Source organism: Rhipicephalus microplus, chromosome 5, assembly GCF_043290135.1.
Source record: "Rhipicephalus microplus isolate Deutch F79 chromosome 5, USDA_Rmic, whole genome shotgun sequence".
NCBI lineage: Eukaryota > Metazoa > Arthropoda > Arachnida > Ixodida > Ixodidae > Rhipicephalus > Rhipicephalus microplus.
This window is the reverse complement of record NC_134704.1, coordinates 130,198,667-130,342,845: the sequence shown is the minus strand read 5'-3', so window position 1 is coordinate 130,342,845 and position 144,179 is coordinate 130,198,667. Positions and strand designations below refer to the sequence as shown.

The following is a 144,179-nucleotide window of genomic DNA, read 5'->3' as shown; positions in this document are numbered from 1 at the left end:
GTCTATTCAGTACAACCTGGGAAAAGACTTGATTGTGGTCGATGCATTGATTCGTCTGCCCGCGCAAATTCCACATGATGACAAGACAGTGAAGTCAATGTTGAAAGACAAACGAGAGTATGTGCTCTTCGCAAGCCATCTAAACACTAGACTGGTGTCGTCACGTCAACCAGCTGAAAAGCGTTGCAGCCTTTGTTCCAGAAGAAAGATGAGCTGACGTGCAGCCATGATCCTGGTTATTGGGGCCATCAGGCTGTGATATTCGCAGCAGCTCAGATATCAATGTTACAGGGGCTGCACGACACGCATCAAGGCATGACAGCGATGAAAAATCTGGCTCGGCACTTTTCTGGTTCCCGGGACTTGACAAATATATCGGTAGCATTGTGCACGCATGTGCAGTGTGCCAGCAAAACAGTAGCATGCCACGCGCAGAAGAGCCGGTTCCGTGGCCGGACACCTTTGAACAATGGTCGAGAATCCACGATGACTTTGCTGTACCAGTGGAAGGGCGAATGTTATTGATTGTAGTTTATTTTCATACAAAGTAGATTGAGGTTGTCCCAGTGAAAATAACCATCGCAAGTAACAATATCGAAGCCTTGCAGAATATTTTCAGCAAGTTTCGGCTGCCACAAACAGTCGTTTCCGACAACGGGCCCCAATTCGCAAGCAGACAGTTCCACCAATTCATGAAAGACAATGGCATCGTAAACCTACGGTCTCCTCCATATCACACGCAATCCAACAGGCTAGCACAGAGGTGGTGCGAACGGTAAAAGAAGGCTTGCGAAAAACGTGCACGGGGCCCTAAAAAAGCGCCTCGTCATTTGGTCACTGCATTATCAACACACCCCAATCCGAAACCAAAACACGCCAGGCTTCATGTTTCTGGGTTTTGAACCACGTTCACTGTTGAAATGTTTTGTGGCACGATCTTTTTCTACCACAGGATCACTTCCCTGCAGACACTTGGCCGAAAACCCGTATTGTGTAAGAACTAAGAGGCAGGCGCTAGCTGGAGACCTGCGGTGATACAGACTACCAGTGGTGACCGCCTAAGCACGGTCAAAACGCTGGATGGGAAGCTCTGTGAGAGTCATGAAGATCTGCAATGATACCGCTTTGAGGGGCAGCCACCAACGCCGTTGGACGGGGAAGGGAAATGGTCGGCACCGACCAACGTAAACTCAGATCCGCGAGCAAGCTTCCCACTTACCAGACCTACTCCTCTGCAGCTTGAAGAGCATGAGACAGGGCCTGCAACCACTGGGAGCCTGACACGCGTACTGAAAATAATTAGCCCCGGACAGCCCCCTTCGCAGATCAACACAGCGTCGCAAGGCACCACACCGTTTTTAGATGTCCCCTTAAGGGAGAGGAATGGTTGTTACGTCAGCTACCGCCAAGAGTGCATGCGTGAATTTCACTGACAGGACGTCATACTGAAGTTGCCTATATAACTGGCTAACTAAATAAACCTGCGTTCATTCTTGTTTCACCCTCCGTTACTTCAGTAACTACCCGACCAAGCTTTCAGTCCTTCTACGCTCGAACTCACACAAAAAATCACTGTATTACAAGCTGCTTGAAGATAATTATGGTACGAAGCTTTCGGAGGTGATTATTGTGAATAAAGTTTAGATAGTACTGAGACTGATTATGGTTGTGATACCTATATATTTTTTTATTCAAAGAGATAGTGCTGAGACCGATTGTGATATAGCGGGGATTCTTCTTTATAGCTGATATGAGGTTCCGAGTTCCGGGTTACGTTTGGACTTCATAATCAAAACTTCATTACCTATCGTCTCTGGTGTAGAATTTTCTTGTCGGTATGGCCGCCTTGCATCCGCTTCAAGTTGTCTCAATTGCGCGTCAGCTTGGCATTTTTCCCGCTTAGCCTTTGCTTCCTTAGCCCTAGTCTGTGGCGTGGAACTTTGTTGTCGCCGTCGCCGCTTTGCATTCGCTTTCTTCTCTTTTGTCTCCGGGGTAGCTTCCCGTCGACGGCGACGCTGATACTCAGCACGTCGCGCTTTCCTGCGTTCGTCTTCGTCCATATGAGAGAAAAGAATGTGTAGTATGGAACGTTGATATATATATATATATATATATATATATATATATATATATATATATATATATATATATATATAGCGTTGACAGAAGCGCCATCACATCCGCAATTAACCACAGCGCCGTCTGTTGCTCATAAGTTGAAGGTTACATGGTGTTACGGACGGACGGGAGATGGCGGACATCATGAGGTCTTAAGAAGCTTCACCCATAATAAAGTAGCGCCCTGAGATTAGCTCATTTCATGCGTGCACTTTGGCTGCCTCGCACCGTCAGACACGCTGTTCATTCCTTTTTAATGAGGCGTGCGCTGAAAGCGACACCAGCATGTGTCTCTATTTTTTTCACGATTCCTTCAACTCAATACTACGCTACATTTATCTATGTCTCATGGCTTACTGATATCACTGATAACTTGGCTAGGGCAAGGTATAGTTACTCCGTCTTGGTTTTGCCAGTTTGCTATTACTTCGACGGATATTGCGGTAAAAAAAACATCGGCGTACTTCATACACTCTACGACGGTAACTAACTATAGATCTACCTATAGATCAAAACGACATGTTGCTTAGGTTGCGGCTTAGCAAGAAAAGAATGGCATTTAAATCCCTTCTTTTTAACTGTCTTCGTGCTTAGTTCTGACAACTTCCTAGAGAACCTATTCAGCTGGTCCACATTTCCAGAGCCCTCCACTACGGCGTCTCTTATAATCATATGGGGCTTTTTGGACATTAAACCTCAGATATCAATCAATCAATCAATCAATCAATCAATCAACAGGTGAACCTATTCGACAACTTTTTGTCTCTGATATTCTTTGCCGTGTTTCTATGCGGTATTTTCCCATTTCACGGTTCATGTATTACAAGAACTAAATAGCGTGTACTTAGTACGTTGCATACAATATCACGGTGACTTCTCATAAAAAATACCAAAAAACGCGGTGATGGCCCCTTTATTATTACGAGAGTGCATCTCGATTAAAAATTATTGCACTTAACAATAGAAATATAACTAACAAGAATTAGTCCGGATCCCTAAGGGTGCTCATGAACTATGCAATTTTTATTTTCTCGTAACAAGGTTTCCTTTTCTTAATTACTTCCCAAGTAGAATAAAAGCCGTTGAAATTGATACCTAATTATTTTAACGTACTCTAAACTATGCGTATTACAGTCCTACTAAAACACGCCCGTGTGTTAGCGCGTACTAGGCAAGCACATCGCGCAATGGAGAATATGCCAGCTGCGTGTCCTCGTAGCCGAGGGTTGAGGCATAGATAGCCAAGAATAGTTATAGGAGCGTGAGTGCGTGATTGTTCCCCGTGCTCAGTAAGTGCCCACATGCGCCAGCCGGCTAAGCTTAAATTTTCTACCTATAAGACACCGTGCACGGGCAACAGATGCCCTTCACGAAGCATCTCGTCCGTAACTATTCTTTGTCGTACGCTTGCCGCATTCGCTAATACGTGCTGTATTGGTATTAGCTGAAAGTTCTTTTTAGAAGTGACAATAAATAAAACATTGAGATGAGTACCAACCCCGGTTTCAGTAACAAAAATTAGAAAGCTATTATTCAGATTGCACAATGCTCAGAGGACGCATCTCTCGGCTATAGTGATTTTTGAATCAATCCAAACCAAGTGAAATCAAGAAAGTACGGTATTGATTTACATAAAACTATAAGATGGTGATATTTGAATAATATAGATGAAAATATGGGGACGAAAGAAAAGAATGCTGATAGCCCCGCCGCGGTGGTCTAGTGGCTAAGGTACTCGGCTGCTGACCCGCAGGTCGCGGGTTCAAATCCCGGCTGCGGCGGCTGCATTTCCGATGGAGGCGGAAATGTCGTAGGCCCGTGTGCTCAGATTTGGGTGCACGTTAAAGAACCCCAGGTGGTCTAAATTTCCGGAGCCCTCCACTACGGCGTCTCTCATAATCATATAGTGGTTTTGGGACGTTAAACCCCACAAATCAATCAATCAAAGAATGCTGATAGACTGGTGAGAGTGGTATTCCTTCTTCAGGATGACAAACGTGTTTTTGTAAGATATGATCGCTTGTGCACGATATGCACTGAAAAGCTGAAAAAAAATGCTTTGCCTAATCGCCACACGCAATAACGAACGAGAGAGAGAGAACGCAATTTAGTGAAAAGCACGGAGGTTAACCAGGAGAAAATTCCTGGTTCACTACCCTCCACTGATTGATTGATTGATATGTGGGGCTTAACGGCGCTACCCTCCACTGGAGAAGGGGAAAGGGGATAAAAAGTAAGAAGAGAAAAAAGGAGTGGTGAAAGAAAAAAAAAGATTCGCGCACACACTGCTGCGCAAGAGCCTCGTAGTAATTTTACGAGTCCAGTTGACCACAGAAATTTCAGCAGCGCCTTCGTCGCTTTTCGGCTGAAAGTTCGAACCTTTCAGCACAACAGACTGCTTCAAAGTAGCCAGTCATCAAGCCGTGGTAATCTTGTCGAAAGTATTTGTCTTGGGGAGCAGTAATGAGGACAATCACAAAGGACGTGTGCAAAGGCTTCTTCAGTGCCACATTGATCACATGCAGTGCTGTCTGCCATTCCAGTTCAGTGAGCAGAATTATTTGTTAATGACACTCCACGCAACTACCGGCACAGGACGGTTGTTTCGCATCGGGGTAGCCCGGATGGGACCTTGAAGTAACGAATCTACGCGGGGAAGGCGGGTATCTAGGCAACCAGTCGTATTCTAGATTGAATGCGTTAAATTACTTGCGAGCAAGCGAATCTGTGCTAACGCAATATGTTCTTAAGAATGCAATGTATTACTGCATGCCACCTGGCAGAATTAACGGCATCTTCGTTGCCGTCGAGATATGCCTGAAAGCCCTAAAAAATGATTTCTAGCCCTTTGCCTTTCAGATACTGACGAATTGCCTGCGAATTGCAGGGGAACATCGAGATTTCTTCTTACTGATAAACGGTCTGCCCACGAGTTACATCACGCTGTCTTAAGTGATTGCACACGTGATAAAAAAATGCGTTGCTGCTTGGCTTCACAGTTAGGTCACGGCTGCGTGGTCCCGTCTTTATTGAGTATAAGGGCCCAAGGCAACGCTTGGTGACACTGCGACTGTGCACAAGCAGTCTAGGTGGCGTAGGCCACCGCCCAAATTAAAGGGCGCAGCTGAATCCATCCATCCATCTATCCATCCATCCATTCATCCATCAATCCATCCATCAATCCATCCATCAATCCATCCATCAATCCATCCATCAATCCATCCATCCATCAATCCATCCATTCAACCATTCTTCCATCCATCCATCCATCCATCCATCCATCCATCCATCCATCCATCCATCCATCCGTCCGTGCGTCCATCTGTCCATCTATCCAGCAGCGCCATCTCGGGCAGAAAAATGGAAATTGGGGATGTACGTCACGCGTTTTCTCTTCTTTCTGCTGTGCTGCCTCTCGCTTTCGTGCACGTGCAGGTCTCTCGCGCTGCTTTTAGAGCCCTACGCACCGCTTTAAAAAAATCTCCCAGCCGGACAGGAATTTCGGCGAGGGGCCGTAATTAAATTAGAAAAGAAAAGAAATCGAAAAAGAGCACATCGGAGTGCGCGTTTAAGACATTCACTTTGTTCCAGAATGTTGTAATGTCATTCAAGGATTTTGTTCAGATTGGGGAAGTTTATGCTGTAAGTTAAGCAGAGGTTTGTTCGTTGCGGGTCTTCTTGCGATTGTCACTTCATAAGTAAGTCGTCACGCTTCAGTTTTCTCGCTTCTTGAACGGAATCATCAATTATATGTGGGGGGGGGGGGGTAATTCTTCTTTATCGAGCATAGGTTTTAGCCTCTGTGAGCTCGTGTCGAAATTGGCATCTCTTGAGCAGATTCGCTAAAACTAGTGAGCCTGGCTGTATGGAATACTATTTTACAGTGGCGCAGTGATATTTTTGGTAATGGAGGTATTATTGTCGATCTATTGGTTTGCAATATAGGGTTGTAGAAAGCTTGTGTTCTTCTATCGTAATGGTTACATCAAGAAAATTTAAAGTTGCTTGCGAGAAGGTTTGTGAAGTATATGTTCGGATGTACAGCGTTGTAAGTGTCGATAAAACAGAGAAGTTATCCTCGCTGTGGGTCCACTTAAAAAATATGTCTATGTATCTTCTGTGAAAGAGTGGTTTTAAGAAACGTTGTGCAAGAAATTCAGATTCTAGCTTTCCCATAAATATATCGGAATGATTGGATGCCCTTTTGATGTGCATAGTGGTCCCGCTGATTTCTCAAAAATAATCTTGGTTACATTCAAACGAATTTAATTTTAGGACAATCCTCGTCAAAGCTACGATGGCAGAGAAATCTGGGCTGTCAGGTTGTCTATGGTGTGTGTACATGTTTTGTAGTGCAGCTATGCCGTCATCGGGAGGAATATTTGTATACAATGAGGACACATAAAGAGCCACCAAGTACGAGTTTTTCGGCACACACAGACCTGCAATGTCTCGAAGAAAATGTGTGGTGTCTTGTATGTATGACGCTAAAGTGCATGGAATGTGACTTATTAGTTTGTCCACGTACCCTAATATGGATTCAGTTACTGTACCTATGCCTGATATGATTGGTTGACCTGGGTTATAGTGTTTATGAATTTTTGAAATGATGTAGAAGCGACCTGGACGGGGGTATGCTGCTCACATTAGTTTGTGGTCAGTGTAGGTTATCTTTTCTGCGTCCGACAGTTTCTTTAGTTCTGTTGATACGATACGTTTGCATTCGTCTGTCGGATCATCTGGGAGGCGTTCATAAAATTTTGAGTCTTCCAGTTGGCGGTATGCTTCTTGTAAGTAGTTGGTTGTATTAAGGACTACTATTGCTCTTCCTTTGTCAGCAGGGTTTGTGGTTTTATGGTTATGTCTGTCCTAGATGCCAGATTTCTCACACTCATTTTTTTCAGACTTTGTCAAGTTTTCTCACTTTCTTTTCTGTCTGAGGTATTCGTGTTATATATCTTTCTGTACTGTGGTGATTTTAAGGTCCCGACACTTGTCTAGATTACTGATCGGTGTTCAATTATTTGTTTTACGATGATGAATTATTTCGTGGTTTGAAGGCCTGTCCAAGAATTATTCACGCAACCTTGAGCTTCTAGCGAAGTCGTCGAGGCCTCGGAGAAAGTGGAATTCATCAAAACGTTTTGTGGTAGGGCAGAAGCATAGTCCTTTAGATAGCAGTTTTTTTTGTTAGGTGACAAACTCGTGTCTTATAGAATTGCAATCACTGTGTTACAAAGTGTGTTCATAGATGGGTGCTCATCTGCACCGTTGGTGGTTTCCTGGGTGGTAGTGCCACTATAGTGGTATGGAATTATCTTAGGAAACGCGGGGCTGGGGACATGGTCTTTTTTGAGTTTATGTATTTTCGTGGTCATGGTGGCTTGGTATTTATTCTGTTCGAATTGTGTTAACAGGATGATTTCCTCATTCGATAAAGTGTTGTGGCGGAGAATGGTGTTGGTCATAGCAACCAGTTTCTTTACATGCATATCACTGTGATTGAGATCGATTTCTGGTAATTTAAGAGATGCCTCAAGGAGGACATTTTTCTACGTTATTTAGTTTTGTTCATCTAAGTTTGTAGCGGCTGGTGTGAGGGCGAGTGTTATACCCTTAGGGGCTATTCTACCACCAAGGTACTCTTGCAATGTTTATTTATGCATTTCATGTCGAATTCGTTTGTCTGCGAATTTACGCACTTTAAGGAAGGTGGCACTGCAACTGGGAAGCGATGAGCTCGGCTTACATTCTTTACTTACAATCTTACTTACAATCTTCTTTTGGGTGCGGGGATGCTACTGATGAAGTCCGCAGATTGTCCGGCAGGCCTTCGTTGTTGTAGGGAGGATTTAGGCGTTGGGCTCACTGCGAGCGTTGAGTGCAGAATATCTGTGTTCGTAGCGAGTTTCAGTCCCGGGATCCGCAATAGAGGGACGCGGCTTCTTAGTTCAGCAGGCTTTCGTTTGAGAAGTGGTGTAGTGGTGCTGTCGTGTAGTGCGTTTGGTCTCACCGTCCACAATGGAAGGACGCATGTTGGCTGTCCAGTAGACTTCTCCCTTAGTAGTGGTGCGTTATTGATAATGGTGAGAGGGTGCTTGTGGCTCGCGGGAGTCACAGTTTTGCCGATTGTCGGAAACTCGTGTGTGATGTTGGACGGGTACAACAACGAACGCCATGGGCGCGAGCGATAACGTAGCCACGAGCGAAACGTGGCAAAAACCGGATGCGAAGCAAATGCATTCGACCCGCCACTCGGGCAGACAGGAAACAGAAATTTAGCAGTAAAACTGACGTGTGCTACATCTATTGTTAACGGCAGCAAGCATATCATGTTCAATGCTTGGTGGCGCTGACCTCAATTGAAGCGAGCCGAGGCCACGCAACGAAGCATTCAAGCTAAATCTGCTCACGGCTGTACATCTCCTGCTCCACAACATGCATCGTCAGTGTAACATCGGTCGTCAGCTCGCACGGATGATAAATTTGAATCGCACTCTAAGCGACATTGAGGAGAATAGGGTGTATACTACATGAACATGGCGTGCTTGACAAACGGACACACAGCGGTGGTCGTTAGCGGATCGTGAGTGCAGCCTCAATCTTTTCCCCATCTTCAGCCGCTGAATCGGGCGACATTCTGGCGGTTTTTTTGGCGATCCAACACACCTTAAGCCTCCCTGCAGAAACATACTCACCAATTCGAAAAAAATATGTCGGGCTTTCCTAACAGGTCGAGGCATTCCCGAAACCTCCCGTTCTATTCTTTTACGCACTTCTAGAGTTAATTCACAGAACCCCCAAGCATACACCTGCTCTGGACTTCTGGTCATGCCTGGTCATCGGATTATGAATGCGCTCATGAGGCCACCTGAGAACTGACCCTACGAAAAGCGTTGAGCTGTGAGGTGGACAACATGAAGTGAGGCTTCGAACTTTTCACGTATCACAAGGTCACACAATATTACATACGCCAACGACAGCAATACCAACTCCCACCAAACTCTTTCACAAGAGAGGAGGCTGTCGCAATTCGATGAGTGCAGACCCAAACTTTTCCAAACCTCTACTTCCTGCCTAAACTACACCCGACGCGTTATACTCTTGCCTGTCCAGGATGCGCTATTCCCACAACTTTTCACGACACCATAGAGTGCAGCGGCGTTTACTTCCTTCCCCTCCCCTGATCCTTCGGTCCACCCGTGCCCGAGAGCAGTGGGAAGGCACTCTTGGTGACGGTGCCCTCGAAGTCTCCCGGGCGCTCATTCTGCGAGCGTGGGCTGTCGCAGAGGTTGCCGTAGGTGTCTTGGAATAGAGACTCCTCCCGTTTTTTTAATGACGATAGTCTTTCTTGGGGACCTTCGACGCACAAAATTTTGTCTGTCTGTCTGTACCTTTGTCAGTTTGTCCCCTCTTACTGGCTTTGGGTACCTGAAACGGCCGACCCCAGTCACAGCGACCACCAATGTTGCTCAATGTTGAGCGTTCATGCTTGTGCAATTGTCAATAAAAAGCAATTATTGCGCATGTCTGGGGCACCATAACAACAAGCATATATTCTGCATATGCATCTCTTACTAGGAAACGCCTACATAAGTATTTTAAGGACCGTAGCGCTAATCAAGCTGCGCTGACCATGCAACGCTTGCACGGAACGGGGAGTGTTCTTAACGCTTTGCTAAGACGAGATGGTGGTGGCACCTACCCGTCGCCTCACGTTCTACAGCTTATCACCTCTGAGACGGCCGCGTACTGCCATGCGCTTTGTTTTCCAAAAGAAAATGCCAGACGGCGCTCATGTCTCACGTGTGACGTGAGTTGATGCGCTCGTTCGCCTCTGCTGCACGCTCGAGGCACTCTAACGCAGCGCCTCCAGAATACCATTCACCGATTTTCTTCCACAGAACATTAAATAAATGTTTTGTTCACTCTCTCCACACGCAAGACTATCGTCTTTCAACGACATTTGCAGGTTACATGCAGATACGGGGCGATTTTTTAAAATTTGCATACTAAATGATTTCATCATCGTCATCCAGCCCACCTCTTCTACTTGCGCCACCTCTGTATATTTGAGTGCTATACTATGAGTATATTGTAGTGGCACATTGCGCGATCCTTAGCTCCATACTATTCAACATCGTGTTCATTACCCTTGCAGCTGAACTACCTAACATAATCAAAATCAGTGCCTACGTGGACGATATAGGCATATGAGCATCTAGAGTGACGCGTCCATAACTTAGAACAAGACTACAACTCAATACAACAGCAACCTCAAAGTACACTTGCGCCGTCAAGCAGCTCACGCATACGCAGACGCTTGAGGATTGGGCTATTGAACCGAATCGTCTGCGATGGTGATCCGCGTTGGCCACTGTGAACTGGCAGGCAATTAGCCTGCCAGTTCACGGTGTGCTGAAGGTGAAGCTGCTGTGTATAGCTCCTTCATTGACTTGAAACTTGTATACTGCAGAAGTGACGTGAACTCTTGTTTGAGATCGCTCATGCGAGAATGTACAATGAACCATTGGTCGCAGCCAGACCGTCGATATTGGTGTCTGCGAGAAATAGACCCTGAGATGAATTTTCGCATACCGGCTAGCATGAAACGAGGCAACTGCCGTCTGCTACACCGAATTCGCCTGAGTGCTGCATTCAGTCACCGCCACGCACACGTCATCCACCCTTCTGACAGCCCAAACTCTGAGCGTTGTCAAATGTACGAAACTACGGCGCTAAAATGTCGTGAGGCTACTTGTCTTGTCGCAACGAAAAACTTTAACTTCGACGCTGGCAAGAATAGGTGTGGCAACGCCTAATGACATTCTATCAACACTGTGCGATCAGGCAAGATGCATAACTGCTATAAAAACTGCTTAATTTTGTCCCCATTGTCACATTTAATCACTTCATTTTTTCGCTGTCCCTCTATGTCTTTGCAGAGAGCAGGCTAGAGCGAAATAGCTCAAGCGAACACCTCTGCCTTCTAATGAAATATCTCTTTTTCTCTCTCACTCTCTCTCAGTACTAAAGAGCACGTTTGCGGCCGCACATTGATGCACTACGTCATGGCCGTCATGTTTTTATTGGGAAACGGGCTTGCTGAGAATGTAGTGTTGTTCAAGAAAGGGGGAAAAAGAAAAGGTCTTGCGAAATGGGCAATAACTGTACCTTTAACTGACTTCCCGCAGCAGCTAAGTTATCGTATTTAATTAAAGTGGCATTCATTTTAGATAGGTAACATCAGAAAACGATCAGCTAACTTCAGCGCTATTTCATGGATTATACAGCAAGCATGTGCTTCGGTTCTGTAGCTTCCACAGCTCTCTCAAGAAAAGTTGTCACCGAGTATAGTGTAGGTGCTCGCATCAGTGAGCTTGTTTGGTATTTCACGCAAATACACACAGATCAAGTTGTGGCCATGCGACAACAGCTGCCCTGACAATGTGCGCAGCATTCCTTGCGGCGTCATCTCATACGCAGAAAAAATAAATCAAAGCAACAACAAACGCAAGCTTCACTACATTCCCGCTGGCGGTTTCACACCTACGTGATCATTAGATAACGGCTCAGAAAGAGCAAAAAAAAAACCTAATGATTCATGAGTGCCCGACTCGCATCAACTCTCTGCTCCCGGCTCGTCAGCCTCTCGACAGGGTGTTTCCTGTACACTGTAGCTCACTTCATCACTGTCATAAGATCGCTCTTTTCACATTTCGCACCACGTAACTTCACTTACGAAGAACTTCTGAAGTAGGCAGACGAAAAACTAAGTAACAGATTCCGCTTGATGGTAGGCGTAGATGAAAAATGCTCGACGCAGACGCTTCCCGCACGCTTCACTGCACACACTTTGACAACCTTGAGGCTCCGAAAAAGAACTCGGCACGTTGCGTTAGCACCACCACTTGCCAGCCTCATCACAATTTTTTTCATGGACATTTTGATGCTTTTCTGGTTTTGGGCGGAATCACTTAGCTGTTTTCTTGACAGTCTTCTTTGGTTTTTTGAACTTGTAGGTACCTTGTTAGTTTTGGGACACGTTAAACCTTTAAAGTTCAAGGTATGGTTCCACAAAACGATGACTTTTTCTCGTATGTGTCTTATTTTTTGTGATTACAAGCAATTTTGTTGTCCCCATTTAGAGCCATGGACGCTTATTCTGCATTTTGTTCATAAGCTTTCAATAAAAACGCGAATTGATGCCGTTTAATAGAGTTTTATTTGATAGTTAATTGATGGAGGTTTAATCAAAGCATACACAGAAAAGGCAATTTTTGCTTTTTTTATTTTTCATATTTATTTGTGTAACTGCAACATCCAAGCCCTTTATAGCAGTGGGGTGCATAGAAAGTGAAATAAACGTAGTGGACAATATAAAAAAACGCAATCTAATATACAAGATGTTGCAATTATGCATGGGTAGTTTCGCCTTCATGAAAGCATACAAAAATTAGCACAATTTGTTTCACATTTTTAGTCTGACTATCATCATCATCATCAGCCTGACTACGTCCACTGCAGGACAAAGGCCTCTCCCATGTTCCGCCAGTTAACCCGGTCCTGTGCTTGCTGCTGCCAATTTATACCCGCAAACTTCTTAATCTCATCTGCCCACCTAATCTTCTGTCTCCCCCTAACCCGCTTCCCTTCTCTGGGAATCCAGTCAGTTACCCTTAATGACCAGCGGTTATCCTGTCTACGACGCAGCGAGCAATGGAAAGAAAAATGGTAGGTTTAACCTTAAGAGACAATAAGAGAGCAGAGTGGACTAGGGAACAAACGGGGGTTATGGATATCATAGCGGAAATCAAGAAGAAGAAATGGACATGGGCAGGGCATGTAGCGCGTAGACAGGATTCTGACTATACACGTGATCAAAGAAATTCATTCGCGTGTGTGCTTGGCTGGCTTCACCGGCTACATACACCTCGCATTAGAAGCTGGTCGTGCTAGTTGCATGTGCAGGCTCTTAAAATAAAAAAAATCCCTCACGTAACTAATAAAATCACGACTCAAAGCGAAAAATTCTATTTCATTGAAAATCTATCTCATGGGAAGCAATTAGAGAGTTGTAACAGATCCTGCTAAAGCCGTGAGTCTGTTCATATCATGTACGCACGTGACCGCCTCGTTCCACTTTTGCAAACTGCCCACTACTACGTCCTTGCAAACATCCCACTACGCCCTATCACCAATCTCCTTTTGACCAATCATAAAGCCATTATAACGAAGGGGCAACGAAAGCAATGTTTAGCTGCGAATAATAAAATGTATAAATATATACAGTGTTCGTCACATCTTTGGTGATGTACTGGGCAATGTTCGCGAATTGTTCACGCTTTACTGACGAAACCACCCGGTGCTTCACCCCACTCATCATCATTCACTTCGTGGATATGCTGCAATTTTGTCTAAGAGTAATAGATGAGTACAGACGTACCAGGTACGTCGAGTACAGTATCGCATAAAAGGCAACGTATGGTCTGACGTAACAGCACTTTACATCACATACGTCAGTATTGCCGAAACGAAGTACACTTTACGGAGGGGTGTTCACTCAGGCTTCTGAACAAATATCAAGTTTCCCGGCAAAGCTTGTACTTATTCTTTGACAATAGCAATCGCCGTGAAGACAGAGTAAGATTCTGCGTGTACATGTCCTGCGTATTTGACCTCGACCTCTTTTGGTTCTGTGCCAGCTTAAAAAACGGGAAGAAATGAAAAAATTTACGTTCTCGCGACCCAAGCGCAGAACACAGAAAAATTGTAGATACAGGCAACACAATGTAACTGTGTCGTCGAGTCGACCTTGCATTCCTGCATTCTTTTTTTGCTTATACCAAATGCAGGGGAAGGCAGCCCTTTTTTACGGTCGTTTGATAGTCGCTCAGCGCAGACAAAGCGCAGTCGCGAGATGTTGCGTCATTAACGCAGAACTAGACAAAACGCGCACCATTGCTGCACCAGAGCCAATGTATGCGAATTCTACTAATTCTAACAGTGTGGACGACACACATTAAAAAATAACAAAAAAGAGAAGGGGCCGTCACATATTTCATAGACTGAAATGAAGTTTAAAGAAAATCGTGCATAAGTATAATGAGCAACAACAGGACCAATATGCAGGCTCTAGGCAGACAATTTGTCAGATAACCTGCATTACTGAAACTGCAAGCAATATACAATGAGCAGCGTTACATGGGGATATAGATGGCATATTCGAGTAGCGATGGAAACCCGAGGAACAAACACCACCCACAGTAGTAATGAAATATAGTTCAATTAGGCACGAGACTCTGCATGAGCTGTGCTCCTAGTTCAACAAAGTCAACACATTAAAATGCTCAAAGTATAACGGTGGCTAACGCGATCCAAATCATTTTTTATCTGATAAGCATGCATTGTTTATTGTCGTTACTAGCCAAATATAGTGTCAGAAGAGCACAGTTGCTATCAAAACCGCGTAACCGCACTGTAGCGACAGTGCAAATAACAGCACTGCTGCAAGGTAAGAGGAATCACAACTTTTCTTGTCTGACCGCTTCTCAAAGTTTATACCGATTTGCCGATGTTAAATGATCAAAAAAAATTTGCTCGAGAACAATGCGCTCCTAATTCTTTGAAGCAAACTCAGAAAATATTACTGTTTTTTTTAATTGCGGACTTTGCAAATTGGTGGAGTACATAATCTCATTCCTATCTAAATATTTTTGTGTCTTAATGATCTATGTGAATATGAAGATCCTCTTTTCACGGGATATATAATGACTTTTTCTTATCAAAACGGCTTGCCAGATTGGATGGCGTGAGTGCTGGTTTGCGCTAAAGTACGCGCTTTCACTCTTTCCATGATTGAAAGCAACGTGCGATAGAGAAGCGAGAAGGAACAGCTTCAGAAAAAAACAGATTGGCCTATTTTCTGGAAGAATAACGGGAAATTCGGTACAGAAGCTCCGGCGACAGTGTTTTTTTCAAATTGCCAGTACTCAAGTAGCTCCTTATTCTGGTGTACTGAGAACAGGGGTCCTCCGTCGTTCAATCGAGAGAACGTTCCGGACAGCAGAGCCCAATTTCAAATTGGCGCACGCTTCAGCGATAGATCTGGCCCTTCGCAGCGATTTCGTGCGTGTCGGTGTACAGTCTGACGCGTATATACGGAAGTCATTTCCAAGCTCCTGTCACCGTAGCTTCCATCAGTTTTTTTTTCTAAATAACGTTGAGACGAAATACAAGTGTCAAGTATTGGCTTTAACGGAACTCTTTTAGAACGTCTCCTATATATAGCAAAAAAAAAAACAAGTAGGTGGGTGTAAAGCTGGTACCGCAAATACAACTCTATCTGTGCATCGCTTTTTTTTTTCAAGACTCGTTGATCGTCTGAAGAACATTTCCGATAGGGGATCATTCTAGTATTATGTTTTGTTTACTTTGATGAAGCGCCGTGACTAACTTTCTTATTTCGGTAGCATTGTGTGAACTTCCAGTCAATTTGTAGCGGCGATTTCGAGCTTGGCCGTCCATATATGACGCTTTTCAACCGTGTAAAATTAGAAAACTGAGTGTTCCTCTGCTTTCTGTAACGTAACCTATGGCAGCTGAATCCTCTACTATCGACCTATAATTATTATTACGTGAATTTTCGCGCTCCAAATCCACGATTTGATTATTAAGGACGCCGCAGATGAGGTCTGGGGAAATTTAGACGATCTGCTGTTTTTTAGCGTGTACCAATATCGTAGAGTCCATGAGCACCTACCATTTCGCCTCCATCAAAATGCGACAACAACGGCCGGGGTTGAACCTGCGACCTTCGACTCAGTAGTCGAACACACTAGCTGCTTTTTCACTAAGGCGAACTACTATAGACTTACGAACACAGAATCACGACTTCAATGTCGTTAAAATTTGCTTCTGATTTGGGCATAATCGCGCGTGACACTCGGTCTTCATAATTTTAGGTGAACGAATGCGAGAAACAACCAATATGCTTACAGTTTATTATGCGGTTCGTAACCTACTGACGCCACGATCTTTAATTTGTTTGAAATTTTATTCACTTCCACACTAAATCCCGAAATAATGAAAAACCAAGATTTTGTGCTAATGCTATAGAGAAAATGTCACGATGTTTTTGCAGCAAAAGTAACAGTTCCTCCGTGAGAGATATGCAATAAATGCGACAGCAACAAACTGCAACGTATTACGTGGTAAGGCCAGCATGCAAGTGCTTTTCACTTGGCGCAACTCAACAAAACGCCAGCGTGAGGAATCACGCTCACTTCTTCATGCTTTCTATCACTTATAGGCGAATTCAGCGGTGAAAAAACATCATGTAGAAAGGTATTAGTTGCCTGCCGATCTCTATCAATTGTTCAATATTTTCATGTTATGGGCTTGGTGAAAGAACCTCCAAGGAAGAAGGTCGCGAATGCGTGCGAAGCGGGGACGTTTGCAACTGACGGCCGAGTACTTCCAAGCTCACCCTACTGAAAGTCTTTTAGCCAATTGCTTTTACAACGAAGTTAGGTGTGATGGCGATGTCTGAAATGTTATCGATTACCATGCCTGGTTGATCACACCTGGTTGGCCACCTTCGGTTGATCAGCGCACGTAGTTACCATAAAAGCCATACTGTACCCCCTTGCGACATCTGCCATAAGCTTTTCGAGGGACGGAGCATGGCTGGCCTAGTTTATTTCCTCCTATGGCCGCCATTGTTGGGTTCCCTCATCCACTTTCACTGGCACATAGTTCATACTACGCGACGGGATGTTATCGCCTTTGGGTATTTACAGGAGATCACGGCGACGGCGAATAGGCGCCTTGAGGGCCAATGCGACTGCTATTGTAGTAAGAAACAAATAACCGGGTGCATACTATCAGGTAAAGGTGACGAAATAGCATTGAAAATGAACAGTTCCAAGATGGAAACACTGCGAGGACCACCTTAAATTGCGTGTTCTGCTTTCGTATTCAGAAATATAGATGAAATAAAACAAACTGAATTTACCGAACGCTGTCCAGTTTGCTGTTGTTTAATGAGCCGCACACAACTTTAGCATTTTATGCAGTCTATAGACATTCACAAATACCATTTCAGAGGTTGGTAGTGACGTGAGCAGCAGTGACGTTAGGCAGTTTCATGAGCTTCGTTTCACGTGCAGAATTATGGCAGATGCACTTATTCGTTTTTAGACGCACTCGAGAGAAAGTAAAGAACATGGACACCCACATAAAACTGCTCGAGAACTTCAGAGTACGCATTATTAACCAGTTACCTTTATTTTATCTATGGTTTTTTGCAATCTTCACTATTGTTGGAGCAATATGCTTTGGTTTAAGTGAACCGCAACGTCTGTGAGCTTCTGGTCATTCGCGCACATCCGGATTTGTTGTTCTCAACTGGTCTGGTTGGCCCCAAAGTCTGCTTAAGCATCTCTGATTTGCTTAAAATGTAGTCATTATGAAATTTAACCAGATAGAGAAATTTGACAGTGGCCAAGGTAGCACCGGAGGGCTTTTTTGGTGGCTAAAAAGCAAGTTATTCAGAGATTGCTGATATTGTCACAAGTGTGGAACTACCGTTCCAGCAGACCTATTTAAATGGCACCGAGTGGAAGAAGACGGTGAAGTTGTCGTTGTGGGCCTGTGTCCGGGTGGCGCTGCTGACTTCTATTCTGTGTGCCCTGTGCAGTGTGATCTCGCTCTTGTACCGACTGAAGATCCCTGAATAAACACTCCCCGTAACAAATATTCTCATTCATCAGCCCGCGATTTGGGATTCTTTAAGACAATAAAAATTGTAAATAAACTTCCTCTCAGCCCATACTTGCACTTGTCAGCTTATTTTTTATCTTCAAACCTTTCAGGCGTCTTTCCCGTATGTAAAGACAACTCAGTGGAAGTATACTGCAACGCATCTCTGACAGCGTTATGAATGACGAGGAGGTTATGACATGATAAAACAAGTTGGCGATCAGACACACATGCACGCATGCACACACACTGATGCACAAGAGGCGAGAACAATGCAAACGCTCATCTGAACTTTTCTGTCTCTCTATCTGCAAGCAAAATTCTTAGATCATGAATTCCTATCAAGGAGCTCAGCCTATAGTCGACGCAGTTATCATTCACAAAACCACGCTAATACGCTAAACTACCGCATGTGCTAACGCTCCTCAAAAATAAGCACGATGGCCAACCATATACACCAATAGTTATTTGCCATTAGAGAGTCTGTATTGAACGAAAGAAGAAACATGAATCGAGGGGCTTGCCTGCTACCATATTTAGATAACGGAATATACAGCCAGTTGAATTAGAGGGTTGCTATGTGAAATATTTGTAAATGCATAGTAAATAGCTTATGAAAGACAGCAAGAGTGAACGAGGACGACAGTCAGACGGTGGGGAATCGAACCCACCACCTTCATATTACGCGTAAGACTCTGTCAACTGCTCCATAGAGGCGTCGGCTATTATGATGTAGCACCTACGCACCTCAATGGATAACCTCTAGATCATAGGTGCAATCCTGTCAGCGATGGTCGCAATTGGATGGAGGCGAGATGCCAAGGGCCCGTGTCTTGCGTGATGTTAGGGCAGGTTAAAGAAAACCACAAGGGCAAAGTTTCGAAAGCCGTCCACTCCGGTGTCCCTCATGATCCTAACGTGGTTTTGGAACTTGAAACCCCCGATGCTATACTGTTGCTTCGTGGAGGCTGCTGCTGCCTCGCTATTGTCTTGAATATTTATCTGCCTAATATTAGGAGTGTTTGTGAGCGGCACGTCTCGGTATAGTGATGAATGTGGAAAAAATATTTTGTGAGATTACTTCATGCAGTGCGCAACGTTTACGAGAGGCTGCCAGTGAACACCCACATGCTATCGGAAATTATAAAAGTCTGCCACATCAGTAATAGGCATTTTAAAGAAAGTCAAGGAACTGTTTTAGTCAGACCTAACTATACCAAATAAACTGGTGTCACACTTGGAAGCCACTTCACGCAATGATGCTACAGATTGCCACTTATTCAAATGTATTTACTTCTATGTCAAAGCCTCTATTTCTTTACGAAACAGCAAATTTAGTCATGTGCAGTGAACAGCTCTTAGATCTTCTTTTTTATTAATTTGGCAGTGAACAGCTCTTAGATCTTCTTTTTTATTAATTTGGCATATTTTCTTCTCCTAAAACAAATACGCCAAGTTAAAAAAAATATGCTTCGGGAGTGCCTGAAAGAGCAACATTACCTTTGTCTTGAGTTTTGAACGATATATGAGTCGTAAATGTGTGCTACGAACTTTGCATATTTGGATATTTGCCTAGTCAGCAAAAACTACGAGAAAAGAGCCATTTGAATGCATCATGGCCGCGTTACATTCACCTTTACGTCGAAAAAAATTTTACTTCCACGCTTCGCAGAAACAAAGAAGAAGAGAAAATTCAGCCAGCTCGACCGTTTCCGGTGCTTCCAGTTCACTGAGCCACGATGGAGGGCTATAAATGTTGTTTACTGCATTGTGCAAATATCAGGCGAAAAAGAACCTAGGCATTTGCCTGCTGACTGCCTTTGAAACGTGAGGCGCATGCAGATATTGGCTGAAATAAACGGTGCTTCCAGGCGTGACGCACTTAGGGTACACGAAGAAAAGAAATTAAAGCTAGCTAGTAAAAACACCATCGCTCAGTCATGCTTTCATAGGTAACGTTTTGCAATACTGTGAGGTGGAATGCTTTTGCGAATTATAAAGGAAAAGCAACGGGAATATTCAAATGGGAATATATGCGCCGTTTCTTTTGCGTAAGTTAGTAGCAGGTCATAATGTGGCTCCCTTGGCCAAAAAGGTGGTATAGAATTTAGGCAGATATCTGCGTTTAAAGGATCGTGGGCGTAATGTTACGTAGAGCACGGGAGTAGCCAGAAAGTCTCCCCGTTCACATAAGGGTGGCCGCTGTTGGCCACTTTTGCGCCAAATTCGCTGCTCTACTAGCCAATCTGGTGACGACAATGTCAGGTTGGCTCCATTCGGCTTTCTGGCTTCTTTGTAGTATAATCTTTAAGGTGGTTAATACCAATTTTATTTATTTATTTTTCTTTTGCATATGAATACACTGTCAACCGATGTGCTCGCACTCCTCAACAGCAGGCTGGTGCACATCGAGGTAGCGCAAGCTACAGCGCTCCCACAAATACAAAGTGGTGAAGTTACGTTCACGTTGAAAGACACTTCGCGGTATAGCACACTGCTCACGAAGACCGCCATCGACGCTAACGCTACGTAAAAAGGTCTAGTTCTGACCAGCATCGCTTGTTCTCCTGTCAACTTCTCAAATACAAAGCTTCTCAAGGAAGTGCTGCTGAGCCGTTTCCCTTGGGCCACATTTCACTGTCTAAAGCAGCACTGCTATTATGTAACGAGACTTAAACTTGGGCAAATTGACCGTATTTCATAATGGAACAGCAGCGCCACGACACACGGACAGCAAACCCACACACGTTGTGTTTGGTGTGCCTCCTTTTCGTGTTCATGTGGTTGCACTGCCGTTTTTTCACAGTGTTACGTAAGCTATCCTAATCGAATCCGGTTGGCTACTTCTATAATCAACTAATTGGCTCATGTTTACTGTTCCTACTAGCTTGTTGGCTAGAGTGCTCCAACTTTGCCGAGTTTCAAGTTGGTTGTTCTTCCGCCAAAGAAGCCAGACCTTTTGATTAAAGCAACATGTGGTGTTCACTGCGTCCAAAGCAGGCCAAATTGATGATTTTCTAATATTCGTGGTTTCTAATGTGAAATTGACAAGCATAAACTGTCTACAAATATTTTCATTCGAAAATATACTTTCTGTGTAGTATTCAACACTCAGATGTAATAAGAAAAAATTCAATCGTCCAACATTTTGGAAAAATGCTTAGAAGTGTGAGTGACCAAACATTGAGGTAATATTCTTGAGCTTCGAACACATTAAGCAGACGCCTCTGCTCAGTATTGAGGCGAGATTTGTTATTGAGTCAAAAACGGAGCTCTAGGAATAAGTTTTCTCATAAATATTGCTCGGAAGACAATCTGTGTCATTCAAAGTGCTCCCTCGTTAACAAATTTCTTTTTTCGGAAACATTCTGGAATTCAGTGCAATATGCAATAAGACCGCACAATTTGTCTCAAGTGCATTTCAGGTGGTCGCCAAAGGTAAGAAACATGGAACAACCAAAAATAATCGTCTATTTCTCAGAAACGGCATACACGTACCCTCACTTTATTTTAACTAATTTATCATTAGTGTCGTATTTTCAGCTTTAAGAACAACCAAGAGGAAGCAAAGTGTGTTCTTATTTACAGTTTTTATTTCTCAGTTACTCCGCAGTAATATAGGTGATAAAACATGGGGGTTAAAAGATGGAGCAAAGTATAGCCTTGTTCATACTGCAGGTACCGTTGCTTTTCAGTAAGCCTGTTTCACTGGTTATTTGTTCAGGAAGAAATTAGGGTACACGCTTGTTTTGGCATCATAAGTATTCTAAAATTTCACATGCTGGTATGATGTGAGATGTGTCGGCGTTTTTTCATTTAACATTCCTTGTTATTTCCAGTTCTATTATACATACAAGTGAATGCAAAAACATCAATCTGAGTTTTTAACAACTAATAAAACATATTGAATCTGTTTTAATTATCATGCGAACAATGCAGATTTTTTGCTTGTTCAAAGTTTGTCATGCTTGCTCAAAATGGTTCATTATACAGTAATAATACCCCTACTCTTCATGCATCCTCTGTTCAATTTTGCTAAAAGTTTTACGATATAGTTAAATGTCATTACTAACTTGCCTTTAGTGGGGTAGGTATTTGGGTTAAATCCATAAGCATTCCCATTACAAAACAGTGCTAAAATACAGGACGAAGAAAAAATACACAGCGCCGTGGTTTGAGTCCTTTTTACTAAAAAAAAACACTTATGCTTTCCCCTAAAAAAAGGCAGATCTCACCTACAGTGGGAATCGATGATATGCGAAGCGTGAATTAGGAAGGTTGATATGTCAATTTACAAGCAGTAGAACGTTACCACACAGAGGTAAATTATGCCGTACATGACTTGCACGTCATGATTATTATGTTTGGACGTGTCATTTACCTTATTCATCGATTCACGTCACGCGATGCCAAATTTGGTATGTGCGGAGCTAGCGAAACGGCCGCGCACCTGCTATGAACGCTGCATGTAGTCAAGTTTTACGTGACACGCATGCCATGATTAACATAACAGGTAATAACACGTTTGGACGTGTTATTACCTTCGTCATCTATACACGTCACATCGTACCAACTTTGCTATATGATGAGGTATCAAAACGGCAAGCGTGCTATGAGCGTAGCATGTATTCATGTTTCACATGACAAGAATATCATGATTATTATGATTAAACCTATCATTTACATTCGTCGTTCATCCATGTTACGTAATACCAAATTTGGTATATGTGGAACTAGTGCAATGGCCGCGAGCACACTATCAGAGTAGCATCTACTCATGCTTTACATGACACGCATAACGTGATTATAATGCGTGCACATGTCATATACTTTCATCGTCTATTCACATCGCGTGACATCAAGTTTGGTATAAATGGAGCAAGCGAAACGGCTGCGAGCGCATCATGAGCGCGGTAGGTTGTCATATTCTGACATGACACGCGTGCCATGATTTCATGTTTGCACCAGTCATATGTTTCGTGATCAAGTTATGTCACGTAACACAAAATTGGATATATGTGGAGCTAAGGAAACGGCCTCATATGCATCATGAACGGCCCAATATACTCCGACGTAACGTTGGCGCGTGCGCACGCTGGGCACAACGACGCTACGCTAGCAAAACGCGGGCACTCTATAGTGCCGTAAGCGCATCATGAGTGTGGCAAGTACTCATGTTGTTACAAAACACGCATGTCATTATTTTCATATTAGGGTCTCTCGCCTGTGTTCGCCATTCATTCATGTCATACCAACCAGTTTTGCAACATGTCATGTGAACGAAATCACTGCAATAGCAGCAATAAATGACATGTCATGATTTTCATGTTATGACTAGTGACTTTTGCTCGTCATACAGACATTTTATGCCACACCTAGTTTCGTATTCATACCATTATCCAAATGGCCAGGAGAGCTAAATGTTGTAGGTGACTTGATAGATAGATAGATAGATAGATAGATAGATAGATAGATAGATAGATAGATAGATAGATAGATAGATAGATAGATAGATAGATAGATAGATAGATAGATAGATAGATAGATAGATAGATAGATAGATAGATAGATAGATAGATAGATAATCGCATTCTTTTTCTGCCCGTCCTGCTTGGACCATTAAATTGATCTGCAGTATTGTATAAATAAATAAATAAAATAAATAAATACTTTTAAATACTAAGTATGGGCTTTTTTCTTCACGTACATCGAGTGCCAACTCTGCTCAAACGGCTGAACTGCTCAACCAAAACTCAAGCTAAACGCATCATACATGGTTACTGAGCGATTAAATTGCTTGTGCAATAAGGATTATGCGCGGGAACGTGCCACCTATATGCGCACAGCATTGCACATAATTCCCACGGACGTGCATTTAGCGTTACGTTGAGAGAGAGAAAGAGAGAAATTCGATTCACGCACAACACGGACAGTGCAAATGGTCGGGCCCCGATTCCTGGGCTCCGCTGGCGTTTGCCATCATTTCTATTCGTTAGACTAGCCAAAGCTGATCGTCAAACACCGAGCTGGACAGCAGTGCCTCCCATTGTTTCTGCGTGTTGTTCAAGCTGTGTTGTTCTTCGTTGTGAAGTGTACACTTCCATGTAATGTGAAACGGTTGGTGAGGTCCCGCACCATGAATGCCGTGGGGTAGAATACATGTAGCATGTGTACGTTCGTGTATGTGTTTGTCTGGAGTCTGCGCAACGTCACAGATTCTATTGCTGTGATGTTCCTACGTGGAGCTGGATACAGTTTTCTGTTATCCCTATAGTACTGAAGATTTTTTTGAAAGTTAGGGTCTAGGGGCGTTGGGTCCTCTATTGCAGTGTGCAAGCAACACCACGCAACTAAAGCACTGCCAAGGCTAATAAAAACGATGCTCATAAAGATGAGCAAGGCTTCACACCAATGCCATGCATCCACGAATGATTTCTCTTATTTCCACACTGTAGCCCTATAACACTGCGTTTTTTTATTAAGTTCATTGGCTATGCAAAACCATTTTAGGTTACCTACTAGAGTTCTTGTCATTTAGGGGCGAAGCTACTAAAGGCGTGGGTCTGTCCAACCCTTGTATGTACGTAACTGCCTATAATTCCACCTTTGCAAACTGCCCGCTACTTCGTCTTTGCAAACATCCCACTACGCCGCACCACAGATCCACCACTTCACCAATCATAAAACTGTTATAACAAAGGGAGAACGGGAGCGATGTATAGCTACTACTTACGAATAATAATGTTTCGTGTGCAAATATATACAGTTTTTGTCACGTCTTTGATGATGTAGTGGGCGATATTCGCGCATGGTTTGTATTTTATAGACGAAACCCTCAAGCGCTTTGCCCCACTCATCATATTTCATTCCGTAGATACGCTGTGATTTTTTTTTTCAATTTCTTTTCAATTGACGTGACTGGTGTACCTTTTTTGTGGGTCTCGTTAGTATGCTAATTTTTAAATGATGGCCGCAAGTTCCGCTTGCACTGTCATCAAATCTTGTCATACTTTCAAACGAAGAACTATTTGAAGCTGCGAGGATCATGTGAAGCAAATTTGAATGCCCCGGTTAGAACCGTATTTTACGTTTGAGCGCCTATTTCTCCCGTGTGTGCGTGCATGCGCACGCGCCAGGGATTGCACCCCCAAACTTGTAAGGGTACAATTCTATGTAGTCAGTGCAACATTTGTTTTTTTTTTACAGAGAAAGTTCTGTATGATTAGGAGAAACAGAAACCATCCGGAAGTGGTGCCACGAGTAGTCTTCATTGAATGTGTTGCCAGTTAAGTCATTCGTGGCGTCCTACTCAAGCACGCGCACCATTGGCTGTGCTGTGAGTGACGTCGTACATCCCGCCGCATCCATGGCGCCGAGAACGTGCGCTTCAGTTTTTTCTGGAACCTTCCACATGGTTATGCCACGGACAACTCTCGAAGAGCGCCGACCACAAAAGTGTGAGAGAGCTCGCCTTCGCCGCGCCGATAGTGCAACTCGGGCACAAAAACAGGCCCGCGAGGCCGGCTTGGCTCGCTTGCAACAGCGTGACGTTGCGACGTCAATGTGATTATTGCGGATACACATTCCCCGGAGTGAACACCTGCTTTCGATGGGAGTTTCTCCAGCGGCGCATTGGCTTTGGCCGCGACCTCTGTGACCACCTGTGGTTTTTGAACAAACACTGTGATTAACGCATTGAGAAACACATTTAACAGCTCTTTACATTCTTCTGTGACTATGATCATGCGCTGCACAATGTGCGGCATGTGAAATAAATACTGTGGTAAACCCAAGCCAAGCGTTTGTCTAACCTCATTCAGAACACGAATATGAAAACAATAATTGCGAATGGTTTTATTGCCACGTCCACGTGGTGTTTTCGTAAAGCACCGAGAGCAAATTATGGGGAGCGTGCCGGTGTTGCCCTGCCTATAGCAATCAAGATAGGCGTGTTCGATTGAGGACGACTCTTTAACTACTCGCCTCCAATACCAGCTTGAGTAATCGAGAAACTTGAAGCGACAAATAAAATATATAGAAAACTGTGCAAGAAAATCCTGACGTCGGACTGAAACTGTTACTAAACTTTTCCGCAAGCGCGAAAGGTGTTTCGTGTACATAAACACATTATGTAGATGCATACATGTATTCTCTAAATACTTCATGGCATATTGTGTTTAGTGGGCGCTCTTCCATGATGCCGGGACTGAAAGACCTGTAGCTAAACTAAACTTTTCCGAAAGCGCGAACGGCGTTTCGTGCACATCAACATGTTCTGTAGAGGCATACATGTATATTCTCCATGTTCTTCATGGCATATTGCGACCGATTGGAGCTCTTTCTTGATATCGGGGCTTAAAGAACTTCTAGGCTACACAGCGGCGTAGATGTAAAATAAAATCTATTTTTCTCGATGCTAGTAACTCAAACTAGGTTTGACGTAACACTTAACAAACAATAAAAAATGGTAAAAGTACATCGGACAGTTCGGTACCTCGGCGTTTACATGCTTTATCTTTGATATTCAAACAAAATCATGGCAAGAGTATTCCTATCATATGTCATATACGTCGTTTAAACGACGTGGAATTCTAAACCACATAAGAAAGCAATGCAGCCGGCGTAAATGTCGACCATAACAGCGTCGAATAGCCTTCAACGTTTCCAAACCAGCGAATGCAGCTTGCGTGTCAGAGTAAGTCGAGCTTGTGCATACACACGCGAAGTGCTGCTCTTTCGAGAGGCCTCTCTTCAAACGCCCTGTCAAAAAGTGTAGACGAGCAAGGAGGTCTTAAACGAGGGCATTCGGCAAAAGTATGCGCTATGCGTTTTTGCGCAATTCTCGGCACTACGCAAGCATGTTGCAACATCCCTTACGAGAGCCGTCCGCGCATGCCGGTGTCAACAAACCTTTTAGGCAGTTTGTGTACACTGCGAAAGCAAATTACGCCCGAGAGAATGATGCTGCAGAAAGGAAAAATGATGCTTTTCCATGGACCGGAATAATTTCTGTCTTATAGCCCCTGCTGAAGTTTCGCACACTGCTTGATTACGTCACATACTCTCACCAATGCTCCCCGTACGGAAACGACCTTCACCAGTTTTTAAAGACAATAGTCTTTCTTGGGGACCTTCGATGAAAAAGTTTTGGCCTGTCTGTCTGTCTGTCTGCCTGCCTGTACATTTGTCCGTTTGTCCGCCCTAACGTTACCTCAACCAGCACCGAACGGCCAACCCCATTCGCAGCTCCTAGCAATATTGCTCAAGGTTTAGCGTTCATAGTTGTGCGATTGTCAATTAAAAAGCAATTATTGCGCATATCTGCGGCGCCATAACAACACTTCGAAGTTTTGCATGTCTGCCTTTATACTCGAAGAGGCACACAAAAGTAACTCTAAGGAATGTAGCAATTTTGCGCGCTGCGCTTACATTGCAACGCGATGCTCTAAAGGTTGTTTCCAACGCCTTGCTACGACGTGACGATGGTGGCACCTGCCCGTCGCTTTGCGTTCTACACCTTATCACCTCGGAGATTGCACGCATCTTTCTCCGCGGGCTGCACGCCTTCGTTTTCGAAGAAAACTGCCAGATAGCGCTTGTGTCTAACGTGCCTCGATGCGCTCGTTCGTCTCCGCTACACGCACGAGGCACTATAACGCCGCGCCTCCAGAATACCCTTCATCGATTCTCTTGCGCAGAACATCAAATAAACAATTCGTTCACTCTCTCCAGACGCGAGATTCTCGTCTTTCGACTATATACATTTGCGGTGTACAATGCAGATTTGGAACCAATTTTTTCTACACATTAGCGCATAATGCTGAAACCGCTCAACAAAGGAGCTATAGTTGGCAGTGGCTGCTTAGAGCTGTGCGCGCAGATGACAGGTTTATCATTAAGAAAAACAACTGTGTTGACCAAGCTGGTAAAAAGAGATAGGGTGCGGGGCTAGAGAAGGCTAGCGTGATTGAAGCCGTAGTTAAGCATCAAATGTGTATGTTTGCTAATTTAATCAATTGGTGGACACTATTTACGGCCACGTAGCACGCTTCTCCTCTCCAGAAAGCATCATTCATGAATGTTACCCTAACAGTAATGTTTTCTGTGTTGTGAACTATAAGCTTCATTGTATTTGTGCTAGAAAGACTTTAATATAGCGGTCCTTTGTGTATGACAGATAGAGCATAGGCGAAGCAGCATCAATTCACCAGCAAATCTTTTCAGGCCATACGGCAAAATACATGCGCCATTACTATGACATCCCTTCTCTCTTTTATCCCAAAAACGTTTGTGTAACTCAACAGCTCATCTCTCCCCTGACTTCATAACTGTCCTCGCTGGGAGCACAATAGTATATATACATACATATATATATATATATATATATATATATATATATATATATATATATATATATATATATATATATATATATATATATATATATATATATATATATATATATTTATAACCTTGCGGCAACCGAAGTTATTCTTCTGCATATATATATATATATATATATATATACATATATATATATATATATATATATATATATATATATATATATATAAATATATATATATATATATATATATATATGCTATTGTGCTCCCAGCGACGACAGTTATAAAGTCAGGGGAGAGATTTCCCGTTTGCCCCGATAGTGGAATTAAAAATATCATGCTGTAGGCTGCCGGCATAACTCGCCTTGAAAAATCTCTAGGCTATTATCCCGTCACAGACCTCCCTTCTACCTGGTGATGAGTCACACGTATGTTTGGTTGCAGTGTGCCGATATGGTGATACAGTGTAATGCTGTATGCGGGATAGTTCAAAGGCCACTGCCCTAGGCAGGGTTGCGTGACGCGGTACGCGACCTTCTAGGAGCATGTACGTGCTTCGCTTTGAAGAGCACATCAGACCCACATGATCTCAAAGGAAAGCTGAGACGTGGACTAGAACACTTGCTAGCACAAAGGCCACCTTCATAAACAAACAGGGAAACGAAACAGCCACGCATTTTCAGCTTGTTTTGGTATAAAAGCCTCACTGAAACCGACTCTTTTAGCGGCAAGTTGGCCTGGATCCTCTAAAGGACATGTATCCTCCGTAAGAGCAAGGAAAAGGAAACAATAAAACTGGTATGTGATGTACTATAGTTATATTCCCATGTCTCTCATAATCATATGGTGGTTTTGCTATTTAAAACCCCACATATCCATATTCCCGAATAAATGTGGTATTCAAAACCACCTAAAGTTACCGTCAAAGTAAACTGGTGTGCACGATTTTTGAAATATGTTCACCTTAAAACATAAACCAACTCGTCCAGATTTAAGTTTTACTATACTACCTTTAGTCGCCTTTACTTGTAGTATTGAGAAATGAAGCGTAAAAGCTTTGCTCTCGCGTTGCATTTCCGTTTTTATGTCGCATCAGATAAAGCACGAATTCACCGACAAGACATTCGTAAGATTAAAATATTGTCTTTGCCATAAGCGGCTATTTTCACCTTGCGTGCCATGTATGGGCGCTTTTTTTCACGTCAGGACGTCTTTATTTAACTGGAGCCGGCCACACAACTTTGATACGACTGTTATGACCTTGAAGAAGACAATACAAACTTGTCGAAATTTTCGCTCCTGCGATACCCCAAGTTCACGCATTTCTCATCTACTTCACTGAACGTATGTGGACAGTCCACGTAACAGGCCACCTGAAGTCATCAATGACATCTCATGCAAACACGATTTATCACACGTGACGTCATATGATGGCACCATTGGGGGGTGTCATATAGCAGGCCAAAAATGGGCCCATCCCTCTTAAAATTTGAAACCATGATATGTGGAGAAACCTGTCACGGTAGGTGGGTGAAAAAGAAGCTCTTCGTCGCGGCTTCACTGTAATGAAAGTGAATCTCTGTAGCACTTTTTTTTGACGTGCTGAAAATGTAAAGTGTAAAGGAAAAAGCTACTAGAAGAACCTCTGTAAAGTTGAACTTGACTGTGTCACTTTCCAGTTTTGTTTCGTTTAGTGAAACCATATTCGGTTTTAGCCACAGGAGCACTTTTAAAGCTAAATGTAACGTTTTAGGAGGATATAAAAGATTTGAAGCTTAGGTATAGTTTATTCCACTTCTCTTATTTATAGTTTTTGTTTTGCTGGCTTTAGTATTCCAAAGTTTTTTTTTTGGATCTTGCGAGCCTATATCAATATTCAGCAATGATGAAACAATTACTTTCAACCTGTAACATTCATAAGTTCATTACTTTTCTAAACAAGGCACTGTCCGACTCATGGCCTATTTCTCAGAGATGGTTGCGCCAGGATATTGAGGAACCTACCAACCAAGCAGCCGTCAGGTAGACTCAAGCAAATGAATAACGAACCATGGTACTTGTCTTCGATAATCATGTCGTAATTCGTCTGTGTAGGTTCATTACTACATAATAGGTTAAATTTCATCATTTAGATATCAAGCATTAGTTCATAATTACACTAGAAATTGAAAGTCAGCATTACATTTCCGAATTTCACACGAAAACAGAATACTTGAACATCAGTGTGACGTCACCGGAACCGCTATTTTTTGCAGCAAAACTGCAACTGACATACCTGCTCTATTCCACTGTGTCCGTCCACGTACGAAAATGAAGCTAAGTGTCTTGCTTTGAAGTTGCGATGACGCCCCATAATGACTACAACGCAATTTCTAGGTCTACCTTCTGTTTTCCCGTGCCAATGGCAGGCAGGGGGTAGAAGTGTCAACTATCTGCCGATTTGTAAAAGAGAAGCCGGGAAAAAGAAGTAAAAATAAAAAAAGAAGTACTGGCGTTCCTGTCGTCTTTCGACCTTTCGTGGAAGGCGGAAGCTTACGGAAGGTCTACCCTAACACTGTGGCATCAGCGGTTCTAAAGTCGGCTCAAGAAAAAGTTCTCAACCATCGCCTCAACAAGGATGTAAGCTTGGTGGTCACAGTGTCAACCGCACCCGCTGCAAACCGTTTGCTCACTGTGACTGAACTGGCTGGCATAGCTGTAGAAGCCTGAGTTCGGTACTCACACACGGCGAACAATAGAAAATACAAGATGTCCATCGGAGCTACTAAAAGGAAGAACTACGAGACTATCTGCGGGATCAAGGTGTTGTTTCAGTGAGGAGGCTCACCACCTTCACACCCGAAGAGGGAAGAAAAGTCAAAGAGGTACGTCGTCAATCTGTCATTTTGGAATTTAGAAAGGATTCACCGCTAACTAAAAGAGTTACGCTTGGCTTCTGTAGTAACCCGGTTGCCGAATACGTCAGAGCAGCTACACAGTGTTACAAGTGTCAAAGGCATGGTCATATATCGAGACACTGCACAGGACCGGTGCACTGAAAAGTATATGCTGAGCCTCACTCCCACAAGGAATGCACGAAAAGAGCACAACCTAAATGTGCAAACTGCGGTGGCCCACACCCTGCCTCATATAGAGGATGCATAAAAAAAAGGCTGCTACACTCGCACGCACGTTAAAGCAAGGACAAGGGGAACCACCAAGGCGGAACGAACCACTGCCTAACCCTGATGTGGTATTCACAAGTATGAAGGACGTCTCCCAGGAACAACCACCACAAAGCCAAAAGACAGCTGCTAACGCGCACGCAGATGTTACTAAACATAAACGTGGGAAATCCATGGGCTTGTCGTCTCCATCAAAATTATCGCAACGTACATCACAAGACCCACCAAGCCAGCAATACTGTCACCAGTCTCAATGGATACAACACGAAAAGGAGATCTGCGAGAGACAGCAACACAGGAAACATCGATCAATATGTTACATGCATGCTGATTCCTATGTTGTTTGCAGCCCTAGAAGCCCTTGTCGGCGCAAATCCTTCGTCAAGAAGTCTTCCAGAGGTAGAAGCAATCTTTGCATTGGAGGCCCTGGTGTCGACGTCCTACGCACCGCAGGGGCGCATTCCTTCACAGTAGCAATCATGGCTTCCCCAACGACATGTTCATCTGAACAGACAATATATAAAATATATGGCACATGCACCATATTCCAGTGGAACGCTCGCGGGCTTCGCTCAAAAATTTCGGATTTCCGACAAATGGTGCCAGCGTACCTATTCCCCTTCATCCTCATCTCTGAATCACGAGTCGGACCACATTTCAGAATTAATTGGTATTAATTTCATCGCTCAAAACGACTTGACCATATCAGCAGATTATTCATAAGCATTCGCAGAGATATTTCGGCCTCCGAGATTGACATCCCACCCCACAACGACAATAAATATGCGTGCGCCATCGCAGCAATCGGTAAAAAAGCATACACACTCATTGGAGTATACCTGGAACCAGGCAAGCTATTCGATGCCTCAAGACTTGAAAATTTGATTTCAAGAACGCCTTCACCACACATCACTTGTGGATACTTCAATGCCCACAATGATGTTTGGGGCAGCTCACACACTCGTGCGCGAGGAGCCAAACACTCAGAACTACTCTCAAAACACTTCATTGAACCTTTGAATGACGGCAGTATCACATATCTGCGAAGCTTTTTAACTGCCAGTAGCATCAACGTCACCTTCGCACCAAGCTCACTTGCCCGTAACTTTCACTGGTGCACCGACATGGAAACATGGGGGAGTTATCACTACCCAAACATGTTATCAGCTGTTGGTGCGAAGATGTCAACAAAGAACTTTATTACAAGATATACTGATTGAAATGCATTCAAAGACGCCGCTAGCGAAAAAATTACTGCTTACACAAAGGACGAAGAATTACTAACTACAATGTCTTATTACCTAAAAGAAGGCACACGTTTTTCAGCTAAGAATGACAGAATCCCATCAAACGGTGAGGAGTTTGAAAAACTGTGTGCTATTCGCAGGTCAGCTGAAATGAAAGTATTGCACACAAAGTGTCTTTAAGGCCTTCGAGCCTGCCGATGGACACAACGTCATATCCGACGTTACCTGGATAAACGTAGCTGGCAAAGATGGCGTGACTTTTGCTCCACACTGGACGTTATTTAACCGGTAGACAAAATATGGCGGATCTATAGAGGCATGCGAACGCCACTCTAACAGCTGCATCCTTTCACCGCACTTTTCCTTCACGAACGGAAATCCCTCAAAGAGCTGTCAGAAGGATACTTCACGCTGTTATAATCAACATCAATACCTTGGAGCTCTTCCGCAAGCAACAAGTCTGACTTCTCACGAGAGACAGTGCCAGCATTGGATTCGCCTTTAACGATTGAAGAATTGAACCCCGCATTCAGCGAATCAAACAGGCACACATTAGCCGGTCACGACGAAATAAGCTACGAAGCCATCGCTAAGTTAGCCCACACCTCCCGCCTACAACTACTAGAATATTATAATTCTTCATGGCTGTCTGGTGAGGCTCCCGCAGAAAAGAAACTCCTTAAATAGTGCCCATTTTGAAACCTTCGAAGCACCCAAACAAGCTACGCCTCTTTCAGACCCGTTGCCCTGCTGAGTTGCGTTGGAAAGCTTATGGAGCGGATGGTTCATAAACGAATGACTTGATTTTTAGAAACCCACGATGAATTTCCTCAAGAAATCGACGGAATCCGTCAAGGCAGATCAGCTATCGATAACGTCATCTTCCTCGTCTCTTTAATTGAAGAGGACTTCTTTGCTGGACGCATTCCAGTTGCTATCTTTCTCGACATAAAAGCAGCTTTTGATTCCATCTTTCACCAAGCCATTCTTGCAGCCATGGTCAGTCTTGGCCTTGAAGGAAGACTGTATAAACGAATTGAGAGCTATTCGAAAGAACAGGAGATATATATGAGCACTTCAAGCGGTCTCAGAGTTCTGCGCAGTAGAGAAGGGCGTACCCCAGGGCGCAGTGCTCAGTCCACTCCTTTTCAACGTCACCCTAATACATATAACAAGGATATTGCCGCGAGGACTGCCCATCACAATTTACGCCGACAATATCTGTATCTGGAGTGCTTGAAGTTCGTGTTTTGTTACGAAACAACGTCTTCAAAAAAGCTTTACGAAACCTCTCCACGTATTTGGCTCCTCGCGGTATGCACTTTTCTCTAAAAAAGAGCACAGCCATCGCATTCACGAGAAATAAGATGACCAAGTATCCGCTCCTCCTTGGTGGCCGGCCAGTGACCTATGTATGGTCTCAGCCATTTCTTGGGATAGTCATCGACATCGACAGAATTCTTTTCTGGTCTCCTTAGGTGAAAAAAAAAAACTTCGTGCGAGAATATCTGCAGCATCACAACTCTTCGAATTCATGGCGGGAACACGATTTGGATGCAAGTGCCGATCAATAGTCCTGCTTGAGAAAGCGTATATCGAAGGTACCTTGCAATATGGCCTACCGGTGCTTGACCGATTATCACCAACAAACAATAGAACACCAGAAGCCGCACGAAACAATTACCTACGAGTCTGTCTAGGCCTTCCGAAGAGCTCATCAGGCTCGGAAACTGTAGCGGAAGCAGGATGTCTTCCGCTAAATTATCACCCGATTTCATTTGATTTAGCATACTTACACCACTTGGCTATTTTCGCGGTTCACGCTATCACATTTCATTGGATACCGGCTCATTTCGGTATACTGACCAATGAAAAAGCAGATGAAGCAGCACGCAAAGGGCTTCAAAAGCAAAATTACAGGTGAACCTATTTCACTCAATCAGATGCTTTCTAGCTGGCTAAAACGCTTGCTCCTGAAAAAAAGAAGAGCCTATAGTACCTCTCGACGCATCATCATGCTTTCCTTCCCTCTATTGACCCACATCACATCTAAAGACTATACACCCATCCTGAATCCCTCGACACCTGGAAACTCTCTACCACCGTCTCCGGCTGAACAGAGCTTATTGAAATAATTTACGGTATCGCTTTGGTTAAGTAGATAGTCAATACTGCAACAACTGTGGCTCCATAGAAACTGTAAAGCATATCTTGTTTGAGTGCCGAGCGTATGCCAATGAGCGTGCGCTCTATGAACACTGCATGCATCTGGTAACCCAAAAAACTTTATCAGTTGATTGTGTCCTGAGCCCTTTCCAAAGCTTCACGCAACAGAGGCAAGCAATGAAAATTTTATTCACGTATTTAGACAATATCGGTCAGCTAGACAAACTGTAGGGGCGCCTTGAAAACTGAAGTCATGCTGTCAGCCCACGTCCCCACCCAAGAGACAAAAAAATGTCAGTATTTTTTACTTTTTTGTTGCTTTCCGTTCAGTTTCTTTATGTTTTTCTCTCTCATTTTTCGCCTTTCAGTCCCCAAGCCCCTTCCCCACGCAGAGTAGCAAGTCAGTGACACACAAACGCCGGCTAAATTCTCTGCTTTTCTATAAAGAGCTCGCTCTCTCTTTTTCTTATACAAAAAGAAACAAATCAACTCTGTGCGTTGATCCCCATTGATACTTTCACACAAAAATAGTGAATACTCTATGCACAGCCTCATCATTATCCCAACACTCATAACCTATGCAGTAAGGAAAACATTGCATACGTGTGCACAGGCAAACATGGAATGTTCTCCTCACTTCATGCTCGCGTGGCGTGCTTGACAGTCGTGAGTGCTGATATCTCATAAGGGCTGAGAACAGCCCTTATGAGATACAGTAGGATGGTTGTACTGCATACAGGATAATGTTACTAAGTTACTGTTCCCGGACTTTGGTACCTTGTTATGCGTATTTGGTTCAATCCATAATGCACCTGATGGCATCCGCTTTATATTGGACGTTCATTCTAAGCCCAAAAAAAGGAACGATGTCTTTTCCACGTTGAGAAATGACTGAAATGGTAATAAAGTGCCTGGCCATTTTCAGAGTGGGAATAGGTGAAGCTTTTCATTCCGAGAAATTGAAATGAATGGAACTGCGGGAAGTTACGAATCCCCGCAATTGAACTGGAATAGAAAGAAGACGCTAATTTTTTGCAACACTGCTTGGCACCACTATAGCGAAGCCAGCTCACTCTAATTTTGTGTGTGCGTGTCAGCTGGCCGATTTCTAAATTTTTTATTTCAAATAATCATTACCCTTATAACACACTGCAACTATATTTAAGATAAAAAATTGTGCGGCAGGTGTCTTCCTAATTTTCATAATCTCTCATGATGTCCTCACACGAAGTCACGGTCAAATTTTGCGGGAACATCGAACTGTCTCCCCCTAACAAGCATCCTCCTTAAACAGGAGTGGTACATTTTCGGCGCTGCAAAAAAATAAACAGTTCACTGGCACTAGACAAATTGCACGACTCTCTTTCACACAGTTAGTTTCCGCTTACGCGTTACAAGTCCATACAAACTAACAGCATCATACTGCAAAAACAGAAGGACTTGCACTTTATCCGACCAGAACGAGCAGTCTTAAAATGCCAGGCACTTAAGAGTGGATTTTAAGAGCCGTGAAACTTTATCTGCGACAAACTTCTACTTCGTTATTTGCTTTCCAACAAATTCACATTTGCTAGTGTTGAAAGCAAAAACTCAAAAACGATGAGCCCAATAAGCAACACTCATTCTACGAGTGCCACCCGAGCACACGATCAAAGCCAGCTCACGTACAGGCTCGCCATTAGCGGCCGAACGCCGCATAGCAACGCTGTTTCTCTTAGCTTAAGCCCTTCTGAAAATAAACATTCCTTTGAAATTTCCTTGAGTGCACACAAGAAAACAACTTTCTGATCAGTAACCACGTGCCTCCCAAGGGCTGAACACCTAGTGCCAATTTTGCCGAAGTAAAGAATCAGTCTTTTGGCAGCCGCGTTGCATACAACACCTTCGGGTAAGCACAAGTGTGGGTGTTTTATTTTTTTTTGTTTATCTCCTTTCATTCTTTTAATAATAAGGCTTTCGTTATTTCCATAAATCTGCTTTAACCAAAGTTAATTTGGCAGATGTCATGTTTTACTATAACATTTCATATAGTTCTTCTAGCACGGCCAAATGAGTTATTATTGTTCGCACATCATCGTAGAGAATTTATTCTCCTTTCAGTGCAAACTTTCTTCGGAGTTTCCTTTTCTTTATATTGCACTCAAAAAGGAAGGACCGAGAGCTCACTTTGTCAGGAATAAAGCAACCAAGTATGTAAGAGCTGTTTAATTGCTCTTTATACTTATTACAACCTATTCTGGCTTAGAAGGCATGGAAGCAGACTTTTCTAAATATTTGAAGTTTGGCTTATTTTTGCCACGCATTGTACAAAAACTTCAGATGTGGTTTGGAAGATGAAAAAAAAGCTACGTATATGTAGCCTGAGATTGGTACTACAAATACCGCGTTTTAAAAATATTTTATTTTGCGAAGAAGGAATGCAGCAATTTCCTTATATCCGTAGTGACCTTCAAGCATTACAATGTACCTGTGCATCTAAGAAACGCTGAACCTTGGTTTGTACCACGTTTTCGCACCGAATATAAGCTTCAGTACTTCAAACGCAATTAGCCGAAAATTCTGAACAGTTGTGTTCACGTTGCTAAATTATCTCGTAAGGAATTGATGTATTTCACTAAAATGTAAGCATGTATACGTCACATTCGTGTATAACAATATATATCAACTGATTGTATTTGTTTGAGCGCTTTGTCTTTTAATGCAAATATCTGTACCATATAATGTTCACCATTTCTCTCATCATGCAATTGATTGTTATTTCCTTTGTAATAAAATGTTTGTTCTCGCGCCGCCATGTTCAACGCCTCCCGAGCCCAGACAAGCTGCTGACAGCAGCATTTAGCCCCGGAAAACGTTTCCAGTTTCTACTAGAAGAAATAATAAAGTTGAAGTTGAAGTCGAAGTTGACTGGCCCCACCTCTGATTACTCAGCAGCGGACACTTTAGCCGAAGCAAATTGAAGCAGTATACAGAAACAGTCTTTGCGTTGCAAAACAAAGCTATTTAAAATATACACATATATTTAGTATCCGAAGGACGCTAGACTGTAACATCTGCAAATCATAGTTTGTTCGCGGGCGTGGTATATGCCAGAGTTCTGTGTGTCTCAAGGTGCATGAGAACTGTTTTGCTGCAAGTTCCAAAGAGTTATCAAATTATTTTTGTTGTGACGTATATCAAATCTTATGTAAAATATTAGATGAAGTTCATATAACTTAATTGCGTACATTTAAAATTTCAAGTTTTGTAAATACCGGAGGTGTTTGTGCGCCATATGGCTGATTAAAAAACACTTATCTGTATTATAATAGGTTTGTACAGAGATTTCTTGAAATAATTTCCCACACGAATTTTACAACCTTAAGGAGTATGTTTCCTGCAGTTTCAGCTCTTTGATACGAGATTTACCACGTCTGACTCTTTCGTGCACCCAACTCCCATTTTTGCAGAAAACGTACTTTCATTGAAAAAATAGTGAACACTTTTGCAGAAAGCGGTTTTCTCACAAGAAACAAACAATTGGTAATTTTAGCAAAAAATTTATGAGGTGTCACCTGAGGTGGCCACTGTGCAGGAACGGTCTCTTTCGGTGAAAGGCCACAAAGCACTCTGCTATGCACACAATGACCCGTTGCTCTTTTCCCCGAAGGGGCGAAGAGGCATTGTGTGAGGTGCACATTATTCTCATTCTTGCGAGCGCTTGTATATATGTTGCAAAACAAATCTATTAGAACAATAGAAAAATGATATATAATCGCCCTTCTAAGGGCCTTCGGGCATGCTGGTCATCGCAGGTGATCAACTTCAGCGTCGCGGTGCTATTGATGGATCGCAGCTTTTCCCTTCTCGATTTTATAGTATCAGCAACTCGAATGACATGATCACTGACTCTATCAAGATAATAGTGCGCAAAGATAAGTAGTACACTTGTCACGGGCGCTTCATTCGTGTCGGCGGACTAAAGGTGATCTGCTGGCCAACACTTAAGGTCAGTACTAGGAATCGCACAATTCTGGAAAATTCACACTTCCGCAATATGTATTGTGGGGTTCTGGCGGCAGCTGGCCAGGAACACCTTAAAGACAGTTCTAAGGCACAAAAAACACGTCTTTACTCGTTCAAGCTTCCGATACGATCATGAGGATGATGAAATTTTTTTTCTGGTGTGTCTCGTTGGTGTTTCAGCGGTCGCTCAGTGCTAACTGCTAGCTAGCCATCGTTCATCGTTGTCTTCTTCTATGGTCGGCGTGCCCGCAGCCGCCACACCCATATTATGTATCACCAGCCTACGAAGATCCTCCATTCACGGGGTTACCCCAGGTGACCACCAACTTCGTCGACAAGGCGGTCTTTAGTGACCAAGTACAGCTCTTTATTTCTGAATTTCTTTGCGTTAGCTACTCATACAACCTGCTTTATTAAGCTCTAAACATAATAAGGACCGCAGATATTTTTATATCTATAAAAATATATAGTGTCCACCACCTAGCACGCCTTGAGGACGATAGCAGGCGGAAGAATACCAGCGTAACATGTCACACTGAAGCCCAAACGAAGTAGCGCCAGCTTTATTAGATTGTCGAAAGCTTCGAAAAATGTGCCATTGAAAATCACATGCTCTGAGCTCAAGTGCTTGAAGAAAAAAAATAATGAATAAAAGGTGGTTACCTGTGGTGGCCACCGTGCTGGATAGAGTTAAAAGGCAATCACAAGGCAGACTGAACATAGCAAACATAAAAAAACCTTTTCATGCAATGTACATTGTAATCATTATTTAATTAATTATTCCTTTATTTTTATAATTTTTATTTTTTTTACCCACCTTACAGGCTCTCTTTAGAGCATAGGGTAAGGGGGGGGAAATATACATAAAAACAAACAAAAAAGAATAAGAACACAAAGACTAGAACTCTATAAATTAGATACAACTTAACAACGGCATTGATAACTAAGATATTAATTACAAAAAAATGTGATGAAGTGGTGAAGTGGTGATGAAGTGATGCTAGGTGTATTGAGAGTTTAGCTGCTCTGGGAACACCTTCCTGTTAGTCACTGAAACTATCGCATCAGGAAGATCATTCAGCAGCGAAATTGCCTGTGGTATAGCGGATAGATCAAATGCGTGTGTTCTGCCAAAAAGACGCGTAAAGCTGCGCTGATTTTGATACGTGCTTACCGGAAATCCGGTGTGTGCAGAGGGAAAGAAGATGCCTTCATACAATGAATATATATGTGTAACAACGCTAGGAGGGCAATCTTACAGCGAATTTTGAATGACTGTAACTCGATATCATGTTTTATTTGAGAAATACTGCTGCGACGTTCGTAGTTTTGAATGATGAAGCGGGCTGCTCTGTTTTGATTGACTTCGATCATGTGTGTTAAATAGAGTTCGTGAGGGGACCAATTTAGTGAGGCATATTCTAACTGTGGACGTACAACTGTTAAGTAAGCTAGTTTGCGGATGCTCAATGTAGAATTATGCAGATTTTGACGCAAATAACCTAATATTTTGGATGCCTTATAGCAAATGGAAGTTATGTGGGAGGACCATGAAAGCTTAGAGTCAATAATAACCCCTAAATATTTGTATGAAGTGGTTTGAGATACATCGCTATTGTTGATTTCGAATGAAAACGCTATAATAGAGTGTTTTTTTAGTAGCGTCAAATGTGCGAACAATATTGAAATGACATTGAAACGACACTAATGATCGTCGGCTAGTCGCAATGGTAACAGAAACCCTGCCGGAAACCATGTTTTGTCCCAATGTATTCGAAGCACACTCATGGTACAACGAGAACGAAACGTTAGTGTCAGATCTTCTGTCAAGGCCGTTGTTAGTTGTTCGTGCGCCTTTAGCAGTGAGCCGAAGACACGTTTGTTGGGGGAAACGCAGAGTTAAAGCCGACCATCTCTTGTTCTTGTTCTTGTTGCCCTTTACTTGTGGCTCATACCCGCTGTGGGGGATCAGCCAATTTTTTCTATCCTAAATTTTTTTATTCACATATAAAGACTTTCGGCAGTCACCCGCCACTTCAGTACGATTTATTTCTATTTAAAAAAATAATACATGCATTAAAACCTTTCGTGTGGCGGACAAAATAAAACAGGAAGAGTTTGGGCTTTGGACGACGACTGGGCTAAGTAAAAAAAAAAGGAGCAGGCAACATTGGCCATTTCCGGTTCTGCTTGGGTGTCATCATCAGCAACTGTTATAGATCTGTAAATAAAGTACGCAACTCATGGTATTATGGCTGACTTATTAACTGAAGCATTTTGGACTGTCTACAGAAATTTACAAAACTCCTTGCATAAATTTGCCCTCACAAAATAGCTGCTGCTGAAAAAAATAGAAAAAGAACGAACTAAACTACCAAATGTGACACTTTCCGATTGATTTTAAACTCCTGTGAAGAGCTTAACTAAATGGGTGAAACTATACAAAGTGCAACAGCTAACAGTACAAGTTTGTTTACAAAGGCAGGTTCGATAGCAGCGGCCGGTTAGGTACAAACATTGTCTCAATTGGAACCTCCGTGCAAATCTCACGTGAATGTGGAGATTTCTCAAAAGAAACTTTACATGAATGTGTAAATCTCGAGAAAACTTTCATGTGAAAGTGCGCATTCTCAGATACTTTAAAGTAAATTCCAAGAAAAAGTGGCTAATAAAAGTACGTAGAACACGTGTAGATGCTTATTAATATTAGTGGACATAATGAAAATTTTTTTCACTGCAACCCGTTACTGCAACGTTGAATAATCGATAATATAGCGTGTATAATTCAATAGACACCTGGTAGGCATTGTCAGAATCAACTAGATCACAGAGATGTAAAGCTTGTATGATAATTCAGAGGCGTTTCTGGATGTCTCATTACGAGTGTATCATGACTTACAAAGCTTTACCCAGTGCAAGATTCAGCCTTTATTGTGTAACCATGCATCTCAACTAAAGTCAGCACTTTACTTTAACGTAAGCAGTTGTAGAAATTTTTTGCAGACTTTACTGCCCCTCAAACTACAGGGCACAGCTTGTAAGAGAACTACGTCGCACGAGTAGCAGTTTGCATTAAAGACAACACATGATGACACGGAAGCTAAGGAACCTAATGTGGTCAGCACTGTGTGTGAAAAACAAAATAAACAAAAAAATCATAGTAAAAAAACAAGCAAAAACAAAAATGAAAGCTCATTTGCACATGTAGAATATTTACACAGTGTAACCTATGTACAGGGTCAAACAAAAGTATTCCTAACCAAATAAAATGGACGTAGAAATTCATTCACACAATTCTACGCTTTATCTATAGAGAGAAGGCAAGAAAAACTTTCTCGCAGTCTAGCACGCTTTGGCATGTGACAAGGCTGGCGGGCGCATTGCACGTGATAAATCGAAAGAACACAGAGACGTGCTCAATACGGATACGTCTTTGCATGTATGTATATATAAGTATATACCGGTTGCCGTGGAAAAAAAAGGCCTATGTCCCGACATATACGTAAAATTCTTCCTTGATCACTTGCCTCAGCAGCGATAGCTTCATCACAACACAAAAATATGTGCACACGCCCTCCACATCAAAGACTGAGGAAAACAGGAATTGAGAGGCCATGTTTGTTCCGTTGCTCGCGTGTGTTTTTCTGGTTTCTGTAAGTTGACATCCGCGAGACGGGGGGGACCTCGCGAAAGGACAAATGCGCGAAGAGAATGTAGTCCCCAACGAGTCGATGTTCACTTCCCAAGCACTCATGTCGGGTACGTTGCACAGAGCCTAGCTATGACCCATTCCGTCGTCCCCCTCAAATGACAACAATCCGCAAAGACGTCGGCATGCTTTAAGTAGATGGTCCTATCCGCAAGATGTTGTGCCAATTTGAAAACTTGGCATCAATCATTTTTCGAACAGTTAAGATTACCTGCAGCATTTCCGAAATTCTCCAAAAAGATGCTTGACAGGACATAAGTTTTATAAGTAGTTTTGATGTGCGACTTTCCCCGTCTTGTTCGCACGCGAGAAAAATATGAACTGTGAAGACATGGGTTTTAGCATCGTGATGCCATCGGCCATGAGAACATTTGCATTTGGTTTTTCTCCCAACAACCACCCCCTTACGTCCCCAATAATAATCACATTTTTTTCCTTAAAGACGAAATACACCAGAACCATGTCCCATAGCAAAAAACAAACAATAATTACCACGACACGCCCATTTTGCATAGCATTACGAAGCAAATACTAACCTGGTCTTGAGGAGTTGTTTACAGAAAGCTACCAAAATGACCCAGCATTTGGCACATAAAAAATTCAATCAGACAGCAGAAATAGAGTGCGCCTAGAACACAAATCCCATCTAAGTGACACAATATTCCACAGAAAGTCTCAAAAACCACAACGCTGCCAAACCATCGCAACACATCCTCTATGCGTGGCGTGCACAGTGCAGCCGTTGAAACGTAACAGTGCATTATCTTGCACAAAACCTCATCAAACGTTATCATCTAGTGAATACAGAACTTGGGCAACTAAACTTGACCAGCCAAGCAAAGTTCTATCTAACGTTATTGAACGGGTGAATTCGGTGCTCCAGCCACTGAACTCCAGCCACGGAAACTGTCTACATGCAGAGATTTGACAAAAATTGTGCACAAACCAGTTCAATCAAGGGAATTCGCGAAACAATGAGACGCATTTAAAAGGGAAGTTTTGCGTACCATGAGCTACGAATCACCAACTATCTTACCTGTTGCACAACTGACTTGCATTGTCCGAAAAGCAAAACAGAAAGAAAACTCGAAGGCGCTTGCTTGGCCTTGGTAGCCTTTCGCAACGCAACATTCTTGTAACATGATCAAATCTGAAAGGTGGACATAATGACGTGATTGCGAGACAATAAAATGATGTACACTTTGTGGCGATTGCTCTGAAAGACACGGCGCAATTCGATGGGATGTCCAGGATGGGCAAATTATATCTGACGCAACAGACGGGTACACCCGAGCATACGTGCATACGGAACACGTACAAATTGCGAATGGCGAATGAAAAACGTCTATGCAACATTAGCGGCACAAATACGATTTTGCAGCTTTTAAAAATTACCAGAAAAGAACAACAACATTAGGAATAGGCAAGTAAAACAAACAAAAGAACACAACGAGTGAAGCATCCTTTTTGATGGGCTTTTGCATGCGTTAAAAGCAAGATAAAAGACGTTTCTCCCACCTAGATTTAGGCAGCAAGGACCAAGTCCTACAGATCAAAAACACTCGCGATGGCGAGCGTTCACATCACGACAAGAGAGTAAAAGTTACAGAAGACATTAAGAAAACACCAATAAACAACGATACTGGCCGAACGCAACGGGGAAAACAATGCGCAGCTGTCAATTGCAGTGAGCGCGAGCAGCAACAGCACTCTTCCTTCTCTTCTTTCACTGGTGCTTCTGTCTGTGCCATATATCGATGCTAAAATATCACCCCCTCCCCTTTCCAGAAAAGGAGCCATTCTGGTGACCTATGGAATGGGTAGGACTGGTGGGTCGTAGTGCGGTTTCATCCGATCGACATGAACAGTCTCACGGCCGTGACGGCGTTGGTCTGTCGATGGTTGAACCAGCTTAACAATATAGTTAACCAGTAACATAGGACTCGCTAGGGGCTTCGTACTTCGGCAGTAGCTTGGTGGAAAGACCAGAAGCAGATGAGGAAACGCCAAGCCATACAGACGTGCTGGGCGAAAATGACTGGGGAGGCAAGTTTTCATCGTGACGGTCCTTCTGGTAAGCTTGATCTTGTGTGGTTAAGGAACGTGCGAATTGCCTGCAATTTTCCACATAGGTGGCGACTTGGGATAGAGTTGTCGATTCTGAAGCGTCCGGACAGTGCAAGAGAATGATGTCATGAATGAGGAAAATTCGCGCCCATAGAGGAGGAAGAACGCAGAGAATTCTGTCGTAGACAGAGTGGCGCTATTGTAAGCGTAAGTAACAAAGGGGAGTATGTGGTCCCTGTTGGGGTGGTCAGCGGACACGTACATAGACAACATGTCGCCCAGTGTGAGGTTAAACTGTCCGGTCATTCCATTTGTTTGCGGATGGTAGGCGCTGGTTGTCCGATGCACAACGTTGCATTCACAAAGAAGGGCTTGTACGGCTTCAGAAATAAACGTACGTCCGTGGTCACTAAGTTGCTCACAATACGCACCATGGCGACGAACAAGATTGTGAAGAATAGACAAGCCAACTTTATGTGATGTAGCCTCTGGCAGCGCAGCAGTTTCAGCATAGCGTGTCAAGTGATTGATAGCGACAACCACCCAGGGGTTCCCGTCAGGAGTGTAGGGAAGGGGACCGTACAAGTCAATTCCTATGCGGTCAAAAGGCCGGGATGGGCAAGGGAATGGCTGCAGTTGTTCATTGTCTATGTTCGGTGGGCTTTTTCGGCGTTGACATTTGGACCACGAACGTACGTACCGTCGGACAAATTGGTACATTCCGCGCTAATAGTACCGCAGCCGGAGGCGTCCATGCGTTTTTATCACACCGGCGTGGCCGCATTGAGGATCCGCGTGAAAGGAGTCGCAAATAACAGCACGTAGGTGCGAGAAATCACAAGCAGCCACGAATCTTTTTTCAGCCGTAATAAAATTTAAATTTATGAGGGGGCCATGTTCTCTGTTTTCTTTCTTTGCAGCTAGGAGGATATCAGCAGGTTAGTAGTTAGGCCCTGTAATTCTAGGTTGTCGTGCCTTCAATGTAGTGTCAATCATTTCCGTATTCGAAAGAGCTTGCGTGCATGTTCTTTTGTTATTCAAAGGGAAACACTGCATGAGGCGGCAACGCTCCGCACGCCAGCGCTTGGCAGAAAAATGATTGAAAAACGCTTGAGATTTGCCTTCAAGAGCAGATCGTGATAGTTATTTGACTTCCGGGCGCATCACCTGTTTCGGTACTCGGTGCATGCCTCAGTAGCGCTGTAAGGAGATGGCAGAGACGAACCGCTGTAAGCGTGATATTGGCCATTTCTAAGTATCGTAAAAAGCCCACTGTAAGCTCACTTGTTAAGTACCTACTACGTCATCATCATTTCTTTGGCGAATTAGCGAAGAGCCCTTCACGCGTTCATAGGGCAACAGGCAAACCTACGCACTCCTTGCTTAATTCACATGTTTTGACCACTGGCTTTCTTCGCTTCGGCCTCGCAAATTTTATTTTGTTCAGGGGGATCCTTGCCCTGCATGAGTTTCGTACAGTGTACTTTTTCTAAGCAGTTTCAAAAAATATCGTGGCTTACAGTTGGAACAGCCACCTGCCACGCTGATGGGTTTAGGTCGATCCTCGCTCTGACCCGAAAATTTCCAACATATATTTGATTAGCGCCTTTTTCGACTTTCTGTTTACGGACAACATAACAACATTTCGCTCACAACCAACGACGCCGACCCTGGAATTTCTTCTAAACCAGCTCTTTGATGCTATTGCATTGACAAAACATCATGGTGAAGGCTTGAATCCCCCTGTTAGCCAAGAAATATTGATATTTTGATATTTGATGTACTTCCAATGCTGGAAGAAAAACGATAATGAGCAGGTGCGATACAAGAGCTCACAATAACGATACCCAAAACATAAAAAAGAAATGAGCGATTTCGCTTTGTGAAGTTGCAAGGCCAGTGGCACTGTGTTTCATTGTATATAGGTTTAAATAGAAGCAAATGTATGTATTTCTATCATACATTTATAATAGCGGCAACACCTTAATGATTATTGTTGTGTGCACTGACCAGTTCGGTTACAGACATAGATGCCTGGTCAATGTTGAACTTATACGCAGCCACGACCAAACGAGCCGGAGGAGGAAGAGAAAATGATATGTGGGGTTTAACGTCCCAAAACCACTATATGATTATGAGAGACGCCGTAGTGGAGGGCTCCGGAAATTTAGACCACCTGGGGTTCTTTAACGTGCACCCAAATCTGAGCACACAGGCCTACAACATTTCCGCCTCCATCGGAAATGCAGCCGCCGCAACCGGGATTCGAACCCGCGCCCTGCGGGTCAGCAGCCGAGTACCTTAGCCACTAGACCACCGCGGCGGGGCAGGAAGAGAAAATAAATGTAGAGATGCACGTCCTGTTCGCTATTCTACACTGGGGGCCTAGAATGGCGGGATTCGAAGAAGGAAAGAAGGAGAAAGTAGGTGCCGCAATAGTACAATCACTTGTCCCTTGCACGCTGTGGTGATTCAGTTTTGGTTTGGCCTTGTTCGAATGCAGAAGAGATATGGAAAAGAAGAAGATGACAAAGTGTAGTGGGGTGGTCATCGCCGTTCGTTTCCCACTCGAGAACATTCTTTAATGAGCCTTGGTCTGAAGATAGGCCTCAAATTTTGCTTCTTAACGACCAGCTATAGAACACATTAACATACGCATCATTCTGTCAAATAACTCAGTGGCAAAAATGAAAATTGAATTATTAGTACTAAGTGGTTATTTTAGACACAGACCGAGCCTTGGAAAAAGGCAAAAGGCAGAACATTGTCTGCTTGACACAGGCATTGCCACCCATACACTGGTGAAACAGTGCGGCAGCGTGAAACAGAAGAATATACATAAAGCTTATGATCGTGTAAATCTCAGAAAAAACTAACAACGTGATCTAGAGGAACATATAATTTGTGAACGTTAACGTTATTCGTAGTATAAACTTGATGATATAATCCCTTCTAATGCCAAACTTCTACCGAACAGATATCTAAGAGGTTTATTAGAAGGATATCTACTTGAATTGGGAATTGATTGATATGTGGGGTTTAACGTCCCAAAACCACTATATGATTATGAGAGACGCCGTAGTGTAGGGCTCCGGAAATTTAGACCACCTGGGGTTCTTTAACGTGCACCCAAATCTGAGCACACGGGCCTACAACATCTCCGCCTCCATCGGAAATGTTGAATTGGGAATTACTATTTTAATTGCTACTGATTCATCCATGTGGCAAGAGAAAGTGGGGGGGGGGGGGTAGACATCTCCTCAAAAACATGGTCTTTGTCACTCTCTGTGCGCCTCCAAGATTGCGCATCTTTATTTCAAGTAGAACCTTTAGCAATTACTTCGGCCTTTTGAAAGCTTTCTATCGATGATTCGGCAGTTGTTGTTCTTACTGATTGGCTATCTGTATGTGGATCCATAACCTCAGCGTCCTCTTTCGAGTCTTTTTTTGGAATGCTTCCGCTTCTTTTCCCCCGAAACACTTATATACAGTACGGTTGGTGTGGGTACCAGGTCACTGAGGCATATTTATAAATTAAATGGCTGACACTCTCGCGCGGTGGTCCCTAGATGGTCCTGGAAGGTCCATTGTACCTGATACCAGTTTTCTCACTGAATCCCGATTTAGTAAATATTCTTTACTTTAGGTATCCGTGAAAATTCAATTACCAGTACAAGAGTACGGTCATCTTTCTTTTTGTTGGAATAATAATTGGTGCCCCTCTTGGGAATTGTCAGTGTGCATTACAAAATTTCGATGCTGGATTCCACGTCCTATTTTTTATTTAGGGCGAAGATCCTTTGGGCGTAGTTCTGCCGCTATTTTGTATGTATGGAGTAGCACGTAGCGACCAGTGGCCCATACCTGCTCTAGAGCGAGTATGTGCCGCAGGGGATGCGAGATGTGAGATAGTGGTACTTGGAGTGTTCACTAGATGGACGAGCAGATGGACGGATGGATGGATGGACGCACGGACGTACGGACGGTTGAACGCATGAACGGGAGGACAGACGGATGGACGGACTCACGGACGGACGTATGAACAGACGGAAGGATGCATGAATGGGCGCGCGGATGGTCGCGCGGACGGACAGAAGCAATAACTCGAAGAAAGCGATGGCTCTTTTTGTGTGAGACATATTGGCCATTGATAAAAACAGGGTATAGGGTGTCATGGCCCTGCTAGTAAACCCTACTAATCCGCATTTCTCGGTGGAGCAAGAAAGATCTTGTTTGCGAAGATACAAGCAGGTCAGGATGACAGCCGGTCGGACTCTCTCACGCACTTTCAAATGACTGTACCTTATTCTTGCTGCGTTTAGATTCATATATTGAAACCTTTAGCACATCTGAGATCAAATTTCACGTTAGAGAGTGCCATAGTTATAGGTCATCTTGTTACCTTATATTCAGTGAAGCAGTCTGGACTAAAGTATACCTACTTCACCCTCAACTTACTTAGCTTTATGCGCAGTTCCGGAAGCTCCGAGAAAAAGGGAAGCGGTAAATTTTTACAAAGTGGAACAAATAGGGCGCCTAACGCGACACTTTCAGCTGGTGTTATTGTACTCATCGAGATAGTTCTACGGACAACTTCAATTGTCATAATGGTGGCTCTCATAGCGGGCTTTCTTCCACTACTCGCCATCTATTATTCGTAAGTATGGCTCATGCTATGAGCCGTATCAGGTCCACATTTTCTCACTGAGTGCTTTCAAGAAAAACACCACTCAGAGATGCTAATTATCTACTGAAAAGCTGTTGAACAAGCGAAGCATCAACGTCACATCGCACTAGGGCACCTTATCTATGGGTGTTTGCTTTGAATTAGTATAGATGTCGTGCTTGACTACGTATACGTCGCCGCACTCAGCAAGTGACGACAAATTGTGTTTGCTGGAAGCAGATTCCTACAAGCGCTCTTTGAATTCGTGACGAAAGGCTGATTTCCAACTTTCCTCGGTGCACGGCTCTCTGCAACTCGAGGCGCTCACAAAAAGCGCAAGAACTTTGCTATCAGAGAAGTGACTTTGCGCTAGGAAAAGGAAAAAGGAAAGCTTGCATTTTTGCTGTGGTGGTGCAGGGGCCGGAAGTGTTCATTTGCGATGCAAGTCAGGTTTCCGGCATTTGTAAAGCCAATGGTGTAACCCGCGTGCGAGGCGGTAATTTATACGGCTTGAGAAGAGATTGAACCCCGATCAAAAGCGATACAGACGGATTTTTGCTCGATGTATTCGAGAAAACAAAGAAAAGTAAATAGTGCAACGTGTGCACTCTAAGTATACTTGCGGCCCTGATACACATGAGTCTTCCTGCCATATGTTCGTGCACAGTCCCATTCGCAATTAGTCTGGCACTAATATCTGATGGCTTTCACTTCTTTTTGCCATTAATAGAAGGGTTTAGGGGAATGCTATCATGGTATACTCGACAAATTTGAGATAGCATTGTTTGCAAACACGTCACTTTAAAGCGTGCCGCTCGCTAACAACCATGCTTTGCATATCCCACTCTCTCAGAGTCTCTCCAGGAAAGTAGCGTGCAAAGAGGTGAACATTTTTTTGCAAGTATGGATCAAGTACTTCTGTCATAGCTCTGAAAGAAGTACGACGAGAAAGTGTTATTGTGTGGTCCTATTTTGCCTAAATGAATTTATTCTTATATGCTCAAATCAGACGTCAACACATGATGTCTCTTCGTTGGTATGTCGCATGCACAGCTCGAAAAAAAGAAACGCACATATTACAAGGCAGTTTCTTAGTTTGTTTTCTTAGTTTTTAATTTGAAGTTTCGCGTCATTGTCAACCGGCATGTACTATCAGACCAACGCAGCATGATATTATGAATATACTGGTGCTAAGAATGGAATAACTCCACAAGAAAATCGTGTCGATAAGCCAACCTTTTTTTATTTACAGTGACGTATAAAATATTCCCACACTTTGTTATACGACCATTTTACTCGTTCAAAAACTACAGATGAGCTTATATTCTTTGGCTAATAGCACAGAAGTACAAACTTCTTTTCAACAAAACGTTTTTGAAAAAAAAATATTCTTGTTTGTCACCCACAGATGGGCATTAACGCCCGTGTACAGATATAACCCAATGCAGTGGTTCAGAGCCATTAATGTTTCAGCAATCCCTTGTAGACTTCAATCAAAGTTAACAGCGCGAGAAATACGCAGACACGGATAAAAAATAGACGGCACAAGCGCCGACTTTTAAGTGAAATTTATTCGCTAAGAAATATTTGATAAATATGCTCGCGAAAAAAACAATGAAACAGCAAAAAAAGGCCTAGAAAACTGATAAAACGATGGCAACTTACTACAAACGTCCACAATCACTTCGGCCTACTGCGCAGACGCTCGCATCCAAAAAATCAAAGCTCCTGTCTGGCAGTGCAGCTGACAGGCTTGCTTACGCACACGCTGCTTTTACGTGACTTCTGAGCAGCCCACATGTGATATGCGCGGACTCTTTTTTTTTTCATCTCATTCACAACTGTGGTTCTTTCAGACTGCGAAGTGCACCAACGCGTACACAAGTGTAATGCCAGAAAGACATATTTTCAATACGAACGTCATTAGCGTGTTCCCGTAAGAGTTGGTTTAGACATCTGCCAGTCTGTACCACGTAACACGCACCACGATAACAGGGATCTTCGGCACCACGTTCTTCGCATTGTCGACAAGCTGCGTCCTGTGCTCGATCATGAAATTTACCGTGCCACTTTGCGGGGCAGGACCTGTTTGTCAACTGGGACTACCATTCAGGAGCACAAAAAACTACGTTCACATTGACGTAATGCCCGACTTTCTTTTGACGATTGAACACAGAGTGCATATATGGAATGACCAACACCCTGTCCCGCTAATCCGAATTGGTGCGCTCCTTGTTGCCGTCACTGCCCTTACGCTTCCTTTTTTTGTGCATTGCCTCCACCACCAAAATGAGCAAAGGGCATGGGTACCCTTCTCTTTCAAGGCTTCGACTGGGCTAGGAGACAAGCTTCAGAGACGTGTTGGCAGTACCTCTCCAAAGCGCTCTGGAAACATGACTGTATGATGGCTGTCTTCACTAGTTTTCCTTGCGCTGACGAGAGCGGGAGAATACGCTTCTCCGAACGGAGCTCGAAACACCAGCACGTGTGATCCTCCTAAACTAAATCTTTAGATCTAGGAAACGGATTCTGAACTCTTCCTCTTCGTCTGACGGAACAATGCATAGCTTATTGTTCTCGAGGTAAGCAGCAACATTAACAACAGGCAAACCACTTTTATTGGGCTTATCGCGCAAAATAGCGTCCAGGCTTTCCTACACGCATCTGTCGCTGTCTTGTATCGTACCGCGGTTGGCGACCTGTCGCACAGGTTCCAGAAGCTTTGTGGGTAATGGCCTCTTTTTAACCTTGAACTTTGGGCCCAGGTCACTCTTCGAGATGACGTCTGGAATGTTACCGCCCATTTCAACAACATTATTCATAAGAACCTTGTTGTCAATAAAGTTTAATTTGGAAGTCGGCTCTTCTCCCACCTGTTTCCTGTCCCAAGTAATGCGTTTCTAAGCGCTGTTTACCTTACGCATGCGCACTCAACTAGCCCAGTCCGCTATTTAGCTAACCTTGTGGAGTGGAGGAACTTATATAGGACCTCTTTAAGCTACAGTGAGGAGGGGGGATAGTCACACAACACAAAATGCAGCGTGATATCGGTGCCTTTTATTTGTTAGTCCTGAAAAACAATAGTCAAACTAAAATCTCTTGTGAAGTCCATTTCGGAAGCTCTTCAAATGTTGTGTGGCCTGAAACTGCATTCAACCAGCAGTTTCCAGCTGTGTTTGCTATTCAAATCAGCGTTTTGAACCAAATGAGCAGGGTTACAAATGAAGATATTTACAGGGGAAGCTCCTTGCGGTTTAAAGCAAGGTTGGGATACCTTGCAAAGCAAAGTTGTAGGTTGAAAATAGGCAAAGAAAAATGTCAATGCGTAGGTAGAGTGTGAAAATGGAGCATGTTTAAATTGAGTGTGGTCATATAGTCTCGGGCGCACGCTATACCAAGCCTGGAAGAGCAAAGCTTGACTAGAGAATGTGAGCGGAAACGTAGGCAGAAGTAAAAGAAAGTAGGAAAAGTAGTGCATATACTGTTATTAGGTGCAAGATTTCGGGTTGTGAAGTTCTATAGTTTTTATTGCATAAGAAGCATAATACAGCTGGGCAACATCAGAAAATTCAGTTCTACTACTACTACTAATTATAATAATAATAATAATAGTAATACATGCTTTTTTTTCAGTGCCACACGAATGAAGAGATCTCGCAAGACACTTTTTATTTGTTGCTCAAGAGCCCCGACTGGCTACAACAATTGCAGGCAGTCTCGAAGATCCATGGCGAGACGGTGAGGCTTGGTCTTCCATCCAGAAACAGGACTTTCCCGCAGTTATCTATGACTTTTTGTGGGCCTAAACAAAGTTTATTATCTTTCTACCTACCTCTACCAACAAAATCTTCACTTGGCTCAAACACAAGTCTCCTACCCGTTATGAAAAGGGCGTATTTTCTGTCGATCCATCTATTGCCATCACAATTAATCATATAAACCCTTGAGCATTAGTCTGAGGTGAATGCAAGATGACAGCCATTTTCTTTTTCATCTACTTCTGAGTCGATTTTATTGATCCCCAGCTCTAGAAACGTTTTTGCACCTAGTGCAGTTTAGCACTGCCTTGAGTATTAGAATGACACTGCAAGTTTTCTGCACTCTGACATCCACCCATCTGCGTACGAGTGATGATTTTGTGCGAAGATATCAGCCTTTGGCACCACACTTTTATGTCCAATTATCTCTCTACGAAACCGTAATCGCGTCAGAAGTTTTCGCGATCTGAGACGTCAAGAAGATATCGTGAGCTGTCGTGGTTTTACGACGAAGACTTCTCGCGTCGCTCGCGCGGACGCTGTATACTCACTGTTCCTGTTTAATGACACACCGAAGGCTTCCACCTTTATAACCTAAACCGACTTCTACCGCAAATTTTAAACGCCCCTCTACGCACCAAATAAATGGGTGATGACGGAGAAGAAGAAAAAACATCTACGAAAAAAACTATATCTGTATTGCATAGTAGCGTGACGCATTAGATTTCGTATTAACCCTATGGTAATGACATGTTAATAAAGACATTTACGATTTCATTCGATGAATAATATATATTTTTTATCTCCTTCGAATTGCAACCCTCGGAATTGTTGCGCAAATCGTCTACGTTTTTATGTGATCAACTAGGGGCAGAGAGTAAAAATTACCCACCCCAAGTGATTCAAAAAATTTCATTACCGCACTACCATACGCAAACGAAGAATTTCTGAGAATACCCTACATGTAGTGTAACTATCCTATGGTTGGCAACACCGTGTGCAGGACTAAATATAATATTATGGTCACGTTCACATATCATAGAAAATGGCAACAAAAGCTTAACAGCCATCTCATGCATAAGAGCAAACATAAGTTCCCACCACAACACTTGAAGAATGCTTTGGGGCGAAGCGTACCAAAAGGAGAATGAGACCACTGTCGCTGAACAAGAGGGGCATTTAAAAAAAAAAAACTTTTTTTTCCTAGGATAGGTTTCGCACAGTCCCACAAATGGATTTTTGTGGATTTCCATTTGAAAATCACTCCCCTAACACTAGATTCTCTAGATTCCTGTATCCTTGGGACTTAAAGAGCTGATTAGAACTAGTACTTACGAAGACGAAACTGATTATGCCAGCATTTAGGTTTCAGGGTGGCATGTTATCTTCAGTCTGTAGTTTAAAGTTGATCATGTACACGCGCTCAGGATTTACATAAAGGCAGTACTTCTCAAACTAATCTAGACACAATGAAGTCGGACAACTCATTCTCTACACAATTGTGACTGTGGCCAGTGCAGCGACACACACCTTCATAACAGAGAAGGCTTTCTGAATTGGGAGCATTGCACATATGCTCTGCTGTTCACAAAAGCGGTTTACATTATTATTGTCTGTAAGTGAATATTTCTGCCGATGATCACGCTGAACGTTGCATTAGCGAAGCCGTTTCGCCAATGGTGCCCGACATATTGGCCTCAGGAAATGGCATAGGAAAGGATTTAGGTCGCCAAGGAACAGTTCAATTATGATTGAAAATTTTATGCTTTCTTAGGGTCACCTTTGAGGCTTGTGGGTTTGTGGGTGGTAGTGAACTTCTATCCACAGTGACTGCTAATGATTCCAGAAAGTCTGCATAGAAGCATGGCAAAACGTAGCCTCTACAGAAAAACACATCCAATGCAGTATCCGGCACCGTAGAAGGCGCTATACACTAGCTTCAGTTATTGGTGCTCTGAGGCTCAGCACCCCTTTGCAGATCAGTCGTGCTTATCTGGCACACCCTGCACTCTCGCTGCTGTTATGCCTAATGCAGTTTTTGCACACACCCAGGCCTTTTTAACTCTATGAAATGTTTCCCAACATAATATCATTAAGACAATTTCGAAGGAGAATATTGCCTGTACAGTGAGCAAATCACGTTCATTCACTGTTCCAGTCAAAGTTACCAGCTCCTTTTAAAAAACAGGCGTATTTTGGGCCTCTTTTTCACCGGATTACTTGCAGAATTCGGCATTCTCTTTTCAAATTTCTTTTTTTCTGGGGGGGGGGGGACTTATTGCATTTTTCTAGCGAAAATAATTATTTTTGTTGTCAAGTTAACCGATGGCTGTTTGCCCTTCACAACAAAGTGTTTGACAATGACATTAGTAGTTGAGTGTTTAGGCGTGTGCAGGGTTCTCGATCAAGGGGGCGAATGTTCTTCACGGCACCCATTACCCATCCTACTAAGACAGTTTGTGAAACAGATGACTCCCTCCCCACCCCTAGCTCCCTACCTCCTTAAGCACTTCTAAGGTCTAGTGTTGAATTCAAACACAGTTTGGGGGATACAACAAGCAATGCTGACAATGCGCTAGAAAGCATGCCTTCATTTGAATTGTGACCGCCCTTTAGAGAATAATAAAAAGTAACTATGTTCTTTAGTTTAGAGTTGTAGATATTTTTGCTGCGAGAAACGGTTCGGCAATTTTCGAAACTCTCATTTGTACTTCAGGTGCACTCTCTATTCATAATTAAAACATTAGAAGAAAGAGAAAGTTCATTATATTTTCGCTCTTCTTGTGACGAGTATTCGTTTGTTTGCTCGCTAGTACCTCGCAATAAAGACTAAGGCCAACAGTGGTTCCAGCTCCTGGCTTGTTCACGGAAAAAAATGTTCAGCGTATTTACTACATGTATATCATGTGGGAAAAAACAAATAGAAGCGACTTTTCAAATTACACTGTTCAAGACGCTATCCTGTCCTATATGACAAGTGTTAATTTATCTTCAAAGGTTATAGTACCCGTATTTTCATCGCCAGATCTCAAAATTTTCGCCTTAACTTTAGCCTCAGCGCCTACTTTTCCTGGTGAGCAACCGTAGCTTTCGAAACAATACGCAAGTACCACCGAAACGCTCTCATTATTTTAGGAAGAACGCCAAGTAAAAAAAAAACGGGATTAAAAGATCTGCCCTCACCAATGACAGCATTGGGCTCTCATGTGGCCAAGGAAAAAGTCTTACACGGGCCAAGAACACACACTGCCGCGGGATTGACGCAAGCCAGTGGATGAGGCCGTGACCTACAAGCCTCCCAGAGGATTGCAGCTGCCTCCGGCTGTCAGATGATTGTTCTTGTACGAAACGAGAAGTTTGATCTCTTTTTGCTGTCCACCCCTTTCGCAAGCGTTTTCTTCTTGATCTTTATGGCGAAGGGCAGCCGGCGTAAAGATAATGGTCTTTCTGCCACTGTTGTGCGTGTGGCGTCTCTTCCTGGCAGAGAAGAAATGAAGCAATCATTTGCTTTTTTTTAGCGTGGCGACGGAACTCTTCAAAACATTGCCACTTGCCCGAGCCGCTTGCAACACAGTCGCGAGAAATCGAAACTGCGGCGAAAAATATAATTGTGCTTGTGCTCCACACGTGTCCCTTTATATTATTAAAAACAAGGGTTAAAGATAATGAATGAATTCCATGACAAAAATTAAGCGCGCGAACATCTACGTTCGCGCGCTTCTTGCCGTGGATACTGTGCGAGCACTGTAATGTTCATCTTCCTCACTAAAGCGACGTGCACACCACACGAAAAGTAAATTGAGAAGTACTGATAGAACGGTCGTCAGAATACCTGCATCAACCCTTAGAGTGATAATCCGTAAAAACCGAGGCACAATGTGTGGATGACTTTGAACCACCGTTGCACGGTAACTGCCTGAAAATTCCTCCCACATGCATTGCTCCGCAGTCGAAAAGCAAAAAAATGTTGTACTGCAAAATTAGGCTACGTTAACCCAGCACGGCCCTATAGATGCTATTGTGCTCTGCACCTAGAGAGCCGTTAAAAGCGTGTACTTACGAACAAAAATAAAGGCACGGTTGTCCACTCAGAAAAAAAGAAATTGACTTTTTATGTGGTTGGTTGGACGTGCTATGAGAATGTTGCTATGTTCGTTTTATTTATCTGTGACTATCAGTTCTGTTTTCTTTTCCTTTTTCGTTCCACGGCATAGGTATATATGCGTAGTATGAAAGATAAATTTTTGTTGTAAGTCAGCGTTCTGTATGTCTCCTTCTGTGTCTGGTTTCTCGTTTTTCTTCGCTATTTCCTTCCAATATGTCGTACCAAGACGCCCGATAACTTTAGCTGTAGTCTTATATTACGAGAACCAACGAGCGATTAGAGGCATTTATACATCAAGCAGATATCAGTAAAAATTTCAGCTCATGCATTCGGAAATAAAGGGCTTCATCGATACCATTTCCTGTGCTTTTTGTGAACCACCCTGTCCGTCCTAAGTGCTCTCGCGAAGCCCCTGGCTAATAAAACACGATTTTCATGCCCTGCGTGACGTCAGAAACAGCGAGGTGGCGAAGACTCTTTATAACTTCTATGGGACGTTCTGTCGTATGCTGATACGCAGTGGTAGCGCCGCTTCTACTACTGTGTGCTGCAGGGCATACAACTAGAAATAAATCACAGACACGACATTTATTTCAAGACGCCACTGGTGAGATCATTCATTAGAGGGAAAGGACGAAAAACATAGAGGAGCAGTTTAACCACTGAAGCATTCCTTTCACGCTTCGCATGCAACGGGAATGTGTTCGTGCTTCTTTTCATGTGCGCTGTCCCCGTAAGTTATGCCACCATTTGTAGAACTCCGTTAACCATTTTAAATTTGTTCCTGTGTTCTTTACTGTCAAACCATAAATTGACTGGTTTCTCTTTGAGACAAAACTCGATCGAAACAATAAAATTGTTTTATTGCACGTTATTGATTAAAAAACAGATCCATGTACGTGGTGTGAAAGGGCATATCCATAAAAGCAGCCTTAATTTACCCCTAAACTGTGCACTTAGCGAGCAAAAATTTAACCCAGAATATTCAAAACAATGGCAAAATCATCAAACCACGAGCAGAGCCCTTTGTATTTGACTCAATAACGTTTGTTGTAACGGCAATAATATTGTTGTTCAATGTCGTTGTTCAATGCGCATATCGCTGAAATCAGTAAACGCCATCACGCTGCTCTCAAGGTCAGTCGCAACGGAATCAGAAGGGTCCACAAGATGGCGAGAAAGACAGTCTGCGTCCTTGTGCAAACGGCCAGACTTGTAGCTGCCACGAAACGAAAATTCCTGAAGCCTCAAAGCCCAGCGACTCAGACGTCTAGTCGGGTCCTTCAGAGAAGTCAGCCATCAGAGGGCGTGGTGGTCCGTAACGACAGAGAACATGCAACCATATAAATACGGTCGGAACTTGGCGATGGCCAAAACTAAAGCTAAACACTCTCTCTCGGTGATAGAATAATTCCTCTCGGGGGGAGAAAGCAGGTGACTGGCGTAAGCTATCACGCACTGTCTGCTCTGGTGCCGCTGAGCGAGGACTGCGCCAATACTGTGGCCAGTGGCGTCGGTGCGAACTTCTGTGGCAGCAGAAAGATTAAAGTGGGCAAGTATGGGGGGCGTCATTAGGCAGCTGATGAGAGCGGTGAACGCTTGAGCCTCCTCAGGACCCCATTATAATGTGGTGTACCCTTCTTCTGCAATTCTGTGAGTGTCCTGGCAACATCGGCGAAGTTTTTCACAAAACGACGAAAGTAGGAACATAAGCCGATGAAGCTCCGGACGTCGGATGTCGAACAGGGCACCGGAAAGCTACGGACGACGTGGATCTTTTCAGGATCTGGTTAGACGCCATCGGCGTTTACAAGATGGCCCAGAATGGTAATTTGACGGCGGCCAAATTTACATTTCTTGGAGTGTAGTTGTAGCCCAGCTGTTCTGAAGACAATGAAAATTGCAGCGAGACGGGTCAGGTGGCTATCGAAAGTAGATGAAAAGACTATCACATCGTCTAGGTAACATAGACAAGTAGACCACTTATAACCACGCAAGAGAAAGTCCATCATTCGGTCGAATGGGTCAGGGGCGTTACATAGTCCAAAAAGCATCACCTTAAACTGGTATAAACCATCCGGTGTAATGAAGGCCGTCTTCTCATGGTCCATCACATCGACAAAAATCTGCCAGTAGCCGTACCGAAGATCAATAGACGAGAAGTACGTAGCGCCGTGCAGGCAGTCCAACGCGTCATCGATACGTGGTAGCGGGTATACGTCCTTTCGCGTGACCTTGTTAAGGTGATGATAGTCAACGCAGAAGCACCAGGTACCGTTCTTTTTCTTCACAAGAACGACAGGGGTAGCCCAAGGACAACTTGATGGTACTATGACACCTCTGTTGAGCATTTTGTGAACTTCCGTTTGGATAACTCTGTGTTCGGTGCGGGAGACACAATAGGGGCGTCGGAAAATGGGACTGACGTCCCCAGTGTCAATACGGTGCTGAATGGTGAATGTTTGCCCTAGAGGTCTGTCGTCGAAATCAAAAAATGTCGGTATACGACGCAAGGAGGTGATGGATGTTGTTGGCTTGCGCAGGATTGCGTTCGGGTGCAATCGTCTTCGAGAAACGACTCGGCATAGAACAGATGCTGTTAACCACAGGAGACTGAAGCAAACCAATCTCGCTGGTGAGAGCCCCTATTTCGAATTTGTCAGCATTGGATACGCTGGCCAAGTACATGCCACGAGGAAGCACTTGAGGGCAAAAGCTGAAATTGAGAAGTGGGAGCGAGGTACAGTTATCAGGGACAGTCACAAGCGTATGGGGAATGGCGATGTTGGGTCCAAGAGGACGTCGGCGACAGGAAGGAGGACATATTGACCATCGGGAACCTGTGGCTGTGTGGTAAAAATGACGTAGGTGGCTGCCTGAGGTGACAGTCGTACATCCTGAAGAGAGCACAGGCGCGGCGGGGCAGTGTGGTGTTCAGCGACTATCTGAGACAGTTCTAGCTGAAGGACGCCGGTAGCACAATCGATAAGAGCAGAATGATCTGACAAGAAGTCCAGACCTAGGATAACGTCATAAGGGCAGTGGTCGATCAAGGCTAAAATGACAGAAGCAGTGTTGTCCTTTATACTTAAGTGGGCAGTGCCCAGACCGAGAACCATCGGGTTGCCGACATCGGCCACATGGAGCATTTGTAGAGCCGCTGGTGCCAGAACGTTTTTCAAATGTGTGCGCAAGTTTGAACTCATAACTGAAGTACTTGCGCCGGTGCGGACAAGTGCTTGTAGAGGTACGCCATCTACTTCAACGTCTATTACACTTCGTCTCGTGGGAACGAAGAGAGGATTTGCTGTGGAAGTCGTAAACGCAGCACGACCTCCGGGGGCTGCATTTCTCAGTTTTCCCAGGTGATGCGGCTGGAGGCCATGGGGGACGAGAAGCGCCATGGCTGCGGTGAGCGGGACGATGGGCAACATGTTTGCGGCGAACGAGACTGGTGCCCACGTGGTGAAGGCGAGTGGCTGTACCATGTGTTTCGAGAATGGTCAACGGCATTGGACCCTTGGCAGGTGAAAAGATGTGGGCAGTGTTGTCGAAACAGGTCATATTGTTCGTTGCACGAGGTGCCGGAGACCATCTGTTGCAGCAGTAACGAGCCATATGTCCAACGCGGTGACAGCTGAAACATATAACGTGGTCATCTGCAGTTCGTCACTCAGCCGGGTGGCGAGTACGTGGAGAAAACCGTCGGTCGGAGGAGGGCATCGCGAAAGGGCGTTCGCTGACTCTAGGCGCGGTGACATGGCATACGGAATACACTCCGATGTTGTCAAGCTCCTGGCGCACGATGGCTTGAACAAGAGGAACAGTAACAGGAGTGGTATTAGTAATGCGCGAGGGAACAGTGAGGGCACCATTGCTTCCATTTCGCGACGAACATTGCGTGTCAGGTCTTCCGGCGGTGACGGTCGTTGTGGTGCGGACTGGTCCTCGCAAGTCGATGTTGCAGCGGTGTTTGGAAGTCGGGCGAATGTTTGCAGAATGCGGCGACTTTTACTTGCTCAAACTGACTACACTCTTTGAAGATCGCGTCACGGTGGAACAGTTCTTGCACAGCAGGAGATTGAACGCGTCGTCGGCAATCCCTTTCAGGACATGCCCTATTTTGTCACCTTCTGTCATGTTGCTTTCAGCCTTTAGGTAAAAGGCCAGCACGTCTTGAATGTATGCGAGGTATGATTACGTCATGGATTGAGCACGGCAGGCCAATTCCTTTTTGGCGGCGATCTTAGGACTGGCGGTTTCGCCAAACACCTCTCGCATCTTTTCTTTGCATTGGTCCCAGCTTGTGAGTTCTTCTTCGTTGTTTTCGTACCACACTTTCGCCGTGCCTCTCTAGTAAAACAGCACATTAGCCAACTGAAGTGTGGGATTCCATCTGTTCGGCACACTCACTCGTTCGAACATGGCCAACCAATCATCAACGTCGCCGCCATCGGTCCCGCAGAGTGTAGCAGGATCCTTAAGTGGCGTGAAAATGTATGGTTGCGACACCGTGTTCGTCGAAGACGCTGACGTTGACGCGGAGGGCACAGCATTGGCCATGACTTGCAAACCGATGCGGCGTCCGCTGCGGAGCTCCGTTGCCTGGTGGTTACATCGCACCTCTAACCAATATGTTACGGGGTCAGTGACTTCTGTATAAACGCAATTACAGAGGAACAACCTCAGGCGAGAATCACAATGGCTGATTGGAACACTCGCGCGCCTGTCAGCTGATTCTGTCCTTCATCTTCCTTTACTTCGTAACAATATTTTTATTGCAGAACTTGAGTGCCAAACGAGGCAAACGTTCTGAGGATCGAATCGAAAGGCTTGAAGTGATGAGAAGCTTTTCAAGAAAGAACGTCGCTGGACACAATGTTTCATCAGGCTAACCTGCCCTGACTTGTCCTGACAGCGTTGCCCTGAAGAAGAAAAGTCTTCTTAATAAAGCGTTGGCTGCAGTGGCATTACCTGTGATGATTTTTAAAAGCATTCCGCGTGCATTTGCGTGACAGACAGTATTGGAAGTATAGACCCACAATGTTTCAAGCCATAGCTACACGAATTTCTCTCACAGGAATGGACCTCATTCACAACATCGCCAAGGTGAAAAATAAAAAAACTATGAAGGTGAGCAAACACGCATTGAAGCTTTTCATTCGACGTATTTGGCAGACAAAAATAGGCTGTTAGCTTCACCAATGAGTCTAGCGACGCTGCGCTGATTTCAGTCCAGCCAGGCTTGCAGAGAACTGGGTTTAATAGTGTGCTCATGCAAAATAATACCTGCTGAAGTAATGGGCCGATATACTTGTGCTCATGCGTTGCCACTATAAAAGCCGCAAAGCCTTCGCGGAACTGAGAATTCCTGTGTTAAAACACTGCAGAGACGCGGAAAGCATGCGATGCCCACTTTTGCCATCTTCGTCGAATGCATGGTTGACATGCTCGGCGCAGCTTACTGTGGCTTCTGTCCTCTGCACGCCGCAACTTTTTTTTTCTTTTCGGTGCTTGCCACGCTAACCGAGCGCGATAACTGAGCGCTATTTAACTTGTGATATCGCTGAGCGAGTGGCAAGAACAAGTGGTGGCAAGAACTACGAAGTCAAGTCACCCACTTTCCGTGCTTCGTCCGACTTGATGTTTGCAGAAAACAACACAATGAAAAAGAATGGCCCCATATTTGCATGTTTTGTTGCAAATGTCGTCGAATAGTCTTACGTCTGGAGATATTGAACAAAACATCTATTTGATGTTCTGCGCGAGAAAATTGGTGAATTGTATTCTTGAGGCACTGCGTTAGAGAGTCTCGATCCATGAAACGAAGGTGAAAGAGCGCATCGAGGCACGTTAGACAAGAGCGTTGTCTGGCAGTTATCTTCTAAAAACCAAATGTAGGCGTGTGCGCCTGTCTCGGAGGCGATAAGCTGTAGAACGCAAAGCGACGGACAGGCGCCACCACCGTGTAATCTTAGCAAAGCGTTGGAAACACTTGCCTTTTTGAGCATCATGTTGCATTGTCAGCGCAGCAGAATAAACGCTATGATGCTTATGGTTACTTCTGTATGCCTTCTCTAGTGTAAAGACACATGTACAAAATACTGACGTGTTGTTATTGTGCCTCAGATATGCGCAATAATGTATTTTTAATTGACAATGGCACAATTATAAATTCTGAAACATGAGCAATACTGGTGGGTGCTGGGGATCGGTTTGGCTGTATAGCGAATGGTTTGAGGCCGTCTGGGGCATCGTTATGGCAGACAGCCAGACGAATGTACAGACATAAAGACCAAAATTTTTGCGTTAAAGTACCTCAAGAAAGACTATCGTCTTTAAAAAAGAATAGTTCGTTTCGATGAGATTAAGTTTTCTCATTTGTAAAAACTCGTAAAAGCCAATGTTTGCAAACATACTCATAAACCTTGCTTCCTTCAACTAGTTCTTCGGATGCCCGGCAACTGTTAGTAGCGTGTGTGCTCATTGAAATCAAAAGTAAAGCGCTCACTTTCCGGGGTGTAATGCAGCAGCAGCTAAGTGCACCAAAGGAAAAGGCACTCGGCTTCAAGCAGTGACAAAAAATTCAATTCCATCATCTTTTGGCGTGAAGCAATCATTATCTGTATAGTCACTAACGTGCGATAAGTTTTTCTTCACTGAAAAAAAAATATATATGAGACCCCTATAGACGAGTCAGATCTATTGTATTGTCACGTGGTGCAGAAAGCCGCAGTAGAGCCGAAACTTTTCATTCGGTTACCTATATAGTGTTGATAAAACGGAGCAACTCAAAGTACAAGCACCACGCGGAACCCTAGCAGTGGCAATAAATGTCGTTCGCATTTGGTAATCGGATCATACGCGCAACGAGTCTGGTTTTACACAACGGTTGTCGCATCTTGAACCGTTACCCATGGTACTCTTGTAAGCTTTCGAATGAAAGAATACTCGCGTACTGCACGTAATATTGTAATGTTCGGTTTTTATGTCATAAAACTACAATACGATTATGAGGAATGCTCTAGTGGATGGCTCCGAAAGTTTTTACTATGCGGTGCTCTTTACTGTGCAGCGAAATCTCAGTACAAGCGTCTCTCGCACTTCGCATCCTTGAAAGTGCAGCCGCCGCGGCATTTGTGCGTGGTCGTAGTAAAATGATCTGGTACAATGTTTAAGGTTTGGAGACATCGTGGCACGGCCTGCATCTATAGTGGGGATAACCGTTTTTTGTGGTTTGAAGCTGGTAGCACCGAAATAGGATAGGAGCGCGTTGCAGTGAAGTTACACAAATCGGCACTTAAGAGTGCCGCTGCTCACACTAGTGCAGCCTTTACTCTGCAATAATAATAATAATAATAATAATATTAATAATAATAATAATAATAATAATAGTATATTTATTTATTGTTGACATCCATGAGAAAAAAAATAAACGGGCCTGTCTAAGTTTCCGAGGACTTGTGCGACTAGGCCCGGCAGAGCCGGTTACGGCGATGTGGTTGCAAGGTACACAAACTAACTTTGTTTCTTTTTCCAAACGAACAGATTTCATGTTAATACCATTGCTTTTTTTTAACAGGCAGTAAACATAAAGAAGAGAACAAAGGAGGGACCAAGAGCACGTACGACATAATAATAGACCATACCCATGTAATTTTTCCACTCATAGAGTAATATTTAATTGCTTTTTTGAAATGGCAGAAAAAAACTCTTCATGTACTTCATTTAAAATTTTGGGAATATATACACTTCTACAGGGTTCTCCATATCCGGTAGAAAATTGCGATACAGTAAAGCGTTTTTTTTTCTCTCAGAAGTTGACACGCAACATATGACACTTTAAAGTCATCACACCAGTTTTATCTTAGAATAACTGTTTTTGTAAATACAAATCCGGAAGCCACAAAAACTTAAATCATGAAAAACGGTATTGGCAATATATTACCCGTAAGCAGCACTTTTTAGAATATTTCCTAGCAAACTGTCAATGTGTGTTTCCCAGTGCTTCGAGCAAAATGCGAACACTTACATACCGTTTCTCACAGTACTATATGCGAGTGATTGAACTATATTTTTTTCAAGCAGAGGCACCAAAACATGTTAAAAAGCAGGCATGCCACACTCCTCGGTTGCGATGTGATGCTGCCAAGAGATACCACTGTGAAAAAGTACGCCTGAGTATCTGAATGTCTTAACATTTTCTACTGCATTACATTTGCATGAATTGCAATGGAATAATAATAGTAATACACTAATAATGATAATATAATTACTATTATCATCTTGGTTTTATCGTTCCAAAATCATGATATGATTATGAAAGACGACAAATCTGATGGCAATAAATGGGAATTGACATGCCTTCTTGAAGAGGATCATACATGTGCCAAGCCAATACTCTAAAAAAAGTCAATTTTTTGCATTTTTCGAGAATGCTGCAGACTCAACGCGTAGTGATACTAATGCATATGCGTTCTAATAAACGAGCAGAGCCATGAAAATGGTCATTATTTAAGTCAAATATGTTAGTTCATAGATTGGAACGGTATATTCCCCGAGTTCTTTTTTGTGAGCAGACAAAAAACGACCAATAAAAAAGCATGCACGTGTGCTGACGAAAACGGTGTTTTTTTTTTTTTCATTCAATAATTAATCCGTACGTCGTAGCTTCTGTTACGTTTCTGACACATCGTAGCATTATCCGTAGATGCGTCACAAAATTCATTATCTTTATGAATACCAGCATAGCAAGCATTACTGCACGCCTTCCCTCAGTCGACTGCCGTTGGCTATTAGCACATACTGCTGCGGGCCAACACAATTAAGCGCGCGTATTTTCGATTGTTAAAAACTGGTGCAACACGAAACAGCGAGGACAGTTTCGTGCGGCAATTCCTTTGTGCAGTTTCCAGGGACAGGAATGCTGATGTTTCCTGGCGCTATGCTTTGTTTAGCAGCCCGGCATTACGGAAGAGGCAAAAGCTAGACTGTTTACAGCGGACTCATTTGCGCACTAGCACTGCGTCCTGATGTTCTGCCACAGTGCGTGACTGCGGTTTCAGGAACGATGCACCACGAATGGAGTGCCGGAACCCTTTCAGAGTGTTTCACAAGCGGATAATTAATGACCAGCGCCATCTTGTGCCGGTGACCGGTGGCAAACGAAGAGCAAGAGTAAACTTTGGGCAAATGAATCTGGGCAGTCTCATCAAGCTGGTCTTCGAGTTTTCAGCGACTGTGGAGGTTTACCGAACGGGATGTTGTCTTTTTTATTTCCGAAGACTTGCCCAGCTTCGTAAATGACTCGGCGCTTCTTGTGAATGCTCGCCATGTAAAAGGACGGAGAAAATTGGTGCAGAGAACAAGAGCTTCTACCGAAGAACAATAGCGTGGAGCATAATCGTCCGTTAAAGTTGCTGGCGAAGGGACCGCCTGGTAAACAATTAGAAGCTTTCGCTACCATGATGAACGACCAAGTATAACTGTCTGGTGAATTGTTTGCACATGTTTACAGAAAGTAATGCATTCTTGAAGTTAAATGTTAGTTTTTGCTGTGCCTAAGCTATCTCGCGTTTTCAACAGAAACGGAAATTTTCGCTTCTTTCATTTATAAGTTGGCGTTGTTCTGGGTCGTGAGGACAATCTCAGAACTGTGTTCCCCATTGGCGCCGTAACAGCGCCCGTCGAAAAGCAGTGTGCGACAACACGCGACATACTGCCGCAAAATAGAGGGCACATGCCACCAAAAAAATTGAATTGTTCTAATTAGCGACGCTGCTTGCTGATGTTCAGCAGCGTATATATTGATAAAAGCAGCACAATAACCACCCTGTTCATGGCCACTCGGCCGATAAGGTTTCTTTTTTAGGAATAAAAACGCAAAAAAAACTAATATTGCACAACAATGAAAAGACTCATACCATATAGAAACTTTTGTGAGATCCAGATTCACCTAGAATTAACTTTTTAAGAAGGCGCATGCAGAATTACATTCTCCTTAACGATATCAATTCATTTGAAATTAGCGTTAACATTTTACCCGTTTGTGAGTGCTACAAACTCGGGTGACTTGTACAGATGGGGCCATCTGGCGGCGTTATGACCACCTAAACAAGTACATAACTTAAAATGGTGTGCTCTACTTAATCTAAGAGTAATTGAAATCCGGGACGGCCTTCAGGTGCGTTAGAATCATAGTTGTCGTTGTTTGACAGGTGAGATGAGTTTGTGCACATGACACAGAGGCTCACAGGCAAGAAACGGAGACCGCGTCGTGGTCACGTATTAGCTGAGCTTCTATAGTCTCTTTGCCCTTTTCGCGGCTTTCGGACTCCACGCTGGCAGGACTGGCATACCTTGCCTAATTTCTGGTTTTAACATGTTTATCCCTCACGCGAAGCCAGGACTGCTCGGCTGGGTTTCAGTTTCGGTGTTTCACTTCCTAACTTACAAAATTTTGTTTTTTCGCATCTTCCGAGTATTTCTGCAATTGGCACCACGACAGGAGAGTTCAAATTACATATAAGCATGCTTAGTTTAACATTATCGAATGAGCAGTTGAGGTGGCCTTTCATAGGCAAGAAATAGAGCGTTGCTTTATTTAAAATAATATTTTAACACTAAAGCTCATGAATTCATAGAAACATAATCCATACTGAGCATTGTCGCTATTGCAAGTTCACCCTGGAAATTTTGTGCATGCGTAGTTCTATATGTTCGCGAGAGGGAAGAAGCGCGTCTGATGGTTGAGGTTTGGTTCAGAAACAATCTAGTAGTCGCGCATCAATGAGGCAGCTTTCGATAAAAACTAGCACAACTGAATGAAACGTCTGAAGAGTTTTATCTCGCAGAGGCCCGCGCGTCAGCCTGACAAGCCAGGAGTGTGCTACCATTTCTGAACATGCCCAGATGAGTTTGTTTTGGTTCTGTCTTCTTTTCCAACTGCATACACCCCTTCACAAATTAGTCACCGTTTTCGTTGTCTGGCTGTGTTCCCTTCAGTTCGAGTAGGCACGCTTAAGCTCTCTTCGGTTTTACAGTTGCCAACACTGACTCCCTCAACGATTTTATTCTAGGTCACATTAGAGACGCTAAAGAAAGGAAAACGAGAGAGAAGAAAGGCAAAAGTTGTACCATCTCCTACTTAAGGGAAGCATGTGTAGATACGAAGCGGCGGGCGCTAAAGCTTACACTGGCAGCGACGTTGACGCTGACGGTCATCAAGTGAAAGCCAAGTAAAGACGCTCTTGATGGAATTCCGAACGTGCGATCCAGTGCCTACATATACGGACGAGGTGGTCAGTGAATGGTTGTGTAGTGCGAGAAGTGCGTTTTTCCCTAGCAAACGCTGCCTGCGTCGGCATTGCGAGATGATAGAGGGGGAGGGGAGCGACAGTTTCGGGTGTCTTCGTGGGCTGGCACGACACGCGAGACGCGAGTATAGGCAGTGGTGGTGTATGGGAAGGACAGCGTTACACATGTAGCCTAATCAAACAGCTCCTTCGCATCTAAAAGACGTTAACCAGTTTGGCATAACTCGCATGCTACCCTGTACAGGGGGGTGGGGGGTGGAGACGGGGTAGATCGAAAGCACAGTAAAGAAAGAGAGGGGAAGCACACGTGCACAAAGATAACGTCACAGCGCACAGCGGCTGTCGTGGGCGATATACGACATCACAGTCTAGAGCCACACATGCTGTTGTCCTTAGGAATTTTATCAATGTCATGTGGCTTGAAATCTTGAAATCTCGATGACTTTTCAGCATAACATTAGAGAATAGCTTCTAGTGCCATCGTTGTGTTTTCAAGATGAGAGAGAGCGCATGAGAGGGTTCCTCTCTGCACAGCGTAGCGAGGACAGTCGCAGAAGATGTGTCGCAATGTCGCTTCTAAAGCGCGAGCGTCGCAAAAAGCGTTGTCGGCCATCCCTCTCCAAAACGAATATCACTTCATGAAAGCCACTTTCTTGGCCATGAGAGTGACAAATATAACAATAGAAGATTGGCCTTCACAAAAGCGAGAAACTACACTTTCCAGAATTTTGAGTGTCTGAAAGAGCGTGTACTCTATAAGCTTAAACCAATCGCGTGAAAATGTTTGCTCTTAACACAGCCTCGTACGCCGCAATTTCACCCAGTGACTATAACCTATGCCATAACTTTAGAGTGACATCGTGCTTAAAGAAATAGCGTCTCATCGAAACAGCTCGTACTTATGATACAACTGGGTTTCTAGGTGTGTTCATTCTCAAGCGAGATAAGAAGCACCGTCACTGAATATATTTCGCACTACAACTGTCGACATTCCTTCTTCATATGACGTCGACAATTCTGTCGAAGTCTGCCTGGAACTCTCAAGCCTTATTTCCTCGGTAACGACTGCGCTCTCCTGAATAACTCACATTCAGTTTGTAGCACAATTTGCATTCCTCGCTCTTGGCCATAGGAATCAATTGAACCAAAACCTGGCACCGTGATCACTTGGGCAATACCTTGCAAAATGTCTCAGAGCACTCTATAAAGATATGTTAATGTATGAATGTCCAAGGCATGTCATTGGTTATATATATATATATATAAGCATGTCATACCTAGCGAAAAGAAGGACATCGTATGCTGTTTCGTGTCCCCTGTGCAAGGTTTCACTGGGAATATGCGAACAGTAAAAGAGAATTTTAAAGGACATTTGGCCAGTCTGCTGTTTTATAAGTGGAAATTCAGCGAAGCAAGCTGTGTTCACAAACGCAAGACGTTATAGTGATGTTAAATTGTTTACGCACATTGATAAGCTTGTTCTTCTGTCTGCCGCATATTCCTGAGAATGGTTAGGCAAAAGCTGAACACAAATAATACGTCTGCTTGGTAGACCTCGAAGCCCAGGATGTTCAAGGAACACCGCAATGCCTACGCCACGTGGCGGATCATGCGTACGAAAGAATATATTTATGGGTTTTTTTGCGCATGTATGGTGTCCACGCGCATAACTAACGACTTTGGTCACGCTTATGACATTTCCCACTAAGCGCATATTCGCATTCAGAAAACCATTTAGCAATTAAAGAACGCAATTTTTATAATCCGGAAGCGTTTATTATCTAGAACACTAAAGTTCTTTAAGTGATATCACTTACTCATGAAGAAGCGTATATAAAGAAGGAGTTTATTGTTTGTTGGACGAATTTACTCCTAGTGTTACAAGAATGAGGAAGTTTAATTAATGTCGGTGAGCGGTTTCTGCGTTTTACCACTGCATGGGAAGGTGTGACGTATCATACCAGGGACGCACCAAATGGGGTACAGGTCTTCATTTGGTATGCCCTTCTCACAAAAGTAAAAGCGGGTACCTTGGCGTAACAACGTGACGTGGGAAGTGAGTGCATGCGGAGAAATTTCCATATACGTGTGGAACACATCAGGATTATGCATTTTGACTTCAAAGATGTGCGGCCCGGTTTACGCTAGACGAGAAGACTGACTGCGTCTTGGGAATGACGAGGATCTCCGAGTTTCTATCAAGCGTGGCGTCTTTACGGGTAAATAGGTAAGAATGACGGGAACGTTTACTCCTAGGAGTAAGATCCAGCAATCATTTTGTAAAACTGTTTCATTGTGTTCGCCATCGTGCACACGGGTCTTCAGCGCACACTCTATTGCAACATTTTTCTTTGCATTTTACTCCTTTAGCCACTACATGAACATTCAAACCACTCTCTGCCTGCAGACCTCTAGATCTTTGTTTGCTCATCTCTGGTCAGATAACGCACTGGCAAGCGTGTATATCTCTACAAAAGTCAGTTGACAGTTTGTACATTGTTGCCTAAAGCGCTTTTATCCTAACTTCCGCTTCCAGAATAAGAGGCCCAAATACCTTCACTCAGTGTAGCGGCTGTATTCCCATACTCCAACATTATGTAGAGATAAAGCCCAATCGTATTCAAAGTATTTACCAGCTAGCCTCACTTCGCATAACTTTCAAATAAGTTGATTTCGCATTCATTACTTCACCCTTGCGATGACACAACGACATTCTTTTTTTTACCCGCAATATACTCTCATATACTTTGATACATACACATATAACAAAGCATTATCTGTAGTTCATTGCCTTCGTTCACGTGAGCAGGGTGTATTAAAAGATCAGTTAAAAGGCAATGGCCCAGGTCAGGGGTCTGTAATCTTCTCAGGGTGATTTGCATGAAGCCGTCATGGTCAGCTTCGTGCAAATCAGCCCTCCAACCCAGAAAAGAAATTGGGGTACGGGTTTTCGGAGACAGGGAGTATTTGGCAAATTGACAGTATAGATATTCAATCTCCAATAGAAATCATGCATTTTTCAGTTCATGCACCTTTCAGCTGTAGTTTACCAACATACTAATTAGAAGAAAAAAAAACTCAGTGCGATTTTTGTTGCTCAGCATTCTTGGTCATCTCGATAATACGTCTACATTAAGATTGCTCGTCGACAGAGGCAGGAAATTGCAGAAGTGTTCCACGCTTAGTCAGAATAATTGAAGACGGCGCGAGAAAGGGGGGGGGGGGAATAGTTGCTATGAAGTTGTGCTGGCGGCCGCGTGCTACTGTCGAGCTAGCCGCATGGCTCCGGAGTGCCGACCCAGGCAATGATAAACGCCGTCTTCATTAAGTGAACAAGACACCACCAACTCCAAACTATCAACGCAGTGTTGGGAATTCCACTACATAGTGCTATCTGTAGACCAACCCTAAGTGCAGTCGAGTTTTGAAGAAGTGAATTTGGTTACAGCTTAGAAATACCCGTTTAAAATCTCAAATGACGCAACGAATACTTCCCCAGAGGTTCTATCACAGCGTTAGATTTAGTCGGATGTCTCCCAAAGGCTAGGTGTCGATTCCATGGCAAGCAGTTTAGAGAAGCGCCTCAGGAATGAGAATTTTGTCAATATCAAACACCGTAAGAAGAATGAGAAAGTGCACAGGCTCTTGCTGAACACACTAGTGTATTTACAAAGTGTCCTTCAATTTTTAACGCGATGACGTTAAAGAGCTCGTTTTGCCGAAATTCCGGCGTCGGTATCGATGTCAGCGTCGTTCGTTGTGAGCGAAAATTCATCATTATTGCATGACTAAGAAATCTAAAATGGTGCAAAGAAATTAATTCATAAAACATTCGCGTTTGAGTTGAGCCCGGGCCGTTTGCGGGGCAAGCGGGTGTTTTATAGCACACAGTCTTGTCTCTGCTTGTGAATACGGGGGAAAGTAACTTCCTCTGCATGGAAATACAGGAAAAGTAGCTTGCAAGCCTTACAAACACACGTGTCCTGTGTACATGTTTCACAATACAACACGATATACTGCCGTAATATTGCACGGCACAAGCGTACATTTCCATGAGGTGTCAGAACACGAAATAATTTTGACTTTATAGTTTAAAGCAAGTCACCCACCACAAATGGCCCACGCACTACCACGTCCTTAAGGCCACGTAGAGGGTGCATATTAAGCTCGAAAATATTTCGTAAAATGAAGTACGCATTAAGAGCACAACGTTGCTATCGCGGTCAACTAATAAAGGCGAACCTTAATGGTCGCCCCCTTTTTTAGACAATAACTTAGTTAAGAGAGTACTTCAAAAGTAACTACGTGGCGGGGGGGGGAGGTACACGGGGAAGACCGCATCGCGATATTTCGATTAGACAAGCTGTCTATAGTTACTGTCAGATGTGTACTAAATTGGCAATATGTGGAGCCAACTGAATCCAGTTTAAGCTTGATTCGCATATAGCGTACTCCATCTGCAGACGGGTAAAAGCTGGTTGGCTCCACGTAAAGTGTCGTTAAGCATGAAAGTCTTCGTTATACGCGTAATTTTGCAACAAGCTTTTATTTTTTTATTTCCTTTAACTGATACATATCCATAGCAGAAACATGACTAAAACATGCGTTAGTCACATAGCGGTGGTTTTCGCTTATTGTATGGGCAAGTACAAGATGTGCAAGGAAGCTTTGTAGAACGTAAGCCTTGGGTAATTGGCTAACACGAAGCGTAGCCCTGCTTAACGGATTGATTGATTGATATTTGGGGGTTTAACGTCCCAAATCCACCATAAGATTACGAGAGATGCCACAGTGCAAGACTCAGGAAATTGACCACCTGGGTTTCATCAGCGTTCACTCAAATCGGAGAAACTGGGCATTTTCGCCTCCATCATAAATAAAGCTGCCGCAGCTGGGATTTTATCCCATGCCCTGCGGGTCAGCAATCGAGCAGCTTAGCCACCAGACCACCGCGTTGGGGCCCTGCTTAACAGAACAAGGGAACGAAAGAAGAAGGCATTAGCAAAGGCTGCCAGCGACACTAGGTGAGTGCCTCTCCTGTTTACGCCTTTGCTCAGTTCAGCAGGGCGGCTTAAAACCATGAGCAGTGACGCTTCGCTGTATGTCTTTAAAACCTGAAGCTTCAGCAGCTTGTTGCACCTTTGAAAATATGTCGGCTCCACTAACGTATTTAGTCAGACATATGACGTTGTAAAATATTGTTAAGAGTAACTTATTTATTGAAATATATGCGATGCACTGAGCTCGGCAAACAAGATGGCGCCAGTTCTTCAGCAACCAGCAACCGATGTCGTCTTTCTCTTTCATACAGCAAGGCTGCGGCGGCTGTTCTGTATTATAAACCCCTCCCCCTCCGATGGTAGAAGCACCACCTCAGGGCTTGAGCTACTCGTGCGGTTGAAGGACTATGATAAAGCTTGAGTCGAGCTATGTGCACGATGTTCCTCGAAGCTGACGATGATGACGTTGGATCGGCTGGAACGATCTCTTATGTAACATTAGTCGCCTGGTGAACGACGTGGTATGGTCCAGTGTAGCTTGTCAGCAGTTTTTCAGAAAGATCTACACGCCGAGTGGGGAACCAGAGAAAGACAAGGGAAACTGGCGAAAAGCGCACGTTTCGATGATGGGAATCGTGAAGTTGTCTTTGGTGCTCCTGTGAGGCCTGCAGCTGGCTGCGGGCGAGTTGGCGTGCGTGGTGGCCGAGGGCAGTAAGGTGACAAAGGGTAGGGCAGGTTCTCGGCTGTATAGAAGATATAATGGTGAATTGCCGGCAGTGTCATGACGCGGCAAATTATATGCGAACGTAAGAAATGGCAAATGGACATCCCAGTACTGGTCGACGGCTGCTACGTATTTAGAAAGCATGTCGTTTATGGCGCGGTTGAGGCGCTCCGTAAGACCATTCGGTTGCGGATGGTACGAAGTGGAAAACTTGTGCTTGGCAGAGCAAGAGCGCAAAATTTCGTCAACGAGAGCTGATAGGAAGGTCCGGCCCCGTTGATGGTGCGAAGTGGAAAACGTGTGCTTGGCAGAGCAAGAGCGCAGAATTTCGTAAACGAGAGCTGATAGGAAGGTCCGGCCCCGTTGAGTGAGAAGTTGGCGTGGAGCTCCGTGTACTAAAACAATATCGTATACCAGAAAGTCCACCGCATTGGTTGCGACACTCTTCGGAAGTGCTCGTGTGATAGCGTACCGTGTCGCATAGTCAGTGACGAAGCAATTCATTGGTTGCATGACGAGAGACGCCGATGTGGCCCGCCAAAGGAGCGTCATGAAGTTGGTTAAGGATAATCGCACGAAGATGTGCTGGTATGAAGGGGATTAAGCCATGGCCATATGAATCAACGTTATGGTGATGCATGATCCCATCTTTGACCAGGAACATTTGTAGAGATGCGTCGTGAGGCATTGACTCAGGCTTGTCGATGATGTTTGCAGGGAAGCATCCCGGCGTTGTTCTTGGCCAAGGTTGAGTAGCTGCGTCACAGATAGAAGGTCTGGAAAGGTGTCAGTATGGGCAACGTTTTCCACAGGGTAGCGTGATAAACAATCCGCATCTTGATGCAACCGCCCTGTTTCGTACGTTACGGCGAACATGTAATCTTGTAAACGTAGGAACCAACGAGCGAGGCGTCCTGTGGGATCCATTAGTGAGGCCAGCCAGCAGAGCGCGTAATGATCGGTGACTACTCGGAATAGACACCTGTATAAGTATGGGTGAAGCTTGGCGACTGCCCACACAAGAGCAAGACACTCACGCGCCGTGATTGAATAGTTGCGCTCGGCGGTAGATCGCAGTGAGCTTGCATATGCTACATCACGGTCATGTCCGCGTTGGTGTTGCAATAGCATTTCTCCTATGCCGTTCCCGCTTGCGTCAGTGCGAACCTCGGTAAAAGCTGATGGATCGAAATGAGCTCAAACCAGCGGTATTGTAAGGAAGTTCGTGAGCAGGGAAACAGATGAGGCTTGACCCGCGCCCCAGAAAAACAGGTGTCCTTCTTCAGGAGGTTTGTGAGTGGGCGTCCAATGACCGCGAAGTCCTTAACAAAACGTCGGAAATATGAGAACAAGCCCACAAAACTGCGAACGTCTTTTGTGGACTTCCGAACGGGAAAGTTCATGACGGCGCGAATTTTCTCGGGATCCATGCGGACTCCTGCGGCATCGACGAGGTGGCCAAGTACGATGATTTGACGACAAGCGAAATGGCATTTCAAAGAGCTCAATTGAAGTCCGGCTCGACGAAAAACTTCAAGAATCGCCAATAAACGATCGAGATGGGAATCGAATGTGGGCGAGAAAACGATAACGTCGTCTAAATAACAAAAGTAGGTTGACCATTTAAACCCTTTGAGCAATTGAGTCCACCATTCTTTCGAATGTGGCTGCCGCATTACAGATACTGAAGGGCATACCTTTGAAGTGATAAAGACCGTCAGGAGTGACTAATGTGGTCTTCTCATGGTTCTTCTCGTCTACAGCAATCTGCCAATAGCCAGATCGAAGGTCGGGTGTGGAAAAATACGTAGCACCGTAAAGGCAGTCGAAGGCATCGTTGATTCTAGGCAACGGGTAAACGTCTTTATTCGCAGTTTTGTTGAGATGCCTACAATCTACACAAAAGCGCCATGTTCCAACTTTCTTTCTGATCAGGACGACAGGAGAAGCCCAGGGGCAACACGAGGGCTCGAGTATGTCTTTTGCAAACATCTTTTTGACTTCCTGTTGTATGACTGTACGCTCTGACGCGGAAATATGGTATGGACGTCGTTGAATGGGACTAGCGTCACCAGTATTGATGCGATTTTTAACGACACCCGTTCGGCTTAAGGCCGTGCTGGCGAAGTCTAAAATGTCATTAATAGAATCCAGGACGTGATGGAGGCCTTCCGCTTGATCAGGAGCGAGGTCTGATGGTACTATGTTGTCTATGTCGACGTCCGATGAACGTGATAGAGTTGGGTCATGGTCTGAGGTGCAGAAATTGTCCACTCTGAAAAGCTCTACCGTATGGTCTTGTAGGGCAGTAATTTCGGCCAGGGAGATACCTTGGAGAAGAGTTTGGGCAGTGAGGGCAAAATTGACAATAGAAAGGCGTGTGCGGTTTCCAACAATTGTCTTAATTGTGTGCGGAACAGCGACGCCATGCGTAAGCATCACGGCATGGATTGGTGCCACCATGTGATCGCGGTCAGGTACAGGTGGCGTAGAGGAAAGGTCGATGTGTGTAACACAGTTAGGCGGAAGGCATACGAAATCAATGCAGCAAAGACGGCTTTGGGGTGGGTTGGTCGCATCGAAAAGTAGAGGCACTTCAAGGTCAAGACAGCCGGCTGAATAATCTATAAGAGCCGAATGAGCGGTTAGAAAATCTATACGCAAAATTAGATCATAAGGGCAATTTTCTATAACGGTGAAAAGAACAGCAGTGCTTCGATCGGCAATAGTCACACGGAAAGAGCACATACCAATAATGGCGGCAGTTCCCCCGTTGGCGACTCAAACGGCTCGGTTCAAGGCGGGTGTGATAACTTTCTTTAGGCGGCGATGAAGAGCAGCACTCATCATGGACACATGCGCGCCGGTATCGATTAACGCGCGCACAGGTACATTGTCTAAAGTAACGCTCAACAGATTCCGGGTGGTCGGTAATGTTACACGAGGATTTATTGCATTGGTCGTAGTCAATGCAGCTTCACCTCCAGAAGCTGCACTGCCTAGTTTTCCCGTCGGGGGCGCTGCGAATAGGTCCTAGATTCAGTTTGGGCTGTCACGGTGGATGGACGTGTTTATTTAGCGCTCCGGATTGTCTGCGCAGATAAGTGTTTTTTGCATGTTTTGAGCTTGCCATTATAATTATAAGGGAGCGGTTGAAATCTTCGTAGCACTTATCTTATGGTACGGCTTTTTCAGGGGCCAGTCACCAGGTATTTATTAGTTAGTGCGGGTGTGTGTGTTTGAATTTTTTTGTGTTTTTTTTCGTTTGCCACCCCGTGTGGGAGGTGCGCGTACATTGAACACGGAAATTTTTGAAGTAGAGCTTAGACTTCCTTTTTTTTCGTAGTGCAGGGCTCTAGTTTAGTACTTATCGAGTATAGAGACAATTGGTGTCAGAAAGACATGGTTGAAAAGACTGTAAAGTGTTCAGGATGTGGAGTGGGTTTGAAAGTGGACCCAAGCGTAGAAGCGGACGGAGAAGAGGCTGACGCGAAGTGTAGGCAATGTGAGGTCGAGGAAAAAATGGAGAAAATGATGGTTGCCCAGAGTGAACTGCTGATGAGAATCGCCGAGCTCGAGACTGCGTTGGCGACAGAGCAAGAGAAAACGAGGGCAATGGGAGAAAAACTGAAGTCCGCCAAGGAAGCACTAGGGAAGCTGAACAAAGATGCGGCCTACGGAGAGAACAGTAAGGAACCGGCAACCAGAACGGTGGAGAAGGAAGAGCAAGCAAGTTTGGAAAAAACAGGTTTAGCCGGTTCAACTGTCGCAAGGCCCAGCTTCAGCGAGGTATAGCCGCTGAAGCCGGGTAGTGGTAGGGCTGGGACGGGACAAAGCAGCCAGCGTCACAGGTGCAAATAGCCCCCAGGTGCAGGACGCTCCAGCTGAAAAGCCACAGCATGTGATAATTGCCGGGGACTCGAATTTAAATCGACGCACAGAAGCCATCAAAGAGAGGGTAAGAGGTGACAAGAGGGTTGGAGTAGGGGCGTTCCCAGGACGCAAGCTTGAAGCATTCATGAGGCAAGTGCACAACTCCAAACTACAGCTGATAGACGAAACCTCGTGATAATTTCAGGCGGTTTAAATGATGTCTCAAATGAAGATACAGCAGGACTAGCAACCACACTGGCGAAAGGCGTCGATGACATGCGCGCCACTTCTCCTAAGGTACAGGTAGTGATATGCACGATACTGGAGGTACCGGTGCGTGATAGCAACCTGCAAAGAGCGGTTGTCAACGCAAACCAAGAGATATGGCGGATGAGTCGAGAGAAAGGCTTTGAGGTGGTGCAAATAAACAGAGAGGTGCATAGGTGGGCTGGTTTTCAACGAGACAAAATTCACTTCGATGGGCGGCTAGGTCATGAGGTGGGTTGGCGACTTGCAGGACGCGCAGTAGCTTTTTGGGGGGGGGGGGGGGGCAAGCGAGCCCTTCGGGGTGCAGGATAGCTAGTAACGAGGAAACAACCAGGGAGACTCTTCAACTGGTGTTATGGACAGATACAATTCCAAAGTGGCACCAATATCTAAGATAGGTAGAGTCCGGGGCATAAATAGACGTAGCCACGAGCGCCGAGCCAATTCAGACATAGGGTATATTAACATGCAGGGTGGTAGAAACAGGCTGAAGTGGGAAGAGATAGAAAAACAGCTAAGAGAAGAGAGGCCGATGGTATACGGTTTTGTAGAAACACATCTCAGGGACATTGAACAACCTCCTAACAATGAGGACTATGCGTGGGAATATTGTAATAGAACAGAAGGCAGCAGAAAGGGGGGTGGTATTGGGGCATTCATTCATAAAAGTAAAACTGGCAAAGGGTCAAGCAGGAGTGCGAGGAACATTTATGGCTGAAAGGGAAAGTGGCAGGTCAAATGACACTCCTTGGTTTCGTGTACTTGTGGACGGGAGCAAAGGCCAGAGAGGAAAACCAGACAATAGTAGAGTGTATATCAAAGGACATTCAGGAGTTAGGAAGAGAGTGCGAGATAATTATACTAGGAGACATGAATGCGCACATAGAAGATATAGATCGGTTTACCGACCCGACAGGCAAAATGATGATGGATATGTGTGAAAGGCTCGATTTGATCATTTGCAACAGTACTGTGAAGTGTGAATGGCAAATAACATGGGAGGTAGGAAGGCTGCAGTCGACAATAGATTATGCACTGATGTCACATAGGATGTATGATAAGCTCAGAGGAATGCACATAGATGCAGGTGGCTCCGGAAGTCTGGGTAGTGATCACAAACGTATCAAGCTAAGTTTTGGAAGAGCAGCGAAAGTGGGATGAAGACAAGATGAGCAACTACAGGAAAATTTCTATCCAGAAAGGCAAATAGAAATAGCCACTAAACTAATTGATAAAGTAATCATGGAGGATATAGAGACAGTGTGGACACACACGAATCTAATTAGACTCTTTGAGCTAGAGCTTGCTAAGACGCGTGACAAGTCACCCCGGAAAAATAGACACAAACCAAAAAGTTGGTGGGATGAGGAAGTTAAGAGAGCCATAGAAAAACGTCAGGAGGCCTTTAGGGAACACAGACATGCTAAGCAGCGGGGTGAATCGACAGATGATGTTGGAAGAAAATGGGAAACCTTTCTAAGCTGTAGAAGGGATGCACCCCTTCTGATCAATGAAAAGATTAGAAGAAAGGGAGCTCAGTGGCTGGCAGAAGTACATAAAAAAGATAGACAGGCAGCTGCGAAATTTTGGAACCATCTAAACTCCCTAAGAAATGAGACGATCCTATAGCAGAGTTTTATACCTACAGCCAAAAGTGCTAGGCTAGAAGGGAACGAAGCTATTGAATATATAAGAACAAGGGTGACAGAAAATTTTCAACAAAGAAGTACTTTACGCATCACAAAAGACAAGGACGAATTAAGTGGTGCTATGGCTCCATTTTCACAACGAGAGTAGGAAAGGGCTGAGAAAACGGTTCCTAGTAGTACATCAACAGGCCCAAATGGCATTCCAATTAGGCTGATAAAGACATTAGGTTCGAAGTCTAAGCAGGCTTTGAGAGAGGCAGTGAGCAAAATAATAATCGATGGTGAAGTTCCTGATGGATATAAAGGAAAGGGGGACAAAGCTGACATAAACAACTACCGTCCTATAACAGTGACATCAGTGGTCTACAGGCTGGCGATGCAGATTTTAAAGGAAAGACTGCAGGCATGAATAGAGGATGAGGGGGTGCTGGGAGACTGCAGAATGGGTTTCGGAAACACAGGAGGTTGGAAGACAATCGGTTCTCACTGACGCAGTGCATCGAAATAGCAGAAAAGGAACACAGGTCCTGTGGCTAGCATTTTTGGATATCAAGGGAGCGTACGATAGCGTGGTTCAAGAGGAATTGTGGGGAATACTGGACACACTAGGCATGGAACATGTATTCACTAATCTTTTAAAGGCTATCTATAAAGGTAACAAGGTAGTTATAATTCGGGAAAAACGGGTATCCAAGCCTGCAGAGGTGAAACGGGGGCTTAGGCAGGGGTGCCCCCTGTCACCCTTATTATTCATGATAAACCTACAAGGATTAGAGGCCAAATTAGAGGGAAGTTGACTGGGCTTCAACCTCTTTTTAGTCAAACAAGGAAAACCTAATGATCAAGCACTACCAGCTATAATATACGCAGATGATAAAGTGGTAATGGCCAACAACAAGGAAGATTTGCAGAGATTGATGGACATCTGCGGTAATGAGGGAGATAGGTTAGATTTTAGATTCAGGAAGGAAAAATCAGCAGTCATGATTTTCAATGACAACGAACGTAGTGAGCTTTTAATACAGGAGGTCACGCTAGAAATAACAGATAAATACAAATATCTGGGTGTATGGATAAGAAATGGGACCGAGTACCTGAGGGAACACGAATTATACGTGACGACTAAAGGTGACAGGAATGCAGCAGTGATGAAAAATAGGGCACTGTGGAATTACAATAGGTATGTTGTTGTGAGAGGAATATGGAAAGGGGTCATGGTTCCTGGGCTGACGTTCGGCAATGTGGTCTTGTGCATGAGATCAGAAGTTCAAGCAAGATTAGAAATTAAGCAACGTGGAATAGGTAAGCTTGCTTTAGGAGCTCACGGGAATACACCAAATCAGGGAGTACAAGGTGATATGGGATGGATATCATTTGAGGGTAGGGAAGCTAGCAGCAAGATAAAATTTGAGAAGCGATTGATAGAAATAGGGGAGAAGCGTTGGGCTAGGAAGGTTTTCAGCTACTTTTACATGAAGAATGTCGATACAAAATGAAGGAAGCGAACCAGGAAGTTGACTGGTAAATACTTAGAAAACAGCAGGTGGCCAAACCAAAAAGAACTATTGGTTAAGAAGAAAGTGAATGAAACGGAGACTGACATGTGGAGAATGGGCATGATTAAGAAGTCCGCACTAGAGATCTATCAAACTTTTAAGCAGGAAATTGCCAAGGAAAGGATCTATGATAATACTCGAGGTAGCTCTCTACTGTTTGAGGCCAAGACGGGAGTATTGCGAACCAAGAAATATCGGGCCAAATACGAAGGGGTAGACACAGTATGCAGTGCGTGTGGAGAGAAAGAAGAAACTGCCGAACACTTGATAATGTTCTGTAAAGGGCTTCACCCTATAGTTCAGGATGATGGCGCAGATTTTTTCAAAGCACTGGGGTTTAGGGACCGGGAGGGCAAAATAGACTTTAAGCGGGTAGACTTAACTAGAAGGAGGTTATCTGATTGGTGGCTAAAGTCAAGGCACGAGTGAAAATTAAACTCTTCACTGCAAAGTACGAATCCGCAAACTCACTTTTTAAGGAAAAAAATAAATATAGTTTTTGGTTCATTAGGTATTACGGCTTGATGGCGCTAGCCACCGCCCGATCTAAAGGGTACAGCCATATCCATCCATCCATCCAGTGGCAGGACGGCGTTGTGGGGGCGAACGAGATTAACAGCGAGCAGGGGATGGTGAGCGGGCGTAGCGAGTTTTCGTCAGAGGTGCGGCAGAATCAGAGAATGTGGTCGCCATAGGGAAGTCAAAATCAAATGCTGAGGACGACTGGTGGACATAAGTGGCCTGGGGAGGAGGCCCATAGTGTGCCGGCGGAGCCCAGTGATTGTGGCAGTGGCGAGCAATTTGACCGACGTGTCGGCAGTTGAAGCATATGGGCTTGTCGCCCAGTGTACGCCATTCGGGCAAATTACGGTGCCGAGAGTAATTGGAACCAAAGCGAGGAGCGGAGGTGTGACGATAAAAAGGCTCGGCAGGGTAGACTGGTTGAACAGGGTGTAGGCCGACGTTGGATAGTTCTTGACGAACGTCGGCTTGTATCAGTGAGATCGTGGTCGGTGAAGGATCAGGCGTTGGGAATGGAGTGACTACTGGTTGAGCTGCCTCGACCTCGCGACTAATGATGGAGAGTTTGTCACATCGGGAAACTTGGCAGAAGGCGTCATCGCAAGAGGAACTAGCCGCTGTGTTCGGTAGGCGCGTGGTGCAGAGGGAGACGCGGCGGGCTTTAGCCTGTTCTAGATGGCGTCATTTTGTCAGGATCGTGTCGATGCTCGTGACATTATTAAAAACCAGCAGGTTGAAGGCATCGTCAGCAATCCCTTTGAGGACGTGATTATAACTTTCTCGTCTTCCGACATGAGCTTGTCGACCTTGCTACAAAGCGCCAAGACGTCAAGAATGTATGATACATATGACTCAGAAGACGTCTTGGCACGAGTGGCGAGAGCCTTCTTGGCAGGGAGTTGACAACCAGATGAATCACCGAAAAGATCACGGATCTTCATTTTGAAGAGATCCCATCCTGTGATTTCAGCTTCATTCGTTTCGAACCATGTCCGCGGCATGTCGTCAAGGTAGAACACAACATTGGCGAGCATGAGCGTGCGATCCCAGCGGTGGGTAGCACTGACATGCTCGTACCAGTGCAGCCAGGAGTCAATGTTGACGGTACCGTCAGCGGAGAATGCGCACCTCCACCAATAATATTACGGGTAACTAACTCACTTGTTAAATGATATGCGATGCACCGAGCTCGGTGAACAAGATGGCGCCAGTTCATCAACACCAGCAACCGACGTCGTCTTTCTCTTTTATGCAGCAAGGCTGCGGTGGCTATTCTGTGTCAATATATACCAACAGACTGCAAAGAAAAAAAACAAGAAGGAAGAGTTCCACAGCAGGGCATCGAGCCAGCGGCATCGCGCCCCTCCGCGCGCGACGCTAACCACTAAGCCACAGAACTAGGTTCTGCTAACTGTTAACGGCGAGACATTTATATACACCATGTACCACTGGTGGTACTCGGTGCTCATCAACATCAGCGCGTTTTCGTCATCAGTAGCGCGGTGCCACGACGAGAGCGGTTTCGACTTACGTGCTCTGAAAGTCATCGCGCAGCGCCACCCCGCGCGTCGCTGTGCGCACGTGCTTTCACATGGCGTGGTCGAAATACGTACACGTTTTCTGGCGTGGTGGCTCACTCGCGCGCGCGCATATCTTGGAATTCAGGCACTTAATATCTCTTGTGTTTCCACCGCAAGTTCACTTTGAAGAGACAGTGGGTAAAGAGTGCAAAAACATCATTTTCCTCACTGCCGCGACCGCGTTTGCGAAAGGAGCGCGCTGCTCACATACGAAGTAAGAATTGTGACAGTTGTTAGTGCTCATCCTTTGTATACCTGTCTGGTGATGTCGTGCGTCTTTCTTTCTCTTTCAACAGTGTATTTTAGGTGTCGAGCTGTGACCTTTGTTTGTCCGCACTGGTCCTGTGTCGGCTCATTTTGTAGCATTTCTCCCTTGGCTTTCCTGGTGAAACGATGCACAATGAACGCTTCACTACTTTTGCGAGGACACGTTTCACTTTCATGGTACACCGACTCCTAAAAAGAGGGATCAGCCATGTTTATATAGGCGAAGCTCCTTAGGGTGAGGGCCGTTCCCCTCTCTGTAGTAGTAGTAGTAGTAGTAGTAGTAGTAGTAGTAGTAGTAGTAGTACTAGTAGTAGTAGTAGTAGTAGTATGTAGACGCCTATAGTTTATAAATTGCTCCATTGATGGCGTTGTGTGTATATGTCCGTACAAGTAATATCACCAGATGGCATTAGTAGTTTTCATATAGTTGATGATTTCGTATAGTTGACAGACGAACAGACAGAAAGACACACAAACAGAGAAACACACAGACAGACAGGCAGACAGACAGACAGGCCATCCCTTCGTCTGTCGGGCACACAGACAGACCATTCCTCCACCTGTCGGGCAGACAGAGAGGCAGACGCACGGATAGACAGACAGACAGAGGGACGGACGGATGGACGAATGCGCCATTTCTTATAGATGACGGACCGATGGACGGACGGATGGACAGGCACACCGACAGATATACAGACAGACACAGACAGACACACAGACAAACGCACGGACGGATGGATGGACGGACACTTCGCCAACTTATCATTATTCACTCCGAGTCCGTGGATATGCTGAGAATTTTTTGTTTTGATTTTCGCACTGTTTTTAGTACTTGGGTGCGAGATGAATTCACGACTAGAGCAGATGAGTTCTGCCTATTGCTAAAAAATTATTCGTATGTTTCATGTAGGCATAAGTTAAAGAAAGTTCTTTAGCGAAAATATATTCGGGACCTATTAGCGTGTTTTTTGGACCTCATGATGTCTATGATTTATTATTGTTAAACCTGAAGAACTTTATTGCCCCTCAGCACAATCCTCGCTTCAGAGAAACGGTATTAAAGTATTTTTGTGTCAAATACGTCATGCCTAATATGTGCAACACGATAGTGCGAGTCACGGTTCTTCCAAGACATCTCGAGCTGAGAAGCCTTCTTTATGCTACTCACGTTCTCACGCACTGTGAAACTACGTCTGGGTGATGCAACAATTCATATATTTCCACAATGACACGTCAGCACACTGGCCGAAAATGAAAAAAAAAAGAATTGAGAAAAGGAGGAATCATCCTGTAATAGTGGTGCTCGTACTGCAGTTTCACAGGGCAGCATGCAAGTTACACCATAGACGGATTCCTTATGGGCAAGGTAGTTATTTAGGGAAATGACTCTGAGAATGTGTCCCAAAGTAATTCAAGAACGCCGGATCGAATTGGCGAATAAGGTATCTGCGGATGGGTGCTTTCATCCAACGGCATATATATATATATATATATATATATATATATATATATATATATATATATATATATATATATATATATATATATATATATATATATATATATATATATATATATATACCTTCGGAATGGCCCGTTCTCATCTCAGTAGCACGCTCGCAAAGGCGAATATCCAAGTTAAGCTCTGCGGAACCTGAAAGTAAAACAAAAACAGTTCTTTGTAACACCGCTACACCGTTTCGAAAAATAAACGTTTATTCCTCCTCCTCTTCATAACGATTTCACCGGGCATTAACCTCTGAAGACTATTACTTTAGGGAAAACTCAAGTGCAGCTCCAGCGAGTAACTTGTGCTGACTTACGCGAGACCGTCCATTGAAGTAAGCCTCTTTAGGGAGCAGAGAAGTTCATTGAATCCATCTCGCACGTTGGGTACGGTATCGTGTGCCTTCCTCAGAACGTGGCGCGTCTGTTACGATGCACATCATCTGTGGAAAATGTAGGAACCAAAGGAAAAGAAAGAAAGAGAGAGAGAGAGAGGTGGAGAAGTATGTGTTCGAGAGCAATGGCCTCAAAGTCGGCTTGGCACGAGGGGGTTATGAAAAGAGCATGTTGACCTTGTTCAATATTCTGCTCTCGGAATGACGCTTTCGGAAAAGCGATAAAACACAGAACCCATGCCTCTATCCCTGAGAATTTTTAAAACTTGAAAAACAGAAAATATTGTCACATTGATGAAGGCAGCCGTTTGTGGGATTAAGACGAAGCCTTTTATTTTGCGATAATTTGTAATTCAGGAACAAAAAGGCTACTACTACCGATACACGCTATGCACTGACAGCGGGGAACAGAGCGTCGACTTTCGATAATATGACAAGTGGTGAAGTGTGTTAGATTTTAAACACGTATGATCGAAGATTCCAGATGTTATCAATAGTGACCGCGTATAAGTTCCCTATATAACTCGAATGTTCACGTTGAGCATGTCATTGCATCACAAAGTTCTAAAATTTTCTAGTAAGTTTCTAGTCATTCGGGCACACTTTATCCCATGCAGATGTTTTACGATGTCGTAACATGCAAATAGAAAGAAAGGAGCAGGCATGACAATGTTTCGATTGGTGCGTGCTTGTTACAATGCATTGGTTGCGGTGTAAATTACTTCACAGTTTATAAATTAGGCAAAATAAAAGAAATTGGTGCTGGGCCAGATGGTTCATAATATGCATTACTTAATAGTGCAAATTCGGGCATGACACACAAAGAACTTGGGAAACCGTAAGCTTTATCTTTAAGAGTTAAAAGCGATAGCGATATTCTGTATGGAGTTCTTCCTTCAACCACTTAGTGGATGCGTCGTGTTGTATGGTTTTGCTAGAGAAGTTTACACTGTGGATTTCTACAGTACTACAATGAAGTTCGAAGTAGCTTTTGTCAGTGAAACTTTCGCGTATAGCTGAAGTTTATGTCATGGGTGGCATGCTTTAAACTAAGAGAAATTATGCGCGTGATATGTTTTCGTACTTTCTATGCACCCACTACGTGTTCTAGAGAAATACGCCCAGTCATGTATGTGCCCTTTGTAATGAATGGCCGGCTTTAAACCATGAAGTGTTTATGGCATTCACATGCGATGCTTCACGGTATTGTACGCTTGTACCGCACAATGTTGCTGTAATATTACACGTATTATTGTGGAGCCTGTATGCAGGACACGTCTGTCTGTAAAGCATTAAAGTTATTTTCACTGAATTTCCTAGCAGATGAAGTTATTTTCATATGTGCCCCGGACAGTCAATTGTACACGTGACACAAAGAGGTTTCCGGTGCGGCCTTACTGGCGACGACCTGCTGGTAATGCACTTCCTCGCCAGAGCAGGATTGCCAACCCTGGTGCAATACTTGGCCACTACATCTCTTATAAAATACCAATTAACCCTCAGCCTTCCGTTCCCAGCTGCTATATACGAAGCAACTGTTCAAGACGGCGGTCAGACCTGCGACGCATTGGAGGGTGCTGAGAATTCCTGGCGCCAGACAGGCCACTGTTTTAATTTCAACTTGGCTACGTTCAACGCTCGAACGCTATCCAGTGAGGCTAGTTCTGCTGTGCTATTCCAAAAATTCAATGGTGTGAAGTGGGATCTATGAGGGCTCTGCGAAGTTAGGGGGACAAGTGTGGCTTATACAGCGCTGAAGGACGAACGCATTATAAGCTAACGTGGGTTAGTTGACGGAAAATAAATAGGAGTGGAGTTTCTTATACACAAGAAAATTACTGGCAACTTGGAGGAATACTGTACCATCACTAAGAGGGCGGCGAGTATCACACTAAGTTTAACAAAATGTATTGATTGATTTGTGGGGTTTAATGTCCCGAAACCACTATATGATTATGAGAGGCGCCGCAGTGGAGGGATCCGGAAATTTTGACCACCTGAGGTTCTTTAACATGCACACAAAACTAAGCACACGGGCCTACAACATTTCCGCCTCCATCGAAAATTCAGCCGCCGCAGCCGGGATTCGATCCCATGGTTTAACAAATGTACGAGATGAAGGTAGTACAGGCTTACGCGCTTTCATCAAACCATGGTGATCACTTGGTTTAACATTTCTATAAAGACATACAGTTATCCATTAATAAAGTAAAGACGCAGTATACTATTCTGATGGGTGACTTTATTGTCAAACAACGCAAGAAACAGGCCGAAGACCATGCAGTGGGGGAATATGGCATGCGCTATAGAAATGAGAGAGGGGAGTTATAAGTAGAGTTTGCAGAACGTAATAATTTACGGATCGCGAATACCTTTTTCAAAAAATGGACTAAACTTAGGTGGACGTTACGAACTCCTAATGGCGAAACTAAAAGTGAAATAGACTTCATTCTGTGTGTACAAACAAACATTATACGTGACGTAGAAGTTGTTGGCGAGATTTGATGCAGTAACCACTGAATGATACGAGCTTGTATTCACCAAGAGAGAAAAATGCACAGTCACAATCTCGTAACCTAGAAACCAATTAAAGAGCTAGCGATGAAAGGGAGAGTGCGGAAATTCAGGGTTTCGCTCCAGAATATATTTAAGGCTCAAAACGAGGTATAACTGACGTTAGCGTTGACACAATGAATGATAATCTTACTATAGTATCATTACAAAGTGTGCAATAGAAGTCGAAGGTACAGTCACTAGACAGGATTCTGGCAAACTGTCTCAGGAGACAGAAAATGTCTTTAAGAGACGACAAATCATGAGAACGTCAAATCAACCGACAAAATAGAGCTAGTGAAGCTTTCGAACCTAATCGATTTACGTGAAGTAGCCAACATCAGTAGGTGTAACATGAAGAGAATTCAGCAGGCAGTAAAAAGCGGCAGAATCCTATAGGCTTCAAATGCGAATTTGTGCATACGCAAAAAACGAATGTATACATTAAAAAACAAATAAGATAATGCCATAATCAATATAGATCGGATGGGTGAAGTGATGGATGAGTTTTACAGAGAACTGTAAGGAAGCCCAAACAATCAGGATGCTACTGTAAGGAGCAATAATTGCCCAGAAGGATTCGACACCCTACCAGTATTAACAGAGTAAGTAAGGAAAGTCCTAGAAGGAATAGAAAGAGGCAAAGTTGCTGGTGAGGATAAGGTGCCAATAGACCTGCTGAAAAATAGCGGAGAAACTTCAATAGAAAAACTAGCCACCTTATATACGAAGTCTCTCTTCACGGGAAGGGTACCAGAATCTTCAAAGAACGGCTACATTTTTTCGTTCCGTAAGAAAGGAGACGTCAAGGAATTAAAGGCTATTTATTCCTACTTCCCTTTCCATATTTTTCTTGCTCTTCCCCTCTCTATGACCATCTCGCTTGCCTCCTCTTTTTCGTTTCAAATTTTTGTTTGGTGTTTTATTCAAAGTATTCCACTCTTGACGCCATCGTCAAAACACTCGAAAAGAAAGTAGACATCTCTTTGGCGTGCGCAAGTGCTCACCAGATAACAGATGCCTCTGTTATAATAGGATTAAAGCCATCACCAAGGCTCTCGAACAACAAGAGAAAGAAGACCGCCTTGCGCGAGCGCATGCTACACATGAATTACCTGGTATTGCCTGCGTTACGCCAAGCAAAAATTTGCATTAGACTTGTGTCTCCCCGGATACCACCCTTTTTCAATTGTAAAATGTAATTTCCCCTCCAGTTTGCAAAGTACGCGTTATCATGACAGCGTTTTGGTAAACATGTAGAGAGTAAATAGTACTCAAAGGAGACTTTAATTCACATCATTTGTCTTGGGGTATAAGGACAGATTCTTGTGGTAGGCGACTGTGCAAATGTACTATTGATGACAACCTCTCCTGTCTTAATAAAGGTCACGTAACAATTGTCCGAGGTCAAACTAGCTCAGTATTGGATTTAACGTTTTGCTCCAATGCAATCAAGGATTTGTCATGGGCTGTTCTGAATTCGGCAACTAACAGTGACCATCTTCCTGTAGTTTTTGACATTACTTGTCCAACAATAACTTCAGATCAGCCAAAACGCACATATATCAACCATAGCAAATCTCAAGCCTGCCTCTGTTCAGCCATTCTTAAGCTTGGAAATGGCAGTACTAACGTGATTGCATCTACGATTGGTTCAATGCTGGAAGGATCTGAAAAAAATTCCGAATTTTCTGTTCCATTCAATAAACGACACTCCTCTCGTTGGTGGAACGATGAGTGTACGCGCGATTATAGAAGACGAAAAGCCGCTTGGAAAACACTTCTTCATAATCAGAGCCCAACAAACTGGAAGGACTATCAATTCCTTGCTGGCGTATTTAAGCGTACATTGAGCTGCGTGCAAGAAGAATACGACAGTTGACATTTTGATTATCCTTCTAATTAGAAAAAATAAGTTTGCTTTGTTCGCTTATCTTGGGACAAGAAAAGTACTAGCAGCACCTTTAACGTTGCAGTCATGTGTCTTGACGCCGGAAAATATGAACACCGCTCTAGAAGACAAAGCGCAAGGTTTATAATGCCGCTTCACTGCTAATTTTTTGGCTATTCAGTCCGTTCTGGTAAACGTGCATGAATTTCCAGAATTTTCATTAGCTGAATTGAGTCAGACAGTATTATGCTTACTGAGGACGGCTCCCGGACCAGATGGGATTACGAACTCTATGTTGAAACGTTTACTCCAGAAATCGCCTAATCTTTTGCTAGAACTAGTGAATTATTCGTTAGGGAATGCATGGATACCTCCAGAATGGAAACTTGCCAAAATTGTATTGTTGCTAAACATGAAACTGGTGCATACACGTTGGATAACATAAGATCGATCGCACTGACATCAAACTTAGTGAAATTGGTTGAGATAATCATCAATATACGAATTAATGAACTTATTACCATGAGGTCAATTCTAAGCCCTTGTAGAATAGGCTTCAGGGCTAGTTCTTCAATTTAGGATGCCCACGTTGATTTAGAAAGTCGGCTTCAATTAGCTCGGCTACATAAAAAATATGCAGCTTTAGTTACCTTAGACATCGCCAAAGCATATGATCCCGTGGAGCACTGTATTTTGATAGATCGATTAGAATACCTTGATTTTCCATCATAGATAGTAGCGTGGGTTGACAATTTTCTTGCAGACAGGAAATTTTATTGTTTTAAAGATGGGCTTTCATCATCTACTCATACCCAAACGAGGGGAGTACCGCAAGGCTCCGTGCTTTCCCCGGTGCTATTTAATTTACTAATAAGCACCATTCCACGTAAACAGGATGTAACAACTCATGTTTATGCCGACGATATCGCATTTTTTGCAATGGCAGATAAGATTCAGACCTTATATGAACGACTGCAGACTTGCCTTAATATATTGGAGAGGTGGCTCGATGGCAACAGCTTTTTACTTATTGCGAGTAAATGTGCCCTCCTTGTTTTCCCGCTGCAATACCCTGTGAACATCTCTCTCTCTTACAATCATGAGAATATACCACAGGTAGAATCTGTTAAATACCTTGGAGTAATTTATCTCACATCGCTTAACTGGCGACCTCGTATCGAATATATCGCCGGAAAAGGTGTGCGGGCCATTGGCATATTACGCAGGCTAAGCAAACCACATATGTATGAGAAGAGACACACACATTGGTAATGGTATATCACATGTATCTTCGTCCCATTTTGGAATTTGGTTGTGTACTTTTCTCTGGAGTTCCAGCTTACAAGTTGCGGCCTCTAATTCTTCTGGAAAGGGAATCTTTGCGCTTATGCCTTGGCTTTCCCAAAACAGTTGCCAACAATGTGTTGTATCTCAAATCGAGGGTCCCTTTGCTTTCTTGTAGAATTCGCCTTCTGACTGGTCAGACATTCTTAAGAATTGATGAATCACCAATACGACATTCAGAAACAGCCTTTATTTGCACCCCGGAATCATTTTTCGCTTCTAGATGGCCATGATTTCACACCCCACAAATTATATTTGTGCAAAATTTACTGGAGCCTGTAAACGTACGTATATGCGACATCATGCGGAGTCATGATAATTCAGCCCCGGTAGAAATTCAATTCGACGACATTTCTCCTATTATTTCCTAATTACTTCCCCATAATATTTTGAATAGTTAACTACAAGATCACCAGCGCCGTATTACAACGAACGTTATAATTGCTACAGACGCATCGCAATACGACAAAAAGTCAGGAGTTATTGTTTTGAGCTCGATTTTAAATTGCATTTATTCTGTTCGACTACCCGATTTCATACCCGTTTTTGTGGCTGAGTTTCTGGCAGTAGTGCTCGCCTTACGCAAGTTAGATACAGCAATTACATCAGCTGACACAATAACAGATTGCCTAACTTTCTGTGCGGCACTTTATGTTGGTACTGATAATCACGTCACAAAGGCGTTCCGTGCACTAGTACCTGCGACTTTGAGAAAAGTACGACTAGTTTGGGTGCCTGGACATAAAGGTTTGTTCCTAAAGAAATAGCCGATTTCTTAGCTAAGTCGTCAATCAGCGAACCAATTCTACCGCTCTGTTCGTCATCCGCTTATGTGACTGCTGCTCGATTCCGCAGACGTACGCTTATGCAAGTCTTTAAAGGTTCATCAATAACAAACTCTACAGAATATCGCCATTTAATATATTCCTGGCGAAGAGACTTTTGCCGCACTGGAAAACAAAATGTAGCTATCACAAGGCTGCGTTGCCGGGTACCAAACCTAAATTTCTATAAACACTGGTCTGCTCAGGCACCTTTGCCACTGTGCGCATTCTGTGATGAACTGAAAGCAATAGACCATTTCTTTTTGATCGGCAGGTGGCTTAACACATTCCGAAAAACTCATCAGAAACACCTTTACAAGGTATTGGTGTGGACTTATCTCTGCCTGTCATTTTGTTTTTTGGAGCTTCCATTTCTCGTTTCTCTAATGCGACAGTATGCGTGGCCGTCCGGGACTATATTGATGAAACTAATAGATTGACTAGTTAACCAGTTTCATTATCCTAACATGTCCACATAATTATATACGTATAAAATCAGATTATTGCTCTATTCTAAGAATAAATTCGTTCATGTAAATATTTGTATGCATTACATTAAGCACCACCCTTTCCTAGGCTATCGGTAATCTTTCTGTTATACCTCCATCATTCCAAATCTGAACAGTAAATTTTAAAACAACTCGATTCTTGGCCGATCCCCCACAGCGTGTATGCGCCACTAACAATAGGAGAATAACAACAACAACAACAAAAACGAGTGCATGAGACCGCCTGTTTCTCTAAATTGCTCAAAAAAAAAGCATGCTGCATCCCTGCGTGATAACGCAGCCGCTTAGTTTGTTAGCCGAATTCTACTGATAGCGTAACTGCGAGATTTGCAGGGAAATACTATTGCAATGAGTCGTCTGATTTTCCTGTGTACGTCCTAAACGTATAACCTAGGTCCACTCTTCGCAGCATTGTGGTCACTTCAGGTAACGACCTTTTTTCATTTTTCCTCCTGATACACGTGAGCCCCACGTGTTCGATTTCAAATGGCACATACTTTAAAACATTTGGTATTCTGTCAGGCATGGTGCTACATCGCTTGAATTTCAGTGTGACATATTGCGTTTGTTTTACAGCGAAAGCTGTTACGATATCACAACTCGGGGCTTGCGCAGATGTACCCCGCCGCCGCCGGTGTCGTAACTACATCGCACGAAATTAGAAAAAAATACCTAGTATCAAAGACAAAGTGGAGCTCAAAACCCGGGTCTGCTGGGTGCCAGCCCAGTATTCTAAGAATTAGCTACGCCTGTGCTTGTGACTTGTTAGCAAATTTTCCTTAGGCAGACTTGATGGCGGGAAACCAATCGCGTTAATACGACTTTTAAAGTGTTTTAAAACAGTGAAAGAACCGAAAGAACAACCAGTTGTCGCTCAATGCGAATAGCATAACGAGTGGGACGTCCCTTGCTCCAACCCATCACAAAAGCTTGTTCTTGATCACGTATTAATATTGTTGTTCTTGTAGTTTTCCTGTGCAAATGGCTCATACACAAAGGAGAGGATTGGCCGATTATAAAGCGAATTTGCCCGATACTTTCAGCATTGCGCCATTCCTAAAAACTTTTGTTATTTAATTTGATTTGAAATGCCAATTGCAAACTTCAGAAAACCAATAAAGAAAAAAATAGAGAGATCGTAATTTAACAAGAACATCGTTTATTCGCAGTGATGTACTCCTAAACGGCGAATAAAACAACCCTGTGGCTGAAACCTAGTGTAGAGGCTCCAAATGAAAGAAAATCAGGTTGTGATAATTGCAAGCCCAGTTTTTGAAGAGGTGGTGCTAGTATGCTTTGCCTGAATAAATCGAAGCGGTGACAATGTAATAAAAAAATGCCGATCGTTTCTTCTTGAATAAAGTAAATGCACATAGAGAATTCAATGCACCTGATCTATGCAAGTAAAAATAGAAGAAGGCAATGCGGCAACAAAATTTTGTGATGACAACTTCCATCATCCTTGAATTGGACAGTTCACTGTGCCATGGAAAGAAGAAGTGGTTGTACTCCGGAGAAGCCGTCAGTGCTGGGTCTGATAAATTTTTCCTGATTTCAAGTGTGCGAAATCGCGCCACCGTAATGTGTACTGTATGAGGGAAAATAGGAATGATGGCTGTGGAAAGCGATGCCTTCGCAAGAGAATCAGCTATTTCGTTTAACAACAAACCTTTGTGCCCTGGTGCCCAGAATAAATGAGTACTTCGGAGATCAAAGGGAGCCAATGATTTAAAAAGTTTCAGTATGGGTGAGCGACCGGATGCGGACAGAGAAGAGCACACTGATAATGAATCAGTTACAACTGCTACGACTGGAATAGAAGTATTTACCTTTCGCAAAGCTAATATTATTGTCATAAATTCAGCCAGAAAGACAGGAAGAAATTATGGTGAGCGAAGTGAAAATGACCAATCAAGTACGGAGCAATATCTTCCAACGCCTGATTTTTTATCTGATTGCGATGCGTCCGTTGCAATAATGACGTTTCTCGGCAGAGTACCTAAATGGTCGTGCAATAAACCATTTAAAATGCCTGTAGGTAATAGCTTAGCGTTTCTTCGTTAGCCACTGCGTGAACAATTGGCACAAAATTCCTTGCATGTGCTTAGAGGACACCACACTTCTCAAAAGAATGGCAAAATATAGCATAGCGAACGCCGGCCTACTACCCCCGAAAAATTCTCATCAATGCCCTAGTGGGTATCAAGCAAGTTGCAGTATTTACCCAATGAGTGTTTCGGAAAGGCTCTGAAAGGCCACTCTTCTAACTTTCACTGTGACTGTGGTGCGCCTTCCACGGAAACCTGGCAGTTTTTCTCCCGCCTGTCATCGTCATGAAGGCATGCTAGACGATGGATCCGACATATTTTTATATCTAAATACGTGCGTTTGCCACATGTTAATAGTAGGAACATGTTTATAGCATGTTCTACTATGTTCATAGTATGTGCTATAAAACAGGTTTTCAATGCGAAGCATTTCTTCGCGAACTTCGTTGACTTTGAGCGCATCTATCTATCTATCAATCTATCTATCTATCTATCTATCTATCTATCTACCTATCTATCTATCTACCTATCTATCTATTCATCTATCTATCTATCTATCTATCTATCTATCTATCTATCTATCTATCTATCTATCTGTCTAGCCGCTTACGACTTCTAGCTCTCCTGGCTGTTCTGATCATCGTATCAATACCAAAAATGTTATGGAAATACATTACTGTATGAAGAACCTATTTGACTAGGCATGACATGAAAATCATGATATGTATGTCAATAATGTTAAGATTTACATTTCATGGCCTTGCAGCTCTTGCGGTGGTTTCGTCCACAAGGCATTTCGCAAAGCTGGTATTGTATGACATGATTGCATCGCGAACACAAGCGACAGAGCCTAACATGAAAATCATGACATGCATGTCATGTAACAACATGGCTACATGCCACGCTCGTGATGCGCTCGCGAGCGTTTCGCAAGTGTTACATATACCAAATTTGGTGTTACGGTGCGTGAATGAATGACGAAGGTATGCGACTGGTGCAAACATAATAATCATTAGATCCGTGTTATTTAACAACAAGACTACAAGCTACGCTCATGATGCGCTACGTCCATGATGTACAAACTCGGTATTACGTGACGCGAATGGACGACATAGGTAAATGACACATCCAAACATGACAATCACGATATGCATGTCATGTAACAACATGACTACTTGCCGCACTCATGATGCGCTCGCGGCCGTTTCGCTAGCTTCACATACGCCAAAGTTGGTATTACGTGAAGTCAATGAATGACGAAGATATGTGACTGGTTAAAACATGGTAATCAAGAGATGCGTCTCATGTGGGAACATTACTACATGCCACAGTCAAGGCGCCAATACATTTGGACGTGACGCGGTGCGCGTGATCGCCGGCGTTCATTTCCTCGCGTCACGCTGGTGTTGCGACGCCAGGCGCCGGTTTCACCATATACTCGCAGGCGTGCTCCGCGCTGCATTGCTTTGACGCATGCGCATTTAAGCGCGTCCAGCGTCCCTCCGTCACGAAAAGAGGGAAACGCAGTGTTGTCTCCGTAACGCATCAGCCCGAAATGCAGCATGCCACAGTTAGCGCCGATGGACGCTGGTCGCGCCTAGAGTCAGACTATAGAGTGCTCGCGTTTTGCTAATGTAGCGTCGCGGTGTCCAGCGTGCGCGCACGTCAACGCCACATTGGAGTATATTGAGCCCTTCATGATACGCTCGCGGCCCTTTTGCTGGCTCCACATATACCAAATTTGTTGTTACGTGACGTCAATGGAATCATTATATGACTGGTCGCGGCCGTTTTTCAGCTCGACATATACCAAAGTTGATGTTACGTGACGTCAATGGAGTCAATATATCGCTAGTGCAAACATGATGATCCTGACACGCGTGTCGTGTAAGAACAAGACAGCATACCACGCTGATAGCGTGCTCGCGGTCGTTCCGCTATCTCCACATATACTAAATTTGATATCACGTGATGTGAATAGATGATGAAGGTAAACGACACATCCAAACATGATAATCATGGCTCAGAAGTCATGTACGGCATAATTTACCTCCACTTCGTAACGTCGTGCTGATTTTGAAGCGACATATTGGCATTAGTCATTCGTACTTCGCATATCATCGATTCCACTCTACGTGGGATCTGCCAATTTTTTCATGAGTAGCTAAGACTAAGGACTATAAAAACGAAGAGCTGTAGTTTTACCAAAAGCAACCAGTAGACTCTTACTGCGCGGTGGTCACTTCTGCAGGGTGAGCAGCTTTTATTTTTGGGCTAAAAGAGCGATTTTTTTTCTTATTTTTTGGGAGACAATTCCATTCTTAAATGTATTTCATCATTTTTTTCAATAACGTCGGTTTTTCAACCTAAACGGAGATTTTTGCTTGAAAGAGTTAAGAAAACTTCGTCTTTGTGAGTTAGTTTACGTTTATAATTGGTTTTAAGACACAAATAGCACAATCACAAGACGTGACATGAGAAAGAGCACCACTAACAACTGATTTAATTTTAAAAAAAAGTCATCATCATAAATTTGTCTACGCCCACTGCTGGACAAAAGCCTCTCCCATCTTCCGCCAGACAACTCGACCCTGTGCGTGCTGCAGCCACTATATACCCGCAAACTTCCTAATCTCATCTGCCCACCTAACTTTCGGTGTCCCCTTTACCGCGTGCCTTCTCTTTGAATCCAGTCTGTGATCCTTCTCTTGGACTCAGTCTGTGAGTCTGTGATCCTTCTTTACAAAAATACAAGTACCTAGTATATATCCTTCTCAGCACTTGCTCAGAAAGCATGTTCACAACAATAGTAGTCCGATAACGTATTTTTAGTAAACATAACGAAGTGTTGTGCAGGATAAAGAGGGCCCAAACCAACCTAAGCATATTGGAAGTCACCCTTCAGGTTCTTTTACACCACGCTCTCCTGACGCGTGAGTTATCGCCAGAAGCGAAAATGGAACAGCCAGAGAACAGATGAAAGCATTTTATATCGGCGAAATAGGCGGCATGTGCGTAGGCGACCTTTCCATATTACTGCATAAATCCGAGTAAAACATTCCTTGGGCGTTCGTTATGTGACCACCGTATATGCGAACATATGTTCTATTCCGGTGCTGAGAAGGATACATATGTGCGTATATTTCTTCGACTAAATCAGTGGTGAGAGGCAATCTGTGCCTTGTCTTGTGTTGCGGTTCTGTTTTTGTTTTTTGTGCTTTCATGTCAATTATGCTAGCTTGGGTGCACGACCAAAGCAAATTTCAGGTCTTTATATTCCCAACTTAGCTAAGGGCTTTGGTAGAGTCATGTCAATGTATCAAATAGATTTTCGAATTGATAAATTGTTGAAAAAACTTGTTTACAAACACTGGCTTCAGTTAGGTTGCCCATTTACCAATTTCTCACTCCAAGTCTCCATTTCTCAAGCTTCGGTCATGTTGGCATTTTACAATTTCACGAACCAGAAAAGATTAAGAAAAAATGTTAAATATTTCGCTCTATAGATTCGGCTAGTGGGGTAACGCTTTTGAATTCCGCCGCAATCTTCTCTTTCGTCCCACAAAAAACGACGCCCGCTATGAATGTCATTTTTGAAAATATTTGAAATAGTTACGACAGAAGAACGTGCGGATTATTCATGATTCTGTGTGATATTCACGCAATTTGCAGTATATGAAAGAACAGAGGGTGTCTTAACACGTCTTGAAAAAAGAATCATTGGTTTTGTAGCTTATGACGACTTTTATATCTTAGTCTACTTTCATACCATTTCAAATGTATCACGATGAAAATCTGACGCAGTCGAGGTTTCGTAACAGAAACGACATGCGAAAAATGAACCGAAAGTTGGTGGCATTTCATGCACCAGGCAATAAACGAGCAAATACGTCCATCAAAATCTGTAGCACCAGTGAAAATGTGGATTCGTGGAGAGCTTTGATCAATATTTAGGCGAGATTTCACCTCGATGACACCACGTGTTGTGGAGCTTTTAAAAAATTGGTGTGAAAATCATTACCAAGTTGTGAAGTGGCTACGTCAAGATGATGGCTGTGGCGGCCATCTTACGAAAGGCACAATAAACTCTTATCATTCCGCGATTAAGACAGGCAAGTTTATTGCAAACTGGTAACAACACTTCAGGTGAGTGCAACTGTCTGGTGTAACAAAATCACTTCAGTGACACGTACAAACAAGAGAACCTAGACACGATGTAACACACAGCACTTCAATATTCTCAAGGATCACGAGTCTCTCAAGAAAACAAAACGAAAAGGAAACTATGAAGCGTGGAAACTTGGGCACGTTGGTAGGACATAACTGAATGCAGGAACAGCGCAACCTAGAAGTAGTTCCTTCGTAACTACGGAAACAGTAAAAACAAGGACAGAAACGGGACGGCTTTCTGCTATCCCATAGTAGAGTACCTCGTACTCTAAATCATTAACAACTTCTTTTCTAAACACAAAAGAGCGATCATTTCTGTCCTTGTTTTTTTCGCTTCCGTAGTTACGAAGTAGCTACTTCTAGGTTGCGCTGTTCCTCCATTTAGAAAAGGAAACGCAAGAAGCACTAAGTTGGAACATATTCACATATTATGTGCGACGAGAAGCAAGTGTTTTTTTCTTCCTTGCCAGTTAGTTGAAACGGCAGTAAAGTAAATTCAGTATTCTCATTCCGAACTCTATATAACCGCGTACGCCACCCTTGTGATGAAGGCTTCTTCATCCTGAGTTTTAATTAGGACGCCAAATGAACCATGATCATTGTAATCTTCTATAAAGTGGGTAAGCAGCCAGCCACACAGCGCTGACGCCACAAGACGAACATCGTGACGCAAAATACGAGTTGTTTAAATGAGCTTCTTCTGCGCTGTCCGCCCAAAGGGATTGACACTCCGAATTGACGACGCGCGACGTGCCCCACGCCTTTATGGAGCGTTTCTCTCGCACGCCCAATGAGTTTGACGTGAAAAATTTTCGGGTGACATAGTGCTACAAGTGCGTCTTAGTGCTACTAGTTTTAGTAAGCCTCTAATTGAAGGTAGTGTCCTTTAGATATTAAGGAACAACTATCTTTTATTATAGAATTAACATAGTATATACACTAGCATATCAAAGCCACTTGATCTCTAAGTGGGCAAACAGCATGTTTGCAACATCTTGGCAGGGCAAAAGCTGGCTTCACGTCTGCTGGCAAGTGATTGCAAGAGCTTCCATTTCAGCCATTTTTCTTTAAACTTCCTTGGGCGCACATATATTTTTTTGCACTATGTAACGACACGTCCCTTAATTATTCAAATGAAACAAAAAATAGCAGTTAGAAGAGAGCGTTGCACGACAAGTCATCGTGTCATAAGAACCGGAAATGCGAGGTTAACAGCAGGGATGAAAAAATGAAAATAAATCTAAGCGGAAAGAATCATTGGTGCACATTGCTTTCAAAAATGTAGCTGAAATCTCGCCATTCGTTCGAAAGCATGTATATCTATGCAGGTGTTTTAGTCCGTGATGCATGGAGGAGATACGTGCCAATGTTTTGTATCAAATGATCCACGCTTTAAAACAAAAGTGTTCCTTTACTCTTTTTCTAGAGTTCTGAGTTGCCACTTAAACGAGTTTTTTTTTTTTTACTGAAGCACATAAACTCTCTTTGGGGGTCATTGCGCTCTTGAGAGTCGTGAGACTGACAAGAAAGTTCAATAGCTCATTTAAAGAGTCCATTTACGTGTCATGTCGGTACCAGCAAAAAGTAATCACACGTAGCTTTGTTTTCCTTAGAGTGTATGTTAAGACTCACAGAGACATGCGTTTATGACGGAGAGCGCATCACATCCTTGTCAGTAATATGAAGGAGAAGCAAGATATTAGAAAGTATTAATGTTTTGTCTCCATGCTCTTTTCTTTCATTCACCTTCATTAAAATAACACACAAGACGTGATTAAAAAACAAAATAAAGTAATTTGTGTACTAAAGCTATGGCAACTGGGCCGGCCTTCATTACCGCACAGACCTCTCCAGACACAGTGTTTATAAATAAATAAATATTGTTGGGTAATTGTGGATATTTTCATATATGCATCACCGATGTATACGCAGGGCTCAAGAAGAGGAAACGTAAGCAACAATAACATCTGAGGTTTCACGTGTCAAATGCACAATATGATTAAGAGAGAAGCCTTTGTGGAGGGCTAAGGCATTTTGATTATCTCGTGTTTTTTAATGTGCACTTAAAATGCACAGTACACGAGCCTACAGAACTTTACCACCAGCTAATTGCGACTGACATGACTGGGATGGAACCCACGACATTCAAGTAAGCAGCCGAGCACTTTAGCCACTGATCCACCATATCGGATGCGCAAACATACGTGTAATTCATAATCAAGGCATTGATTTTATTAAGTTGTCAAAATGAAACTTCGGAAAGAAAATACTATAAGCATTCATAGCTCACTAAAATGGGACTGAGTGCCACATACTGCTATGGGTCACAAGGCACGCTAAAAAAAATTTCATATTGAAGCCTGCCTCATTTCCGCTGTGAATCACAGGTGCATCGTGTTTAGGCCGTCGTGTGAATGTACCTTGACAGTATGCCGAGCGCATGCTCTTATTCGCTGTACTTCCGCTGCGGGCAATCGTGACACATGAGGTTCGACGCCGGTTAGCCCACTCCGCTTCAGCGAGGTTACTATACACATGCATCAGAGGTAAAACGAAATCACAAGGGAAGCACGCAACTCCATGTCGACTCAAATATGGCAACGCTGACAACATGTGGTGGTTCTGCCGTAGACAACCGTGACCATGGGCAGGCGCTAGACGCCGAAGCGAGCAAAAACACTCCCAGAGAATCGCTGGACTTTGGCGACTTCACTCTCGTAGCCTTGACTCCTCCTCAGACAAGTCAGTACTTAGACTTTCTTCAGCTACCGGCACCGGTAAAACCTGACCTGCAAAGCCTCGACTCCCTTATCTCAGCACACCTCGAGCGAATATCTTTTCAAGGAGTCGACACGTTCCTGGGCAACATCGAGCCTCTGACTGCCGATGCCGTATTTTCCAAGGTGGTGAAGGAACGTCGTGGTGGCAACTGCTTCGAACTGAACTCTCTGTTCGCTCGTCTCTTGCTGGCCCTCGGTTATAGTGTTCGGGTTCGCTGTGCCAGGATTCGCTGGGCAGTTCCAGAGGATGCCCAACCAGCGCCAGTTGATCACATGGTGCTCTACGTTAATGTATCCGACAACAGAGGCCAAGAAACGCCGTACTTGGTCGATGTAGGCTTTGGAGGACCTTGTCCTCGCCGCGCCTTACCTCTCCAAGGAGACGCAGCGCCCTACCGTCTGCGCGTACTTGATAGCGATTGGGCGAAACCTATTGAAGTGTCTATCCTCAGCCAACAAGAACATGGCCAAAGGTCCCGCTGGTTTCCACTGTATCAAGTTTTTGCTTACTCGCACGAGTGGCCGGACTTTATGGACAAATCATGGTACTTTGCCACGTATCCTGGTCTCGTCTTTCTAGAAGTCTTAGCAGTCAGTCGTTATGAAAGAGACTCGTGGCTCACACTCCGCAACTGCTGCTTCACTCGCCGACGCTGCATGTCCTCCGGAATCGGAGAGGTGGAAGAACGTCGGGTCGTCGACAATATCCGCGATCTGATTTCTCTGCTGGATAATGAGTTCCAACTTAAGCTCAAACCAGATATGGACGAGAAAGTGCGTCTGCGACTTCAACTTCGGTAAAGGCGCGAGAATACACTTGTGCTTCCAGATTCTACACGCGCTATGCCACTCCAGATGGAGATGTTCGTTTGCCCAAGAAGTAAAGTTGAAAATGTGAAATTTGTTGCTGTTTTGTTGTTCCGAAAGAAGTCACACATCCCTAAGTCATCGGCGACATTTTTTTGGTAGATATGTTACTTTTGTGTTATCTTGTTATCGTGTTGGATCTCTAAGCAATATCTTTGTTGAATTATCACCGGAGATCACTTCATCATTTGGGTAGGTCGCCTTCTCGAAAATCCAAACTTCTGAAAATTCAGCTTTTAAAAAACATTTTCGCAATGTTTGACTATTCAAAAATATTTAGGAAAAAGAACGATGAAACTATCTGAAGCCATTCGAAAGTTCTGACCATCGTTTCAGCCCCCCCCCCCTCCTTGGATGTGCTCCAAACCGAGACGTGAGGTTTCTGAAATGCGCAACACCTGCAATTTTGTCATTAGTGTTTTTTCGTTACGCGTAATACGTAATGCTAAATTCTCTAGATAAGATTTAAACCTTGCGGGACATGATATTGTAGACTTATTTTAAAATGTCCACTCCACGTATACGGCATTCAGATGTTTAGGTTGCGCTTGTTTTTGATCGGCTATCTGTGCTTTTTGGCACACTACTTTCACCTCTTGGACTTAGTTGTGGTCTTTAGAAGAAAAAGATAGAGTACACCGCGAAATAGATATCGTGACGTATAGCACAAAAATGAAGCATCAAAGTAAGTTGTGAAATGATTATATCAAACTTGGACTTGCTCTAACGCACGTGAATGAGTGTCAGCTGGAGAGACAACATGAGCGAGAAAAACATTAAATCCTTCCGCTCATTCAAATTGAGATCGTGACCCTTCAGTGTATGTCCCAAGCAGTATTATTGGTGAATTTCAAATATATTGACCGTTTTCTGTTATGTCAACATTCCATTCAAATCATTAAAAGTGTTTTTCTCAACGCCTGAGTTTTTGCGTTCTACACTTTCACAAACACTGATAACTCTAGTTATCATAGATGTGTTCCCATGAAACATATATTACTTTATGTGTAAAACTGTGCGTTCAAGCAGAATTATCCAAAACTAACCGCACCTTACTGTACACTCGCCAATTTGGTGAAAAACGACATTGCCAATTGTACCAATTAGCAAATGGCAATATTTTCAGACTTTTTTCGATAACATGCCATAGCTTAGAGATGTCGTGATTGTTAACGTTAGATGTGTTAGTGTCCTCACTACACACATTGCTGTTAGCAGATCGCTGTTTCAGTAGGTGCTCTCTTTTTTCACCTAATTAAAAGTGAACTTTGCGAATATCACATCCGTGTCCAACGGTGATGGACGTGAACCTCCACGGACGTCCGCCAGATATGGCGGAGTCGGCGGTGGCCGCAATCAGGAAACGTACGGGACTCTACAGCGACTACGACAGCGAGGGCACTCTTGTTTACTCTTTTAGCAGCGAACAGCCTTCTGACGACGACGATTTTAAGTTGGTGCTGAGCCGTAAAGCGAAGAGGCGGAACGTCAGAACATCTTCGTCATCGAGTACGTTGAACGACAGAGTGCCAAAGAGACACATGACAAACACTATCATTTTTGTCTCTGAGGTACCGGACGGTAACATGAAGCGCCTCAACGGGCAATCTGTTTCGGTGATGTTGGAAGGACTCGTTCGAAATGAGATCACAGACATCAGAGTGAACACGCGTAAGAACGTATTGGCCATCGACGTTTTACATGCTGCTGCATTTAATATACTGCGCAAAGTCAATGAGCTGGGGGGAATGAAAGTTCGCTCCTACAATCCTGTGAGCTCTAAAGTTGTCCCTGGTGTCATCTACGATGCGTATACTGCCATTCTCAGCTCCGACTTTGATGTTCTGGTCAAACCAGCAAATGAAACCAGCGTCATCGCAAATGTTGTCCGTTTGGGAAACTCACGCTGCATGCTTGAAGATCATGTTCAAGGGCGACTCTCTTCCTTCACACGTAAAGGTGGCCCATTTTCGGCATTCTGTGTGACCTTTCGTACCGAAGCCCTTACAGTGTCATAAGTGCATGAAGCTGGGCCACGTGAGAAGCGTATGCGAAAATAAGACGGCGTGTCCTTGTTGCACAGAAGACCATTCTGCGGATGACTGCGAAGCAACTACACTTAAATGCTCGAATTGCCATGAGTCACATGCAGCTTCATCACAAGAATGCCCCAAAGGCCAAAAAGAAATAGCGGTATTGAAACAAATGGTCCCAGAAAATTCGTCGCATCGAGAGGCTGCCAGGACCGTCCGAAAGAGGCGTCATTGTCACCACAGCTCATCAAACAATGCCACAGACGCTGCTTAGACAGCGCCACTCCACCACCCTTCTCTTCCACTGCCCTTGCTCCCAGACCGAAGGCGGCCATCACGGTCAACAAACCAACGAACAGCAAAGTTGCAGATGAATCAGTTTGGCCTTCATTGCCGAAATCACAGCCACCTGCAAATTCTAAGCGCACATCAATCACATCCCTTCAGCCAGCCGCTGACAAGCTGCTTGAGGAGGACACAGAAGTCATCAGAATGCTCCGAACACTGCTGGATGCCATGCAAAAGTTGTGCAGCCTGAAGTCTCCACTCGCTCAGAGTGAACTACAAGTACTGGATACTTTAAGTCCAGTATTTTCAAGTCTCCAGTAGCAATCATGGCTCGACCAATTTTCTCCTTCCTCAACGAGGTCCGTCAAGCGTCGATACTGCAATGAAACGCGAGAGGCCTGAGATTCCACATCTCTTCATTCCGTCAGTATATATTCTTGACTCGTATTTCTATAATAGTTATATGTGAACCAAACGTGCAACAATCTTTAAACTATCAAGGTACGAATCTTTCGTTTCTTCAACGTGCGAGGAACGCAGCAAGGTGGTTGTATACATTCGCACAGATTTCACATATGTCCCTCACGCAGTTCAACCGCATGATGACAATCAATGTCTGCTTACGTGTTAAAAAGGAAAAAGCGTCATTCACACTAATTGGTGTCTACATATCACCATACGGACGGTTTGAACAAGACCGACTACGAGACATACTGACAACAACTACGGGCCCGTGGATTATAACTGAAGACTTCAACACACATCACTTAATCTTGGGTAGATCGACGATCGACGCTAAAGGAAGAAACGTCGTGTCATTCACCTCCAAGCACAACCTATGTTTCTTAAATGATGGCAGTCCTACAACCTGCAGGGCCTTACGTACAGCTGTTGCCTCGATTTGACTCTGGTATCCAGAAACTTCCGGTCGCAAGTGCACTGGTTTTCAGACATCGAAACGCAAGAGAGTAACCACATTTCAACTTATATGCGATTAAGGGGTCTTGCTAACTCCTCTTCTAAGACAACAATACGAAGAATTGATTGATCCAAATTTCAGCGACTCATGGAAAATACATGACGTGAAGACCCTGACCAGAACTTGGAGGATGTCATCAAAGAGGCAATGAGGGAAGCTTCCTGTCTCCTCCCGTACACCAGAAAGCGTTCAGATTTCGACGTTGAATTGGAAAAACTGTGTGCGCTTCGCCGAAGGGCGGAAAAGAGATATAGACGGGCAAAAGCAGTACGCGACTTGAGGCTGGCACGACGCATACAGAAAAAAGTCTGACGACGTTTGGACAAACTTGAACAGGAACGCTTGAAATCATTCTGCAAATCATTGGATCCCCGAAAGCCGTTGTCACGCATCTGGAGCACTATTCGTGGCCTGCGCTTGACTCCCCAACAAAGACATCCCTTCATGGCTTTAGCCCTACATTTAGGCCGCACCCAACTTGAAGTGGCAATTGAGTTTTGTACGCGATTCGCTGGTGTGTCCGCCTTGTCCGCTGGCGCCGTTAAGAGTGTTATCCCTGAACCCCCCATCTCTGAAATGGACAATCTTTTCACTACAGAAGAACTTGACGCATCTTTGGCGGCTTCCCGACAATCATCTTCACCAGGACCCGGTGGCATCGCCGCCGCTCTAGCCAACCTTCAACCAGGGCCAGGGGACAGTTGTTATGCTATTACAACCACTCATGGCAGGCGGGCATTGTTCCTCAGGATTGGAAGATAAGTCGACTTGTGCCACTCCTCAAACCAAGAAAGTCACCTTTCGATTTGACATCATTTCGCCCTATTGCCCTCGCAAGTTGCGTAGGAAAAGTCATGTAAAGGATAGTACTTACACGTCTAGAATGGTACTTTGAGCGCTACAACGTATACCCAAACTGCAAGACGGGTTTTCGGCGAGGTAGGTCATCTCTTGACAACGTGATTGATCTCACAACATTTATCCAGCAACAGAAGAGCCTCAAGCGCATACCACTGGCACTCTTCCTTGACGTTAAAGGGACTTATGATAACGCAACACATAAAGTTATCCTAGACTCGTTGGAAGCTGTCGGAATTGGTGGTCGGATGTTCCAATGGATCCAGGATTATTTGACGAGAAGGTCCTTTTTTTGTACAAACCTCAGATGGACCTACCACCAATTACTATACCTCCCGTGGTGTTCCTCAAGGCGCCGTATTAAGTCCCACTTTGTTTAACCTAGTGATGGAAGGCCTTCGTGAAATTTTGCCAAGTACTATAAACTCATATCCATATATGCTGACGATATTTGTCTATGGACTTCGGCTGTAACTCGCCCCGCCGCGGTGGTCTAGTGGCTAAGGTACTCGGCTGCTGACCCGCAGGGCGCGGGTTCGAATCCCGGCTGCGGTGGCTGCATTTCCGATGGAGGCGGAAATGTTGTAGGCCCGTGTGCTCAGATTTGGGTGCACGTTAAAGAACCCCAGGTGGTCTAAATTTCCGGAGCCCTCCACTACGCCGTCTCTCATAATCATATAGTGGTTTTGGGACGTTAAACCCCACATATCAATCAAAATTCGGCTGTAACTCGTCTACAAGTACGTGCAAGAGTCCAACAGGCTGCCACCCTGACAGGCTCATATCTCCTCGAGCAAGGTCTTTCCGTGTCAATGGAGAAATGTGCATTGGGTGCGTTTACTCGCAGAGCCATGACACCATACCCCGTTACCATCAATCGACAAAATATTCTATACCAAAAGAACCATCGCTTCCTGGGTGTGATTATTGACAGGGACCTTTCGTGGAGTGCCCACTGCAATTACCTGGAGAGAAGGCTATTTTACATCGTCCATATAATGCGGTTCCTCTGCGGAAAATCTTGGGGCGCATTGATAATGTCAATGATGCAGCTATACAGGGCACTGTTTCTGGGATTTTTGCGCTACAGCTTGCCGTTACTGGCAAGTACGTGCAAGACGAACATCCGCACCCTCGAAAGTCTGCAAGGACAAGCACTACGCGTGTGCTTAGGATTGCCGCGATGCACCTCAGCCTACGGGGCAAATATATTCGCAAGAAAGCATCCAATTCAAACATACATCACCACTGACAATTTGAGAGCCTACATAAGACACCTCTGCCGAGTTTCTGATCACCATGTTGCAGTGTTGCCACTTCAAAGACCACAAGCGATGTTTTCAAAGATTATTTCTGCCCATAGAGAATGCCTTCTTCTTGGCTTCACTCCAGCAACAAGATCAGCATCACCTCCGTGGTGCCTACAACAACCACAGGTATGCCTCACTATTCCGGGAATAACGAACAAGAGTCGTCATTCAGCAGTGGTCCTACGACAGGTGACATTGTCGCTACTCAACAAAAAATACGGCCAGAGGACCCACATTTAAACCGATGAATCGGTCTCGGCTGACAGCTCCACAGGTGCTGTTGTCATCCCGACGTACCAGGTCACTATAAAGTTCAAACTGTCGCATAGAACAACATCCATAACAGCGGAGCTTGCCTTACGTGCTGCTATACTTTATATCGCAGAAGCCCGGCCTCGAAAATGGGCTGTTTTCTGCGCCTCCAAGGCAGCCCTTCAGAGCTTGCAATCAGCTTTACGACAAAGGGTGCATCAACAACTAGTGAATGAAATAAGAAAAGTGCTTCACGAAGTTTTATCGAAATTACATGACGTGGTGTTCCAGTGGTTACCGGGCCCCGCCGCGGTGGTCTAGTGGCTAAGGTACCCGGCTGCTGACCCGCAGGTCGCGGGATCAAATCCCGGCTGCGGCGGCTGCGTTTCCGATGGAGGCGGAAACGTTGTAGGCCCATGTGCTCAGAATTGGCTGCACGTTGAAGAACCCCAGGTGGTCAAATTTTCCGGAGCCCTCCACTACGGCGTCCCTCATAATCATATGGTGGTTTTGGGATGTTAAACCCCACATATCAATCAATCATCAGTAGTTGCCGGGACATTGTGGTATTGTCGGTAACGACCTTGCTGATAATGCTGCCCGATCCACCCACGTTAACGCCCAGACAACCCCAATTTCATTGTCGGAAACTGACGCTGAAAGGGGCCTTCACTCGTTCGCTAACACTATGTCGGAAACTTGGTTGAGTGACCCCAGTGTCGGGAACCACCGCCTACACAAATTGGACCCATCGAGAAAGCTTCAAGTTCTATCGGACCTCTCCCGCCAGGATGCAACTTTACTGTGCCGCCTGTGGTTAGGAGTAGCTTTTACGAAGACGTACTCCTTTCGCATAGGAATGGCGGCTAGCTCCCAATGTTACTCGTGCGTCACTGACGAGACAATAGAACATCTACTGTGTTCATGTGAACGTTTTGCGAGCGAACCCAACTTGCTACGCGAAACGTTGGAGACACTAGACAGTAGATATTTTTCCGAAGAAAAGATCCTTGGTGCATGGCTCTATGCGTCGCCGGCCAACAAAGCGACGCGGGCAGTGCTACGTTTTCTAAAGACGACTGGACTACGCGACCGCTTACAAGCGTGCAATGGACAAGGTCACATCTACGCACACGTTTCCCTTCACTTCTCTCTCTCTTCTTCTTTAATCCCCTAATCCCTCCCCCAGTGCAGGGTAGCGAACCGGACGGGCGTCTGGTTGACCTCCCTGCCTTTCATTTCTTCCCTTCCTCCTCCTCCTTCACTACCCACACGCCAAGTCGCGTTTGAATCGCACCAATCATCTTACAGTAATGAGTTTTAGCACAACCTAAATAATTTGGCATATTTATTTTTTAACAATGTAATTTTTTTAAATTTTAGAAGTTTCAATATTACTAACCTGAACTTTACCTACGACATAAAAGTCAAAAGCACAATTATTACTTTTTGAAAGAAACTGTAGAACTTTTTTGAAGGTGGTGATCTACCTTATTAGGAACTGAATTCGAGAACCAATGTCACTTTGCACGTCTTTTAGTTGGTGCTTGTAACAGCTTCTGGTTCAAACCCTGCAATCTGTGTGGCTGCACGATCAGACTTCCGTATATGGCAAACATAAAATATTCGAATAGGAAGAATAGATACAGCGGTATAATGCGTTCTCGAGTGATTTCCAGCACATCCATGTGCCGAGCACAAACATTACAACTGAGATTGTGCCACCTCGGAAGAAGAAACTTCGCCAGACCTGCTGGAAACTTGCAGTACAGCACAGCGTAAGCTGGAGGGCAGGCTTTAAAGACCATTGTAAACTCTGTTACGCCGCATTCACAGCTGACAACCAGCAGGAAGGAGAAACCTCCAACGAGGATGGTACTGATTTTGCATGCTTGTTTAAGAATTTACCTTTTGTTCTGCCGCAGATGGCGCCACCTTCAACATGTCTGTCGAATTTTGGTTAGCAAATTAATTGATTGCATGCCATCTTGCCTCTTTCCTAAATCTTTTTCTCACACTATATTCTCGTTTTACATGCATAGCATATTGAAAAAGCGGTTTTGGCCTCGTGAAACTTTTTTGACAAAATGCATGGGCAGAAACAGCGAAAGTGGACATCCTTCTAGCGACGGCTATAAAATCGCTCTCCTGTATTGAAGCGATTATTGCGGAGGCACCCAGCGCATTGCTGTGTTGCTATTGCCTGTCCTCCGAGTTATCCTCAGCCAAATGAAGCTCTCGAGGGAGGAGTCCTTTTGGAGGCTTTGAGTTTTGTCATGCAGCCCGTGTTTCTTGCCAGTATGTGGCTGAGATTCAAACCCGTCTTCCCGGTTGTGAATCTCAATTTGCTGTCGGATGTTCACATCTGGTGTTTATACATTACTACAGATAAAGCGTGCTTCTCGCGAACCATAAAGGCAATCAGCTATCGCCTTGATAAAGTATGCGCCCGGTCTTTTATGCAATCGCCTGATATGCCTGGCAAACAAAAGCCATATTCTTTTCCTTTTCAGCAGATTACACCTGTACCCTCCACCACCCTCTAAAAGCTTTCAGCGCATTACGTGGTTTTATACTGGTCCCGCTATTGAATGCAGTGCAAACTTTCTTAACATCAGCAGGTGACTCCGGGATCATCGCACCTTTGGCCCAAATACATATAAAGAGACTGCGTTACAAGGTTTGGGAATATGTTATTTTAGTTGATGTCATTTCGTGATGGCATCATGAGAACAAGATTTTTCGTGCTACTAGCGTCAGCACAGCTAGCGACAGTCAAGTACCGCGCTTTAGGATGAATCTGAGTCCTCGAATCCAAAGATCAGACCGAGAGCCACGGGACACGGCGCCTAGTTTTCAGCCCGCTTAGGTGGAGAAGTCAAGTGGATTTTGAGATAGCTTTGCCACTGCCCCCTGCTTCGAACTTTAGTGCAAATGGGGTGTCGGGGCGACCATGTAAAATAGAGCAGCAAAGTATCAGCTACGCAAAGTTTATAATCACTCTGCAATGAAGCAACGCACAGACTTCATGTTAGTGAAACATTGTGTGCGCCTACGGAACCGCACAATTGAATGATGCTGTGGCTGAGTTAGAAGATGACATCTAATGACTCCGCCCTTTAGTAAGAAGTCGGAAGCCTTAAAGCAGTGGCAACTCACACAATCTAATAGGTGAAACACTGGGAGTGATGTGCTGCTGCCACTCATGATGCATCCGTCAAAGCTACTCCTCACTACACTTGACGCCTTGTGTAGGGTCTATTTTCCAAGAAGTTTCAAGCACGGGCGTCAACCTGCAGTGCGGTAGAGTGCACTACAAAAAAACAGTGTGTTTTACTCCTTTCGGAGAGTTCTGACTTGCCACTTATTTGACTCTCCTAAATTAAAGAGGCTCGTTAACTGTCTTGTGAATCACGCAATTCTCCAAAGAGAGTATTAGAATCTCTAATGGGTTGTCATGACTTTTTATAGGGATCGATATGTGTGGCAAGCATGACTTATCAAATAAAGGTCAAAAGCCTTTTTTTTTTCTTCGAGTGTGCTTCTAAGCTACGCTGAATATATTGGTTTGATTCGGGGTCGAAGTAGTTTTTCTTTTTAAGAAACCTCCAGTTGAAACGTCAACTCTCTTCGTAAAAGCCTCCGCATCGTAGCCGAGCAATAACCAAGCCACATTTACAGACCACTTAGAATTACCGTTGGCTAGCCGCACATGTGCTTTGGTGCAGCCGCCACCAAGCCACGGCCATCTACACAGTCTGCGCATCCGAGACGCCAATTGTTTCTGGCATAGCGTGACCTGAGTATGGGTGACGAAAGCACCACGCTTCTGCAAGTGACACAGCCAGGCTTGCATCTCATCTTCAGTCGATAAAGATTGGGCATTCTTGCGTGGTCTCTGTGATTCTTGCATGGTCTGGTTTGACTCCACTCCGCCTACACTAACAGAAGAACTCGGATCACCCTAAATACTACGTTAAGCTGAAAGATCAACCAATGTTACTCGTTCTAAAGATTCACACGGCTAGTGTTATTTTTTTCTGATACGTTTTTATAATGTTCTACAGCTGCGGAGTTCGTGGTTATGGCGATGAAAAACGTTGCCACCAAAATGCACTTGTGTGAGTTCGCGACAGCTTGCGCTGCTCAATTTCTCGGTATACGACCGGCGCAAGCACCCATAATCTCTTAGGAAGCAACGCTACAAGCCAGCAGAGGGTGGATGACAAAGGATGTTGCGTGCTGCCCGCGAGAATGCCTGCGACGTCAAGTAGTACTCAGGACAGGTGTCAAACGTCACAGGGAATGCGAAAAACCACTAAATGCGTCATGTTAATGATGATAAGAAAATCTGCTGCCGATTCAGATGGCAGGCTCTCGGACTTAATTGAAACCACGGTAAAGATATGTTCAAGGCTAAGTATATAGTCTTGTACACTATGAGATGTGCCTATGCATGGATACAGGTCAATAGAAAAAAGTCATTCCATCTTTAAAAAGTTTTGCCTTTAAGTGATGTTTACCATCGGGAATTAACCTGCTGTTTTGTCAATGAAAGAGCACTTCTTTCTTTACATAAAGATGTCGCCATAGTTCTGTACTTGGCACCCGGCTTTCTAGCTCGTATATCTCTGCACTATCCTATATAATGAGTTTCCTTCATCAAGCGTGTGTATATTTCCTCCAAGTTGACACTTATGTTGATTTCAGTCTCTTGGTAGGAACACTAAAGGAAAACGTTGATTTTGATTGTTGAAAGAGAGCTTCAGAAACATCGCGGTGCTAATGTCGTGCTAAGAAAATTTTTATTTTGGAATAAAATTATGATTCAGTGGCACGCAAGGCCTTTGCGCACTTCAAGTCATCCACCGGAACGGGTCTTCGGACGTTTCAGCTGCCGTACCCAAACTCGCCCACACTTACTGCATGGCCACCAACACTAATAGCAGCATAGCACTGTTTTATAGCGTACATTTTAAGCCCTGCCCAAGCTGAGATTCATCGCGCACTCCACCGCACGCAAGAGCAGCGAGCCCATGCATATCTTTTTGACGGTTTTTCACACAGGCGCATAGGCGCAGCACTTAGCGGCTTCGAGCGATCGGGTTTCTTTCGTGGCACCCAGCCGCAAGTTACGTTAGTTTTTTAAGACGATAGTCCTTTTTAGGAACCTTCAACCCATAAGTGTTGGTCTGTCTGTCTGTACACTTCTCTGTTAATCCATCCTAAATGGTACCCTAAGCGGCACCAAAGTGGCCAACCGATACTTCAAACGGCCGTCACCTTCCGCAGCATCCAGCAACATTGCTCAAGATTCAGCGTTCATACTTGTGTGATTGTCAATTAAAAAGCAATCATTGCGCATATCTGAGGCACCATTACAACACGTAAATATTCTGTATGTGTGTCTCTTACTAGAAAAGACATACATAAGTAATTATAAGGACCATCACATTTATCACGTTGCGCTGACCAGGCAACGCTTGCACGAAAAGGCAAGTGTCTCCAACGCTTTGCTAAGACGACACGGTGGTGGCAACTACCCATCGCCTTGCGTTCTACACCTTATCACCTCCGAGACGGGCGCGCAGGGCGCGTGCGCTTTGTTTTTCAAGATAACTGCCAGATAGCACTAATGTCTCACGTGTGACGTGACTTGATGCGCTCGTCCGCCTCCGCCGCACGTTCGAAGCACTCTAACGCAGCGCCTCCAGAATACCATTCACCGATTTTCTGGCGCAAAACATGACATAAATGTTTTGTTTACTCTCTCCTGACGCAGGACTATCGTCTTTAGACGACGTTTGCAGTGTAAGATGTTTGCAGTGTAAGATGGGGCCAATTGTTTTGCTGCTGCTTAAGCGTGCATACACCATTCAGGCATTCAGTCCCTGGTGTTGCTGATTCTGTGGCATGAGCACTTAGAGAAAATTTTCGATATGTTATCGCCGTTATACTGGCCACTAGCAGGAAGATTGGCCTATTTAATGCCACTCGAGCTAATGAGCCCGCCATTTCAGCTAACTCGAATCCGCAATGTCAAGGTACCCATAATAACTTTAAGAGCTTCAGCTGAGGAGGAACTAGCGTAAGGAATGTTTTTAGGGCATTTGATTTAGATGACGCTGTAAGTGACGTATATGTGGATATGGAGTCTGTAATTGTTATAGCAGTATGGGGGTTCAAAGTTATTTTACGTAGTGCTGAAACAATAACCAAATGTACAGCTTCAAAAATTGATGTAAAGTCTGATATTCTTACTGTACACAACCAGTGAAGTGGAGTAAAGTAAATACTTACTCCTGCCTTTTCGTCTACTACTTAAGCATGAGTGGCTACAGTATTGCTTGTTTCCACGTCTGGAGGATAGTCTTGCAAGCAGCTATTTAAAATACTGCGTGATTGAAATTCAGACTTATAAGAAAGAATTGCATCATATTCCATAGTAAGAGTTTGATTTGGCACATTTGTTGATTGTACACCTCAAATTTTTACGCTTATCCTGTCCGGTTGCTTCTGAACAAAAATAATCAGTGTATGAAACCGTGTCCAACGAACAAGAAAAAAAGTGACTGCGTCGTTGACGAATGCATATTCTGATTGTCCAAACGAATAGCTATAAAATTTTACATATGCCTTAACCGTCATGATATGGAATGTACAATGCAATGTTGGTGATTGCGCCTCCTGATACAAAACATTGTTCGCAACAAATTTAGGAAGCCCTAGACATGGTCGCAGGGCTCCACGCTCCAAGACAATCAAACACTCCTATTTATAGGCAGCCCACCTGAGAATATTACACACCCAAATTCAAGTATGGGATGCATGTGCATTTTGTAAGTAATAATTAGATTGTTCCTACGTAATCCATGGCGTCTGCTAGTCAATCTGCGGATCACGCCTAAGGCAAATTGCGCCTTACCTGCAATACTCTCTATATGAGGAGTCCTGTTTATTTAGTCAATATAAATCATTCCAAAATATTTAGGCGAGCTTACTCGCGGATTGGGCTCTTCCTTATTACAAATTTATTTGAGATAGGATCTGTGAATGGAAATATTAACATTGCACTTTTGTTTACATTTAGCGATATGCATATTGTCTCTGACTACTCCTCTAACAAATTCATATACCTGTGCAGTTTTTATATAAAAATCAATGTGAATGACTGCTGCAAAGAATGCAATGTCATCGGCATACACGTGTATTTGCAGATCCTAGCAGTGGGGGATCGAACTCATTAAAATGCTGAATAACATTGGAGACAAAACAGCCCCCCGGAAAACTCTGTGAGTTTGTTTAGACTTTGACGAAGCGCAGCCATTTTAAAGCAATAAAATTCTCTTGTCATGCATTTCTTTAATCAAGCGATATTGTACTTTGAGAAATTGTTGCTTTAAAGAATCCCCAATGCAAGGTGAACTTCTTTTTCTCCTTTTTTGTGACGTGCATGTATGAATCTGTGACGGTGGTATTTCACACATACAATGCAGTTTGCTTACGCGAAAAAACGTCCTCATCAAATTGAACAGCACGAGCACAGACACAACAAGAACCTCCATGCTTGTTTTTTTGTTGTTTACCTTTTAAAAGACCGTACACAGATAACTATTACTTCATTACAGTCGTTGGGCCAGAATCAACACTATTGAGCGCAGTTATCAGAATTTCGAGTGACGAACAACGATCAACTAAACATTTGCGCAATACGTGGTAAAGTAACTAAGATTAGGTGAGTGAGTGAGAGAGTGAGTGAGTGAGTGAGTGAGTGAGTTAGTGAGTGAGCGAGTGAGTGACTTTATTTGGTGATCCGGCGGACGAAAATCATAGCCCCGCAAGGGGAGGGTCATCATAATGCAGCCACACATCACCTCGGCGTGACGTCCTCTACTGCAGAGGGTGTCGCTACCCACGCCGGTGTTCATGAAGCAGGTTTGTTCTAACGTATATGCAAGTGACTTGTGTCGCTTGTGTGGAACTGAAAAAGCTACTGTGGCTCACATCTTGTGGGATTGGGAACAGAATCCGAGGGAGGCAAGAACCACCCCAGCACAGGGCCAGGCTCGGGTGCCAGAAAAGTTAAGTAGTGCCACTTGTATTTTGCACATATTTAGAATCCTGGTTTTTTTTTTACACAAACAAAAAGCATGTGATGTATGTGAGGTACACTTACAGCGGACGAGTGGCAGTTCATACCAACTCATTTGACGTAGTGAGCACAAATATCGGTGGCCGTTCGAACGCCTTTTAGCCGCGTGTCCGAGAATGCGTTCTTTCGATACATAGTTTTTGCCCTATAGCTTCACATCAGCTCCAAAGTAACTCTAGGGCGTATTGCTTTCCCAGTAGTCGACGTTTTAGAAACGTTGTCTTGCTTATTTATGCGTTGCTCGTAGCGTTTTCTTTTTATTTTGTTAGTTTTGTCTTCAGGCACTCGATGCTTTTCGAAGAGGATTTGACGTCCTGACGGCACTGATGTAAAAAACAGGTCACATCTTTACCCCCATCGGGTAGTTTATTGCCGTCTGAACGATGCAAAAAAGGCAAATTAAGCTTGCCTGCCAGAGTGAAAGCCACAAGGCAGCTTTCGCTCTGCTTTCAGTACCCACCAAATATGAACTAATTGCTCGTGATGCTGACAAGTGGCGCAAGCTAATAAATATGTTTTTTTTTCTGGTTGTTTGCTTTCTGTGATGTACGGAATGCTGAAATTAACGGCCAGACGCACACTGCTTTGAGTAAATGATGGTGCACGTTCTCTGCATGTGACATCCACGTGCACCTTCCAGAGGTAGATGCACCGTGTAAGCCACTTCCAAAGGCTTCTGTTTTTTTCTGCCAAGCTCTAAAACTACAGTGACGTGGAGGGTCATGAATATTTATTACGCGATAATAGCTGGTGTGTACTGAAACAGGATGGAGGAGCGGAGATTCAAAGCAAGTGTTACGCCACGTAACGCAAAGAACCCCGGTATTTTCTTAACTTATTATGGTCACTATATGTGGATCGCAGAGGACGGCCGAGATCATTTTTGCTTTTAAATATGTACTACGTGCAGTCGGCCCCCACAGTGGTACTTCTTTGAACAGGTGCATAATAAATATATTCTGCCGTCTTTTGTTTTCTTTTTTTTCGGGGGGGGGGGGGGGTTCAAACTAATGTCTTCTTGTTAGTTTTTGTTTTATTTGTAAGGTGTTCAAGCAATACAGAAATATTCTCATAACAACTTTTCTACCTGTAAAACAAATTTAAAAAATGAAACATTATGTATCACTATATGTTTGCCTTGAACGCTGAGGTGGCTCATTTGCACGGAACTAATAACTGGCTCAAATTTCATCAGTTTCTTCGTAAATGTACTATATTAACTAGCTAATCTGTTTTTAAAAGCCATACGACACCCCCAAAACCGCCTAGTGCTATTTGATTCACAGGTAATATTTGTCTTCTCTAAAGCATATGCGAGGCTGCATAAGTGCGCCTAAACTTATCAACATGCAGGCAACGTGCATGTAATTATCAATGGCGATAAAGCTTCTCTAGGGCATGTATACTTGCAAAATTCATAGCTTCCTTGCCAAAAATACTCACCGAGTGGTTTCATCTTCAATAATAGCAGTTTGATTTTTGCTTTTTTTACTGAAATTGCAGGAACAATAGGCTGTAGAACGAAGAGAAAGTGCAAAAAAGTAAGTCAGAATGATTTCTTTTCTTCCAGGTGCAAGCCTTCGGCTGACTCTTTGAATCGGTCGATGCCTCGCTAACAACTGAAATCCGCTTATCAAAACGCAAAACAGGACGCTTTATATTGCGACGGAAATGGCACAAAACCAATGCTAATTATCGAAGACTTCAACGCGTGTCATTGCCGCTGCTCTAAAAGGGAAGGAATCTGTGTGGAAAAGTGTATCACTCTCAGCAGTTCTACGTTGTTACTCTTAAAAGTGGGATAGACAGAGAGAGCAGCAACACATCATAGTTTCCGAAGCTCCACTCTGACTATACAACTGCTGTTGTTCACAGATGGTAATGACGCAAATACGCGCGCGCGTGCGTGCGTGTGTACGTATGTTTTTGGTGTAATGTCGGTGCCAACATGATGTCGGGTGATAACCTTTACCTTTCGCACGCTAGTGTATACGGTGTGATGGATAGTGATATATGGGGCATTTTCTCAGATCTTCAAACAATTTCCAAAACTTGGCTTGAAGCAAAAAATAAGGCAGAAATGGACGTCTATACATACTGATTTTTTAACCAGATATAAAATCTCGGAGAGCGTGCGATTCACGTAACTCTTTTAACGTTGCAGTCCTAAATCCCTCCCAGGATATACATACTTTTACTTGAATTGCAGCCAACGTGCAGCTGCCCGTTTCTTGTGCAGAAAGGTTTATGATGTCGTGCAGAATATTATACTCCCATGATGAAAACCGAGAGAAGTTACCACAGTTTTCATGCAAAGTTCTTTTTTTTTTTTGCTTGTGAAGTAAAACCCACTTGCTGAAGGTGTGGACACAATGTCTAATGTTTATTAGTTATATGTGCCTCTTACGTGCATTATCAGTCGCTATTGATTAAGAAAATAGCGCTTCGCGCTTTGCACAAATCTTAACGCAGTGTTGAGAGTTGAAAATATAGCGAATGACCTACGTCCACGTAAATGCCACCGCCTGTGCCTTCCTACGCACTGTCATACCTCGAGTAGTTGCACTTGCTGCACCAGTAGAAGTAAGCAATGTGACTCCGAGTTAGAGCACTGGCTATCTATAGAACAGAAGGAACTGTTAACAAGGGTGCGTTGATGCTTCAACGACAAACTGTTAATCTTTTTTTTTTCTAATTGCCGGTTGAATATTCATCCCCTCTCAATGAACACAGGAGACATGCGTAATGATTTCTCTATGCTTCATGATTGAAATATTTGCCAAGGAGTAATTTGTAATAGCGTAGCGTTTGTCGGCACTACGATTCCCATTATTTCAGCTGGACATTTTGATGTGAAGAACATTGATCTGAAAAAATTGCAGTATTTGCAGTTGCTAATCTTTCATATTTATTATACAGAAAATAGGGCCAATGATTGCATCGGACAAACTCCGTCTTTCTACAAATCTTAAGGCGCGCAGAGATTATGATCGACCTACTGATCTCTTCCAAGATATTCTGACGCAGCCTATCACTCCAGCTATTCAAGCTCATACTGTATCGATTCTTTCTATGATACACAAAGCCAAATGCTTACCCAGTCAAACAGTCTTCCTACAGGGCGGCAACTTAACAAACTTTTAAATGACAGCAGCATACATTTGCATTTTTACTTTATTTTTATATTGAGGGGATAGCAAGGTGGAGGATGAAAAGAAAGGGGAGCTGCCACTTCAAAAAAAAAAGGCATCCTAAAAGCATTCTGGTCATAATGGGTACAGTTTCAAACCTTCTGTATGCATGTCAAAAAAAGTAACTACGCCGCAAAAGTGAGTCAATGGTTCTGGGGCACTCAGTTTTTTCTTTCATTTTCTACGGCAGTCATGAAAGACAGCCACAGCTACTATAGATAATGTAGCGTAGATGGTGCAGTCGGCCACGGGGTGGACAAGGCTACTGAAGTGATGACAGGGCAGAATAAGTACAACCAGCCTGCAGCAAGGGCATTGTCTTTAGGTTCTGTCTTCTAATTCATTACCGTGCGTGCGTGCGCGCGCGCGCGTGTGTGTGTGTGTGTGTGTGTGTGTGTGTGTGTGTGTGTGTGTGTGTGTGTGTGTGTGTGTGTGTGTGTGTGTGTGTGTGTGTGTGTGTGTGTGTGTGTGTGTGTGTGTGTGTGTGTGTGTGTGTGTGTGTGTGTGTGTGTGTGTTGTGTGTGTGTCTCGAAAATAACCGAAGTAGCTGGAACAATAGTCCACCTGCAGCCATTATTTTTTTATAGAACCAGAGAAGTAGCCAAACGTGATTTATGACTTGTGACATTTAAAGGTACGACAATACACATCACAGCAATGTTTACTACGTCAACGTGAAGAAAAAAAGGAGATCAGACGACTTTCTGGATGAAGCATTAGGGATATTAAACGTTGTCAGTTGATAATGCAGTGACAGTGTAGTGAAACAAATTCACTTTTGCCAGCATGCCCCTCGGCACTGCTAATGTAGAGTAAGCAAAGTACTTCGTATCTAGCCGTAAATGTAGCGCAGTTTTTAATAACGTTAATGTAGAGCCTCTTACACCTTTTAGGCGTATAGTTCAATTACATCCTGATAATCCCAAGCATTTCCTGTGACCTCGATTTCTGAATTTGGTTTTTGTAAAAGGCAAAACATAGAACATTCGCTCCGATTCTGCGTTAGATTAGGAGAAAACAAAAAATTGTATTGCCCTCTTTGCAATGTTTTGCATAAGATCAGTACCTCATGCATCCCGGTATAGTTGTATATTCCCATTCAAAACCAATTATTCTTTCTTCTAATATTCGCTGCGTCGTACTAAATTTGAGTTGAACACCCTTTGTGAGGCTTCAAATTTCTGCTTCGCAGGTAATACCTTTAAGCTGCTGCTGTTACCTATACCTGCCTTTTGAGGTATAGAGGTAAATTACTATTCCTATTTTGAGAATGTTCGCCGATGTGCTCTAATTCATTCTTATTCTAGTTACGATAGTTTCATGCTTCGGATTCAAGGTTGCCACCTGCCACTAGTAGACGTGTTCTTTTGCAACTTCGAGCACCTCGCTACTTATCGCTAGCGGCCGTTCTCTCCTGAAACTGTCGCATATTGATTTAGTTTTCTGCACATTATTTTAAGACGTACCATTTTGTTTTCATTGTCAATTACGGACACAATGACTTCAATCTGTCCGCCTTAAATAATCATCAATGCAGTGCTATCAGCGAATGGTAGTCTATACTAAAGCACTATCCTTTAACGAGCCCAATCTAAGGTCCTGAAAACATGCTGTAAACACGTGGTGATCAATAGCACTGGGGTAGTCGTGTTTATCTGCCTTACATCCTTCTGTATTGGGAATCAGTCGCTTTCTTTACGCAAAAGCATGGTGCCTGTGGAGCCGCTGTAGATTTTTTTCCAGTATACTTATGTGCACTGTCTATGTGCTGTGCCTGCATTTTCACTCTACGTACCATAGAAAGATACTTGTGTTTGGAGCATGTTTGACGTTTCCAGCTTATTTGGAGACCAGTTATTAGGGAGTTTTCGAAGAGAGGCCCCAAAAGGTTGGGGCCCCAAAGCTCTCTGCGTATCCACGCTGAGAGTCTAGCAGGAGCGAAAAGCTTTCGAATTGGGTCTGCGGTGCTTTGGATGCTCACCCAATTCTTGGTCATGTCACTTCAGCGGGTGCCCTCATGTTTGTCTGGCGTAAAACTTTTGGGGAAGGCTTTGGATATCCAGCTAAATTCAAGAAATAGCGTCCCCAAGCCAAAACTCAAACGTGGTTTGTCTTTTGCGCATGTTCAATGACATTGACGCTATTTCTTTGGGGCCCCAAACTCTTCAGACTCTATTCGAAAATTTCCTATTGTCTTTTTGAAATGCTAATAACCTTCCTTATCAGAGCTTTCAGGCCGCAAAGGGAAAAGATGTTTCTTCGTACTAGGCACAAGTTCACCGAACGTGCTAGCGTCACAGATTATTAGCGACGATTTCTTTAGAATTCCGAACTTGCAGGGGGCGATGCGACTGCAAAAGAGATTGCGTATACGCTCTCAGAACAATGCAATTGGCCGGCAGAGCGAGGTCAGCCGAGACATAGGGCAGACAAATGCGGGTGCGCCTTTGGTGGACCCTAATAACATGCACGTGGCACGCGGGTATTATTATACAGAGCCAAGAATTGCGCGTGTGCTGACGTTTGTTCGAACGTCGTATCACTTCGTTTGTTGCTGAGCGCGAATAATACATGAATTGCGAGATAGCGAATTTTCAATACGCAAACTCTAACGGGCGACTGTGCTTTAACGGTGGGACTCAGATAATTAGCTGTGTGCGTTTTTTTTCTCCCATTTCCATCCCTGTGGGAAACTGGGCGTGGAGCTTCCAAAAGAGAAATCACTTACAGCGGGAAAGTATGGATTTGGGGTGATGAATACGAATGAGACTGCGATGGCGTGAGCTCGCCACTGTGCGTAAGCGAGGCGTTTAAGCTTAAAACATGCTACAGTATAGCGCAACAACAATGCAGAGCTACTTTTCTTTATTTGCAGATGAAATAGAGAGCCATTGAAAAGTGACAGGATATCCACGGAGTGAATGATCATGAGTGGGGCAAGGCGTTCGTCAGTCCGTCCGCGCTTCCATCCTTCCGTTCTTTCTTCTTTCCATCCATTCGTCCGTGCAACCATCCATCCGTTCGTGCGTCCATTTGTGTCCGTTCATGCATCCATCCCTGCGTTCGCCCATGCGTCCATGCGTCATACAGACAGACAGTTGACGGACGGATGCGGCCAGCAGATGATTCATGGTTTGCCGATAAAACTCTCCGAAGCGTCGCCCCACTCAACATCATTCGCTCTGTGGATATGCTGTGAGGTGGTTACTACATACATGCATGCACAAAAGTGACAACCGACCCACGCCCTAAGAAACCTAAAACGTGCAATAACGCCTAAAGCGTGCAAATAAACAGAGTGCTTATGCTAAAGACGACCAGTTTTGTTTCATTCATGTGTAGAAATAAAAAAGTAAATAACAGTCACGTGTAGGTAAGATAATTGTACTTTTACTTCGCATTCTTGTTTTCAGGCACTGAATTAGACCAAAACAAAGAAATTGGGATTTACTGGTGTATTGCAGTCAAAATTATATAGTATTCTACCTACGTCTTATGATTCTGTGCTATTAAAGAGGTAATAGTGCAGCACTTGTTTTTATCTTTTTTTTTTCATGCGCGTCAACGACATGACGGAGCAAGAGCGTTGTAGGCGAAGCCCAAGACGAGATCCGGTAAACTTAGTGCGAGTTACAGCTTGTTTGCTGCAAAAACGAGACGACATAACACACACACGCAGAAGCACACGGCACACTGAGGGCATAACATATGTACGCAGAATGAGCGCTTTTCCATCGCTGGGCTATAAAAAACATCATCTCTTCCTCAGATAACGTCTAGGAAAGTACGCTAAATTGCTGGGCGTTCCCGAATCTAATTCGCTTCAATACGCGTCTTGCCAATTATTTATGCTTGCAGAATTGATTTGTGAATGTGCTGCTAAAATCTTAAGGTGGACCACCACCTCTCACAGTGGATTGCGATATGACAGTTGGAACCCCTTTCACAATATTGCGCAGTATTCTTTGGCGCACGGTCAATCATGTTCCTGTTTGCCTTATATACACTTAGTACCACCAAAAACTGCACAATATAACCAACGCCCCGTTGTACCTAAACTAACTTTTCTTTATGATCACGACGCATCCTCGCTAAGCTGATCTACTGGCTAAGGTACTTTAGTGCTGACCCTCAGGTGGTGGGGTCTAATCTCGGTTGCGGTGGCTGCATTTTCAACGGGGGCGAAAAAGGTAAAGGCTCGTGTGCTGAGATTTGGCCGTGCGTGAAAGAACCACTGGTGGTCGAAATTTCTGGAGCCCTCCACTACGGCGTCTCTCATAATCATGTGGTGGTTATGGGACAATAAACCCCCCATATATATCAATTATGGTCACGACGCAGGTGCGATGCTTTCTCGAGAAAGGCTCTTTTTTCTGGCACAGTCCAGCTAGTATTCGTGGGCCTTCACTCATGTCTTCTGAGTACCTCTTTTAAGATTATGATATAGGTAATAAATAACTTAAATCTTTGCCACCTTTACACTCTTATAGACTTATGGTTATTTTGGTGACCAGGATATCTCTTCCTCACTTTCTTTACTAGGGACTTGGTTACTGACGCTAACACGCATTTAGGGTAGGATGATGCCTTCCGTCGACTTGTATGTTCTGAAAAACAGTCCAAGGTGAGCGCATGTCTTTTTGGGTGGTTTTACGTAAACACGTATTACTCATGTTCATTTAATGAGTTTACAATCAGCCTAACCAAGGCATTCAGACAAAGTTCTCCGTTCTGTGCTCACATTCAGAGCAACTCTGGTTATTACGAAATACGAGACCTACTTCCAAAAAATCGACAATGGTTTGACTAAGCTATAACAAAGTTATAACTTGAGTGTGCGTAGAGAGAAGAACGGTTAATCTTAATATTTAGCTTGGTTCTCTGTGCGGTTACCTTTCTCGAGGCGTGCGGCTCGTTCTTCCTGCGTCTCCTCGGCTCGCTGCCTTCATTTGATTGCGTTCCGACGACGAACGCTGACCTCCTTTCAGTCTCTCCGGCTATATTTTCATATGCTTCAATCAATCTCGCCCAGCCGCCCCTTCCATATATATACGACGTGGCACCGAATCCTCCTATGTTGTTGCAACGCGGTTCCACCCTTTTTTAACAGCTGAAGCACAAAAAGGTAACAACCGACTAAGGAAACCACGAGCACAGGCACTCCTCTTCTGACGTCATGTCAGATGGCGTTGCGAGCAGTGCTACCAGTGGTGGCGGTTGCAAACAATGGCTTAGCTTACTGTGCGGCCACCGGCCACCGCGAAGAGGTGGGAATACAGTCAATGTGGCACTCTCAACAAAGCTTAGTGAATCCATTTCACGAAAGCTTGTAACGGTGCGACCATTTGGCTAAACGCGGTTGATCAGCTTCCACGTCAGATTGAGTTCTCGGGAAACCTTTGTAAACAATTACTAATATTACGTCGACAAATGTCAAGATTTTTAAATGCGAAGCATATCTTAGTGAGCTTCGGCGACTTTGAGCGTATCTATCAATCTATCTATCTATCTATCTATCTATTCATCTCTCTTTCTATCTATCTATCTATCTATCTATCTAGCCACCTATGACTTTAAGCTCTCCTGGCCGTTTTGTTAATGGTATCAATACCAAACTTGGTATGGCATAACATGACTGTATGACGAGCATAATTGTATAGTCATATCATGACTATCATGACCTGTATTTCATTATTGTCATGATTTATACTTAAAGGTCTTGCTGCTCTTGCGGTGATTTCGTTCACTTGACATGTTGCAAAATTGGCATGGTATGAGAAGACTGCATGGCAAACACAAGTGACAGACCCTAACGTGTGAATCATGACATACATGACATGTAAGTCATGATTCATGACTACGCGCCACGCTCATGGTACGCTCGTAGTCGTTTCACTAGCTTCACATATACCAAATTTTGTATTATGGGACGTGAATGGACGACGAAGGTATGTGACTGGCGCAAACATGATAATCATAATATGCGTGTTATGTAAAAACGTGACTATATGCGAAACCCATGATGCGCTCGTGGCCATTTCGCTCGCATCACATACACCAAATTTGGTATTACGGGATGTCAATGAATGACGAAGGTATATGACTGATTCAAACATGATAATCATGAGACGCGTGTCATGTAACATGACTACATGCCACACTTATGATGCGCTCGCGGACGTTTCGCTGGCTTTACATTCACCATATTTGGTAATACGTGACGTGAATAAATGACATATGTGAATGACACGTCTAAGCATGACATTCATCACATGCGTTTTATGTAACAAGACGACATGCCACACTCATGATGCGCTCGCGGCCGTTTCGCTAGCTTCATATATGCCAAATTTCGTATTACGTCACGTGAATGGATGACAAAGGTATGTGACTGGTGCAAACATAGTAATCATGAGATGCGTGTCATGTAAGAACATGACTACGTGCCACACTCAAGGCACCAAAACACTTCGACGTGACCCGGCACGCGGGCGTGCCGGCGTTCGTTTCGTCACGTCACGATGGCGATGCCACGTTAGGCGCTGATCTGCCTCGCATATACGAGCAGGCGCACGCCGGGGTGCGTTGCTTTGACGCATGCGCGTTTGAGCGCGCCCGGCGTCCTTCCGTCACGAAGAGGAGCAGACGCGGTGCGGTCTAGGTAACGTCGTCGGCGTGAAATGCAGGACGTCGCCTTTCGAGGAAGTTGTCGCCGGGTCTCGCCGACAGACGCTGGTCGCGCCCAAATGTCAGACAACAGAGTGCTCGCGTTTTGCTAGCGTAGCCTCGCTGTCCCCTGCGTGGGTGCGCGTCGACGTTACGTGCGCTTGCCGCCGTTCCGCAAGCTTCACATATACCAAGTTTTGTATTACGGGACGTGAATGGACGACGAAGGTTTGTGACACGTCCAAACATGATAATCATGATATTCATGTCATGTAAAACATTACTACATGCTACGCTCATAGCGTGCTCGTGGACGTTTTGCTAGCTCCACATATACTAAATTTGGTATCACGTGACGTGAATAGATGACGAATTTATATGACTCATCCAAACATGATATTCGTAACATGCAAGTCATGTATGGCATTATTTACCTTCGCCTTGTAACGTTGTGCTGATTTTCAAGTGAAAAATCAACATTTCCCCTTCATGCTTTGCAACTAATCGATTCACACTGCACGTGGGATCTCCCAATTTTTTTTTAAAACAGCTTCTCTCAAATATTGTCCAGCCTGAAAGGAGGAGCTTAGCTCGGCAGCCTTCTGTGTCTCTTTTCATTTTTTTTCTTTATTTATACCTCTTTTCCTCCCCTAGTCTCTTATTTTGATTTTTTTCTGTGTTTTTCTTTTATATATGCATTTATTCTTGTTTTCCTTGTTAGTTTTGACTTTCATTTTGTATTTTTCAAGTCATCGCTTGCTTCCTTTTTCTAATATTTACGTGGATTCTGTTGTGTTTTCCGAAATGTCTGCACTTCACATCTTCAGCATGATGCAAGAAGAACAAGACGATGAAGCCTTCTCTTTTGCGGAAGAGAGCGCTCAGAATGATACAGTTGGCCATGCTGTCTGTGGTTTTGCTAGCGTTGCGCCTGGCAACCGCGACATAATACGACAGGATACTTGAGCCAGGTGCCCTAAAGCGCTCTGCATTAACAATTCAACCGCGTGCATTGGTCAATCTGACGTTTTTCAATCTGAATAGATCACTCAAAATGGCTCCAGAGCTATCCACTGCAAATACCACTTCACTGCAAATGTAGGTGCGCATCTTAACGGACATGTGTAAAGCAATGGTCGAAATAAATCAGTTGCAGGAAGCTTCCGGCGGGTGTCTCTACTTTATTCAAAAGAGAGGAACTGTAATAAATATGCAAAGGTGTTGGCCGTTTTTTTCATACATCACCAGGCTCCCAGTCTTAAACGAAGCTGTTCAGAAGGCGTGTGCAATAGCCGTATTTCCTTCACTGAAAAAAATCTCTTGGGACTGCGCTAATTGGCAAGCATTTCCTCTAGAAGGCCTCCCATTTACAAAGTCAACTATATATAAAAGGTAGAGGAAATAATGATAAAATATGCAGGCAGGTTAGCCAAGACTGAGTCCGGTATGCTACTCTGCACTGTGGAAAAGGGATAGAGAAATGAAAAAAAACTCGCTCAGTGACACATGGTTTGCACAACAGTTCTAACGATCATCCCGCAACTCACCGTTAAAGGCACTCGTGTACAAGGAAATTTTATTAGTGCACTGTTACACCCCGCTAGCACAATCATTCGGCAAGACTCGTATAGGAAGGCCGATTAATTTGGAAATGTGCTGAATCCTGTATTAGTATGGCTTCCTAGATATCATCTGAGAAATAAATACTTCTTGTGTATTTAGTGACTGCAAAGCGCATGTCTTGTATCGTATGCCGCTGCATTTGTATGTGACGTCCCGCTAATTGTGCGCATACACAATTTGAAGGTTGGACTCTGTGTGTCTTGTTTTTTGTTTTGGTCCACGTCCTAAAAGCAATTGTACATCGTCATCATGCAGAAACAGTTTCCAACTGACAATTCAACTGAGGGTGCTGACAAGTCTGATTTATTTATTTATTTATTTATTTATTTATTTATTCATTCATTCATTTATTCATTTGTTGTACCTATTGAATTCACCTTCACACACAAGCGTCTGCCTAAGCCTTCATTACATCTAGCTTGTTTGGGTAACCGACACACGGAAGTAATACTTATTTACTCGTCAATACACGCACCAGAAGAGTTAAGAGAAAACACTGAAGGTACAAGTGCCGATAATAAGATAGTCTCTCTTGAACTAAGTCCCTCGTTCGCAAACCAGGGAGGAGGGGGGGTTGGTGAATAAATCTAATAAAGCTACTTTGAAGTAAAACGAAGAAGCCAAGTTGGGCGAGAAAGAGAGAACAGGTTCATAGCGGGAAGCAGGAGGGTGCAACTTTAGCAGAGAGGTACGCCAGTTTCTGCTCCTGTTTCGACAAAGAGCACGAAAAAAAAAAACGCGTTCAACTCAACGTGCGACAGGCACGTTGGAGCCACTGAGTAAGTATAGACTCACTGAGACGTCTTCGCACAATTATGTAGTACGCTGCGTCATGACTGGCCGAGCACGTCCGCATCTTTCAGATTAACGTCAACAGCTTGTAAGATCAAGTATAATACAAAACAGGTTCACAAAATACGACTGATACGATTCCCTACAATTTAGTTTCTTGACTGACTACTGCAAGTCAAAGGCGTTTTTCTTGCAGCTGGAGGCGTAAACTGAAGTGTATGTACTTGTTCTCTTCGTCGACTATGACAATTTTAGTGGCAGAAGCACTTATTTTTATTACTGTGCTGCATGTGTTTCATCGTTGAACAATACATGCGAACCCGACCGACGTATTCATCCAGCCAACGACGAAACTTGGATGGTTTTCATAAGCTGACGCATTTAAATTAACTAATCGCCATGAACGACGCCAGTACAAATGCGAAGACATTTGAAAATTAGTCCACAAAGTACACCATTCCAAACACAAAATATATAGAGACCTGCGTGGGAAGGAAGAGGAGGAAGAAAGTTTAAGCGGAAAGACAGGGAGGTTAGCCAGTTCCTAGACCGGCTGGCTACCCTCTGCTGGGGAAACGGGTGAGGGGAATAAAAGATGTTAAAAAGAAATGCTTTGAAGAGACAGAGAGAAATTACAAAAAATTGCGACCGAGGAAAGGCAACATAGAAGAGTATAAAACACTATAGTCTGTCTCTGAGGCCAGTTGGCCGCAAAAAGCGCAGCAAAGCATTCAAAGCCTTCTGGTCTGAAGATGGGCTCGGCCGATGACCCAGAATTCTATGTTCCGACAAAGACCGATCATCCTGTCTATACAGAGCTGCAGTCATTTCTTGTCTTTGCGCGTTGAAACGCATACTCTTATGCCATTGGAATGGCCAGCTATTCTACATGCACTTACTGCAGCTGCGAAGAAACCATCGCGCACCTTCTGTGTCAGTGCACCTGCGTGGGAGTTGCATGTTCAGATATAGACGTGGCTTCAGCATTCAATATTCCCTTTCGTAATTATTGCTGTGCTGTTTAAGCAAAAAAGCTGTCGAAATAAGTGTTGAAGAAGTGCGTGCCGCACGTTAAGTTCCAACACTTTTGCCCAAATTAGAGATCTTTTGTAAAACAGTTACGGCTTAAGTGAGGCTTTCGAATCGGTGCTCAGTCAGACAGCCTGCTTCTTCGATTTTCCTTAGTCGCTGTTGAGCCTACATTTAGGCCTCTTAGTTTCGTCAGTTTAGTACGGTCTATCGGTTTTAAAAACGCTTCTATTTATATCACCACCCCACAGCAACGTATAAAAAAGTGTACTTGCTATAAAGAAACAATTATTTCCCTGTGTTTTTCGACGAGCTTATTACAGTATCTCGACTTCTGTTTGAGCACGCACACACGAAAAAACCAAGTACTTCACCGCATTATCCGCTTCAGTACGCTGCCCTCGAGATATATGCATTTCTTCTGATTACCGTACCATTAGCTTTATGTTGTGCGCATATACTTCCGCTTTCTAAACCATATAATAAGACACTTCCTTGGGTCTTTGCTTCTAGCATTTTCACTCCAACGCGCATGCTTTCCATACAGCTATGTTCGGTAAGAACCTTTAAATGTACAACAATCATCTTTAATCTCTTCTATAAAACTTCGTAATTTTTTTCTTTTGTGAATTCAGTTACTTTTTTTTTACGTTTCGTGAATGTAGAGTATAAACAATTTTTTTATTTTTTTTCAGCAAGTGTCTTCTTGCGCCCAGGTCTGACTTCACCATGGCTATACAATCGGATAGCCAATTTTACTTCGTTAATTGATTGCTTTGCTTACCCCCCCCCCCCTACCTCCCACCCACAACATTCTCTTCTAACCCATCCTTCTGGTTATCTTCAATAAACAATTTAATGCAAATTTCTTCCTTGACAACCTCTTATATTATCCCGTAAGCAATTTTTCCGTTTCAGAACCTTGTTTTCAACGAGACAGCTTTAAAGAGCTTGCATCGCATGCCGGCGTCGGCGTCGGCGTCATAGATTGTGAGAAAAAAATTGACAAAGATGCAAATAAAATAAAATTTTTGCATCCTATTGCGTATCAAACCCAGGCTTTTTGAAATTCAAGCAGGTTTTCTACCCCACCACCACGCTCCTGTCTCGGAATACCGGTAAAATATCTTCCTCCGCTCGAAAATGCGGTGAAAATAACTTTCACGTTTTACAATCAACGTCCGGCTTCACAATCAACATGTATCATTGCCGTAACATTGCGTGATTCATGTGTAGACTACCGTCAGATGTCGGACCATGTGATAAGCATAACGACCTGATAGTTTAACAAAAGCCACCCAATAGAAAAGGCGCACACATTACTGCACGTATTCTCCTAAAACCACTTATAGAGTGTTAATAGCAATTTCGACAACATTTAACGTGCATCATTTCTCGCGTTTGAAAGCTTGCGGCCCATTACAATATAAGCAGCTATATCCGAATGCTTCAGTGAGGCCAGCCATTTTCAGCTTTATTGATTATATTATTACGGAGATCAAGTAAACGAAGAGGAAGGGAACAAGGAACTTACAGGTGCGCGAGTGTGCCAATGAGCCATTGTGACTCTTGCGAGTGGTTTTTCCTCTGTAAATGCATCTTGTACAAAAGTCATCAACCCCGTAACATATTAGTGAGAGGTATGGGTAACCATCAGACAAGGCAGCTCCGCAGCGGACGGCGCATCAGTTTTCCAGCCATGGGCAATGTTGAGCGTCTCCGACGAACACGGCATCAAAATCATACGTTTTAACGCCACTTAGGGATCCCGGTACACTCTGCTGGACCGATGGCGTCAACGTTGACGATTGGTTGGCCATGTTCGTACGAGTGAGTGTGCCGAACAGACGGGATCCCACACTTCTGTTGGCTAATGTGTTGTTTTACTTGATAAGCATGGGCAAGATGTGGTATGAAAACAACGAAGATGAAAGCTCACAAGCTGGGACCAATGAAAAGATGCGAGATGTGTTTGGCAAAACCACCAGTCGTAAGATCGCCACCAAAAAGGAATTGGCCTGCCGTGCCCAATGCCCCACGGAATCATACCTCGCATGCACTCAAGACGTTCTGGCCCTCTGCCAAAAGGCCGAAAGCGACATGACAAAAGGTAACAAGGTCGGGCATGATCTGAAAGGGATTCCCGACGACGGGTTCAATCTCTTGATGTGCAAGGGCTGTTCCGCCGTGGACGCGATTATCAAAGAGTGTCGTCAGTTCGAGCAAGTGAAAAGTCACTGCATTCTGCAATCATTTGCCCGACTTCTGAACACCGCTGCAACATCGACTTGCGATGAACAGTTCGCACCACAACTTCCATCGCCACCGGGAGACCTGACATGCATTGTTCATCACGAACTGGAAGCAATGACGCCCTCGGTGTTCTATTCGCACTGTACCGATGCCACTCTTGTTATTGTTCCTCTTGTTCAAGCTATTGTGCACCAGGAGCTTGACAACATCGGAGGGCTTTCCGTGTTCCATGTCACCACGCCTTGAGTCAGCGAACGGCCTTTTGCGATGCACTCCTACAACTAGAGGTTCTCTCCACGTACTCATAACACGGCTGAGTGGCGAACTGCAGATGACCGCCCTATATGTTTCAACTGCCACCACATTAGACATCATGCTCGTTACTGCCGCAACACATGGTCCTCGGCACCTCGTGCAACGACCAATATGACCCGTTTCGACGGTACCACCCACACCTTTCCACCTGCCCAAGAGTCCGATGCCATTGACCTTTCTTGGAACACTTCGTACAGCTGCTCGCCTTCACCACGTGGGCACCGGTCTCGTACGCCGCAAACACGTCGCCTATCGTCCCGTTCGCCGCAGCCACGGTGCTTCTCGTCCACCGTGGCTTCCGGCCGCATCATCTGCGAAAACTGAGAAATGCAGCCCCCGGGGGTCGTGCTGCATTGGCTACTTCCACAGCAAATCTTCTCTCCGTTCCCACCAGAAGAAGTATTATAGACGGCGTACCTCTACAAGCACTTGTCGACACCGCCGCAACCAATAAAATGATGCGTTCAAGCCTACGCACACGTTTAACGAAAGTTCTGACACCAGCGGCTGCAGAAATGCTCCGTGTGGCCGATGGCGGCCGCCGATGGTTCTCGGTCAGTGCATGACTCGCTTAAGTATAAAGCACCATACTACTTCTGTCATTTTAGCCGTGAATGACCACAGCTTTTATGACGTTATCCTAGGCCTAGCCTTCTTGTCGAATCATTCTGCTCTTATCAATTGTGTCACCGGCGTCTTTCAGCTAGAGCTGCCTCAGATAGTCGCTGAACCCCACACTGCCCCACCGCGCCTGTGCTCTTTTCAGGATGTGTGGCTGTCACCTCAGGCAGCCACCTACGTCGTTTTCACCGCACAGCCACAGGTTCCCAATGGTGAATATGTCCTCCTTCCTCTCACCTACGTTCGTTATGAGTCGCAACATCGCTATTCTCTTTACGCTTGTGACTGTCACTGACAACTGTACCTCGCTCCCACTTCTCGATTTCAGCTTGTGCCCTCAAGTGCTTCCTAGTGGCATGTCCTTGGCCAGCGTATCTAATGCTGACGAATTTGAAATAGCGGCTCTCACTACCGATATTGATTTACTTCAGTCTCCCCTAGCTAACAGCACCTGTTCTCTGCCAGATCATTTCTCAAAGATGATTGCACGCGACCTCGTTTCTGCGCAAGCCAACGACATCCATCGCCTTCTCGCGTCATATGCCGATATTTTTTTTATTTCGACGACAGACCTCTAGGGTAAACATCCACCGTTGAGCACCGTATAAACACTGGTGACGCCAGTCCTATTCGCCGACGCTCCTATCGTGTCTCCCACACTGAGTGCAGAGTTATCCGAACGTAAGTTGACAAAATTCTGAACAAAGGTGCCATCGATCAATCAAGTAGTTTTTGGGCCTCCCCTTTTGCCCTTGTGAAGAATAAGGACGGTGCCTGGCACTTCTGCGTTGACTATCGCCACCTCAACAAGATCACGCGAAAGACTATACCCGCTACCACGCATCGATGACGCGTTGAACTGCCTGCACGGTGCTACATACTTTTCTTCTATTAATCTTCTGTCCGGCTTATGGCAGGTTTCTGTAGATGAAATGGACCGCGAGACGACGGCCTTCATTAACACGGATGTGTTATACCAGTTTGGGGTCGCGTCTTTTGGACTATGTAACACTCCTGCCACATTCGAACGGATGATGGACACTCTCCTGCGTGGTTATAAGTGGGCTACTTGTCTACGTTACCTAGGCGACGTGATAGCCTTTTCATCTACTTTCGATAGCCACCAGACCAGTCTCGCTGCCATTCTCGCAGTCTTCGGAACAGCTGGGCTGCAACTCAATTCTAAGAAATTTCAATTTGGCCGCTGTCAGACTGCCGTTCTGAGCCATCTTGTAAATGCCGATGGTTCAAGCATTCACCACTCTCATCGACTGCCTAACAACGCCCCCATACTTGCCCACCTTAATCCCTCTGCTGCGACAGTAGTTCGCACCAACGCCAGTGGCCACGGTATTGGCGTCGTTCTCGCACAGTGGCACCACGATAGACAGTGCGTGATAGCTTACACCAGTCACCTGCTTTCTTCCCCCAAGATGAATTATTCCATCCCGAAAGAGAGTTTTTAGCTTTAGCTTGGGCCGTCGCCAAGTTCCGGCCTTATTTATATAGTCGCATATTCTCCGTCGTTATGGACCACCACGCCCTCTGCTGGCTGACTTCTCTGAAGGACCCGACTGGACGTCTGGGTCGCTGGACTCTGATGCTCCAGGAATTTTTGTTTAGCGTCAGCTACAAGTCCGGCCGTTTGCACAAAACGCAGACTGTCTTCATCGTCATTCGGTGGATCCTCCGGATCCCATTGCGCCTGACCTGGAGAGCAGCGTAATGGCGTTTACTGACATCAGTGATATGTGCATAGAACAACAACGGGATGAGTCAGTGCGGACAATCATCGACGCCATAGAGTCTGACAGCCACGACGCTGAATCCCGTATGTTCGTGCTGTATGACGGCATCCTCTACTGCCGCAATTTCAGCACTGAAGGCCCTGAGCTTGTCATCCCTCGTCATCTACAGCCTGCCATACTTGATCGACTTCACGGCGCACTAACAGCGGGACACCTCGGTATTTCCCGCACATACGACCACGAGCAACGTCAGTTCTTCTGGCCTGGACTGTACCGCAGCGTGTTTCAATATGTCGCCACTTGCGACCTCAACCAGCACCCGAAATGACCTTTGCTGCCAGCTGGATATCTTAACTCAATTTAAGTCCCCTCCGAACCATTTCATTGCGTGGCACTCGACCTTCTTGGCCCTTTTCCGACGACGACACTCGGAAATAAATGGATCGCCGTCGCCACAGATTGTGCAACCCTTTACGCGATAGCAAAGACCATGCCAACTAGCTGCACCACTGACGTCGCGGGTTTTCTTCTTCATGACGTCACCTTACACCACGGTGCACCCCGAGAGCTTCTTACAGACAGCGGCCGCTATTTCTTGTCCAAAGTTGTCGACGACCTCCTTCCATTGTGTGGCACAGCGCGTAAGCTATTCACCACTTACTACCCACGAACAAATGGCCTAACTGATCGTCTCAATCACACGCTCACAGAGATGCTTTCAAACTACGTCTCCGAAGGTCATCGTGACTGTAACACCAAGTTGGCCTATGGGACTTTCGCATATAATTGCTCTCGACATTACACCACGGGATTATCACCTTTTTATCTTTTGTATGGTCGCGACCGCATATTGCTATTTGAAACCACCTTGCCTCTCGTGCTGTCTGCTTCCGAGTACGTTCGCGAAGCCATTGGTGGGGCTCACATGGCTCGTCGAATTGCCCAGTCTCGTCTCACCAGGTCACAAGATATGCGAAAAGCCCACTACGACCACTGGCATCGTAATATAAAGGTTGCCCCAGGTGACCGCTGCCCCTCTGGAGACCACGCGACCGTGTAGGGCTCTCCGAAAAGCTTTTGTCCCGATATGCAACACCCTACCTAGCGTTACGTCAAGTTGGTGACGTGAACCACGAGATTTCGCCATTGCACTCCAATACGTCATCAAGTTCGTCACTTGTTGACATTGTCCATGTTTCGCGCATGAAAAGCTACTTCTGTCGCACTTCCCCAGACTCGCGCCAAGACGGCACTCCAACACCCGGGGGTCCAGTTACCGAGATGAAGTAAAGGAAGAGGAAGGGAGCAAAAAGCTTACAGGCACGCGAGTGTGCCAATCCGCCATTGTGACTCTTGCCTGTGGTTGTTCTTCTGTCAACGCATCTTGTACAGAAGTCACCATCCCCGTACAATATTATAGTAATTTACAAATTAAACTTCTACGGTAAGGAAAAAAGGCAGGGAGGTTAATCAAAAAGACATTAGGTTGGCTACCCTACACTGGGGCTTTAGAGAAGGGGACAACGGAGATAAGAAAGAGGGAATAGAAGGCAATAAAAGGGTAAGACAGACAGTAAATTCACTGAAGTGTGTAGAACTCCACCGCAAGTAAGAGGTGTTCACACACACCCGTCGTTCTAAAAAAACGCAAGAGGGCTTTCACTGCCTTGTATGCTGTCGAGAGACGTGGACGGTGATGTAAGCGCACCTGCACATAAAATGGCCGATCGTGCAGTAGCCGCACTACGGCAACTGAGTTTTTGATGGAGGCGAACATGCTGTAGGCCCGTGCACTTAGATTTGGGTACACGTTAAAGAACCCCAGGTGGTCGAAATTTCCGGGGCCCTCCACTATGGCGTCTCTCATAATCAAATGGTGGTTTTGGGACGTTAAACCCCACATATGAATCACTGAATTCAGTAGCCGCAGTGCGTTGGCAAGTACTTGTCTCTCTGAGCGAAATGGAGGACACTGATTTTTTCTCTTTATCGAAAATTGATTAGTATCCAAGCTTTCCTATTTCTCACCTCCTTAAAGGTCAATCCCATACGTAATAAAGATTGTTAAAGTAATGTCGATCGGCTTTAACCGCACAACGCAGTTTTGCCTTCGAAGCGACCTTAGTTATTTCAAAAACGGCGACAACTCTGATATTTGCGCTACTTGGTTGATATTCTCATGGGTTTTCACAACTTCTCTCCAAGCATCGACTAGTAAGGTCACCGCTGCAGAACTGCCCTTATGTGGTTACCGGTTTACACCACCAAAAAAGTCCTTACCATCTGTTTCAAGAATATCATTCGTACCGGATGATTATAAGTTTGTATAGCGCGCATATTTATAGCAGTGCATGCTCAGTGATTAGTGGCAGCATTCGTAAATATTATAAAGTGCTACTCTGCTAGTATAGAGCGTTTACGAAATCCCTTGCTATTGCATGAATAGCAATGTTCTTTTATGGCTTGATGGTTGCGTAATACTTTGTTGTGAAGGGCACAGGGGGCACATCAGTTTCAATATTTAGGAAGGCATATATAATTCGAGAAATCTACCATTGCATTTTCTACATGTAGAATATCCTTCGGGGAGACTCGAAACATGAGGGCACCAGTGAAAATGAGTGCGTAAAAAAAGTGTGAAGAAGAAGAAATGATCAATACGTCTGCCCTGTTCATTTCTTCTTCTTTCCGGCCAATGGAAGCGAACTGCGTAAGCTCTGTGTGCAATGATTTAAAGTTGACCATTCGGGGTGGTCGAAAATATCAAGAGCATTTCATACGGCGACTTTCATAATCACATCGTGGTTTCGGGAAGCAAAACAGCAACAATTATCAATTATTCTTTGTTTTGTCACTGTCTTGTTTCCCGGCACCCTTCGCCTTCAGTTATAAGAAAATGGTCGCGATGATGTGTTCCTTAATGACACTCGTAAAAATTTAGGTACGTAAAAACTCGGTGGCAAAATGTCTGAACTAATCCGGCACTCGCCATGTTCCAGTCAATAATGTCATGCCACGCCTATAGATCGTGGCGCAATGCTTGAAACGATAATGCAAGCAAAGGCACGCAAGATAGATGGCAATTATCCTCGTGGAACAGACGAATTACGTCTTTGTTTTCACATATTTAGCTTATAATAAACGCGCTGTAGTAAACAGTGGTACACGTGCATTTTTAGACGTTTTCTTTATTGTAATAATGACATGATGTAAGAAGTTGGCGCACAAACAGGGCGCCAGCTACTGCTTATCTCTTCCAGGTCTAAGTATACTTGGTCAAAGTATACTTGTTAAGATATGATTGAAAGAGTTGGATCACTGAACTACAAAGAAGCCAAAATATATAAATATATATATATATATATATATATATATATATATATATATATATATATATATATATATATATATATATATATATATATATATATATATATATATTTATATATATATATATATATATATATAAAAGTAGGTGTGCTTAGATGCAGTGGAAAAATACCAAAAAGTGGAGGACGGGCGAAACGAAAACTTTTTATTTATATATATATATATATATATATATATATATATATATATATATATATATATATATATATATAGTGGGAGTAATAATTCAATGGGCCAGTTAGTCTTCGTGAAGGTATGGGATATGGCACAACGGGAGCGTTGTCAACAAGGATAAATATATTTATTTCCCAACAGTTTCGGGAGGGGACCTCCCTTCATCAGGGGATGAGTTATACTGGAGTTAACTCATCCTCTGATGAAGGGAGGTCCCCTCCCGAAACTGTTGGGAAATAAATATATTTATCCTTGTTGACAACGCTCCCGTTGTGCCATATCCCATATATATATATATATATATATATATATATATATATATATATATATATATATATATATATATATATATATATATATATATATATATATATATATATATATATATATATATATATATATATATATATATATATATATATATATATATATATATATATATATATATATATATATATAAGTTAAAAACACTCTCAGTCGCAAGGCAGGCGAACGCGGCCTCAGCTGCCTTTCGGCTGCCAGATTTGCAAGTGACCTCAACGAAAGGGGACGCTGCCCATTTTCATGCTCGGTGCATGAGCTGTTGTGTGAGTGTTCGCAAATATTTATATTCTCAGAAAATAACGAATCTGTCGTAAGTTAGCGATCGCCTTGTTCATTTTCTTTGTTTGCACAGTTAAGTGCCGTGACCCCTTCGAATGAAATGTTGCTACGAAATGATGACCGACAACTTCGGCCATTTCTTCAATCAAACAAAGTGAAAGTACACGGGTATTTCCTGCATTCTGTCCTAGTAAAAGTTGCACCATGAACAGAAATGAAACCCTCGCTCGTAGTTCATAGTGCTTAATATGGTGGATTTGGGACATTAAACCGCATATATCAATAACTCAACCAATCAATCAAACAATCAATGTAGTTCATAGTGCTGCGTGAGTACCAACAAGAATAATTTAGAAAAGATAAAGATGATTTAGTCACTAGCACTCATGAATAAGGGAAAAACCTTGAAGGCCGTCTTAGCAGCGTCGATAATTTCTTCAGCAAGTCGAAGTAATCAGCTGGGTGATTATCTGAACGAGAATCGTGTGTCACAGCACCGATACTGCGACATCATCAAGCAAATATCCCGCAGCTGTGGTCGTTACCGCGAACAATGATCACAGTTTAGGAGAGAAGAGAAACATTCTTCAATCCTTATGTGGAACGACATCGGCCTCGAAACTACAAAGCTTCTAACAATGCCGGCTTTAAGGCTCGGTCTGCACTCCTTTTATCGACCGTTCATTGTTAACGACACGAAGCTTATTAGCCACTCAAAGAGTTTTTCCTTGGATAACCAAAATGGAAGAGGCATTGTGCATTTTACGCTCACTCTTTTTTTATCTGTGTCTGTCTTGTTTTTCGTTAATGCGCTACGGGGTACACTGGTCGTACTGCATCAATGAAGAGTTGAAAGTTGTGCCATCGTTTTACTAATAATAGCTATGAAGAGCTATGTCTGCGGGAAATACTGAAGTTTGGATGGCGTGATGCCAGCTAAGCGCAATAACGACTTGGTTTCTGTCAGAAACAATAGCCATGACATTATGCTCAAACCAGAACGAGGTTTACGCTCATTTGAGGCCTATCACGCGTAGTGTAATGACTAGCTTCCCATTGAAATAAGTTGTCTGCCAAACTTTTTAGTGAGTTAAAAGTGGTCCGAACCTAAATGGCGGGGCAGAATGGAAAATGAAGAAAAAACAGACAAGATATGAGCTTAGTTAAAGCTTAACTAGGTATGTCTAGCGTTTATGGTAAGACAGTGAGTTATCGTAAGTATGCTCTTTCGAAGAATTGCATTCGTATAGTGCCGACTTCAAGGTCAACTTAATCCCCGAAATCGTACATGCTTTGAAGCCTCTATACAGCTGAATCTTAATTCATGGCCATCGGAAGCCCATTGGTGGCGATATTAGGAATTAAGTAGCTTCGATACGTTCTTTTTCGACGATAAATGCATACATAAAATGCATAGACTGACGTTAGCATAGCGCAGTGGTATTGCTGTCATATACTATAACGCGTGCAGTCGAAAAAAAGAAAAGGTATCACAGCTTTGTGATTTGATATTGAAAATGACATAAGAGGCGCACAATGGAAAAAGAAAGAAGGCACAAAAATATATCTGCTCATGACCTTTCAACAGGTGAACTTATCAATCTGCCGTGCGAGGCTGTCTAGGTGAACAATAAACGATATGGTGTTTTATTTCATCTCAGTGCAAGTTAATCGACGGTTGGCTCACGCATGCGCTGCTACTTTTATTGATATGCCATGCCTCAAATCAACAGATGCCTTTCTTTGTTCCTACGCATACACAAAATATGCATGAAAAGATGAAATCAAATGCTTTTACGGTTCATTATGTTTCACGTAGACCCACCCGTGTGCCATGATGATATTTTCGCCCCTTGCACGGGCATCCGCAGGCAAGTTTTACAGCGAAAGCTGCTATATTATCACAACTTGGGCCTCGCGCAGTGCCGTAGTTGTCCGCTGCCACCGCCAGTGTCCGTAACCACATCGCACGAAACTAAGGAAAAAAACTTGGTACCAATGTCACAGTGGGGCTCGAAACCGAGACCACTTGGTTCTAGCCCAGTATTCTACCACTGAGAAACGCCGGTGCTTAGGACTTGGTGGTGAACTTTCCTTAGGCAGGCTTGATGTCGGGAAAGCAATCGAGTTAATACGACTTATAAAGCGTTTTAAAACAGTGACAAAGAGGCTGTCGTCGCACATTGCGATTAGCGTAATGAAGACGACAAAATGGAGAGTGCAGCTAACCCTACCCTCGATCTTCTATTTTTCCTTGTTTTGTGTTATTTCTCGTCATTCTCGCGAAGATGTCTGCGGCATCAAGAAGATTTTACCCTTACCGGGCCCATTCCCAGAAGACGCGACCGAGAGAAGGTCCGATTCCGGGACTTCGGCCATGGCCCATCCATGCAAGCGACCAGGACAGACGCCTGATCCATCCCACACGCCATCGAAATGACCAGACCAACGAGCAGGCGAACGTAACTGTGGCGACACCAATGAACCTACAACCGACGACGACGCATCGACAATAGTGGGACTCGACGAGAAGGTAGACGATTGGTCGGACATGGAGGACGACAACTTCAAGATGGTAAGCCACCGCAAAAGCAGAACTGTGGACATTCCGGTGATTATATCACCTGTAGAAGCATAAAAGACCTAAGACAGGTGAACCCTATTGCTTTACATTCTGCGGTGACATCATTCATTGACTCTGAGCCAGTTCGGAGTTATTTCACTGCTCAAGGTTCGCTACTGCTTGACGTCACCATTGAAGATCAAGTAAACGTGATTTTCAAATGTGGCAAGCTGTGTGGTGTAGACGTTAGTGCTCGTCTTCCTAATGCCTACCTGCGACACACCTGCTTGATCAGAGGTGTCCCGAAGTGGTGCACAGGGGCGGATCTTCTCGAATACATGAAACCCCAAGGCGTAATTCACGTCAGGAGGATTGTTAGAAGAGAAGGTTTTTCTACGAATTAGTGGAAAGTGAGACCCACGGACGTTCTGGTACTTGTGTTTACTCGAAACATAGAGCGACCTCTGACTATTAACCTGGGCTTCACTCGACATGAAACCGCTGAATACACGAAGCCACCACTGAGGTGCTTCAAATGCCAACGTTTTGGTCACGTGGCGAAATTCTGCAAAGAAGACCTGTGATGTAAACGCTGTGGCGGTCCACTTGACTTCAAAACTTGCAATGCGGACTTTAATTGCCCACACTGCAATAGTGACCATTTCTCCAGTTTTAGTGGGTGCCCATTCCGAGTGAATGCGCTTCATAGACGAAAAGCATTTCTTACGGGGCCTAAACCAACTGAACCAACTACTGCCCGGCCAGTTGCTCAATCACCTGAGGATTTTTCTTCATTGGTGAAAGAAAGAATATCAACTAGTACAAAGAATATACGTGAGGTGCAATCAGAAGCATTCTTCCTGAAAACACCGGGCAATGCGAGTCAAGCAAAACAAGGATCCATGCCAACTGAGCCTACTCAGAACTTTTGTACACAAGCTATCTATGCCAGAGTACTGAGACAAGAATTTGAGCAGAAGACAAAAGAACATGAGGAAAATATACAGGACACTGCACAGATCGTTCGAGTTCTCTTTGCCGCTCTATTATACGTTCACACCTAGCGACAATGCCACCAGGTACTGCGAAGACCATGCTGCAGGCCGTGCTGGCTCTAGAATCAGTACTGCTTGGTTGTTTCGGGCACAACCAGCAGTAGGAAGCCGAAGGCCAAGCCTCAGTGCACGTTAAATTGCCAAAACGTGCCTTTCATAATGCAGTGGAATTGTACCGGTATTGTTTCTCGCATGAATGAACTACACTTGTTTTTCGGGAGAATATCGAATCCATACCGTGGCTCTGTTGGAGGCCGGATTACCTAAACAAAGATCAATCACTGGATACGTCACTCACAAGAACCCCACCATAACGACTTTCCCAAGTGGAAGCGCCGCTGTGTATATACAAAGAGAGATACCACACGTAGAACTCAATGTGGCAGACTCTTGCATAGATGTTATAGAAGTTTGTGCGATCAAGGCACAGATAGGTAACCGCAAAGTCATCGTTGTATCGGTGTATGCGTCTCCTCGCAAGAAAATTTTGATCAAAAACTTTATTGAAGACCTGTGCCGTCGCATTGCAGCTCCGCGCATCATTTGTGGTGATTTCAATGTGCATCACACGTCATCGGGGGGACACGAGTTCGGATGCACGTGGAAGTTGTCTGGGAAAGGCTAATAATAATTTAAACTTATGCATTGCGAATGATGTTAATGTAACATTCTTTAGACCACCAGCTTGTAAAAGCATTATTGACTTTACGTTGCATTCAAGTGACGCTCAACTCACGTGTTGCACAGCTCCGGACAGAATGGGCAGTGATCATTTCCCTATATTGATCAATGTTGCTAGCTACAATTTGACGGTAACTAAATCCATCAAATTAACTGATTAGGATCACTACCGAGAGCATCTAGATTACCGATCAGAGGATATGTTTCAGGATATGCTGGCTAGCAAAGCGGCTGCAACCACTATGTCTAAGCTACCTGAACATTTTCCAGCCCCGGACTCAAAGCTCCATAATTTGTGGGCGGCCAGAAGAAGGGCGGAGAAAAGGCTTCTGCGAAGAGCTGGAGAAACTGCTAGCAAAACTCAGTTCAAACTACTTAATGCAGAAATACGGCGATACAGCAACAAACTTCGGAAGAAACAATGGGCAACGTTTTGTGAGTGTTCAAGTGTATTTACTCCACTGTCAAGGATATGGCGAGTAGTAAATAGGGTCGGAATCACGCCCGAGCCTTTGAGGCCGTTTATTGCCCTCGCGTTATTCAAAGGTACATCAATGCCGTCTCTAGCCGAAGAGTTTGCTGACGTGTAAGTAATCGGAAGAGAAAGTGAACCACCTTACCAACTTCCGCCTCATTCTACATCTTCCATCGATGCACCTTTCACGCGGCGGGAACTTACGTCAGCCATAAGTTGTCTCCGTCGACGCTTTGCTCCTGGATCTGACGAAATTACAAACCAAATTATCTCAAATCTGCCAGCAGAAGTTAAGAGGAGGCTTCTGAAACTTTCAACTATGTTTGAAAGTCGGGAAACATTCCTCAAGCTTGGAAAATGGCCTGGGTCGTCCCA

At 44.0% G+C, this 144,179-nt stretch overlaps 1 long non-coding RNA gene across 1 annotated transcript; it reads right to left on the bottom strand.

Annotated features, from left to right (window-relative positions):
* Nucleotides 1-40,913: 40,913 nt before the first annotated feature.
* On the bottom strand, nucleotides 40,914-116,806 carry LOC142817381 (uncharacterized). Its single transcript, XR_012895199.1, has 3 exons — nucleotides 116,650-116,806; nucleotides 43,554-43,667; nucleotides 40,914-41,029 (listed from the first exon to the last, which is right to left on the bottom strand). It is a non-coding gene; the product is annotated as an uncharacterized LOC142817381 (long non-coding RNA).
* Between the last annotated feature and the right edge of the window lie 27,373 nt (nucleotides 116,807-144,179).